This window comes from Meleagris gallopavo, chromosome 6 (genome assembly GCF_905368555.1).
Source record: "Meleagris gallopavo chromosome 6, MGAL_WU_HG_1.1, whole genome shotgun sequence".
NCBI lineage: Eukaryota > Metazoa > Chordata > Aves > Galliformes > Phasianidae > Meleagris > Meleagris gallopavo.
The window spans coordinates 4,697,172-4,819,899 of NC_139409.1; the positions used below are offsets into that span (position 1 = coordinate 4,697,172).

Sequence of the window (122,728 nt, forward strand, 5' to 3'; positions counted from 1 at the left end):
TGGCAAATTATTTTCGTGATGGCCCTTTCCTGGCAAAGGCCATCAGAGGGCAGTAGCACACCAGCACACTGCCTATCACACTTCCACCATTAGAACTCTGCAAATTCCCTTTGCAGGAATCAGAGTCCTAGAATCACTAAGGTTGAAAAAGAGAACTGAGACCACCAAGTCCAACTGTCAACCTACCCCCATCATGCCCACTGACCATGTCCCTCAGTGCCACATCTCTATGGTTCTTGAATACCTCTGGAAACGGTGACCACCACCTCCCTGAGCAGCTGTACCAATGCATTACGTCTTTCAGACAAGAAAATGTACCTAATATCCAACCTGAACCTCCCCTGGTGCATCTTCAGGCCATTACCTCTCGTCCTATCGCTGTTAGCTGAGAGCAGAGGCCGACCCCCACCTCAGCACAGTCTCCTCTCAGACAGTTGTAAACAGCACTGAGGTCTCCCTGAGCCTCTTCTCCACACCGAACAACTCCAGCTCCCTCAGCTGCTCCCATCACACTTGTGCTCCAGACCCCTCATAGCTCCTGCTGACACAACCAGGGTGCCGCTGGCTTTCTTGTCCACCTGGGCACACCGCTGGCTCAGCTAGCACCCCCAAGTCTTCCACTTCCATGCAGCTTTCTGCCTCTCTGCCCCAAACCTGCAGCGATGCATGGGGTTGTTATGACCAAAATGCAGGACCTGGCATTTGGCTGTGCTGAACCTCACAGAGCTGTCCCCAGCCCAGCAATCCAGCGCATCCAACTCCCAGCTGCTCTGACAGCGAGGAAGAAGCCCCACCACCATTGGCCTCTTTCACTCCCAGCACGACGCGGGGGAAGGAAAAACAACAACAAAGAGAGGAGGCAGGGCAAACACAAAGCGCCGCACAAGGCCGGTTTCTAAGGAAATATCACCCACTCAAGCGGCTGTTGTTAGCAACCAGCGTACACAGCCATGACGTTAGCGCAGGCTGAGGGGAAGAGTGATGATATTTCAGGTTGATAATGAAGGAGGCAGAAACAAGCCAAAGGGCAGAAATGCTGTATGAGCATCTCATGGAGGCTATGATGCTAGATCAACTGCTCTGCTTAAAGTGACAACTGATAACAATGGAGCTGCTGCAGTGGTGAGAAGGGCATTGGGTGAGCAGTGAGGAACAGCTGGGGGGGTTCACCCCTTGTATTTCATTTTGGCCAGGGTTCCTCACGCCGCCCCGGGGTGGGCCCAGCTCTCACTGCCTGTGCGGTCGCTCAGCAACGGACAGCAGTGTTCTCTGGGCAGCGGAGGCCTCCATGGCGCAGCGCAGCCCCTCCACCTGCTCACAGGTAACGTCTGGCGGGCACACGGAGCTCTTCTTCCATACACATATGGGCTTTAAACATTCATCTCCTCACATCCTCAGGACATCTCCCACTTGCTGAGCGGCACCTTTAAGGACCTGTACACTGGAGATGTTATAGGGGCGGACATAGAGGCGAACTGGCTCAAGTCCCGAGGAGGAGATGATGCTTACCACGAGGCCTTTACAGAGGAGCTGGAGAAGGTACAAGGCAACATCAAGGCAGAGTTTGGAGCTCTGTTCAGGTTACTTCTTGTTACTTTGTGCTGGCTTCAGCCTTGCCTATATTAAAATAGGGGCAATGCAGAGAAGGTTATTATGGCCCCTGTGCAACGATGACATGCAAATTCATGATGGATTGATGGGCTGAGGGCAGTTGCATGAGGTTCAGCAAGACCAAGTGCCAGGTCCTGCACTACAGAATAAGCCCATGCATGGCTACAGGCTTGCAGCAGAGTGGCTGGAAGGCTGCATGGAGGCAAAGGACCTGGGGGTGTTAGCTAACAGCCAGCTGGACATGAGCCAGCAGTGTGCTCAGGTGGCCAGGATACCCGTAAGTTGTTCAGGGAAGGCTCAGGTTGGATATTAGGAAGAATTTCTCAGAAGGAGTGTTAACACTTTGGCACAGGCTGCCCAGGGAGGTGGTGGGTCACCATCGCTGTAGGTGTCCAAGGAACACGGAGATGTGGCACTGAGGGATGTGGTCACTGGGCATGGTGGTGCTGGGTGATGGTTGGACTTGGTGATTGTAGATGCCTGTTCTTTAACCTTAATGATTCTGCGACTCCATTATTAATTTTGAGGTCTTCTAAAAAATAGGAGAGAGCAAATCTGAATACATCAATAAATGAATACGTGAGTGCTCACAGCATGTTTTCAGTAATAGATGTGAATACTGATTTCTGATGCTGTCTGCCTGACCAAGATTTATTTCAGCTGACAGTACATGTCTCTCACTTCTGTGTGAGAGCTGAACTTGTCACCCAAGGCTCTCTTATATTGTCAGAAAATAAAAAAATAGGGCCCTTACAGGGCACAGTCTGTCTGATCCATTGGATTCCATTGACAGTGGAGAGAACTCACAATAAGCAGGACAGGAAAAAGCATGCAATTTTAGCTGACTGGATCCTGCTCTTTCTATTAAAAATAAATAAATCAGTCAAATGGTTAAATCTTATGACATAAAAGCTCAATGGAAAACTCATAAATAGGCTACAAGTGCTCTGACACCAACTGAGGTAAATGACACATATTTCTCCTTATCTTTCACATATTCTTGTTGATACATGGGCAGTTGGATACTGCTTCTTAAACTAGCTCAAATTAAATGAAAGCAGTGAAGGTGTTTTAGCATGACAATTTGTTCTTGTGAATTAATGATGTTTTACCAACCTCTGTCTACCGCTCAGACAAATAGAAAACATTTCTCTGTAAGGAGATATTTAATATTTATTTGTGATGGGTTAAATTACAGTTATTTCTCTATGATCACCCTTGCCTATGACAGCTTGTAGCAGAGTATAACCGCCGACTGACAGAAGCTGATATAGTAGAAGAGAACATCATTCAGGCACAGGTTCGAGCAAAAGCTGAAGAAGAAAGGGCCCTAAATGTGCTTAAAGGAGATGCTGGGAAAGACTTCCACAAAATGGGATTACCATCAGGTGAGGATTCCGGAAATACTATTTCTCCCCATTATGTGCCTGTAGTACCAGGGGATTAACACAACATTGGTCTGCAATCAATGATGGGGCTGACATGAGGCTCATGAGCTTCTAGTTTAGTTTTACATCGACAGAACAACTTTGATTTTGTGCAGAGATTCGAGAAGGGTAACATCTGCTTAACACTGTTAGAAATTAAATGACCAGGTTGTTTTCAGGGTATTAAACTTGCTGTCAATGGCTTACCCACCTAACTTACAACAAACATGCACACCTTGCTATATATCAACAACTATCAAAGATCATGTTGGCTAAACAGCTGAGTTTGAACTGAATTTAAAATTGTGGAGATGCATGTCCACATCCTCGGATTAAAATACTGGATTGTTTATCTATCCAAAAATATTGCCTGGTACTGAGGTAAAAAGAGAGCAGAATTTTGGGCTGACTTTGAGGGGCTAAGCTTCAGTGCTTATCTTTGTTTTCATCTTTTGCTGTTGTAGTGGCATCTTCTTTTAGGTGGATTGTGGATAATGAACTTCTAAGAAAAAATCATTTAACCTGTCCTGATGATTACATCACTGATAAAGTACCTGTTACTAGAGCACCAAAAGGTAACTTTTACAGAAGAGAATAATTGGGACTTTTTAGTACAACCTACAAGAACTGAAGCATTGGAGGACACAGCAGATCTGAGTATATTTTTATAGATAAATATATTCTAATATAAAAATTCCTTCTGCTTTAAAAGAGTGTAAAACAGCCTAAAGGGTATTAGAGGGACAGTGTCAAAACAAAATTGGCAAATTAAAATTACTATCCTCTGGAATTAATGGATTAATGAGTTTAAATTTAATGGTGGTCACACATTTGTTTGCAGTTCGGTATTAATTGCAACTTCTCTGCCTTTATTCAATTTCATTTGCATATTGCTGTAACTACATGTTGTATACAAAGTAGAGAAGTGGTTATATCAAGGTAAAAAACATTTTCAATGAGATAAAACTGTATTCTATATAGTTCTATATAGGTTGAGATTGAAATTTTCTGATTAGTCAATATTTCAGTTTAATTTTCAAATTAAGACAATTGCGGAAATCTTTGGAACAATGTCAAGACTTCTTCATAGATCTTTCAGACTAAACTGTATAATCACAAATTCCAAGATTTGGGTTGTTTACCCACTGTAATTCAAAACAAAGTCAATAATCTAAATACTCCAAGTATCCTCAATTTCATTGTTGAAGAATAGGAGCATGGATTGAAATGATCCATCTTGTCTACGTCAATTTTCTGACTATCATTCGACCATCATATAGAACTTAGTGTAAGCCCAACAGGACACTCCTTTAAGTCCCACTTGTAAGACTAAAACATCTTTCTGACAGTAATATAGCTTTCTTTCTACATAGCTTGTTTATCTGATACTTATAAAAGTTTTGTTATTAAATTACTTTGTTTCATCTGTGCAAAATAAGCTATAAATACGAATGAAATTTGAGAGGATTCGCAGGGTATCATTTTACCATTGACAAGACCAAAATAAACTCATATGCCTGTGCATAGAATAAATGCTTATCATTCATGTTCTTCTCTTTCAAAATTACATTTTCCTTTGAATTACAGGAAAACCAGAACCTGGCTATGTCAAGGAGACATTCAGTTTTAAGCAGCGCATTTCCTCACACTCATGTGAACGGATGTCTGCACACCTCCAGAAAATATCTGGTCGTCTACCAAGTGTATCTTTATCCACATTAACTCTACCTTCAACTCCAGACTCTTACCACCAGACCACAAAGACCAGTAAGGTACATTTTATGGATTTATTGATTTTATTCTTTCAGAATTGTAGGGTCTATTGCTAATCCTGGAACAAAAAGTGAATGTCTGCGCATTACCGATTTGGCTCCAGAATTTTTTCTCTTTGGTCTGTTAAGAACTGGTTTGGAGTACCTCTCCTATGAGGAAAGGTTGAGGGAACTGGGCTTGTTTAGCTTGGAGAAGAGAAGGCTCCAGGAAGACCTCATTGTGGCCTTCCAGTACTTGAAGGGAGCGTATGAACAGGAGGGGGAACGGCTGTTTGTGAGGGTGGATGGTGATAGGACAAGGGGGAATGGTTTGAAACTAAGGCAGGGGAGGTTTAGGTTAGATATTAGAAGGAAGTTTTTCACCCAGAGGGTGGTGAGGCACTGGAACAGGTTGCCCAAGGAGGCTGTGGATGCCCCATCCCTGGAGGCATTCAAGGCCAGGCTGGATGTGGCTCTGGGCAGCCTGGTCTGCTGGTTGGTGACCCTGCATATAGCAGGGGGTTGGAACTGGATGATCATTGTCGTCCTTTTCAACCCAGGTCATTCTATGATTCTATGAAAAGAGAAGCATATTTTTCTTTCAAGTTTTGATGCTTTCATAAGTCATGTACAGTTATCTTTTCCATTGTCCTCAGAGTTTCGGTGTCTCTTTGTTTTTTGAAGAAATCTAGTGCCTCACGGAAGGCAGACTGGAAAGGCAGTAAGTGCAAAGCAGAGAAAGAAGAAGAGCGTGCTTACCTTGCCAAGCTTGAGAAAACACAGAATTTTCTGAAGAATCCCCGCTTTTTCCCACCGAATGCTCTTCATGGAGGCAAATCTCTTGTCATGTCTCAAGGACAGGTGGAACAGATCATAAGCAGCAGAGAAGCAGAATGTGACACAGGGTAAGCAGTGTTTACATTTTATGGCTTCTGAGCAGGAACTCACAGAGAGTTTCACTATAGAATTACTTTGGATTTACACGTATTTTTTAAGCTAAATATATGGCCTCTACACTACATTCTGATTTTTTTTCCTAAAGTATACACTTTGAAAATGTTCATTTTGTCAATATTCAAAGACCCAGCAGTAAAATAATGTCATTTTCTTTCTTTCTTTTTTCTTTTTTTCTTTTTTCAGTGATACCTCCTTTGTTCCTGTGTTTCTTGCCAATCCACCTACTGTTTTGTTCTCTGATTATGAAGTTGGCCGTGTTTATGAGGTGAGAACTTCTTTGTAGGGAATTTGTTTGGTCACTGAGAAGCATTTTGTCCTGCCACAATCTACCTATTTCACCCAATCTTTTGGCATCCCTCAGTTCAACAGAAATCTGTGCTTCTTCTTTGTACTGATTTAATGACCCTTTAGCTTTGTTCAAGATATCCTTTCACACATGCAACTAACATTAACTAAAGAGAACCTTTTCCAATCTCTACTTGGTTTTGGTAGTGTTTGACAGAGACTTCATTGAACAAATTGAGAAAAATGATCCGTTTCAGCTTGGGCAGTATTCCTGATTTTAAGGCCTGTCTTGATGATAAATGAGGTACTACTTGCAAAGCAGTAGGGAATTGCAACCATTATAATGAGTGACAATAAACACAATGTAGTATTGTATTTTCTTTTTAAATGAAGATAACTGTAGAGCTTCAGAACATCACTTCAACATGTCACCGTGTAAGAGTTATTCCTCCCTCTACTTCAGTGTTTGCCATTGGGCCAGGTGAGTGTTCTTTTTACTGCCTTTAAGATGATAAAACTTACTTAAAAGATCTAATGTATCTGCTTCAACAAAGGGTTTTCAGAGACTCTGTACTTTGTTCAGCTATGCATACTGCTCTGGATAGTACAATGATCTGCTCAGTTCTTTAGAAACTTAATGTTGTTTTGCATTTCAGGGACCATTCATATGCAATTCAAAAGCAGATCCAAAAGGCCTAATGAATTATTTGAGAAGATTAACATGAAAATCTTTGAAATCAGATGCACTTGTATCTGTGGAATATCTAGACTGAAGCTTAGCCAAAACTCATCTAGGAACAGATTTAGTGTCCGTTGAAATTAGTGTGAAGAAAGGTCAAGAAACAGCATACTTAAATTGCAGCAAGGAAGATTCGGTTGAGGAAGAGCAATTAAAATATGCTTCCTACAATAGTTTAGCCAGGCATGAGATTAGACTATCTAAAGAGATTGTGGTATCATGGTCAAAGCATTGTAGGAATGTTTGAAAGTTAAATGCACACCTGTAAATCTTGTTTTGTGGCAGAGGGAAACTGGGTAACATGCCCATGCTTCTTCTCATTTTACTTCTGTACTTATGAGAAGCATATTTCAGACAAAAAAAAATTCTTTTGACTTCAGTGAAAAATTGACATACGCACAGATTGCACTGGCAGGTCCTTTGTGGCTTTTATCAGTTTGACCTAGGCGATACATGGGGAGAGGTTATAGGCACCTTTCCAGAGAGACTTGTGATCATGAAAACCTACGCCAACTTTGGGAGGTTGTGATTTTTTACTTTGCATTTTTTTTTCCAAGGAAAATTTCCAGGAAAGGGAGGAATGATTGCTCCTGGGATGACATGCCAGTATACAGTCCAATTTGCTCCTGAAAGTCTAGCAGATTATGAAGATCATATATTAGTGGAGACTCAAGTATCAGAACCTCTTCTGATCCCAGTTCAAGCTAAAAGACCACCTCCAGTGCTAACACGTCAGTAATGTCCAATTCTTAAGTTTCTCTTATTTTAAATGGATTTTTTTTTTTTAATTTGACTGTTTCCATTTTATATTGCAAAACAAATGTGGATAAATGTGGCAATGCTTTTTCTACGTTTTGCCATCCATCTCATTTTTACTCCGAATAGATTTCTTAGCTGTTAAAATGCAATCCTGTCAATTTTTTCATCCATTATTTGTATGTGCCACATGGAGCTCATTTCTTTCACTGTACTAGAGAAAGGAACAACTCTTCTATAATCATATCTTGTCAATTCCTAAACTTCTAACTGTAAACATTAAGGAATTACTTTTTAGTTATAAATATTTACTGTTATTCATTAACGTTCATTCTGTGTTGCATTCACTATATATTGATATGGCAGACCTGCTGAATTCATCAATTCATCTCCCAAATATTTAACCTCAGCTGCAACAACCAAGACACAACACTGCTTTTGTTTAAATACAGCTGTCCTGTTACACTGATCTTTTTGAAAGATCACCTTACTGCCATCATGCAATGGAGTTTTTTAGTACAAAGCACCATTCAAATGTAAGATGAATGCAGAAATACACAACTCATACCATTTAACTTTCAAATGGAAAGAGTGTAAGACTTTTTAGGATGACATATTCCTATGTAGCAGCATTGTCTTTAAAAAGTTGTTTAAGAACTAACTGGCTTGGCCATCTGCTACCTTTCACTGTCCGTGTATAACTGATTTTCTGTGTTCCTCATTGCAGTGCCTCATATTATAGACTGTGGTTTCTGCCTTGTTGGAGGAAGAAAAGTAACAGAGTTTTTATGCAGAAATGAGGGATTTAGCACTGGGAAGTTCTGCATAATGCCACAGGAAGCCTGGCCACCTCCTAATTTCAGGGTGAGCGATGAGAAGGAAAATCACAGAATCATAGAATTGCTCAGGTTGGAAAAGACCTTAAAGATCATCAAGTCTTAACCACAACCTAACCATACTACTGTAACTCTTAACAACCCTCTGCTAAATCATGTCCCTGAGCACCATATCCAGTTTTTCAACACATCTAGGGATGGTGACTCAACTACCTCCCGGGGGAGCCGATTCCAGTGCTCAACAACCCTTTCTGTAAAGAAGTTTTTTCCTGATATCCAACCTAAACCTCTCGTGGTGCAACTTGAGGCCATTATCCCTGGACATGGTATGGTATTGGTGCCCTGCTGTGAAGGCTTTTGAGAAAATGATGGTATAGTAGCACCAAAGTCTTAAGGCCTTACTGGATACATCTGTACTATTGTATTCCTTCAGGGATTCACATTTATTCTCCAGCCCAGTCTCCCTGTCTGTCCTCCTGCTGGCGCTCTGACTCGCCTCTGGGAGGAGTGGTCAGTTTATTACTCATGAACGGAAATGCAGCCAGTTCTAGCATTGCTTGAGCTGTTTCCCTGCTCACCAAAAATATCACTTATTGACCTGGCTGCACCTGCAGGCCCTAGCAGTCCACTCCAGTACTGCTTTTTCTTTAGCTTGCCATCACAAAACAGTGTCTAAGTGGTGTGGACAAAGATAAAAATGTGTCTGGTGGATTGGCCTTTCATGTGTTGGAAGTAAATGCTATTGGAATACCTGATGTGCCAGGTTATCCCTCCTGAAATACTGCAGATCCAGCTCAGAGTCATAAGCACGTAGAAACAGATACAGCTCCTGTGCTCAGGCATAACTGCTCCATAGAATGGCTTAGGTTGGAAGGGATCTTATAGATCATCAAGCTCCACTCTCCAAAGCTATAGGTTTCTTTTGTGATGAAGTGTGTTAGAGCTCCTGAGGTGAACATTTGTCTCTGCAGACAGCACCTTTCTTCCTTTTGCTTTCATCAAGGTAATTAGAAAACATGGAGTATTTATTCTAGCTAAGTCCTGTACTTAAGCCACATACTTTAGAGATGTGTGAAATGGGAAGGGGTAGAACAGTGATGTATACCTCCTATTTTAGGTAACCCTTTATTGTGAAAACAACAAGCTGATTTAATTTTATCTTTTTTTCTTATTTATTTTTTTTCCCCCTGAAACTCTTAGGCTGTTGCCACTCTTGGTTCTGTGATACAGGATCCATTCGGGATCTATCCTGCTGGTTTTGAGCTAGCTCCAGGGCAGAGTACAACAGTGGAGGTTAGTATATACTGCTATAGAAAGTATTTGCACTTTATGTTAGGAAAACAGCATAATTTTATGAGGTCTGGATCCTGCAAATTTGAGTTTGTATGAACAAAAAATATTTAAGACCTTTTGTGGAATTATTCTGGAAGAATTGCAGCTGTGAGCCCTACAGAAGGGTCTTTCATTATAGCTTCTAAGTCTTACTTACCTACTCAGAGATCAGCCAGATTTTGCTCATCCAAAGAATCCCGTTAGAGAAAACAGGAATCAAAGAACACAGGAGTCTTTATTTTACTCCAGCTGGAACATTAAGTTCAAGAAACTTTTCCTTTGAGAGCTTTCTTGGAAAGATATTTTGGAAAACAAATCATTTCAGCATAGAGCAGCAGGTACAAATCTTTCATTTCTGCTCTGCTGTTTGCTGAAAAAGATCCTGCAGCAGTTTTGCAGCCTGGCACATCTGCTTTCACCAACAGCCATGTTTCATCATTGCATCACTATGGGGAGAGGATGAATGGTATAGGGAGCACACAGCCAGCCTCCAGCCCTGCCTTTCTCCAATCCCTCCTGGCTGCTGCTAAAAGCATCGTGTCATGCAGGTGTGGGTAAAGGAGATGAGTTATTTCTTCTTCTCACTTCCCAGCTAGCTGCATTGCTTCAGGAGGGCCACACATGTGGAAGAAGAGGTGGATTTAACACGTTAGACTTGTAGGCGGTAATGGATAACAGAAGAAAACATGGCACGCGGTACCAGAGCCAAAGGTTGTGCAGTTTGGGACCTGAATCTTCTTTTTTTCTTAAGTGAATCTCAGGAAGGGCACACAGCAGCTGGCCCTGCTCACACTGCTGGAGCTTTACAGGCAGCATTGGCTTTGCACAAGGAGGAAGAACTGATTGTGAGGGTGCAGTTTGTATGACTAATGTAATAAACTGCCTCCAATGACAGGGACTACAAAGACAGCCTGTGGTGACCGACCAGATATACATATGTAGGTGTAGTTGCCCCCAGAAGGCACCTGTTTCTTTTGGGTCTGTGTTAAGGAAACTTGGCTCTGTCTGCTTCTTGTAAATGTAGGATTATTTATTATTATTGTAAATGTAGGATTATGAAGTCATTAATCACAAGGACTGTCTGTTACTGAGCACTTATAAATTTAAGTTTATGACTTCCTGGAGAAAAGTCAGTTATGACATCACTATTGCCATTTTCTCTTTCAGGTAGTGTTTTTCCCTTCTTTGCCAGAAGTCTCACAACAAACATACACCATTGTTTGTGACAACTGCCAGGTCAATGATGTTACAGTCACAGGTTTGTTCCTAACGTCCTTCTAACATGCAGATCCTCATAATGTGAGCGGTGGTCAATGGACATATGGGTGTGAAGCAAATTTGGGACATATCTTGAGTTAAGGAGAGATGGGCAGTCTTTGATTGACAAGTGAAACCAGTTTAAATTATTGCAAATGTGAGTGCATGTCCACTGATGTAACTGTGAATACTGTGACATTAGGCTTAACTTCAGATCCATACAATCACCTTACTACAGGTATTTCATTCAGTAGATTTTAATAATGCTTTTGCTGCTTATTATACTGGGAGCTACATGATCAACCATTACAAATGCTCAGCTGTCTTCAATGAAACAATGCTGATGTAAATGAGCTGAGGCTGTGGCCATGAAATCCAAATCTATTAAGTTCGTAAAGTGAGGATCTCAACTGATAGATGGTGAAAATATAATAAAAATATGTAATTAATAATATATAATATAGGATATATAATAGGATATATAATAGGATATATAATATAGGATAATATATTTTCCTGATAACACCAGGAAAACACTGTACAGAGCTCTGAAAGTTGAGGAAACACCATACATAATCAAGATATAATCAGTAATGGCCACTGCTGACATTTGGTGTTAATGAGTAATATAGCAAAGTTAGTAGCCAGATGGTAAATAATAATACCTATTTATTTCTTCAAGGGGTTGGACAGCTGATAGCTCTGGAGCTTTTGCATGTTACAGGCGGAGAAAGCAGCCCTGAACCTGGTGAAGTCACTGATGTAACAGCTCAGCACCTCATACGATTTGACCCCCAGAACCCACACACCACCACACAGAAGAACCTGGTTATAAGAAACTCTACGTATGTAACCACTGCTAATAGCATAATGTTCTGCAGTTGGAATGTACTGGTAGGAATCTCATTTGTGATGCCATGCTCTCTCAGACTGCGGAAGTCTGAGAATTTGAAGTCATGTGCTTGTTGAACTTCGTGTGGAAGCTTTTTGCTTTGTTGTAGAGTAATTAAGGTTCAAGGACATGGTCCTAAGACAAGGATGATTGCAGAAGTATTTAAGAGGGTCGTCTTGGTTTTACCTCATCTAATTTTGCATGTCTACAATGTGTATTGTACAAAAAATGAAGCACCCTGTCCTTAGAGGTGTTCAAGGCCAGGTTGGATGGGGTCATGGGCAGCCTGGTCTGATATTAAATGGGGAGGTTGGTGGCCCTGCCTGTGGCAGGGGGGTTGGAGATTCATGATCCTTGAGGTCCCTTCCAACCTGGGCCATTCTGTGATACACACCTGTCTAGCTAAGCAGCTATACTTCTGTCCTTTCACAGAGCAGGAAAATAGGTGCATTTTAGGATGCAAGTCTGGACTGATTGTAGGCACCTTCCATAGAATGAGACAGCGCATCCTGGACTGCACCGGATCTCCTATTTAAAAAGGAAACCCAGCGTGATTAGCTCAGGTTAAAATTTTCATGATTCCAACTGTAGTCTCCTAATAGATTTAAATATAAGCTCTATTTGAAGTCAAAGAATACATCCCTCTGTAATTACATTGTACTGAGCATGGTAGAATACTGATCACTCTAACAATAATAATGCACTAATTTGCATGATTCTGATAACCAGAGGCTGCAAGCCATAAGGGCAGTGAGAAGTTCAGTGCTATTTCTAGATACACTCATGTAAATCACTACTTGCTACAGTACATTTCTGGGATTTTACCTAGCCTGGAAGCCAAACACGCATAATGCCAGAACAGAGTGTTGTTTGGGCATAAGTATGACTTGGTGAACTAGATGCTGTATCTAATGAAGGATGTGACTCTCTGTCAACTTCCATCTTCTAAAGAATTTTCTCTGCTTCAGGATCATGACAGCATGACAGCATTTGCCAGGGTGTTAGATTTGTGTTAAACAAAGCTGGACAGTCTTAGACTGAACTCAGTAAAGAGAAAACTTAATGATGCTATAGAAAGTGATACAAGGAGTTGTTCAGTTTTTTGTCGTTATTTTCATTTTGAAACTCCGCTGTCCTTTCTCCACTTTCTTAGGCTAAGTTCTTGAGGTCAAAATGAACAAGGTTTTAAAACTATGAACTCATCCCATGGGATATACTTCTGCTGAAACAACCCAGTTAAGCAACATTTTCTGGATTACTGCTGTAATCTTCACTGGAGCCCCAGTTTGTTGACATGTTAAAAACCAGACCTTGTGTTTGGATTAAATTCAGAATGTTATGTAGATCATTAGCAGTGATCCAACGCAAACATACTGATATCAGAAGGAATGGTCCTGTTGATTTCAAATTCTTGAAAAAAGAGTTTTAGTGTTCCTTAAAAGTTGTATTACATGATGAATTGCATAAATCATAGAATCATACAGAATGGCCAGGGTTGGAAGGGACCTCAGGGATCATGAATCTCCAACCCCCCTGCCACATGCAGGGCCACCAACCTCCCCATTTAATACCAGACCAAGCTGCCCAGGGCCCCATCCAACCTGGCCTTGAACACCTCCAGGGATGGGGCATCCACAGCCTCTCCAGGCACTCTCTCTGTAAAGAACTTCCCCCTGACATCTAATCTAAACCTTCCTTCCTTTTGAGCTTAAAATAAGAAAGCATAAAAATCTCTTTCATAAATATATGTGCATAAATTCCTTCAATATATTAGCACGTTCTCCTGTGGAATTTATGCACTCTTCCTGTGCTGTCTTGTCAGCTTGGTAGCTCACAAGGACTGGAAACTGTAATCCCCTGCAATTCTAAAGAGAGGAATTATCTACATGGGGAAAAAACAAAACAAACAAACAAAAAGTAACTAAAAGTTTTCTGCCAAAATTCTCTCAGCATTTAATTATTATTTTTTTTAATGATAGCTTTATTCTCTTATTTTTCGATCTCTTTGTAGCCACGTAGAACTTCCTTTTTACTGGCAGATAATAAAGCCCAATCTGCAACCAATATTGCCAGGAGAAACTGCACATTCCGTGACACTTGAATACAACCGAGAGACGGAGTTGGCTTTCTCCCTGAGTCCTGAACAGGGAGTTCTGCTTCCCCACGCTGATCATGACTTTACCCTCGCTTACACTCCGCAGGAGGTACGGTTTGTGATTCCTTCCTATCTACAAACTCCAGCTGTGTGTTTTTATGCAAGTCATAAAACCCTTGCTGTGCAACTTTGTGAATTAAATGCAATTAGCTGGTACTATGCTCTAATAAACGGTATTCAAAACTAAAAGAAAACATATTTTGACTGCAAAGTATGAGGCAGCTTCTGATTTCATGTGATTTTTGGTACTGACTGGACAGCATTAGTTTTAGACTGAGACTGTGGACACATCCTCTTAGCTGCAGCTGTGCTGGCTGGTAAAGCTGCCATTTGTACCACTACCAGCCCCTTCACGCTGACCTGATACTTTGGGTCTGCTTTGAGGATCTGCCCTATAGCTACCACAGCCCAAACTGACTTGGGTAGCAAACTGGTGATCTCAACTCTTTCCAGCCTTAGTTTATTTGGGCTGAGAAAGGTCCAGAGAACAGCTCTGTGGTGAAGTTCTAGCAGTAGCCTTTGTCAGAGGAGTGATGATATGCAGCTGTGGTAGAGGGTGCAGTGATGTTTGAGTGCAGCTGAACTGATGGATGTCTGTCTTCGTGTCTGTTCTCTCATCCTCGTAAATAAGGAGTATGAGCTCACTGCATTTAAAGAAACATGAGCCAAACTAAACCCATGAGTACAAATATCCCATGTTGTGATGATTGACAGACATAGGAATGCCTCAAGTAAGTGTGGAGGAGAAATTAGCTTATAAGAAAACACTTCGATGAGTCAATATGAAAATGTATTAATGATATTTTCAAGATTTTAATTTATTAACACGAATGTTTGAAGTTTACATCTACACTTAGATAAATATCGCTCGGTAAACAAACAAATCCTCTGCAAAACACTTCAGATTTAAGGCCTGCCTCTGTGGTTGTGTTTCTGTTTGAATACAGGAAGTATCTTCTTTATCCCATCATGGCAAAAACAGAGTTTTTTATTCAAAATTAAATTGATGGCCAAGTAAGTTAAATGTCCTAAAGTGGCTAAAGCAAATTCTGTTAGCACAGCAATACTAATCTTCATTTGCAGAGTATTTGCAGATGTTTGTGTGTAGTATGCAATCTACCAGGGAGATAATAACTAGCGTGTCAAAAATGAATGTTTTTCTTGGAACCATACTCCATGAGATCAGAATCTTGGCTTAATGTTTTGCAGTCAAACATGTTTTCTTTTAGTACCTCTAGATTTTGAATACAGTTTATCAGAGTTTAGGATCTCAGCGATGATTCTTCGTTATTTAAATGTAAACTCAGTTTTCATCTCAGTTTTTTGAATTCTCAACATAGCCAATTACTTGAGAATAAAATCCCCTCTTTATCTGTACAGCTGAAGATTTACCACAGTGTGATACAGCTGGTTCTGAGGGACATCCCAGAATCACCTAGGTAAGCTGAGAATCAGTACTTTCCAGCCACATTTTAGCTATGCTATTGCATTACATCACTGGGGTTCTCTATTTTCCTACTTACGGTGGACTGACAGTTATAAAGCATTTTTTATGCACAGCCAACAGTGGTACAAATAGCTTATCTCAATGTCTGAACACGTGCCTTAGCCCTAGCTGAGATTGCACCTCTCTTGGAAAGATATTGTCATTTGTTCGTTTCCTATGCTTTGTGCTGAGGTTTCCATCAGCTTTTGTTATTGCTGTTTGTCACAGCAGTCTATGACTTACATATTTAATCCATGAATGTTCTGGGACAGAGTATGTTAAAAGACTACTGGAAGTCTTCCTGTTGCTTATTGCTCCAACCTGGGTTTACTGCACTCCAGCAGTCTGGAGTGGAGAAGCTTTTGCTAATTTGCACTTCTGATCGGGCAATTAAAAGATGGCACCAAGTTGAACAGTTAATAATTCTACCACATTTCCTTCTGAAGTTTAGTAAGGGAGAGAATGCTCCAAAACATCTCAGAATACCCAGCAGAGGATGTAATAGCACTGGATATAGAAGTGAAAGGATCCACGGAGCCATTTCAGCTTCTTCTGGAACCGTACGCCGTTATCATCCCTGGAGAAAGCTTTCTTGGTGTAAATGTCAGAAGAACATTTAAGGTTTGTTTGCTCTTTACTTCATTTCTATCAGCTGCTTTGTGACTCTGGCTATGATAGGTGTTGTTAGAAGATATCAGATGATCCATATGGTTTTAATTTTTCTTAAATATTTTTAAAGGAGGCTATGAGTACCAAGCTGAAATGCCCTAGCAGGCCTCCTCAGCCCTGCGCTCAAGGCAGAAGGCTTTGCTCTGTTTTCATCTCTGAAGTTTGATATTGCAAAGTATTACACTTGTAAATGCTTTTCTGGGTCACAAACCAGTGCTCATCCATCTGCCAGCCCTGCAGTGCAAGATTTTTCCAGCTGGGAAGAATTAACCCATGGATGATTAAATTACTTTGTAACAGAGACACTGTTTGTTTAAAGGACTACAGCAGGAAAGCTACAGAAATCACTTCTGCTGAAGCTTCTTAGATCTATTTCTGTGGCTGCAGATTCTGTTAATTTCTGCTTGGATATTATGGGATGAGCTTCTGCTGCAATCCACTCACTCAGCATTCATTTCACTATAGGCCAGGATCATTTTGATTCTAGTTTCAACTGGGAAAAATAGGTCTATTAGCAATAGCCGGGCAAGAAGACACTTCCTAGTTAATGATCTTTACATTTTTTCTTAGAGAGGTTCAAATGCAATAACGTTCTGGGAGAATCAGTGAGTTCAGGTTTCAGAAAACACCAAATCCCAGTGCAAAGGTAGCCACTGAATTCATCTGGTTAAAGATGGTGCTTTGGGCATAGATCTCCTCCTCCGAGCTACCTGCTGTAACTTTCCTTATAGTGCTTGGACATCCAAGGGGTGACTCCTAACATCTCCCAGGCTAAAATAATTTGGAGATATTGCTGCTAGCAATGTCTAATTGGCATCAGTGACTGCAAAGAGCCCTAGAAGATGGGATCAGATAAGGAGCTCTCAGCCACTTTGAAGACATCTGAAATCCAGTCAGCCGAATCCTACTTCTTGTTTTTGTTTTACATTACAGAGGGAAGGTGACTGGATGTGGTGAAAAAAGAGCACAGCACTGGATTGGTAGTGTTCAAGTCAGATGTTAGATGTTCCATGCCTTTCCACTTTGTGTTAGTTCAGTTTGTATTAATATCAGGTGAAGATACAGTATGCTAGAGTACATGCTACAGTATGCATCAAAGTATTTTAGTAGGCACTAACATTTAGAGAAGAGCAGGCTGCAGGGAGACCTCATTGTGGCCTTCCAATACCTGAAGGGAGCGTATAAACAGGAGGGGGAACAGCTGTTTACGAGGGTGGATAGTGATAAGACAAGGGGCAATGGTTTTATACTGAGACAGGGGAGGTTTAGGTTAGATATTAGGAGGAAGTTTTTCACACAGAGGGTGGTGAGGCACTGGAACAGGTTGTCCAAGGAGGGCATTCAAGGCCAGGCTGGATGTGGCTCTGGGCAGCCTGGTCTGCTGGTTGGTGACCCTGCACATAGCAGGGGGTTGGACTGGATGATCACTGTGGTCCTTTTCAACCCAGGCCATTCTATGATCCTGCAATTCTATGATTTTATGATTTACTGAGGATCAGGATGTCATTAAAGTTTGCAATATAAGTATGTGATGTGAGACTTGCAGTACCTAGTTTGCAGTGCATCACTGCTCTCAGCATATGGACTTGTTGCTGTGCAAGCTTCTGGTATGTTAATTAACTTTAATTGTTACAGATGTGGAATAATAGCAAGTCACTGATCAAGTATACATGGGAGAATATCACAGACTGTGCCATTATGGAAGTTGAACCTCTTACTGGTGTCATAGGTAAAGTTTCTGTGATTTATGAGTATTAGTTAATGATAGAAATATTTAAATTGGTACAAGTGAATGAGAAAAGCTGTAGAACATTATATTGCAAGGTGTCAGACAGGGCTGATCCCCAGTCTGCTGGAGCCAGCAGGAGGCTTCATTTGGTTCCAAGATCTCCAATTCCAGCCTTACAGCAGCTTATTTCTGTTCAGGAAGGTGAGACTTTGATTCTATATTTTTTTCTTTTCTAGATAGGAATAAATACTGTGAATTTGAACTGATGATTGCTGGAATCAGACCTGGGTGTGTCAGCCATAACCTGCAATGCCAAATTGAACACTCTGCAGAGCCAGTTGTGCTGCACGTTGAGGCTGCTTTTAAGGTAAGAACCAGCCTGGTGTTGCAGGGCCAGGCTGTTGGCTCTGTAAAGCTTTTTGCTTCTTGAAGGCCTGACAGATCTAGGGCAGTTACAAATATGAAGCATTTTTGCTGTCTGGTATCAACTGTGTAAATGCTGATATTCCCACAATAGTAAGATTTTTCTCTATTACACAGAAGGCATTTGCTTTCTGCTTTTCTCTGTGAAGTAGAAGATTAATCTTAGCCTAGTGTACGCTTTTTAATTAAGGAGTTTTGGCAGAAAAGTCCATTTTGCCATCTGTTTTCTGGTGTTCTAGGGTCCTCTTCTTCATATTGGTGTTCCCTCACTCCGCTTAGGTTTGATTAAGCCAGGTGAGAGTGTGGTAGGAACCTTTGAGATTCAAAATCTGTGCCAGCTGCCAGCACGGTGGAGAATGCAAGAAAGCCAGGTTTGTCTAGCTGAAAGGAATGAAGAGGTAAGTAACTGCTACAGCTTGCCATGTTCCTTCTTCAGCTATTACTTCCTCAGGCTTAGCAGCTGTACTTTTCATTCCAGATACGCAAAGTTTTGATTTCTGCAGTTCATTATGCAGCTGGTTCTGCAGTTACTTAAGGCCAGTCTGGATGGGACTGTGAGCAACCTAGTCTAGAGGGAGATGGCCCTGTCTACAGCAGGGTGTTGGAACTGCATGATCTTAAAGGTCCCTTCCAACCCAAACCAATCTATGATTCTATGAAGTGCACAAGTTTTTTAGAAAATAAATGTATATGAAGTTTTGTTGTTTTTTTTTTAACTTTTGTTAATTTCAACATGATTGAAAGAGCCATGGAGTATTTCCTCTTTGTCAGAGATTTAGGCTACTACTAATGTATGAAAGGGAGTAAGACCTTCTCATTCTGATAAGGCTGCTCAGCACTCTTCCCACACCACTGACATTAAAGGGAAGTGAGGATACCTGGACTTTAGGATGAGTGCTTTCTCTAGTAATAAAACCCAAACTATGCTTGCTGGTCTCCTTGCATAACTGACCATACAGGGAATTGTTTGCTTTTATTGTGGCAAAAATGGTATAAACAGTGCTTGGATATTCTGTTTTCCTGGACAGCTTGTGTCAGTTCTGCACTGAAAGAGGAGTTTTCTGTTGGTTATCTCAGGAGATGAAAGGCTGTGTGAAGCTGCTCCTAATTTTATGACTTCTTCAGCTTTGGATTATTTTTTTTTTTCTTACATGTGATGCAGATGTGTCACCAACTCTGGTTGAAATTTGATGGAAAAAGAGAAGGATTTATGAGAGGTGGCTATGGCAGCTGTGTGTGTGCTTGTCTATCCCTTTCCCCCAAAATAACTATAATCAGAAATGCCTGAATCAAGATATGCTTCTCACAGTCCTCAAACCCTTCTTTCTCACTTTGTTATTCCTTTGTTCCCTGCATTCTCAACACTTCCTAGGACCTCAGAGATTGCAGAGACTTAATCTGTTGAATTTATCACCCCAGAGCCCATTCATATTGCAGTGGAGATGATAGGTCAATTTCTTGCTTCCTCCTACATAAAAGCTGCCTCTTTCCTTTACCTGAATCTCTCCAGCTCCTGTCCCACACTGGTGCTTTTTCAATTTATTTCTGGTCTTCCAACCTTCCTTTTTTGACTCTCTGTCCAAGAATCTCTCCTTGGCATCTTGCATAGCTGCTGTTCAACCTCTTTGGAAGTAGCCACTGCTACTAGTACTGACTGCTTTGCATTCCCCCTCGCCACACACACCTTTTTAAGCCCTTGGCTTTGACAGCCCTTCTCTTAACTCATGGCTGTTTTACTAGCTGTCCCCACAGATGCCAAGTCCTTTCTCCTTGTCTAGCCAGGTTTTCACAAAGCTATCATTGCATGTAGTAAAATCTAACCAGATGGGACTGCAGGGGCAGAGAAACATGACATGTCTGAGGAGAAACTGGTCGCACGTGAATCTCAATTGGAGCGTATAGGTACAGCATTTTACACTTCCTTTATGGGCATCAAAAGCGTTTCTATTCCTTCTCTTCTCTCACAGGTATCTCCCTTTACCATTCAGCCATCTGCTGAATTATTACCTCCTTTGGGTACATGCAGTGTGTCAGTTCAGTACACGTCGTCGCTGTGTCAGCGTCTCCATACAGTATTAGAACTAGAGGTAGAAAATGGAGAAAGGAGGTAAGGGGAAAAAGCCACATTCTGCTTTATTTTTTTCCTGACATTCACATGTGATTTTCAGCATGGGTAGGTTTGTCTCCTAAAACAAAAATACATAGCAAAAACTCAGAATGGGCTCGTGTAACCTATCAAAGAACTAGCTAATCACTAATATTGCTAAGTAAACATAATCAGCATTCTTTCCAGCATGCTGTTGTATGTCTAGCACATCTCGTTAACGATAACAATAGGCCATCTGTGTGTTTACTTCCAGTTACCTTCCTGTTTCTGTTGAAGTTCAGACCCCCCAGGCATGCCTGTTATCTAGTCATCTAGTGCTCACTGAAACGTATACTGGAATTCCTGTCAAAGCAACAAGCAAACTTTTCAACCAGACACGGCTGCCAGCAAAATACTCATGGGGAAAGGTAAGTGTGTTTCTAATAGATGAAGAATAAAGCAGGGCTGGAATTTCCATCAAAATACAAATGATAATTAAAAGCTTTTCTGATGTGTCCTTTGACTAGTGATTCCTGTCTTCTGGCTTATGGGCAGGACTTCAGCTTGAGACCAGACTTGATGAAGAGATTATCTACCCGTTGATGTTAATGTGTAGTTACTGACTATTGATCACTCCTTGGAGGGTGGTGTGAGCAAAGTGGCAGAGGAAAACAGGATGAAAGCTGCATTAAAGAAAGTATTGTAGCTATTCAGGTTTTTGTATTTAGTTCAGTAGAGCAAAGCAGCAGCATTGCTTTTGAATTGTGTCTAAACTTGAATTCTATATTCCAGGTGGGTTTGAGCTCACAGATTAAGACTCTTAAATTTAATGTCAGTAGGTGGGCTACTGTTTGAACTTTCTTTTCGGTGATGGAAAATCTGGGCAGGAGGTCAGTTACCAGAATATAGCTGTCTAGTGTCATATTGAGTGCTGTAGAATGTTCTTTGTGACCTCCATTTCACTTGTGGTCTTTTGTAAGTCCTGCCACGCCAGCCAACCACTACTCTATGGACCTGTGCTTAGGCAACTGAATCCTAATGTGTTCGTATTGTCAGTGGAATCCAGAGAACTATTCAGCTCACTCTGAAATTGACACCTGCTTAGGTAGCTTAACTTGTAAGTCGCACTATCAGTGCCTTAGTCATTCAGATCCACTCTGGCATTGGAGACTTAGCTCAGTTGCCTATGTAAAAGCATTCAGTGCCATCTGAGATGTCCTCACGTGCCTGAGGAACTCTACCAGTGCATGTAGATGATGCAGGACCCATGGGAAAACCGTTTGGAGTAGCTGGAGCCTGGAAGGATACCCAGGCACTGTGCATAGTACCCGATGTTTGTGTTTGAGCAACTGAGGTGAACCTCTGAGTTCGTGTCAGTCACACAGGCAAAACTGTCTCTATAGGCCTTCTGTGTAGTTAGCTGGAGAGACCTGAGGCACCTTGAGGAATTTGTTCCAATATCAGGTAAGCTGACCTAGCCCTGGGAAGGCTTCTGACTGGGAAAGGGCCTACAGTAACTCTGCTCCCAGTACAGGTTGCTCAGTTGAGCACCTGAAGTCACTTGAAATGATTCTAGGTAAGAGAATCTTAGCAGCCATAGGAGAATTGCAAAGCAAGCCTCATCTCAGCAAGCTCTACGTATTGCTAAGGAAAAGTATTCTGAACCTTAGAGTAACTGTTTTTATAGACCTGTAACATCAGAAGGGGAAAATGTGAAAGAATCAAGAGTTATTGAAATAACAGATTAACTGAGTGTTTGTCCTCTCTGCTCGGCAGCTCATTGGAAGTCAGGCAGCTTTCTGCTCTGCCATCATCACTCCAGCCAGTGGCATTTTAACCCCAAATGAAGAAAAAGAATTCTGCATAGAGCTGACAGCTAACATCACAGTAAGTTTAAAAACTGGTGCTTATCAACAGAGTAGTGCTATCATCCTCACCTCAATTCCACCTGACAAGGATTTCCATATACACGATATGATGTTCTTTTTTGCATACAATATATCTGAAATTGCTTTGCTTTAGAGGTAACTATGCTTAGAGCTTCAAAATTTCCAATACAGAAAGCATGTCAGAAATCACTAATGGAGCAATGTTAGGCTTACAGACTGATATGAATGTAAAGAGATGAAACAGCCACAAAACTGTACCTTGTTTCTTCCTTCTTAGCAAATCTGTTTGCAGGTGGTACGTTTAAAGCAATTCAGTAACACTTTGCAGTAGATCTGTTCCAGTGAGGTTTAAATGCATTCCCTAATTAGATTTCTTAATTTCTTAATGCCTGTCCTCTGTGATCTCTACTCCATTCACAAGCAAATTTGATTCTTCTCCTATCAGGGTGAGCTGAAAGGCCTTGCCCTTTCCTGTAGCATAGAAGACATGACTGAACCCCTCCTTCTGAGCATTTCTGGGGAAGTAAAAGGATTGCATGTCACCTACTCAGTGCCCTGTGAAGGTGAAGATGCCAGGTAAATCAAGGCATTATTAAAATCATGGAAGATGAACCATTCTATGATTCTGTTTCTTTTTGTGGAACGATTGTAATAGATACAAAGCTCTAGTCTATTGTAGAATACTCAATTATACCAAAGTGTGTGATGGTATTAAAAACATCTGAAGAATGTCACGAGAAGTGCAAAGCTTGATACGTTTACCTCTGCAGTTTTCTTGTAGCCAAATATAATGAAGATCAGCTTCATACCACCAAAAACAACAGTCTTTTAAGAGTAGATTGAAGATGTTAAACTCTATAATTTACATACCTCTTGGCAAGGTGCTGTCTTCTCAGAAACTGGATGACATCTCCATAGCACCAAGCCTTAAGGCGGGTCACAGTGACACAGCCAAACTCAATTCCCAAACGAAACGTTCTAGCTTGCATGTGCAGTACGTGGTTTTGCAGTCCCACTCTACAAGACTTAACATCTTTTTATATCTTGGGCTTCCAGATTAACTGGAAAAAAAATCAGATAGAATTGTAGAATGGCTCAGATTGGAAGGGACCTCAAGGATCATAAAGCTCCAATCCTCCCACTACAGGCAGGGCCACCAACTTCCACATTTAATACCAGACCAGGCTGCCCAGGACCCCATCCAAACTGGCCTTGAACAATGAGCTGAAACAAATTAAATAAACAACTTTGAATGAAGTTTTGGATGAATAATGAATTGGTGTGAAATTAACTGCATGCAAGTAAAACTCATGGTCATGTTTTGGCTGGTCTCACTTATGCTCCTGGATCTTGCAGTCTTCCTGTTGTCCTGATCCTTCTGGTGTGTAAAGAGCAGGAAAACTACCTTTGTCACTACTGACCAAAGCATACGGCCCCTGCAGTTCATAATATGTGAGGAACAGCTGTCTTCTGTGATACCAAAAATGTGCACATTCAGTTCCTACTGAATTACCAAGATCCATTGTGTTGGGCCATTCTGTTTTCTTACTGCACCATTAAACACAGTATCAAAGAAAGGACAGCAGACCTCTCTTTGACTTGGTATATCTGAGTGATTTATTTTTTATATGTGGCATGATTACTCTCTTTTGGAATATGCTCATTTTTATATGTTTTAATATAAGTAAAAATGGCTTTAATTTGGTAGATTTACACATCATACATGATCAACTTTGTACCTTGAATAAATCCTTACAAGGTTAGAAGTGAAAAAATGTAAAGCACTAAATGCTGATGACAAAAACTCAGCTGCTTAGTCTTTTTACACTGGTTTTCACAACCACATTGTATATTGTACATTTTAAATCTCTTGAAGTCATTTGTGACATAAGAAAACTGGACTGATACTGTAATACTTACTTTTTTTCTGACAGTGATGAAAGAAAAATGTTACAAAGCCCAAGTGACCTTATTTTGGACTTTGGATCTGAGGTTGCACTGAAAGACACAGTGAAACGTCAGCTGATTCTTACCAATCACACTGCAATCAGTGCACTGTTCAGACTAGAAGCTGTGTATTTTACTGGCTCTTCACCTACTCCAGAGCAATCTATCTTGCTGTAAGTCTTGCTTTTCTGCCCAATGCCTCAAATACTAATGGAGATCTGGGTTAAAATTGAAATCAGGACAGCGTGCTCTCTGCCACAAGATGCACCTTCTGCAGTGTTACAGCATTTGGGATTTTTGGTTCTTGTTTTTAAGCTCTTTGATTGTGGTGATGAAATTTGCTGAAAAGATTTCCTGCAGAAACTGATAGCTTGGAAAGCAAAGACAAAAGTTGGAGAAACGTTTAGATGTGGTACTGAGGGACGTGGTTTAGTGGGAACTGCTGGTGGTAGATGGACAGTTGGACTGGATCATCTTGGAGATCTTTTCCTACCTTGGCGATTCTCTCATGTAATCAGTACAAGTGGCAGAACTCCACTGTTGTCACCACTGTGTGGATATAGGCTGGTTTACACCTGCCAAGGCTCTGTTGTGTTGGACTGTACACAGAGCCTGCCAAGGCTCTGTTGTGTTGGACTGTACACAGAGCCTTGCAGCTCTTCAGTTAATTCATTCTTAAGGATGTTATTTTCCAAAAACACTGAGTAGTCAGTCCTTCTTTAAGCTATAATGGCCGCTAATGTAGGAGTCAGCTAGAGATGTTATGTTAGCAGAGACATGCTCATTTCACAGAAGTGTTACGATGTTTTGATGTTTTTCTTTTCAAGCTCATCGGGCTACCTGGTGAAAAGGAGAGGGCCCACCACGAAACATGCAGCCAAAAGAGCACAGTCAGGTACAAGGATAATCCCCCCCCGTGGAGAGAAGGCAAAAATCAACTGACTTCCACGTACAGCATTGAAAGTGCCAGTCAGGAACACAATTTTGTTGTTGGAGTACTTGGCTACATCGACACCATTAAATAATGTAGCTCCTCACTTCATTCTTGAGTGCAAAACTCCACATTGCATAAACATTAGGACACTGTTCTTTCTTTTTTTCACCCCAAAAGATGGGTGGTTCTGCTCATAGTTCATTCCCAGCACAGAGTATGGATGTGTAACATTTGGCTGTTTCATTCCTGGTCAGTCTTCTGATACCATTGTAGCAGACTTTCCTCCTTCAAACCCCTTAATATATTATTTCCCCAGCGTAGGAAAGCTAGCCCCAGCACATCCATCATTTTTGATGCTTTGTAGTGAAAACAATGATACTGAGAGCCACAAGGGACCCAGGGAAGGGGGGAAGTGAGAGCAAAATGCCATGAAATGTGGATGTGTCTTGTGTATCCAAAATAAAACTTGGATACATTGGTAGCTTGCCATAGTGTTTAGCATCTGTTAGAAAGACAAAGCTTTTCAGCTGTTGAATTAGTCCTTAAGATGGGGAAAATGCTGTTCTGACAGATTCTATGGAAGCCTATTGATTTGGAAGGCAGGGTAATTCAGAATGTGGAAAGCCTCTCTGCTCTTTATAATTCACATTCTTTGTCCTGAACAGCACACAGATGTAAACGGGCAGCTGCCAATAAAATGATAACCAGTTAGGACAAATTCCAGCTTATTTTTCTAAAGTTGAGGGTGTGTTTTCATTTAACCAATCACTGCCTTGCACATCCCAAAGTGTCCTGGAACAGGTTGTCTGAAGGCGGTCCATCTATGAAATAATCTCTGCAAGAATTGACTCATAAAAACAAAGGAAAAAAACCCAACAGATTAAAACCCACTGCAGAAGAGAACTCAAGTGTTATAAATATGGGCTGTGTAAATAATCCCAGTTTTTCTGAAGCCATTGAAGTTATCCTGATTGATACGAGCGAATAATCTGCTCCTGTGTTTTCTCTGAAAGACTAACGTTGTTCCATTTCCTCAGAACTTATCAAATGCTTCTTTGCTCTGCTCCTTTTAGAGTTTGCAGCAGCGATGCTGTCTCATGGGAAGGGAGTAGCTTTCCATATACAACCTTCCTCAGGAACTCTGCATGCCTTCCAGCGGCTAATCATAGAAATAACAGCCTACAACAACATGTGGGGAGAGTACAGTGATGATCTTGTCTGTAAGGTAGGTGGGGCTTGGTTTCAAGTGAAATACTGCTATGGCAGATTTGACACCAATTGCATTTCCCAGATTCCTTTCTGTTAAAAGCACATTTTCCATTTAGTAGGATTTCTGTAAGAATTCAGGGCAGATGCTGCTAGCTCCAACAGCATGCAAGGAGCTTGCTGTTGCAGTGTTTGGTTTGGTTTTGGGGTAACATGTCTATCCCTTGGGAGTTTTCCATAGAACCATAGAATGGCCTGGGTTGAAAAGATTGAAAACCACAATGCTCATCTAGTTTCAACACCTCTGCCATGGGCAGGGTCACCAACCACCAGACCAGGCTGCCTAGAGCCACATCCAGCTTGGCCTTGAATGCCTCCAGGGATGGGGCATCCACAACCTCCACGTGTCTTTGAAGTGACTGGAGCAGTCTGATTATAAAATCTGCTTGGTAACTGTCCAGTGTGCCATTCTGCTCTACCAATACAGTACATTATGTTGTATGGAAAGGCTGCAGGGAAGTTAACTAACATGTGAGCTACTGCACTCTCCTGCTGAGAAAAGCTGTTCTTTAGAATGTGCTTTCAAAAGATATCATTCAAAACATATGAAAATCAGAAACAGTTTTCAAAATGTAATTTTGAAACCCAGATACTAGTTCTATCTTGATTCTAAAACAATAATCACTTTAATAGGTGGGAGACCTACAGCCTACATTAATTCCTATGCAAATGACTGTGAAGGGCTGCCCGATCTTCCTGCAGATGGCAGGACCACAAACGCAGCAACCCATAATCAGGTACAGCCCAAACTACTGACAGAGAAGTCCGACAATTAAATACCACTGGACCATAGCCAACATTTACTCCTGTTCCCATCTTCTTGTGGTGTAATGAGGAAGTCAGCACAGTGACTGTCAGAGGACAGTATCTGCTTCTATAACACCAATGCATTTGTTTCTGCCAGAATAATTAGAAAAAGATCTGCATCCAGGTCTTCTCAGGCTTACCATCAATCATTGTTCTGGACTTCAGTCATGAAAGTTTATTCATGCCAGCATTATTGATTCAGTGGGGATGGAAATTGGTACACAGTGGCACGTTTCCTAATCGTCCACTGTACATTTCTCCCTGTCCATATGGATCATGGACAAATGCAGCCTCAGTTAAATGAGGGCAAAGTAGGGTTAAAGCCCTTGCTGCCGCTAGCAATGTTTTTCACAAAAGTTGACTTCACGTGTTCACCCTGAAATGTCTGAGACAACTAAGAACATCGGAAGAAAGAGACTGATTAAAGAACTGCATTTGGCAGTTTTTAGCCACACCTTACCCAATAGCCACTCTTAACAGGCTGCCACTACAGCCATATACTTCCTACTTATAAATGAATCTTTAATTAAAGTTTTTTCAGACATTCACTTGTTTTCTACATGTTCTAACAGTGGGTTTCCCCCTCAGGTTTGGCACTCATGTCTCTGGAGGGTGTCCTGTCTTTCGGAGTGTCCGACTCAACAATCCAACTCCCTTTGGTAATAATAATTTTGCACCAACACTTGCATTGCACTCCTTGTAGCAATAAAAATAGAACAACCAGTGTTCTGGTTGTTAAGTGTTACCTGGCCTTCTTATTTCCTCATTAAGCTCTTCAAAGCAATGGTCATTCATCTTAATTTTTTTCTATTTTTTCCTGAATGCCATCAAAGATATTTACTTAACAAAATGCCCATCATTAATTTTAATGTTAATGGAAGTATTGTTTGGGACCTAGAGAGTGGCCAAGTACTTTATTACCCATATGCATGGCATAGATGCATGCATGTTTTCAATTTAGTTGGTTTATAGCAAACATGACAAAGCTTAAGATGTGCTCTAATACAAATCCAGTTGCAAGACAACAAATTCTTTACTTGATGTGGTTCTCCAGGACCAATTAAGCCGAGTCTTCTGAATGACCAGCAGTAACTGCCCTTTCTGCTTTTCCATTCAGACATTCGCCTGGACTGGGAAACTTACAACCAAGAGGAAGATGATAAAAAGCTGGTGGACCTGCTGATGTTGTTTGGAGACCCTTTTCCTCCTAAGGACATGGCAAAAAATGAGACTACATCAACTGGTAGCAACTCAGAGATCGTGTTAGGATTGGATCAGCCCCCCATTCCCTGTGGAAGCATTCATCCAGCTTTGCAAACCACAGATGAGGTCAGCTATTAGTCTGTTTTTTATACTGCTGCTGAGATACATGATGGGTTTCTTGGCACGAAAGGTTGAAAACAGTAACAGACAACATTTAACTAAGAGCTGAATTATGGTATGTCAGCTTCTCTCACAGTCAAAAAGCAATACATCAGTAGGTGGCTGTAGGTATCGGCAATTGGTTTCCAGAATGAGCTATAAGCAAACAGGACTTCAGCTTCTCTTAAAGTTGTTAGAGAAGTTGGTCAGATACTTTTTAAAGACTGTCATTGATAAATAATGTTTTGTTTTGTTAACGTAGAATTGTTAGGATAGCCAGAACTCTTCAATTTGGTCTACTTTTCTCATGGGTGCTTTATATGATGTAGTCAGGGAACAGAATATAACCTGAGAAGTTCAAATGACAGCTATTGTTTTGGAGGTATTTGTCCTAGTGCCAAACTAGCTCTGGTACTGTCAGATGTCACCGTGTTATAACAGATTGTTACGTGTAAAATTTGATTATAATATGGAGACTTAATGCCTCAAGGGCTGGGAGTGATGGGGAAGGTGGTATGCAGGATCCAGCAAAAGCTTTACAGAAAAGATATGAAAAGCACCTTTTCTCTGTTTCAGCTTAGAAAGCATAGTTGTTTTGAATACACCTCCTACCTTCCACATGCAACAAGAGAGAGGAGTTGTCCTGATGTGCTGGTTTATGTAATGGACCCAAGATGTTGTGGTTGAATGTTTCTCTTTGCTGAACAGGACCCAAGCATGCATGTTTTCCCAGCAGTCTGGGGACAGATTTAGGAGAGCAAACCTATGCATGAAAAAATTTGTGTCCAGGACACATCCATGTGTTCAGTTTTCATGCCAGAAAGAATGAAACTGAAGCTGGCCATACTTATGGACAGTTAGTTCTCTGTACACATCACTTACATTCCTGTACACATCGCTGACATTCCTCCTTTGCAACGTAATGGTTTTAACTATTCCCCACCCTTTTGTCCCTGCAGTCTTCAAACACAGAGTGTGAAGAGGAAGGAATAATCACTCAAGAACCTACAATGCAGAAAATTGTCTCTGTGCTTCTACGGCCTCATGAAGGGGTTCTTGCTGACAACCCCTACTCCATCAGTCCAAGACAGATAGTAAGCCATACATTTTCTTTGTGCTTAGACTTAGTTTGTTTCTTGGCAGATAGGAGGGGCAAAGGAGAAGGAGGATGCTTTGCTCTTCTGGATAAACAGCTGCAACACACCATACATCAGAAGTAACTGCTGCAAATAGGGGCCACTCTTCCTTAGAAATAAGATAAAACTGTAGAGGAATACTCTCCTCCTTTCCACTATTGTTCCAGGAAGGTCTGTTAGCTCAGGTGCTGAGCAGTGCAGCTGCCCAGGCCTGGCTCAGGTCCACGTCAGACCATGTCTGACTACCATGCACAAACCTGCAGTGCTGCGGGATCTGGCAGAAATACCAGTTCCAGCTTTGCTCTGGAACTTTCTTCTGCTCCTCAGTGCTCTGAGCAGGCAAATGCAGTCAGCTCAGCAATCCTTGTGCTGTTTCTTTAGAATCCAGATCCAGCAGGGCCAAACATGAAATTGGGTCGGTTGTTTCTGCACAGCACTTAAAACAGGTTTTAGTCATTACCTGCCTAATGCACCTAAGGGAAGCAGAACCTCTGCAACCCATACATCACTAAAAATCTACTGTTGGTGGTTATTGCATTTGGTTACATTCTGTGCTGTCATGTAAAGGAAAAAATGGTCAGGAGGGAGCAAACAGAACTGTAGAATACTAAGCCCAGCTTGTAAACATTCAGAACAGGTGTGTGAATGCCTTCAGCTATGTGAGAATCAGCTCAGTTAGCCATGGGGTGAGAGTGGGAAGAACTGGGCAGAAGTGTTTCCAAAAACAGGTGTGTATCTACATCTGCGTGCTTAGGGGAGATGTTCTCTGGCTGTACTTTAACTCTGTTGATGTTAAAGAGTGCCTGCACTGATACTTGCAGCTGGTATTGTTTTGTTGCCACATGCTGACATCTCAGTGCGTGCCCTGAGCATCCCGAGGAGATTTCCAGCTGCTCGTACAACTCAGCCGGAGCAGAGGAGCACTGGGGATGCTTGTGCAATCCCAGGCAGTTGCCTGCACTGCAAAACAGGCAGCTCTCGTTGCAGGTGGTTCCGGGAGGTGGCAGCAGCTCCGTTTGCATCTCCTTCACCCCCCATGTCCTCCCGGAGCCCGTGGCTGAAGTGCGGTGTGAAGGGTTTGTGCTGGGATTCATGAGCCTGGATGACAAGGTAAGCCGAGTGCTGCAGCAAGGCTAAAGATGACTCCAAAGTAATAATTTCCCTTCCTGTAATTTTGGGTCCAGGCTGTGTATACCTGGCCACAGTGTAAAAACAGTCCTCCACCTGCAGCCCCCTGCATCCTTCCTTAATTAGGGTTTGTTTGCTGCATTTCCTTTTAGTTTGGAAGCATTCTGGGGTGGGAATGTCACTGTCTTTTTACACTGGCTGCTGCAGCAGCTCCCAGACCAGGATCTGAATTGCTATCACAGCATCAGGTTTTATTGATTACAAAAGTGAACAGTGGGACTGAGACTCAGGGCTGTGGAATTCCATTCCTGGCTCTGTGTCTTCATTCCTGTGTGAATCCAGACAGCATAGCTCTCCTCTGGGAAACTTCCTCTTTGCAAACTTGCAAGTGCAGCTTGCAGGCTGATGTGAGGCTTGAACAGTGCTTTATGAATTGCCCTCAGATTCTCTGACATGAATCACTGCAACAGTGCAAGGTATAATGAATGAATTGTAACTGAATATTTAATAAAAACATCCCTAGCATTCCTTTCTCCTGGAAAAAGTATTGCCTGTATGTGTATTAAGTGCAGTCATTGTGTCCCATTATTGCTGCATTTTTGCTATTCCTTGCACGTTGCTGGCATGTCTTACAAACAGACAATGCCTTACCAAGCAGAATCCCATTTTGAGTAACGACTCCTTAGGCTGAAGGTAGACTTTCATGTTTTAGTGCTGTCATTTATACATCATTTCTGTTTCCATTGTGTTGTCAGCTTGCAAAGACAGTTCCTGGCAAAGTCCATCGCAGACATGGTTACGATGCTGTACCATTACGGATTGACATGCGAGCTTCTGTAAGGCAAGCTCTGTAAGTGCCATCACACTGCAGCAGGGGCACTCACAGAATAAATCAGCCTGGAGGGAAGGGCTCTGACCAGCTCCCATTCCTTACCCTCAGGTTAAAAGTGGACATGGATCATGATGGAGGAATGGTGTTTTATTCTATGGCAAGCGACCTCATACCTGACCAGCCTCTGTTAGGAGTAAGTACCTCGTGCACAGATGTGTTCAGCTGCTTTATACTGCTGGGAATATGCACAGCTATACCCACATGCTTTTTAAAATGCATCTTTATCACCACTATTCGCATGCTGCAGTCTTCAGTGCTGCACATAACAAGATATGTAAACCAAAAGGAGTACGAGTACTTACCAGCCAGGAATAAGCAAAGCTGAGCTCAGATAATTCCTATTTCATATCCTTCTCTCTTTTTCCCTTTATTTTATTTTATTTTGTTTTATTTTATTTTTAAGACTTAAAGATCTGAGAGGAGAATGAAACTTAGAGCAGTGTGGTCAGTTCCTGCACCCTTTGTCATCTGTAGACTTTCACCTTCTGACATTATTTGTATTTGGGTTACTTACTCGAGAAATTTTGAAAGCATTGGGCTTCTCTGGGGCAGTGTCCTTCAGATTCCTGGTGCTGCTGAAAGCACAGAGCTCTCAAGGGAACTGAAACTAACCCATCTGAATCATGTCTCTACCAGGTTTTGACAGCTTCAGTACTGACTCAGAGTCTGAAGCTCACCAATTGCACTAAGGTTCCTCTGTACTTCAGGCTCCTTCTGTCTGCACCCTTCAGCCTGACCAGCACAGTTCTCAAAACATCCCACAGCAAGAAGGAAGAAACAGAACAGCAACCACAACTTGTGCTTTACCCACAGCAAAACATGCTGGTAGGCTCAAAAATAATAATCCCCTGCCAGAATAGATAGCTTAGTAATTGGTGTGTTAGCGTAGCCCAGATGAACCACAAGAAAAACAACCAGTCTAGAAATCTTTCAGTGTCAGGGGAAATAGTGGTGTTAGCAAATGCTAATTATGGCAATTTAGCCTGCTATATTGCAGGTATACAATATTTTTCCACCGTGGCCTTGCTGTGCTTTTCTCATCAATTCTGACCCTGTTGTGTTGCGGAAAACCCTGCGTGGTTTCTGAACCTCACCTAAATCAATAGCCAAATGCATGCTGAACTAATTAAAATACTTCCAAACCTACATTCTATCATTTCCTTAAATTAGATGCAGACAGTGTAAAGAGAGGAAAAAAAAAAAAGATTAGCTTGGGGTGTACATGGTGACATTAAAGGAATCGAAGTCCTGGATTCAAGAATTACCTACGGTGCAAGGAATGAATGACCCTCAGCTGCATTTTGAAGCATGGTTCTCATTTCCAGAGCTCACCCTGACTTAGAGGCACACCGGTCTTAATTCTGCATATGTCAGAAAAAAGAAGACGTAACATTTTTAAGACATCTTTGGGAATGTGGTATTTGTAAGTTCAGGAACTGAACACCTTTGTCTTGCTAGAGAATGTTTCTCCATCATGGTTCAACAATTAGCTGTTCAACTTCTAGCTTTACACTCTGTACTGTTTTCATAGGAAATAGCTGTGTTTCTTTTTTCTTTAATATCCATTAAATACTTTATTCCTGTGGGAGTTTGGTTGCTGGCACGACACCTTTGTGTTCCCATGGGAAAACGTGCATTCAGGCCTTTGGGCGCTGTTTACTTTGGATTTCCTGCATGTGGTGCTGTCTTATGTGACAGCCATCTGAATTCCTCTTCCCACAGGTGAAAGTGTCATTCCACACGACCCTGGAGTTGCTGACGTATCAGCATTTGCCAGATACCCAAATACTTCCTGGATTTCAAGTGCTCCAGTTTGAGAGTGGAGAGAGAAAGCTGAAGTTCAGTCAGAATCTGATCATTGAATATAGTAACCACAGCACCCAGGTAAGCACCCTGCAGCCAGGCCAGGGCCAGGCTGGATGTGGCTCTGGGCAGCCTGGTCTGGTGGTTGGCTACCCTGCACATAGCAGGGGAGTTGAAACTAGATGATCGTTGTGTCCTTTTCAACTCAGGCCATTCTGTGATTCTATGATGAGACTGACTGCTGTGCACCCTCAGAAGGGACCGTGTTTCATCAGCATCTTTGAGTCACCAAGAGCTGCCTCCTGCAGCACCCAAGTCCTTGAAAATCCCATCTGTCCAGCTTACGTGGTGTGGTCACAGCCCACCTGTGTTTAAAGACTGATCTCTTCTAGATGCAAAGCCATAAAGCCCCCCAAAACCATCAGCTGCAGGCGTTGTTTTTCACACCACTTACTTCTGAGGACTGAGCTGTAAGATCCAAGCACCGTATCTAAGATACAGTCAACTTAATATTCTTGGGCAGTGTGCACAAACTGAATGACTCACAGTGGGCTGTATACAGTCCTCAGGGATGACAAGATGTTGTCATGTCTGCATCCCCACAGCAAAACTGAAAAAACAAATCAGAATGTTCATTCTGTGTTACTTCGTTAAGACCACAGCATCTCATTTGAAAACCTGCCCTAAAATAATAAAACCAGCAACAATTTCATTCACTCAAAGCTGTAGAATGGGGAATAAACTCAATGGCAAAAGAGCACAGAATGTAAGTACTGCTGATGTAGTGCTTGAGGTAAAAACAACCCAGCTGTAGTAGATACAAAACGATCCTTAGGGATCCCTTCCAATTTGGGATATTCTATGATTCTGTGATCAAAAATAAGGTGTCCTGTTGTTTTCTTTCCCTTTTCTCTCTTTTGTAGCTGGTCCCAGTGACTGCATACCTCACTGTTCCAGTTCTGGAGCTGTCTTGCAACATGGTTGATTTCAAGACCTGCTTTGTTGCACAGACCAAGACTAAACATGTCTTCCTGTGTAACAGGAGTGGCTGTAGAATTTACTGGACTGCTTTGCTAGGTATTGCATATATTTGAGGGTTTTGCAATGGGATCTCCTTGCTATGCAGTTTCTTTGTTCTGTTTTTCTTTTTTTTTTTCTTTTTTTTTTAAAGACTGCATGTATTCAGTATGAATAGCTGATTCTGTTTCTGTTCTCACTTATGTGGGATTGTTGTTTTTACATGAGCATATCCCTGCTGATTTCAGCCTTTACTCCAGATTTAACCAATAGATCAAATCACAGCCCTCACTGTCAGTGAGACATATTCATTTATAATATAATCCCAGGAGGCAACAAGGAACAGCAGCTCCTCATGAGAGCTGTTTGAATTTGTGCCTAGTGGGATTAACAACAGATGGACTTCAAAGGAGAGAAGAGCAGAGCCTGATTATTCAGACACAGAGGACATTGATCACTGCCCTTGATTAAAGGATGAAAATTGAAACTGGCCACTTCCATAGAAAACCTGTGACAGTGCAAGAAGTGATGTATTGATTAGTTGGCAGCCAAGGAGGTGTATTGTTTTTAGTGCTATATGCTCTACAAACCTACATAAGAGCTTTTGTGTTGCACTGTTTGCTACTTGCCTTCTTCATTGCAGATCAACAAGAAAGACACAGTGACCTGGAAGTGTTTTCTGTCTCCCCTGCTAATGGCATCCTGAAGGCACGTGAAGGGGAGCAACCTACCAAAGACATGTTGCAGATCACCTTTACTGCAAGGTACAGTTAGCAAAACTGAAACCCTGCCCTTACTCCCTGAGAAGCCCAGACTTACACTGTGAGAAGTCACTGAGAGGGGACAGGAGTGCTGCTCTGTGCTTGTGTTATCAGCTTCTGATGCTAATCCTGTGCTTCCAGCTGGTGCTTTCTCCATATAACCTCATTCCCTGTGCTGCTTCCACATAAAGGATTTCTTTTAGACTTCTCACCCCAAATTTCAGACATGCTGTGACAACAGTTGGTATAACATACTGTACGACTGGATTAAATCCCTACCTGTAGGGTAATATCTTCAACGGAGAGCAAATCTCAGGCCTGTAGTTCAGTGCAGAGGCTGATATAACAGTTAACTCCTGTATGCATCGAGCCCCTTGCAAGGACAAAGGGAGAAATGCGTCCAGAATAGTTCAGAATTCCAGTAAGACACCTACTTGTTTTGCTTGAAGGAGCAAAGTCTTGCAGCCACTCTCAAGGATCCTTCATTTCAGTTTAGGCACTCTAAAAGTAAGTTTTTCAGTTCCTGCACTTCCAAACAGCTCCTAATGAGCAAACAGAGCAAAATGCAAATTCTCTTGGGAAGATACAGTTCATTTTACTCTTGTTTAGCCTGGCGCAATGTTTGGGCTGAATAGGCCAAATCATGTTGATGTTTGGTGGAAAAAAATGTATCAATGCAATCCAGTTGTCTGTAGTGCAAAGGTTTTCCTTACAACGAAGATAAGTGAGCTGCAGGCAGATAACAGCAAAGAGCAGAAGAGAGTAGATGTAAATAACTCTCCTGTAAACATCTGATATTGTTCTAATTACATTTATGGACATCTTATTGGAATGTTGTCAATGAACTCTGAATGCTGCTGACAGTGATGTTAGACAAAGCAAATTACAGGTGAGTTATTTTTGTAACCAGGTGCCCTGGGTTGTGCTCTGAGCCCTCCAGTGCTGGAGCTATTGGAATCTTTGGGATGAGGACTGGAGCAGCTGCTGTTAAGCTGTCCTTGCTCTGAGCACATCTTGGACCAGAGACCTCCTCAGATTCTCTACTGCTTAAATTGTTTGGCAGTTCCTTTTGTCTGCCTGAAGCACTTAATTTTGCCTGCCAACAGATTATTTCAGGCATTCTGCTGCACCTGCCAGAGAGCACAGACCTTACTGTATAGCAGCCAGCCCACCTGCTTGGCCCTGGACCGTAATAACCAGCACAGAAGAGCTCAGAACCAGCATGACATTAGTAAATAATTACATGTGAGGTGATTATAATGAGTGGTCTTCCTACAGGGGAATTTTGTACTGGCAGGACAGAGGCAGGCCTTTACTATAGCAATGTCTTAGAAGACAAGAACTACTTCAGATGGATTATCTCAATGTGGTTGGTTAACACTAGCCTTAAGCAGACTATGCTGTAAGACTTCTGCTTGGCACAAGTGCTAAAAGTACACTTGCTGGGAGCTTTTAGATGTTCAATTACAACCTGGACTTAGTTGATTGTCAACTGCAGTAAGACAAGGGATAAACTTATCAACTTATCAAACTTGTCTGCCACAGGAAGGCATCATCACATCAAAGCAGTGCATGCATTTGCTCCCCAACAATTTGCTCCCTCAGGAGAGCTTCAAGTTATTTCTTTAACTCAAATTGACTTCCACAGCTAGGAATGCAATCAAGTTCCTCTTTCAGTGATGAAAGCAATAACCCAATGTCTTTGAGAGGTAGAGAACAGCGTTGTTTAAAACACTCCCTATGTAGCCAGAGGACATGAACCTGAAGCCAGATCCCTATCCCACACTGCTGTTAGAGTGTTAGTGATGAGGAACAGTTCATTCCTTACAGTCTCTTCTTTTTCTTCTGTAAGGAAACTAATCTCATCCTGAAACACAGAGATGTCCAGCTAATGTCTTCCCCCTCTCCATTTTAGGAGTGACATTGAATATGAAACAATCCTGACAGTTACTGGGATCCTGGGAGAGAAACCTTGCAAGCTACAGATCAGGGGACAAGGAACATATGATGGGAAGTATGAAGACATGTATTGATTTCAGCAAGACAATGAGGGACAAATGTCAAGGTAAAAAATCAGCTGCAAAAACAGTGTAAGCTGAGCCTGTACTTTCATTCATTTCAGCTATAATACATGGACTGAAATTTTAGCAGAATAAAAAGTTATGAGCAGAAAAATACCCACTATGGTACTTTGAAAAGTCGTAATCCTATCCTGTGCTATGACTTGTATAGCTGTGATAACAGAGCCAGGCTCTGCAAAATGATGTTTTAAATTGCAAGCCAGCCATGGTAACTGTTAGGCCAAAGCAGTGTTGCACAGCAAAATATGCTGCAAATTACAGTTGAAACTACAGCTTTAAAAAGATTTTTGTTTTGCCCTTTTTTGGGGGGAGGGAACATTGTTTGACAAGAATTAGGGAACAGGACAGCATTCCTGGGCTGCACTTTTCTCAGCACTTTCCATGAATATGAGCAAAGCCACAGAGCCAATTTAACTTCCCACAGCCTCCTGTATGTTTCATCATAGAGCCCCTTCAGCTATTGGAAAGAGAAACCCTTCTGCCTTTTAATTCCTTCCTCCCCCATGGTTCCCATTTACTTAGACATCTCTTCAGATGTTTTTAATATTACTTTAGCTAAAGGTCACTGAAACTCCCACTTCTGAGGTTGTTAAGTTTTCTACTCCCATTGCCTGAGGGGAGGAAGAGGCTGCAATCCACACTGGAAGAGAACAGAAGATGGTATCTCCCTTCTGCCTGCTTTAAAGCTGAACTTACTTTGTACATAGGAAGTAACCTTAGTGTGCACAAAAGACTCCGAAGCTACTACTGCCTCTCTACCCCCCTAAATAATTCCACCTTTGAGCTCTAAATATATGTGAGGCTGTTGGGTGAGACTGGATGCAGGAACAGAATGCAAGAATATCAAACAGCTCTACTAGTCCTGACCTTCAAATAACAATCAAAATAAAAAGAACACAAACATACTGCAGGAGACCAATTGTATTATTAAGTGCGAAAACAAGATCCAGGACAAAGAACCTCAGTCTGTTACAAATTTAAACTTTCTAACATGTCAAAGATGATTACTGCATTTCTTTTTCTGTCCATTAGTTGAGAATTTCAGTGATCGTTTTGTTCCCAAGAAGGAGAACAGATAATTTAAGATTTTACAAGATGAAATCAGTATTAGCACTGACATGTTGCCGAAGTTCATGTACTGCTGAAATCTGCTTCATATGAAGAATAACTCATTAGGCTTAAACTTGTCTTCTAAGTTAGAGTCACAGAAGCTCACAGAAATATGTTGTAAAAGCTAGAATGGCCACTTTCAAACTGCTGGTTTCTATTCAATTCTTCAGCACCTTTGTATTCAGGTACCCCAACGGCTTGTTTGTACCTTGCTCCTGTGTAAATGACTTTCTGGCCCTTTCCACTGTGCCCCACTGGAAGTCTGAGAGCAGGGTGGCGTAAGAGAAGTAAAAATATACAAAGCTGAAGTACATCTTGCAGCATATGGAGGCAATAAGACATTAGCCAAGTTGTGATAGATTGGGCAGGTGTAGTTATCAAAGAAATGTGAAGTCTTTGCCCTGCTTTCAAAACAAGCCTTGCCAGACTTCCTGCAAGATGGTGAATTCTTCAAGAAAACCCTAGGAGAGCCATTTCCTCTGTAATGACATTTTCATTTTGGCAAGTGGTTTTAGATTTGTCATACAAGGAAAGGGTACAATGAACTACACTGATAATATTCACAGAATAAAGGGATGAATTAGATTAGAAGTATTCATTAGTAGTCATCACTGTAGGGCCTGTATTTGAACTTCAGCTGAACTCATTCCTTCTCCCACGTTAGGCTGCTTTTCAGCTCTGAAGCAGGTGCTGGTTTTCATTCTCCCACTTGCACATCAGACCCGTATGATTCATTCTACTTCACACTTCGTGCCTGAAATTTGTAGATCTAGTAACAAAAACCTGAATCCACCTGATTTCAGAATGCAAATCATTTGCTAGTACTGGAGAAGGCAGAGAATGAGCTGCTGTGTGGGGCTGTCAGTATGCAGGATTTCAGTTCCCTGGATACTCAAATACTGCTGCAGCTCCCATGCCAGTTCCAATGCACATTGATACAACACCATATGCTCTGAAATGAAAGAATACAGAGAATTAGGATAAACATCAGGCTTGTACCACCTGGCAGGAAAAGAAATCCAGTAACTTTCAGCTATCCACTGCTCTCCAGTGTCACCATAAAATTCTAAGTCCATGTTCAAAGCTATCAAAGGAATGGGAGAAGGGCAAACTCAAACCAATGCCATGCCTAAATTACTTTTAGATACACTGGAGGCCAATACTGTTGTTTGGTGCTCACCTTTTCCCTCTACGCTTCAATTCGTTGAGCAAAGTGACAACTTGACGAGCGCCAGTGCAGCCCAGCGGGTGCCCCAGTGCTATTGCTCCTCCCAGGGGGTTGACTTTCTCCATGGGAATGCCCAGCTTCTCAATGCAGTACACAGCCTGTAAAGACAGGGGATTGTTTCATAGAGATGCTCTCACCTGTTAGTTCTCAGCAGAGAGCTCAGAGGGCTGCAGAGCAGACTGGTGATCTCCTCCATACACAAAGAGCTGGGCTGACAGGCCCAGGCAGGTCTAGGTGCTTCCAAAGATCTGTGCTCAAAATGAACTTAGCTCGATTATGTTTTCTTTGACATAAAATCCACACTGTTGTGTCAGCTGCTTTGAAAGGATTTTAGTATTAAGCAGTTGGGTTTTAGTGGCCTGGCATCAGCTAGACTCTGGAAAGCAGGGAACTATGTTACAAAGCCAAAACACATGAAGCAAGCTAAACCTATCAACTTCATCTCAAATGAGCCCACGGCCTCAACAGGCACGGCACGTATTTGTGGAAGACACGAGTGAAGTTTCTTCAGTTCATTAAGGATGCTCAAATTGCAACACGCTGACATCACCCTGTTACAAATCACAGCCCTTGTGAAACAGCAACTTCCCAAGTTGGTGTAAGGATACAATCGTAAGGTTCACACTCTCCACACTTGGTGGAGAGTTTTCCGATTATTTTTTTTAATCAATCCTAAGCTATATAGACAATGCCCTGCTTATTTCTACTTAAAGAAAATGAAAGTAGCCTGTACGTGTTCTTAACATTTGGCCAGAGAAATGTAATACATGGAACAAGTTCAAATCTGAATTCTGAGACCAAAGTGGAAGATAACGTTTCAAAATAACAAAATGACTCAAAGTGATGATGATCACTCACCTGGCTTGCAAAGGCTTCATTAATTTCATATATATCAATGTCATTCAGAGTCAGACCTACAGTTCAGAAAAGTAAAGAGTTAGAAGATATTTTTGCCTTATCACTTGCATCAAAGGGAATAACTCAAAGTCTTCATTTATGAATTCTACTTCTACTCCACTAACAGCAAAAGGAGAGGACCCTGGCTCCCCGTGGGGTGTCTATGTTCACATGCATGTTTATGTATAACAGTATCTAAAGACTGCAAAACATCACAGTCCTTGGTATCCTATCACTGAGTTTGAAAAGATATCAATTGATTTCTTTGCACAGAGGTTAAAGATGGAAGGGTATTTTGAGACAGGAAGATGACAGTACAGCCAAGCCTATGACCACAGTGATGACAGCAAGATACAACAATAATCATGAGCTATTTAACCTTGGAAGTATGGTAAGAACCCCGAGGAAAGCCTGTTCCACGAGTCAGATGCCAAAACTATAAAGAAAACCTGAACACAAACAAGCAAACCACACACACACACTCTAGGTATGCTAAGTGAAAAAAGCACTAACTGAAAATAGCACTATGTGAACCACTAAATCACGTGCCACATGTTAACAGAACATTGTGAGTGTGCAGGGATTTAATCCTCAGCTTCCCAAAGGTGAGCAAATGACAATTAATAACTCAGAAGTTAATAGTATTATTATAATGATCCTAGGATCTACTTCAAGGTTGTGAATGTAAGCTGCTTCTCTGGCTGATAGCTGCTAGCAAAATCACCTCAGATTTCAGTCACAGTCTGGCTTAGCCCCGTGCTGAACACTGTGCGAGTGATGACCGGTTCCTTACCTGCCTTCTGCACAGCAACAGGGATGGCATAGGCTGGCCCTATGCCCATCACATCGGGGGGGACTCCAACCACAGCAAAGGACCTGAGCACTCCCAGGATGGGCAGCCCCAGCTGTGTGGCTTTGGAGCGCTTTGCCAGCAGGACGGCAGCTGCTCCATCGCTCACCTGGCTGGCGTTACCTGTTGGAAGAAATCTATCAGCACCTCCTCTGCCTGAGCACGCTGCCTGGGAAGGCAGGCAAGCCAGGGGAATGACAGCAATGTAACAACAGAGCTGACCTGCCGTAGTGCTGCCATTCTCCTTGAAGGCAGGCTTCAGCTTTGCTAAACCTTCCAGGGTTGTAGAGGGCCTGACCCCTTCATCTTGGTGCACAGTGATTGTCTTTTGGTTGCCCTCGTTATCTAGAACAGTGGTCTTCACTGGAACAATCTCAGCTTTGAACAGTCCCATCTGCTGAGCTTTTGCTGCTCTGTTAAAAGAAAAGCACAGAAGGTTAAAATAACTTATGAGTGAGATCCCCTTTCAATTTGAATTCATAAAATGTAAATACTTAATATTTCCAAATAAGAGGGAGTAAGAGCTGAAGGACAGCTCAGTAAGCTCACAGACATCCTGAGCCAAAGGCCAGAAAATTGCTCCTTCCTCAGGTGAGAGGTGAGGATCATGTTCACATACCCTTTTGTGCTATCAGTTCAACGTCAACGAGAACGCCTGGCATGCCAAGTTCCTTAGAAGCAGGGCCAGAATTTAAAGGTTAACTGGCCTGAGCAGTGGTTTCCTCTATTAGATAAATAATTGGACCGGGGCGATGCTTAAACAGGATTCTGAAAGTCAGATTAACTCTTTGATGCCACCAGCTTTAACATCTCACCCACCACCACAAGCCCCAGGGACTCCAGGATTCTGCTTACTTTGGCAATGGTTTAACCTAAGAGAAAGGTTACTGGAGGCAGAATTGGGCTCACTTGAAGCCAAACACCTGCAGCACAGTGAAGCCACTCATATTAGCTCAGCAGTTCTCTACAAACAGCTGCTTTCAAATATTTCCTCTTAGGAAAGATTCCTTCTGTTGCAGCACTCATGTTCAGTTTAAAATGACACTGAGCCAAAGACACTATGAAAATACCATGAAACCCCATGACAGCTGTATCCTTTAAATTCTAATAAATACAGGTGCACTCAGTGCTCAGACTTGTATGTCTAGTGATGTGTGTGCAAGAACACACAGCTCCCAGTGCAGCTTTGGCTTCCTTAGCACATCACCCTGGACACAAGATGGTTGGACTTGATGATCTCAGTGGTCTTTCCCAACCCTAATGATTCCATGGCATCAAGTTTTGAAAGCCAAGATGTAGTCTTTACTTAACTACTTATGGGAGGAGCAATGTTTTGTTGTTGGTGTTTTTTTTTTAATCTGTTTTTCTATCTCTGTTCCTTAACCAAAAGTTAAAAAAATTAAAATAGAAGGCACTTACTTTTGTTGGGAAGCCAAGGCAAAAGCATCCTGCTTCTTTCGGGAAATTCCAAACTTCTCTGCCACATTTTCTGAGGTTATTCTGGGGAATACAACATCAGCAAAAAGAATCCATGACACAATCAATGATGCTGCAGTTGGCTTCTGCCAGAATAACCCAAGCTACAGGCAGTGGCTTCAATCTCGAAGCTAGCTGCAGACTTCTCAAGATGGAACTGCTTGGCACCTACCCCATAGGAATAAGGCAATCACGAGCTTTGCTGTTTTCCATCATGCTGGAGCTGATATCACCAGGATTATTTCCACTTCTGAGGGACATTGTTTCCACACTAAACACAAGAAAGAGCAGAGGTTAGTACCGCTGCTTCCATTTCTAATGTTTGTCCTTTTGTGACCCATCAAAACTCAGTCACTCAACAGCATTCTTCCCTATCTCCCTACAGAAACACAACCAGTATGTAAAAACTGCCCAAGGCAGAAGCTGTTTAAGCAACAATATACAATTAGCACAAAACTAAAACAGACTAAATTGGTCTTTGTTTTGCTATATAATACAATATCAATGTCAACAGTTAATTTCTCATGTTCTACAGCAAGGAAGTAATTGCTGACCATCCTGGCACTTGTCTTCAGATGTGATGAGAAACCCAAGGTTCTATAACTGCCTGAAAGGAGACTGTGGTGAGGTGAGAGTTGGCCTCTTCTCCCACATAACAGCAACAGAATGAGAGGCCTTAAGATATGCCAGGTGAGGTTTAGGTTGGGTGTTAGGAAAATCTCACCCAAAAGAGTGGTCAGGCACTGGCACAAGCTGCCCAGGGAGGTGTGTGAGTCACCATCCCAGAGGTGTTCAAGAAACATGGAAATGTGGGACTTCAGACATGGTTTAGTGGGCAATACTGTGGTTGGTAGGTGGATGGTTGGTCTACATGACCATAAGGTCTTTTCCAATCTTAGTGATTCAGTGATTCTATGATAGCCAGGAAAAGGCCAGGTACAGCTTAAAAACCCACTGGCAGCATAACAATGTGAAGTATTAAGCAATCCATAACAAAGAGACTTGAACGAGTTGTGCCATTTGCATATTGCAACACAAAGAATTTCAGATATGGATCCCATGGTCTTTGACCTACAAGTGAGTGAACAGATTGAAAACACCCAATATTACCATCTAAATATAAAGCCACCGCTTAGACTAGCAGCTCTTGTACAGTCAACCCAGATCATGAAGCCTAAGATGGGAAGAGAGTTGGAATTCTACCCTGTGCCACATACATACATTAACAAAGAGCAAGCCATGAAGAAAATATCCCTGGAAAATGCAAGATATCTTTGAGCAGAGGTTGTACTAGGTGACTTTCAGAGATCCATTCTCTGAAGGATAGCATCTCTTTCCTGGGAGGAACATAGATCTGCTTGGAAGGGATCTCTAACTCCTCATACACGAGCAGAAGGACATAGCACTACTTTCAGGAAGCCTATGCAAGTGCCATAAAAAGATATTCTTACCCACAGGCCATGCCAATGTCATATGACCCATTTCGGATGCCACCTGTAACAGAAGTGCACAAACACTCTTATTATCATCAAGAGCAAAAGCACTTTGAGTCTGGCTGTGGATCTGGAAAAGCTGACATCCCCTACACCTGAATGGGGTATTCCCTCCATGTTCCTTGCTGCCATGTCAAGAGATGGTGTGGCTGAAGACCAACCACAGCCTGACCTGACTCTAGCTGTAGATGTCCCTGATGGAGCTGCAGAAGTCTTTGTTCATTGCAGGGAAGCTAGACTAGATGGTCTTTAAAGGTCCCTTCAGTGCTTCTATGATCAGGCCAGGACTGATCCTTCTAAATGTGGAATTATGGCAGATCTCATCTTCAGGAGACCAAGTCACATCTGGAAGGGTAAACTCAGCTTCGCAGGGATATAAAAATATTCCACCAACAATCCACTGATAACTCCTAACAGCAGAAGACATTATGGCTGTTTTTACTGCTTGGAGAGATTGGAGGACAAATCAATGGCATACATAAGCACTTGGGGTGGGACTCCAGCCTGAGGGCCCATAATACTCCATGCACTTACCAGCTATATTGATAATGGCCTGTAACCCAGAGGAGCACTGCCGGTTCACACTCGAGCAAGGCACTGTCTCTGGGATACCACTAAAACACAAGATAAAGACTCAGCACTGCGAAGCACACAACAAAGCAAACCCCTCAAGAGAACATTAAGCCACCTGATTAAACTTTAATCCTCACGCTCAAGACAGATCCCATTATGCATTTGCTGACCTATTTGGTCCTGCACCAAGAGAAAGCAAAGTTCATCGATGATTTCCAAACTTGATTTGCAAGCAGCTCTGTGCCAATTCCCCCAGATCTACCTTCAGAAAGCACTCTGTAAGCAGGTCAGCTCAGTCACTGCTGCTGCTGATAGGTTAGCAGTGTATGCATGCAAGAGAATGCCTCTTTGCACGGTGCTCAATAAAAGTCTGATTTGTGGGCAAAAGGTGATTTGCCTCATCGCAGCCTCTGACCCAGTGCTGCTCCGTAGCCAAGACCCAAGAGAAGGAACCTCGACGAGGTGAGAGTTTACCTTAGGAACTGTGCTACTCTTGCAATCAAGGCTCCAGCTCCCGGCTGCAGCACGTTTCCTGGGTGCAAAGACATGGGCCCGGTCAGTGGTTGCACTGCCCTGCTACACGGAGGGATGCTGAAGGGATGTTAACGTCACCACGTCGGTGGTTGGGGCCACGGGGCAGCAGGACGGAGCCCAACCTCTCGATGGGACAGACAGATGTCCTGATTTTGTAACGCTACACGTTCATCCCTTAGTGCCCCACGGAACCCAGCAGGCAGAGGCATCCCAAAAGCCATCCCCACACAGCACCCATCGCTCACCAACGCAGATATCACCCAGCGCCTCAGGCCGCAGGCGGACGTCCTGCAGGACAGCTGTCATGACGGCAGACAGCAGCTCGTCGGGCGTGGTGTCCTACAAGCACACGGGATTAACAGCACGCAGCGAGCGTTGATAACCGCCCCGCCATCGCCTCTCCTCCTCGACTCGCGGGGTCGGAGCGTGAGGTGATCCCGAACGCTGCCCATCGAGCTGGGAGATCCCCGCCGTACCTTGAAGCCTCCTCGCTTGGCCCGGCCGATGGCCGTCCTCCGTCCGTGCACCACCACCACATCTTCGGGGCTGGAGGCCGCGGCGCGGCTTCCGCACGGAACGGCCCTCACGGCGCCCGTGCCCGACAGGTGCCCCAGCACCGCCCGCACCCGCCTCGCCGCCCCGCCGCCCGGCTGCGCCGCCGCCATCTTGTCCGCCTGTGCTGCCCCGCGCTGCCGCGATCCCGCCCCGCGCTCCCGCCCTCGCTCTTCCCCAGTCACGGGCTGCGCTGAGCGGGGGCGTGCGCCGGCGCCGAGCTGACACCAAGCGGGTGGAAAGCCTCCCTTCGCCTGAGGGTGGGGAGGTCCTACAGAGGAGTCTGCGTTGGGCTGCGGGCTGTTGTATGTGATTCGGCACGGCTAAGTGCCGGGTCCTGCACGTCGGTCACCACGGCCCCATGCATCACTGTGGGCTTGGGGCGAAGTGAAGGACCTGGGGGTGGACGTGAGCCAGCGATGTGCCCAGGTGGCCAAGAAAAAACAGCAGCATCCTGGTTGTGTCAGCAGGAGCTGTGAGGGGTCTGGAGCACAAGTGTGATGGGAGCAGCTGAGGGAGCTGGAGTTGTTCGGTGTGGAGAAGAGGCTAAGGGAGACCTCAATATTGTTTACAACTGTCTGGGAGGAGGCTGTGCTGAGGTGGGGGCTGGCCACTGCTCCCAGGTAACAACGATAAAATCAGATGTGATGGCATTAAGTTGTGCCAGTGTAGGTTCAGGTTGGATGTTAGGCACAATTTCTTCTCAGAAATAGTGGTGATGCAGTGGCACAGGTTGCCTAGGGAGGTGGTGGAGTCACTGTCCTTGAAGGTGTTCCAGAGCCATGGAGATGTGGCACTGAGGGATGTGGGCATGGTGGGGTAGGCTGGGGTTGTACTTGGTGATCTCAGTGATCTTTTCCAACCTTAATGACTGCACAAATGTCTGCCCCCCACCCCCTAAGGTCCCCAGGCTCCCACAAGGCACAGCCCCAACACAAAGCCACACAGAGCCGAGGGATCTGAGCCGCACGGGTTCATTATTGGGGTACAGCCGCCAGCCCTGGATGCTCAGGGCGGTCACTCCGGGCTCTGCAGGCCCCGTCATGCCCTGGCACAGCTCTGCCTATGTACAGTGGTTGCCTACTGATAACTGGCCCAATAAGAAGGAATTATACAGATGTATAGGCTACACGGTAAAGATGATATACAATATCACACTGGAGCCTTTTCCCGACAAAAGGAAAACGTTTCTCTACGCTACATGGTGAGACCATGCGGAGAGCTCTCACACGCTACGGCCGAAATAAAATATATATATATATATAAAAGAAATTTACATGGCATAATATTACATTCTCTTTTCCTAGTTTGTACATCAGAACACTGCAAGGGTTTTAAAAAATTAAAAGGCAAAGGCACCTGAGGAGCGAGTCACACTCACGTGCATGTATACATGTACATGTGTACATACACAGACACACTCACACACACACACACATGAGCCAGGGGACCAGGCCTTCCAAAGGGGGCAGATTTCGTAGAGTCGTGGCATCATGCAATCATAGAAGGGTTGGAAGGGACATTAAAGCCCACCCAGTCCCCAGCCATGGGCCTCCCCAGCACATCAGGCGGCCCAGGGCCCCATCCAACCAGGCCTTGAGCATCATCAGGGATGGGGCACCCACAGCTCTCCAGGCAGCTGTGCCAGGGCCTCACCGCCCTCATCATGCAGAATTCCCCCATAATATCTAATCTAAATCTCCCCTCTTTAGTTTAAAACCATTCCCCCTTGTCCTATCAAGAACTTGAGACACTCATTGGTTTCCAGGGACCCTGTGTTTGCGCCCCAAAGGTTTTCCAGCAGACTAGCATTGGTCAAAGAGACCGGAACTTTCTCCTGCAGGGCTGATGCCACTCAGAGTGGTGGGCACCCAGCAGCTCCTCTCTGCCTAATTTTAGGGACCCCTCCTGCAGCTCCCACACACACACACACGCACGCACGCACATTGTCAACATGGCTGCTGCATAATTGTGCCCGACTCCATACTTTGTGCCGAGTCGAGCATCACTCCTTGATTGTAACCGCTTAAGGCACAGATCAGTATTGAACGCCGCACCGCTGGAGATGCTGCTGCCTCCAGACGGGTTCCCTCCCCCTTGTGACACCTGGGTCCCCCAACTCTGCAGTCTGAGGATCATCTCCTCTAGCCTGGCAGAAGCCTGGTGTGTTTCTCTGTGGGGAGCAGTGATGGTCACTGCACATCTGCTTTCTCCACTGGTCCCGGGGTTGCTGGTAGGGGGACAGATGCAATCCAATGCACTTTTCCCAAGAGATAAGTGACACGGTGAGTGGGGACGCCCCACAGCACTGCTGATGGCAGGAGGTTGCTCGCTCTGAGGCTGACACGGATGGGATATCCAGGAAGTCTCTTGTTCTGCACTCCTGGTGGTGGTCACCATCCCCAGCCTCTGACCGTCCCGTGTGTGGCTTCAAAATTCAACAAGGCAGCAGCCACCAAGGTGGTGACGAGTAAGAAGGGACCTGTGGGGCCACCATCAGGATGGCCCGGTGCTGAGGTCTGAATGCAGAGTGCAAAAGGGCTGCGGGTCTGGCAGCCAACCCCCCCCTCCCATCGGTACATTCCAGCCAGGGCTCAGAGCCCGCAGTTGACGAAGGGGTGCCTCAGCAGGTCCTCAGCCGTCGGCCTTCGCTTTTCCTCCACAAAGATCTGCTTGAGGAAGTTGCGGCAGGAGCTGGAGACGCCGTCGGGGAGCTGGGGGTTGGTGGGCTGGGTGGCGATCTTAAAAATAGCTGCCATGGCTTCGAACTCTGCCCACGGCGGCTTCTCCGTTAGCATCTCCACCACGGTGCAGGCCACGCTCCTGCAACAACAACAACAGGCAGGGGTGACACAGCAGACAGGGGCTTGAGGCAGCACTGTGCACAGGGCTTACTGCTCCTACAGTGAAAGAGGACTCACACGTCTCGTCCTACAGCTGGTAGCTGTCTTTGAGAGGCAGCACCAGATCCCACTGGGCCTCCAGGCTGCATCCAGCTAACTTAAAATCAGGGCAACCAAAACACAACAGCTCTTCTGACAAACTTTGTTATCAGCCTGTTTTTCAGACTGAAACAGCAGCTACAGGGTGGAGCCACATATGGCCCTAACGTATCAGGCCTTCCAAAAGCAAGCTGTGGTTTTGAGTGCTCTCCTTTGGAGACCTTCAGCTACGACTCACATCCCACAGTTGATCCTAACATTCAACTCCCATTTTTGCATTGCTCTGTCTTCCAAACACTTAGCTGTGCCTGTTCCTCCTGCAGCTTCCCAAAAGGATTGCTTAAATGGTAGTGGTGGGGTTTGTAGTGTACTCCTTACCACACATCAGCTTTCCTTCCATATCCTTCTCCACTGATAACCTCTGGGCTCATCCAGTATGGTGTTCCTGTGACAGATTTAATCCCAGTCCCAGACATGCAGATGGTCTGGATGCGTTTGCTGGCCCCGAAATCTCCAAGTTTCACATTTCCAGCAGAGTCTCTCAAAATATTGGCACCTAGGGATACAAAGCAACAACAAAAACACCAAGAGGTGAAGCAGCAAGCTAGCTGAGCAGCAACAGTGAGGACAGCAGGAAGGACACAGGCAAAAAACACAAGAGGGAGCCCAAAGGGCCATGCTGGGGCTGCATTCAGTGGTACACAAAATTCCACTCTGCTAAGGCAAATGTTGTCCAGCAGGGCTGATTCCGACTGGCCCTCAGTCAGCAGGTTCCCCAAAAATGAGCAGTGAGATGATGAATTATCCTCCCCATGTCATGACAACAGAACAGAGCCTCAGATCCCTCTGATTGCCAGGTCTCTCAATTCTTGGGTATGTTGCACCAGATTTTTAGAAGTGTAGAGATCTGATGGCTGCACGGACAGCTAACAGTAAGAGTATTTAATGTGAGATCCCAGACAGAAAAAGAATTTGGTTTCAGCTGCTTATGCAAGATTCTCATGGTTCAAACTGTTGAAGGCAAGAGGCAAAGCTAGGGCAAAAATACCAGATCCCAGCACTGTATTTTGCACAAGAATGTATTTGGGCTGGGGGGATGCTAGGGTGAAGTAAGCATCAAGAAGTCTCCTGGCATGATCTGCTCACCTTTAATGTCCCGGTGGACAATCATATTGCTGTGTAAGTAGAAGACTCCCTGCAGGATCTGCCTGGTGTACTTCCGAGTGACGTTCTCAGTCAGAGCACCGTATGCTTTTAGCTGGTCCTTTATGGAGCCCTGTACAAGGAAACAACACGCAGCAGCCATGAAGTCCAGCAGAGCCAGGTGCATCAAGTCACAGGGACTTTTTGAAATTGCCTCACCACTACATTTCTCAGCTTGAAAAAAACCACTCAACTATAGAAACAGTAAGATAAAAATTCACAGCGTGCTGAACACAGCTAAGATTTGTCCCCAGTGTCCTCCATTCCAATGGAAAAAGTGGTAGAGCCTCTGATGGCCAACAGCGCTACTCTCTGCCAACACAAAGCACAGATCTTTTTCTCCCTCTAGTGGCTAGACTCCACCAATAGCTCATGGAGAAGGACAACTCAGGTTCCTCAGGGCCAAGTCTTCTGTGAAGCGTTTCTCTGGCTCCTTACAGCAAAGATTACCCATTGCTTTAAGGAGGGCAGCCTCATGGGAAACATGATCAGACAGTGTGTAAGTACCCTGCCTCGAGTTTCTGATCTAGGCATGCAGGTTCCTACTGGTTTGATTTTATTGATGGAAAAGGGAAGGAAGTAGGGGTACAGACATCCATCCTCTCCAGAAGATTGTCCCCTTGGTTTTAGCTGTATTTTCGGTCGACTTAAAATGGATATTTCTCACTGTGTCACAATTGGGTTCTAGGACAGACAAATCAGGAACAAATTTGGGGTTCAGTACCAGAGGTTGCACCTAAATCCACCTCCAGCATTCAGGCTGAGCAGAAAGTGTAAAGGGAAACGCATCCTCACTTCTACCTGTCCTGCAGCACAGTTGATCCAAGGCTGCCAAAGTCTTCCTCTTGTGGGAACAGGAGGATGCTGTGCTCTAAGTCACTCAGACTGTCTTGACTCTTCAACATTCACCCATCTCTGCTGTTGCTCTGCCCAGCTACTATTCTGGCTTTCTGTGGAAGCTGCTGCGATCCTGTGAATGGGCCTCTAATTTCCCTTTCATTGCTGAAGTGATGCTCTGAAATTACCCCTTCCTGCACTCTGCAGAGCGTACTCCCTCACCACAACACCTTCGATTTTCTTATCCTAGTATCCCCCGCCCTGACTGGGGGCCATCAAACATGACAGTGAAGAATGGGAAACGGAGTCTTCAAGGCTCATGGTCAAATAGACCTTTCTGTTTTCCACACGTACATTTTAAAAACAGGTGCATGGAGCAGAGCACAACACAAAATACAGTCAGCTACCTAACAGTAGTGACTGTAAGAATGCCAGGTTAACAGTGCACTAAAGCTTCACCTCCTAAAGATTTTACCAAGGTAGCTGTGTATCATCAGAAACCCAGACAGAAACAGAGCTGCTGACCTGCAAGGTTTGGGAACTCGATCTATTTCCACTGCCATTGGAAAGCAAAGCCCTGAGCTGCTTTTGTGAAGTAAGTCGTCACTGTGGCACTAAAGTCAATCTGTATTTGGTCAGAGCTCTGGTTTATCACAAAAAAAACAAACATTCAACTTCCAGCCTTGCTGGACACTGCCCCAGCATCCAATGTTGGTTTCCTGGCTGCTAACAAACACCAGCATGTTGCAAAATAACCAGCAAGGGTACTGCTGAAGCTCTGGGGCTTTACTCTTCTGGGTCCAAGCCTCATTTTAAGGCCTGAAAGTGAGATGCCAGCCCCTAGAGAGAGACAGAGGACAGCTCTTGGAAGGTGCTCAAACACATGGAAGTCCACACGATCACTCACATTCAAGATGTGCTAGGAGGACTTCTAGCACATTTACAAACTACCAAAATCCTTTGTGACCAGATGACTTCATAGTTCCTTCTGACCTTACAAACAAGGCCTGTATAAACAAGGGTTTATTCTCCCACAGTCTGGGAGGCAGGACTTCGGAGAGCAGATCCTCCAGCAATGTAAACAGTAACACTGGTTTATACCAGCCAATGGCTTTGTCTGCATAGCTGATGCAACTTGCATGCTTGCAAACAGAGATATTCAACTAATCTGCATGCATTCTAGAGCCCATGCTCAGACTCCCTCAAAGATTCCTGATCTTCCATTTTCCTACGGCTGTTTAATCCAACGTCAGCAAAAACACAAATGTAACCCACTCCTGCTCAGCTGGATAATGCTACCAACACAAGGTTCTGTTCTGAACAGGAGGAGACTTACAAGCAAATAACACTGTTTATAACACACACGTGCTGAAAGCCATAAATAATTGGTGACAGCTGTGGGTGGACAGTGTACTAATAACTTGTCCTGCAGGGATCTGTAATAAATGCTTAAGGATGGGCTCAGGCCACAGTGTTTGGAACCAGATCTGGAGCACATCCCACATTCACCAAGTTCAGATTCCAGATTGTGAACACACCCAGCTCCAGGATTCAAACCTAAAACCTGCCTTCAGGGCTTTAGATTTGACCCATCACAAGTTGAGGGTCTTGACCACGCTGTCTGACTCGATTGACGCTTTGTCAAGTCCTAGGGATGCTGAGATGCACTGTTTTGGTTTGCTTTATCAGCTATAGTAGCGCATCTCAGCTGTCAAATTTAACTCCAGATCCAAATGTCACCCAACTCAAGGCAGTCCAGATCTGTTCTCTGTAGCTCAGGACAATCTTTAGCACTGCACTCACCCCTGGCATGTATTCAACAAAGATCGACAGCTTCCTTTCCTCTGGATCCCGCAGACACCCGTAGTACTGCACTATCCTGTCATGACGGAGCGTCTTCAGCAGCTGAATCTCACACTCTAAGGCATTCACCTCCTGTAACAAAACAGACAGACTCCATGGGAAAAGGGAACGGGTACATATACCTGTCTGCAACAGGAGCATTACCCAAACGTTGCTCAGAACTCAACACTTTTCATGGCACATATGAAGCTTCCTAATCAGGCAACAGCCATTTAAGGCTCAGAAATGAGTGTTGCCCTGAGGAACCGGCAGAGAGATGGATGGGAAACACAAGCACATGGCTCTGAGAGAGGTAGATTCATTTAACTGCTCTCAAGGAGTTTCTGTGGGAAGGTGAACGAAGCCAGCAACAAAGCTAACACAGCACCCCAAGTGGGAAGAAGGTGAGTGGAGCAAAAAGGCTGAAACAAAGTAGGCAGATCTCTGAGAGATGGTATCTGGGATAGCAAGCCAACGTGACCAAGAAATGAGGCAGAGAAAGTGGCTGGCACCACATGCTATCAGGGATCACTCCAAAGACAGCAAACCCAACACAGTGTGCACACATTGACTTCTGTCAGTGTCACGGATTCCTCTGTCACCTCTACCCCCATCCTCCAGCCACAATCCTGTAACGTGCTACAAAACACAGTGCTGCCCTCATACTCACCTTACTTGTCTCCTGACTGTCAGGATCAAATGGCACTTGCTTCACCGACAGCTCACGACCAGTGTCAGCATCATAGCAGAGATAAACTTCCCCAAAAGCTCCTCTTCCAAGCAGCTTCCCCAGCCTCCAGTTCACAGGTGCCTGCAGGGCTAGAGCAGAGAGGAGAGGACTGAGAAAAGAGCACAGCGGGGAGACTTCAGCATCAGGGTCCATTTATCAGGTCGGCAATGTTCTCAACAGGGCAGCTGTACCATCAACTTGTCTTGGAGGACAGCAAGCCATCCATTCCCAGGGGCACTGAGACCAATCAGTTTTAATCACATTGATCCTGCAACACCAGCAGTGCCTGCAACATCTTTGGGTGCTGCGAGCAAAGTAAGACAAGGAAGGGACGGCCTCCAGACCCATTTGTTCCCATATCCCAAATCTCCTCGAAGATTCTGCTGTATGAACACAGTAAGAGTAAAATGCACAAGCAGTTTTCTGCAACTTGGCCAGTTATGAAAACCAGCTGATCCTGTAAGCACTCTACTCAAGGCAAAGGTAAGGTACAGTGATAAAGACTTCATCTTCCCCACTGAAAAGCAAGGCAGTGCAACGTGCCTCTTGCTGAGGATGGCATAAGAGTGCATTCACAGAATCACAGAATCATAGAATGGCCTGGGTTGACAAGGACCACAGTGATCCAGTTTCAACCCCCTGCTATGTGCAGGGTCACCAACCAGCAGACCAGGCTGCCCAGAGCCACATCCAGCCTAGTTAACCTCACACGGGGTTAGCTCAGCTGATGCCCAATAACTTAGTAGGTCTCAATTTGTGTTGAGACTGAAATGTATTAAGACACTAGAAGCTTTGGTTCGCTTACAGTTCCGAGCTTTGGTAGGAGAGGTGCTGAAGACTTGCAGACCCTTTTCACAGTTATTCCACCATTTAGGCCTGTACTCATCGTACTGCAAGGTGCTGAGCTTGCTGTCCCCATTAAAGCTCTTGGTCCGGCTGGAAGGGACGAGCTGGAAAAGGTTTTCCTGTGGGAAGTAACTCCTGGGGAAAGTCCTCCGGCCTGCAGGAGAAAAGGGGGAGAGTTATGACAAAAAAATTCACACCAGCATGGATCTGCCTATTGCCATCTCCTCACACTGCTGCTCAGATGATGCACCTCTTCAAACTAAACAAGACCAGTTTAATGAAAATGAAGCGAAGCCCTGTGAACACTTCTAATTCAATTTAAGACCTGTTAGCAGCAGCCAGGATTGCATACAACACAGAATGTTTCCAGAGAGGTTTGCAACAGTTTAAATACGTAAGGTTTTGTTAGTTCTTACTCACAAACTCTGATTAGGCAGAGATTTACGCTTCAAATTATCCCAGGCATCCCCTAAGACCACAAGACAAATGGCCACACAGGTGGATCTTGTGATAACTGCTTGCACAAGGATAGCTTTAATGGTTTTTAATGGATTTTGGTGGGTTTTGGTGTTTTTTTTTTTTCCACGGGAATTTGATCTGTATTCAGTTTTGTTTCCCACCACTTGCAGTCTCACACAGTGAAAGGAGGGTCAGCAGTGAGGTGATGGAGTGATCCCAAAGCTCAGAGCTCATCAGCTTCAAACAGCCATGAGCAGACACTGCTACCCTGCATTTGCCAGGAGAAACCCTATCTAAAGTAACAAAGCAGCATCCTCAAAAGCAATCAATTTAGGAGAACAGAAAGGTTGGTATCACCAGCAACGAGAAAAGCTGTTCACCCATGTGGCTAAGTTAAAAACACCAGGCATAAGCACAAGAGATCTGAGCACTGACCAGTATATACTGTAGACACTCGGTGCTTCCTAAGAACGTACCACAAGCACTTCATCTTTTAGAATACACAAACAAATCCTAAATTACTCTGTTCTCCTTTTACTAGAAGCCTCTCCCTCCTAAATCTCTTCAGCCCCAGGCACTATTACAAGCATCCTGCACTTCCCATCCCTACTGAGATCCTGGACTGAGCACCTCCCTCTCCAGCTCTCCATCATTTTCTTACCATCGCTGTAGTCCTTGCGACTTTGGGAGAGGTGGTACTGCCTGGGGAAGGTCCCCCCCTTCCCAAACCTCTCACAGATTGGGACGTCAAAATCTGGCAGGAGGAAAGAACAGATGTTTCTTAGATCAGCTCACACCAAATGCCCGGAGTGTTTCTTAAAGGAAAGTGTTTGGATCTTCACGCTGAATTGTGGGGATACACAAGGTAACAAAACGTTCATTTGCAGAGCCAGGAGTTCCCCATGGCTCACTGAGATCTGACCACAGTCACAGTGGAAAATAAGGGCCAGACACCCCACTCCTGGTCCCCATAAAGGAACCGAGGTTAACCACTGACTTTATGGACTCTGGCCCACACTGTTCAAATACGAGGCAGGGGATTAACACAGAACATGTCTGGTTTCCAAGACAGAGTGTTAAACATCTTATTTGCACATCGAAAACATAAAAATGAGCATGGAAACAGAACTTCCAGACAGGGTCAGACCCAACAACAAAATCTCTGCTCTGTATCAGCTGCTTATAGAGAAATGCAGGTATCCAGCATTCGGGTAGGTATCCCTGCCTGGTATTTCTTCTCAGATGTGACTCAAAGATGGAGATCAATTTATACCCTCTAAGCTTTCATCCTTACTGGAGCTTTAGTACATATAGAAAGTAAAATAGCACTGCAGTATAGATTAGACACAAGACTATAAGAGATGGATGGACACACAAGATAAGAATGTATTTTTTCATTTAAATTAAATAAAAGCATCATGGGAAGCCACTGCTGGTAGCGTTGAACTTGAGATGAAAATATCTGTCATTTCCCCCCATCTTTCACCTCCTGTTTTTCCTCCATCCGACTGGAATGACACAGCCCGTGTTGATGGTTTGTTTGTCTTAGCCTGGGGCCAGCAGCCGCTCCTGGGAGAGCAGGCCTGGCCTCGGCCTCCTGCAGCATTATTTCCCCATGACAGCAGCACATAATGGCTGAAATATGGTCAGCAAGAAGAGCAGCAAGGACGGGTCAAGAGGTTCTCAGCGAGCCACGTGTGAGCAACAACGCCGAGTGACATCTCAAAGCACAGTGCCTCCCACACCACTGGGGTGTATTAAACCTTGGAGATGCAGACAGACTGCTTCATCTCTACAGCTCAGCCTCAAAATGCTGCCCCTGGTCAGCAGTGCGTTAACGTGCTGAGGCTGTCATGAAAGCCATGACAATGTTACAGTTTCCATGATTTAACCAGGTGGATGTTTGCTGGGGATTAAGCAGTAATCTATGATCCTTGCAAGTTACTCAATGCAGTGTTACAGATTCAGCCTCTTATGAATCCAAGTGGAAGAGGTATGACTCCCAAGAGGGTTTGGGGCTTGGTTTGCTGTGGATTAAGTAAGTATCCTGACTTCAGAAACAAAAGGTGATGCCACGTGGCTATTTCCAGCTTCTCAGCACCTCACAGCTGTCTCCAAAACCAAGAGCAAGACCCACTCAGCACCTTCCTCCAACACAGAGCTCATCTTTGGTCTTGCAATAGCTTTATTTCCTTACATCTACTGATTTTGGGGGCTTGACTACACAGTTTAAACAGCTGTTGTTGTAAATTGATTACTGAACGAGACCTGAAGGTCCTTCAGTGCTACCACTACTGCAGAGCCAACAAGAGTTAACGATGACAAGGAGACCCCTGTCTGTGTCTGATTTTCTGGGTATTTTGCTTTGACAAAATGTTCATGTTTAATCACTGCTGGGTCATTTCTGAAGTGTAACCTAAGTAGCAGAGATGATTTGCTTGATTGTTTTTAGTTACTTTTTGTGCAGTAGCATCTCTCTTTCTTAACTACCTGCTTCCAACAAACCCAAACTTCCAACCATACTTACCCATGCAATCAAGACCGTCTTTGGGATGATTCTTCCTTCCAGGAACAGGGGTTTGTGTAAAGGGAGGGCTGCATGGGGAAAAAAATATATATATTTTATCAGAAAGGCTGTGAAATTAGTTAAGAAGTGATTACATGCAGAAAGCCCAGACTACACAGTAAGGTGCACTGATGACTGGTCAGCCCTGCCCACCAAACTGAGTTCTCATCCTCAGTCTTCCCAAGACTGAAGACTTTTTCTAACACCTACACACCAGATGGCACAGAAGGAAAGCTGCACACTTCTCTTGCCTCGATGTGAAGCACTCATTTGTGTGAACATTGCTTATTTGCTGTGGATGAGCGGTTTTCCATAGTGTTTGATTCATGCATGTCTCCTCTTTTCTGTACCATCATCCCCCCAATTCCTCATGCAAACAAGTCTACACCATCACTGTGCACACATGTTCCCTGAGCACACGGGGAGGGAGGGAGCAGGCTCATCGATCCCAGGCAAGTTCTTCAAATGATGTTAAGCAAATGATATTGGGAAAACACTGCATGAGGATGGAATGGAGAAGGCGCTGGGCAACCTGACCTACTGCTTGACTTAGTGGTTGCCCGTGGTTGGAATGATTATTTTTGAGGTCCCTTCCAACCCAAGCCATTCTATGACTCTATGATATGATCTCAGTCATCTTGACTTCATTCCAGATTCTGTGAGGGCCAGGGAACTGACCCGGACAGGTTGCTTTTTCACTCTGCTTTCTTTCCTCTTAATAAATGGACATAGATGTAGAAACTTGCTTTGCAAAGCGCACTGAAATCTATCTGTGCCAAATCTGATCACAGCAGCTTTGCTTCATGGAGGAGGTATTAACTGTGTTCTCTCTTAGTGTCAGACTGGTCTCCGTGCCTGGTGACTAGCTCTGCCCTCTGGAGGCTAATGCCATCTCACACAATTAGCAGCAAGGACTCAGCTATGCTTTTTCCAGAATCATAGAATCACAGCACATCCTGAGCTGGAAGGAACCCAAAGGGATCATCAAGCCTATCTCCTGATTCCAAACAAGGCAAGTGTGCTAAATATTCACGCTTACTCCTTTTCCTACCTTTGAAGAATACAGCCCTCCTATGCCCTTTCCAGCTCTCTAGACCCAATGACTGAACACAGCTATGCACACATGACCCTCTTGCCAACATGCCTAATGCTCTTCTCAGTTCACAAAAAAAGCATTACAACCAAGCTGTGCTTTTGCTGTTCTGCAGCGAAGTCTATGCAAAAAGCAAAGCTGAGGCATAGAGGCTAAGAACACAAAGAAATCAGATTCGATGCATCTGTAACAATGAGCAAATGCATCAGAGGAAAATATTAAAAGCCACAAAACGGAAATGGACCTTAATGCTGAGACAGATCCAAAGTGCACAGAGTCACAAAGCATGCCACACAATCAAATCAACACAACGCAGACCTGATGGAACACAGCCTTGGTGCTGCATGGCAAAAGCAATGGAAAAAAAATATATAAAAAAAGAGGAAAATAAAATTAAAAAAAAAGAAAACCTTTGATGTGGATTAAAAAAAATACATGTATTGCTTCCCAAAAGGACACTGTGTCTTACATACAGCCTGCCATGCACAGCAGCAAATCTGCAGTCGCTGTGCACGTGTGAACTTGGACCAGCCACGCTAAGTATTGAACTGCTGCCTGCCTCAGTACAATGTGTCCCAGTTGCTTCCTGCAGAGAAGCTAAACTTAGCCATTGCTTGTCTGGTGTCCTCAGCGCCTTGACTGACACATCTGTGGCTGCTGGCAGCACCCAGGGGCTGCCAAACGTATGAACAGTCAATGGAAAGCAGACAGTATGCCCAGAGAGAGGATAACGCAGTATTGACCCAGTGACTGCAGAAAGACAGAGGGGTGAAAGAGGGATCTGGCTGAGGCACAAAGAGGCAGGCTGTCTGCAAATCCCCAGCTACTCTGTCCAGCTAAGATTACTGCAGTTTAAATCATAATGAAGCACCTGTGAGCATGATGGTATGCAACTCACCTGTCCACAGACCTGTCCAGCGACTGGCAGCTCCCAGACATCGACCCATCGGGGCTGATGAAAGCTTCAAGCATCTGATGAGGAAGGAAAGGGAAAACCAATAAAGTAACAGATGAGAATACAACTCTTCAAGTTCCACTACTAATGAACATCTGCAGGATACAGATCCAACTTTTCTCCACTGAAGCCAGCTGATTTTCACCATCGGATCCTGGCCCTGCAAGAACAGACATGCAGACTAACAAGCTTTCTTTGCATAAGAAGTTCATCTATGATGTTTCCCTTGGATTATTATTATCATCAATTGCATTTGATAGAATAATAGAATCGCTTGAGTTGGAAGGGACCCTGAAAGGCCATCTGGTCCAAGTCCCTGCAATGAACAGCGACGCCTGCAGTTCCATCAGGTGCTCAGAGCCTCATCCAGCCTGACCTTGAGTGTCTCCAGGGATGGGGCACCACCACCTCTCTGGGCAACCTGTGCCAGTGCCTCACCACCCTTATAATAAAAACCTTTTCCTTATGTCAGGCTAAATCTCCCCTCCTCTAGTTTGAAACCATTTCTCCTTGTTCTATTTGCTAGCAAGGAAGCTGAGGTAGAGCTAATAAGCACCCTGATGTTCTAAGCATGTTGAGAAATCAATGAGAGCCAAAGTGCTCAAAGTATTCATAAGGAAAAAAATGAAATCAGGACACAAACAGTGTGCCCAAGGCCAAGTGGATGTTGTGCACACAGCCAAGACTGTGGCCATGGACTCCTGCCTCCCCCTGGCACAAGACATCAGCCTCCCCCTCCAGTGATAAGCGAAGCATCATCAGGGCTGTTGGCTGGAGGAACGAGCTTGGCTCTCACTAGCTCAGTGAGTCAAAAGCTACATTTGTGTTGCTTCCTGGATGAGACATTGTACTGGACAGGGTTATTTATAGCTGGCTAATAACAATAGAGGTTTTGTGTTGAGTGGTAAACCTAGGGTCTATGAGCACTTCCACGCAGAGCCAGCCAGCCCAGGGTCCAGCTTGCTGCCGGGAAAGCAGAGCAGAGGATGGCTGAGCACCACGTGGAGTTGCCCCTTCCTGGCTCCTGAATCCAGCCACTCCTCCTTCCCCACGTACAGGGCAGCCTCTCCATTTCCATGTGCTGTTTCTGCGCTACACCTCCTTGAGTGGTTGTCATAACAGCTCTTATTGTTTTGGCAGTCCCAATTGGAAAGTCTGATTTTTCTCTGCTTCCCAAGATCTAACCCCAAAGCCTCATACTTCGAAGCGCAGCAGCCAAAGAGGAGCAAGGTCCCTGCTTAGCCCCCATCCCATCTCTGCCAACCACGCCAACTCTCTCCCAGCAGAGATGCTGAATGATGACACAGACTCAGCATTCTTTAAAAGCCTGGCAACAGAACTAGATATCTGAGCACAGGCTGCCCTTGGAGGTAGGAGAGTCACTGTCCCTGGAGGTGTTCCAGAACTGTGGAGATGTGGCACTGAGGGATGTGGTCAGTGGGCATGGTGTGGTGGGTCAGCGGTTGGATTAGATGCTCTTTGAGGTCTTTTCCAACCTTAATGACTCTATGATGCTATGAAGACCTCAGTTACATCTCCTGCAGAGAGGCACCCCCAAAAGGCACGAAGGATCTCCTTGCAAGTGGTTGTACAGCAGATATGTTTCAAAGCTGCACTCCGAGAACATTCTGAGGGCAATCCATGCGAAAAACTATGGCTGTTCAATGAGGAGAGAAATGAAGGAAAGAAACAAGTCCTTTTTCCTGCCTTTAATTTGTCAGTGCACACATCCATCCACCTCTAGGAAAAGACAGTGGGCCACCCATGGCGCAATGCTGGGGGAGCATCTGGGAACCTTCATCAGGAGCAGAGCTAATGGAGCACCATTAACAATCAACGCAACTGTGCTGACTTACACCCCAGGGGGTTTGAGCAGACCCTCCTCCTGCACATACACACTTTGTCTTAATCCTCCTAAACGTGTTTGGAAGTCATGTGGAAACAATAGAAAGGCAGCTTTTGGCTGCAAGCAGCACGAGATACATCTGCACTCCGACGCTGCCAAGACTCACCCGGAGTGACTTCTCATTTTATTAATGGCTGTAGAATAAGCCGTCGAAAACACAGCTTTGCCATGGAAACACTGGCACAGCCCATACTCAAGAACAGAGCCAATGAGTGCTCCTTGAGTGCAGGAGATGCGCATTCCCCCAGGGAAGACCTTGGGAGATGTCACAGCAGCCCGTTGAAGTGAACAACCCTGCTCAGTGCCTTCCTGAAGTCCCTCCAGATCCCTCCTGCGAGTTGGTGCTCTCTTTCCAACAGCTCTGCAAAACTCAACCTTGCAATCAGATAGCCCATAAAGTGCAGGGTGCCACTCATCCTAAGTTCTTTGGAGCTACAGCTTGAGCAGAGATGCAAATGGAGAGGGCGGTACATGCTCTTTCTGGTCAATGACCATCTAAGTTCACCCCTTTATGGAGGGAACTGATTTGAGACAGAAGTTCTGCTCATCACTCTGCATTAAATCTAGCAACTCTTTTATTACTGAGGGATTGAGACATACAAACATAATAAGGGAAAAAAAAAAAAAAGGGGGAAGGAGAGAGACAAAAAAAAATACACAGAGACTCTTCAGACAGAGCCAAGGACTGTAGCCAGAGCTCAGGCAGAAACAGCACATGGGAAGCAGCGAGAGTTGCTGACATCCCCAGTCTGTTGCAATCGCAGGCAATCATTTGCTTGGCACGTTCCCTTGTCATCCCAGGATCCGGGAAGGCCGTGGCCACAAGGGCCTGGCAGCTGGTGTGCATGTGTGCTACCTGGAGTGTCAGAGCGTGCTGCAGTCATTGCCACAGCCAGCTTGCAGGGTTCCTAGAAATAATGTTTCCGGAGCATGTGAAGCCCACAGGAAAAATCTGGCCTGAGGGCCAGAGGCAATGTAGAAGCAAGAACGATGCTCGCAGTGCAGAATGCAATGTGCCCACTTCAACCCACATGCATTTAACCCATGAGCCCCACTTACATTTTGATCCATGGTCTCGGGGATGAACTCGCCCTCGCTGTTGATGCTGGTGTAGGAGCCCTGGCGAGCGATCTGCTGCTGCTCCTCAGGAACGCTCCCTGGGGGTGGAGAGCTCCGGCCAGTGTGCAGAGAGCCTAGGAGATGGGGAAGTCATTGGTCAACAAGAGAAGGACTCACTGCACTGAAGTCCTGCCAGAGACCGTGGTCACAGACTGACTGAGCTGTAGATGTCCCCGTTCACAGCAGGGCAGCTGGAGGTCCCTTTGAACTCAAACAACTGTGATATTCTGTGATCTTCCAGAGATGCTGCTGAGTTTGAACATTTTGGAAGAGAATGGAAGAACTAGAGAGGCAATATTGTTCATGAGCACCTACAAAGCTTTTGTACCTGGGACAGTTTCTTTCTGCAAAGCCACACAACACTCAGCAGACTTTAGCTTTCAGCCTATCCTGGCACCTACGAGCTGTGTCCTGTGTCTGGGTACTTTGTAAATACCAGAGAGTAAAAAGGCTCCTAGAGCTTTGTTGTTATGCAGTCAAGCCAAACCCCAATCCCACCTCTCATCTTTGACCTCAGCACATTTCCTCCCTGGAAATGCTGTCTCGTTCAGCAATGTGGGAAACAAGCCTGGCTGCCCATCTTGAGTGAACTCTGTGTAACGTCACTCAAACGTTTCATATAGATGGAAAACAATTTGCACCCAAATATCCATCTTCTCTCCCTAAGAGTAAGGAAAAACAGCACTCAAAGAGCCAAAGGGAGAGGAAAGACTCATGGGGTTGACCCTTCTGCCACATGGGTTACCTCCCCTGCCTGTAGCCCTGGAGGCCCCAGATTCACCCAAACCAATTCCTTGAGCCTTTGCAGGACTTAGGAAATGCTGCCCTTGCTTGACCCAGATGCACAGGCTTGGCTTTGCTTGTCTTTCTGCAGTCCCCTCTCAATCTGTCATCACTTTAGTGCAAGGAATTGCTGATGGAGATGTGCACTGCTCCGTGCTGGAGCTTTAACTGGTCTGCACTGTGCAATGGGAGCTTTCACACAAAAACTAGTTTTTAAACAGGCTTCTAAAAAGCACGTGTCCTGCCTCACAGTTCTTACCCCCCTCTGCAGCACTCCTGCAAACTTTTTGGTTCATCACTACCATTTGGTAACGAGGTGTCCATGCTAAGCTCCATACTGCAAGGGAAAGGTATGGGAAAGGGGTCTATCCTGTAATGAAAAGTCGATGCAACACTTCCACCTCTGCTGCTGCTCTTCTGCAGCACAGTTACTGTGCCAGATTGATCTCTGGCATAAATCCATCACTGCGATCAACACCACAAACCTCTCACTTAAGCCAATGCGTATCAGGAGCTGCTAACATTAACAGCATCACTCCAATATGAAAGACCATTCTTCAATCAGGCTTGCTGGATTTACACCAAACACAGAGATATCTGTCCCATAGTACATCTCCCTCCAGGCTCCTCGCTCAAGTTTTAAAAATAAAAGCCTTTGAGATGCTTTTTTTTCCTTCCTATTTTCTCCTTTGCAGATTTCCTGCAGGATAAGAGCACAGCGAATCGAAGTCCAACTGAAGTAAGGCCAAGATCAAGGAGGGAGAATCTCCTGAGCGCTGCAGTGCACATAATGAGCTGGCTTTCCACCAGCCCAAAAAAACAAAACCAGTTGGGAAGTATGGCATCCTCCCCTTGAAGATAAATAAACAAATGCTTAACCATTAAGAGTTTAGGTACACTGGAGAAATCACTGTGTTATCATCTCATTTGTGCTGCATTAAGACATGGGGGGGCTCTTGCTCCAAAAAGCCCCTCACTGGTCTGATGTGCTGTTACTGCTGTGCCTTAACTCTGTTGAGCAACTCTACTCCTGCTGCTCCCAAGTTTGGGTCTGTTCATGCACTGATGTCATCCCTCACTGCCACAACCCACCCACGGCCCAGGTCTTCAAGTCAGGGTCAAGGAGCTGAACACACTCTGTTTGACTTTGGACCTGGAGAGCTGAGTGAGATTTATCACAAGTGTAAAGACTTGGCATGATCTCACATTAAGCTTTTGCCTGGAACAACTGCTCCCAGTCATCAGGTCAGTTATGTTTGACCTTCCAGTGTCACATTTCCTGCTAAAAACTGCAGAGGGGATAGGACAGTAACCACTTCTCAGCAGGCAAGGAAGTTAGGCAAAATGCTCAGACATTTGCATGCTTGAGAACTGCTGGATTGAAGCAGATCCCTTTCAGCCAAGCAGTTCAGGTGGAAAAGCTGCTCAAAGTATTTTCTGCAGTTTCATACCTCCAGGAGCACTGGTTGCTGAGCACTGGATGCTGCTGCTGCACATCTCTGTGTGCACTGTGCATGCCAACCTGCCCAAGAGGAATGGGAGCATAGCCTCAGAGCCAAGAGCTGATTTCCCCTTTCAAAGCACAAGGCAGCCCTGTCTGACCCCACTAATGACACCTCAGGCATTCTCAGCAGTGCCAGTGGGGTCAGAAACAGAAAGCAGTGGCTGGGGAGAGAAGTCAACTCTGATCTTTAATGAGCAGGCTTAATTCATAGTGAGGCAACACTAGGCATACTGGATGTATTAGGTACTGCTGCTTTATCCACCTCGGTCTCTAGAGAAAGGAATGGTCAGCCAAGCTCAGATGAGCCCGACACATCTCAAATGGTCTTTGCTTTGAACTAATGCTCACAAAACAGCAGCAGCATCAGGCAGAGAGAAAAGACCTCCTAGACTGTCCTCCTGGAGCCTACAGGATTACATGGCAGCACGAGAGCCAACAGGGAAGGGTAAGCTCCGAGGCATTACTTGTAAGCCAGATGCTGGCCAGATCTTAGCAGCTCTATTCAGAATTCCTGAACTCAGAGAAACTCTGCAGATTGGCAGCAGCTGAGCATCTGACCTCAGTTACCCTTTGCGGCAAGGTGCTTTGCAGTGGGATTCCTGCTCCATGTTTCACACACTAATGTAAAGCCCTATATTTGAGGTTAGAGCACAGCATGTCCCAGGCAGGGTGAACCAGGCCAGCATGGAGCCTTACAGTCACTGCTGGCATCTACTGTTTTTTTTTTCACGTTCCTTTCTGTTATTTTTATTTAAGAAGTGCCTTTCATGCTGTATGTGCAGAGCTCTTGGTGCTGCACGTACAAGCAGCTCCCCTGTGCCAGGCTTGGCTTCCTTCAGCCACCTTGTTCCCTGGCCTGACCCCTTCCCTACCCTGGCAGATCCTTCCCAAAACTTCATCCATCACTGACCAGCATCAAGCAGTAGTCCTGATGGAGAAGAGAAGCCCCATAAAAGCAAGGGCCGGGCAGGGTTTGTTGACAGCTGCCTGTGCTCACAGCTGCAGTCACAGAGAGCCCAGCCCTGAATGATGTTGCCACAGAGCCAAATGAAGGACGTGACACCAAGATGTGTTGTTCTTCCAAGCTGTGGTGGGAACATGGGGCTCAGGACACAGTGGCACAATAAGCAGATAGAAATCTGCAGGAAATTCCTCACCAACAAGCTGTGGCTGGCATGGGGAGATGTGAGCAGATCGATCAAATCTCCCTCCACTTCTTTTTAGTGGGATGCTTCCAAATCTTCCTCCTCTCCATGCTGACCCTTTGAGGATGAATTCCTACGTCTCAGCTTAAGGCAAACTTTGGGGTACATGTAATAAATTATAAGGGACAGAGTCCATTTTTCTAACTCATGTCAGGTAACTGACATGCTACCCACAGGCAAAGACTCCTCCTGTTTTGAGAGGTCAAAACAGGGGGGAGGTTCAAACACCGTGATTTCCCCCCACGCTACCCCAGCTGGTACCTGGGCACAGCTGGGAGGGCAGTCCAGGGCTGGTCAAGGACATCAGCTGCCAGCCAGTGCTCGTGGCTTGGCCCCATGAGTTTAATGGCACAGGTAGTGCCACCATGCTCATGTTTTTCAGAGTCACCCATCCAGCCCGTACACTACCAAAGCCTCCTTCCCCTACAATGCCCTTGTGCTGTTTTCTGCACTGCATTCCTTGCTGAGCATGACCCAAGCCATTCTATGATTCCATGTTCCCCGCCATCAAATGCCCCAAAACAAAGAGAAAAAGGATGCCTTGCTCTACATCATCTATTCCCAGAGGTCATGGTTTGCCAGCATGGGAATAGAGAATCAAGCCTTTGGCAAATGCTTCCAATCAAGTGTTGATTCCAGAATGGAGCTCATGAATAATTGGTGGGTAATGTTGTGAAAGCTGCCCTCAGATATCCAAAAATTCAGAACACCAGTAGATTTTAGACCACAGTTTTCTGGCACTCAGCTGAACATTTTCAGATGCTGGTCACCATGAGACTGGAACATTTTCCTCTTCCAATAAAAAAAAAAGTGTGTGTGTTGGGGGCGTTTCACTGAAAATGTTTATGAAAAAAATAATATTGACTTTGCATAAGGTTTTTTAGGGACAGGGAACGAAGATATTTTCTGTCCAGCTGAAGCAAAAATAGCCAAATATCTTCCACAGAACATCTACCCCCTTCTAATGTACTCGTGCCAATGACATGCAGTTTTATGAGTTTTCACTGCTGCTATCATGGCAGAGTCAGCAGAAAACCAAGAGCCATCTCAGAAACAGGAGAACATGACCCTGAACCACCTTTTTCTATAACATCACTTTAAATCTCTTTTTAAACGCCATCTTAAGAGAGAAGCTGAGATGAGTTAAGATCTTCTCTTGATAGCAGCTGCGCTGATGACAGCAGAGCAAACACAAGGACACAGCTTGCAACTGCAAAAGAAGTTAATCCTACAGGAGCCTCGGTCTTTTAGGATGCCTTTTCACTGCCTACAAAGCTCAGTGAAATCCCCTGTCCATGGACACAATGTAGGCTCATCTCTGCCTGTCTAAAGCCAGATCTTCAGCTTTATGCTCCACCCTCCCCACTTTCAGCTCACTGAAGTTTCTGCCCAACTACTGGATAACCCATCTCTGATTCAAGAGGTCAAAAATGGAATCTGCAGGACTGTAAATAGCTCCTACAATAGGCTGCAGTAGCTTCATAGAGCCTGCATAGCTCCAGAGAGGTCTGGTGTGCTCCTACCATGCAGAGGGCTTGGTGCAAACCCTGCTCAAACTGACAGCAAGACATACAGTAAGAAGTAAATAGTAAGAAAAGACCAAAGCCTGGTGTAGAAACCAGTGAGCCCAGGCCATAGATTGTATGATTCTATGATCCTAAGAATCAATCTTCTCACTAGCACAGCAATATGCAGGATCAATTCTGCCCATTATGCCTGGTTCACACATCAGTGACAGCTCACTGTGCTACAGCTCTTTGCTGCTTTACATTAACAGCCAAACAAGGGTCAAAAAAAAAAGAGCATCAGAGATGTTTTGCCCAAGCAGTTTCTGCAGAGTGTCTGTGCTTTGCTATATAATTGTGCCTGTATTTCATTCAAAAGATTCTGGGCAAACTCTCAAGAACCACGAAGGGTAGAAAACAGTACAACAGAAAGAGGCATCCTTGGCACATCCCAACAACAGGACCAAAGAGAACTCTGGGACAGGTAGCAGCCACATCTGGCTTCAGTAGGTTGTAATGTGGAGAACGATACCCCGAAAGGCTGCTTTACCAATGCTGCATGAAGCACTGTTCTCTATAAGGTCCTATATGGTTTTCCAAACAAGGGCCAACAGGTATCTGCTCCCAGTGCCTCAAATGGAAAGGGATGTTCCCCTTCATTTGAAATGCTGCCAGTGCAAAACACTGCACGTCCTCCTGAGAAACCACAAAAGCAGCTACCACAGACTTCACCACCCAGAACACACCACTGGCACTGAGATACACGTTTGGCCCTCAGAATGTAGGAAACCCAAGCCTTGTCTTTCTATAGATCCTCACTCTTCACTTTGATGAAGACCAATTCACTGTAGGTTTTTATCATTAAATGTGAGGTTTTCCCCTCACATTACACCTTAAATCCTCTCAGCTTTCATGCTTGACATGATTCTAATCACTACAACCTGCGCAGTTCATGGTTTCCTCCTCAAGCCAAGTAGTGACTGCACTAAGATACTGGTGGGTGACATCAGGGTGGACACCAGACCATAATACCTCCACGACTGTGACAGGAAAGGGGATGGTGGCCCTACCTGTAACAGCACATACACCCCACAGAGCACTACATTTCACTTACCTGTTGAATACTTTCGTGTCCTCTCAGAGTCCTTGTACAGGGATCCCATGATATCTCCCATGGATCTGGAGATCCTCATTTCATGCTGCTTGCTGTTGTTTGGCTGGAGGAGCTGTGAATCACACAAAAGGAACCATCAGGCCTTGCCAGAAGTCAGGCCCCTCGTGGACACACCGTGTGAAATCCTGCATTGGGATCCCCGTGACCATACTGTCCAAGAACCATTAAAAAGCAGACATGCATTTAACTTGGAATGATCCAAAAATCGTTCACAAACAAATTACATCTGTTCGCATAATACTCTAAAACAATAAAACTGAGTCCAAGTTAATAATGATACAGACATACAACATAAAAGACTGTTCTGGTACTGCATTATTTCAGGATCAATACAAAGGCTGATCCTTGTCCTCAAAGTTTGCAAGCCCAAATGAAAGCCTCTCCTCCATGCTCCCTATATTTCAGTGGCAGCCTAAGCACTGCAGAGGTGACTCTGTAACAGAGCAGAGTGGACAACGAGGCTTTGCTAGGGAGTACAGAAAAGAGGGAGAGCCAAGGTCCCTTATCCAGCTGGTAACTTCAATACAGCTTGAGTTACATTGGTAGGACTTGGTAGTGGCAGAGCCTTACTAACATAACGTGATAAAGTGCACTGTGATTTTGTGATTGTTTTATTTATGATCTCGAAACTGCATTTCTTTACATGCAGAAGAATATTTACATGCTTCAGGAGAAGCTGGACCAACCTCAAAGCTGTACACAAATCTGCCTGGACTGCCCTGCTCCTAATAGCTGTCTTGTAACGCTGCAATTTTCCTGCAGCCGATAGGAACAACAGGACATAGGAAACCTCAAGCAATGGCTCAGTTTTGCCCTGACACTCTGGTCCCTGCACCTTCTGAGAACCTCCCAAAAGGAGCAGAGAAGACCCAAGAGCTGCAAGTAGCAGCAGCAGCAGCATGAGGACAAGCACTATGAGTTTCAAGACACTCAGCCTCTCCGGTACTTCTAGGAAATATAAGGAAGAAAGAGAGTTGCAACATCTGCAAATCCCTTGTTTTACAGCCTGTGCTTGGGGCAGAACGACATGTGCTTTGGCAAGGAGCTCCGTGCAGGCGAGGTCAAACTAACAGGCTTAACTGCAAAACCACTGAGCTCAAGAGAAAAATAAATAAATAAAAATAAATAAAATGAGACAGTCCTGCACTGAAGGATTCTCTAGCTTGTCCTTTCTGGCCTTTAGTACTTCAGCATCACACAAAGGGAACGGCCCCCGTGCTGCCACCCAGCTTGGCAATGATCAGCGTATACAAAGAGGGGATGCAGTGGGATGGTGACAGCATCCTTACGTGGAAAGCACAGGGGGTGCCCCAGGGGTTAACCTTGTTTGAGGATGGTCAGGACAGTATTTAACCCATCACAGGTTGCAGGAGGAGCAGGAAGGGGCTGAGTGCTGCCTTCAGGCTGCTGCTGTGGGAGGATTTCAAAGCGGCTGAGCCAGAGCAGGGCAGACCCCCTCATCCTCCTGAACCATCAGGAGACTCATTTCCACTTTCCAGCTCAACAACAAGGCGGCTAAGACTGGACACAGAAGAGCAGAGAAGGTGAACAGCTCACATTCGCTTTCTTTGGAGCGCTCACAAGGATCCGCAGGCTCTTCAGGGAAGGGCTCAGCTCCAACTGTTCCATCGCTTTGTCCAAGTCTTCCTGGGATTTCAGTGGGATCAGGAGCTGGAAGGGATTGAACAAACACCGGAGCACGGCAGTGTCACACAATTGGCTAAACAAAGGAAGGCAGATCCTCACGGTGAGCAGCCTGGGAATCGGGGGGCGAGGGAGGAACCTGAGAAAGCGGATGGAAAACAAGAGCCCCCACACCCCCAGCTTGCTGAGCTCTGCTGTGTTCTTCCAAGTTCTCATCTATTATGGAACAGATGCAAAAAATCACAACAAAAACCATCTGCGAGGAGAGGGCTTAAAGGTCACATCACAAATTCAGCTAGTGGTCAGAGGAGTGGGCTGAGCTGAATTCTTAGGCTTCCTGCCTGCTATTCCGGGGCTGCTCTGACCTGGAATTTGAGGCAAGGCCTGCAGCTACTCCACGCCAGATCAGCCCCATGTGTTCCAAGCTTTGAAGAGCCTGGGTTTCCTCCCTGGAAGACAGCCATGCAATGGTGCTCCAGGAGAGCAGTGAGCTGCAGCCATGCATCTCTTGTGGGAGATCCCAGCAGCCTCCCTCCTGCTGCAGTCTGTGAAATCAGATCATTCCCAAATCAGAGCCTCAGCTCCTCCAGTACAAAAAGTGAGTGCAGCCTTCACTGCAAGAGCCACGTGGACACCCAGCAGGGCAATTTCTTGACAAAGTAAGCAGAGCAGAGAGCCAGACAGTGCCCTGTCTATGCGGCAGCCAAAAGTCCTGCTGTTTGCTTGGTATGGGGCAGACCACCACCCTCTCATCTCCAGAGGGACCATGGCCCCCTGACATTGCTGTGTGTACCATGTCCTGCAGATGGACTGCAAAGAATCCAGCATCCACCACAGCTGCACTTCAGAGGGATTCTGCAGCCTTCTGCTGCCCTGGGCTGAGGTGAAAAACACAACTATTTGCCCTCCTTTCTGAGGCACTCTGCCTAAGATCATAAAAACCAAGCCTCAGCCTCTGTAGGTTGCCTAGGGCACTGGCACCATAACCAGCCAGCAGAGCATGGGATACTCTTGCCTGTGCCAAAGTACACAGCAGTTCTGCCTACCAAAGGGACCGAGCGGCCACAGATCCCAGTAAAATCCCGCTGGCCTTACTGGGAGCTACAGCCCCACACTTCAAAAAGCTCTCCGGGTGATAAGAGTTCACACCACAAACACTCCTTGGATCAACTGCCCAAGAGAAAGGCACTCAAAAGCTGCCTGTGTCTCCCTTTTTGATTCCAGGGTGTCACCAAGGGTTTGGCTGTCAGCCTGTAGGTAAATACACCTCAGACTCTGTGCACTGGGGCTGTGGGGATGACCAGGTCAAGGGAAGGCCCTGGCCAAAGGAGACAAGGTTCATCTCAGGAAACTGCTACAGTCACCTTCTCCACCCAGGGACCACAAACCTGAGCCTGCCAAACTTCATTTTAGGTGCGTGTTGTGTGTGAACATCTCAAGATTTAGATCAGATTTCTCCTGTGTGAAATGAACATCCTCTTTCACCTCCACGTTACAGTTAAGGAACAGGGCCATATACAAGCTCCCTGTTTTTGATGCTGACCTCCCACCAACAGAGCCAAGCTCCAGCAGCTGTGGACTGGAGTGGTTCCTGAGCTTAGGCACTCACCCTCAAGATGGCAAAAACCAGATCTGGAAAGGGGCTGTGGCAATGCAATACCTTAGTTTTATGTAACCTGCCAGTGCAGTTTTCAGTCCCAAATCAAATATTCAGGAATCCTACAGCATGCACGAAAGAATCAGATATGCAGAAATTGGATTCAGAGTAGAAGAAGAAGCTGCCAGTTCCAATATAATGGCAGCAATGATCATTGGTGAGGAAAGACAAGACCAGTTTCCAAAAGATATTTAAGCAACAAACTTCAGGCTGAGCCAGGAGTGCTCTTCTGGTGTAACGTATGCGAACATGGTTGACACATTTCTACAAAAAGTCAAAGGAGACCCTAAGGCAAAGCTCTGAGAACATTCATCCAGGGAGATGGATGATCAGGCTATGCAGCTTTTGTCTATAAAAACTATTACATTATTTGTCAGGAAAGGACTCTAAGAGGAACTCTTGAAAATGCTTTGGATGTAGAATGAGACTTGAGGCCTCAATCAAACGAGATGGGGCAAAGTTCAGGAAGATGATCCTTTTTTGTTGAGCAAGCAACCTAGCCAATTGGGGACTAACAGAGAGCAACAGTCTTTGTCTGGGCTGGAATGAACAAACCAGCCTGGGATTGCCAGACTGGGATGTGAATGAAAGGAAAGTGCCCACCAGCACTGGCACCTGTTGTCCAGGGAGGCGGTGGATACCCCAACCTGGAGACACTCCAGGTCAGGCCAGACAGGGCTCTGAGCACCTGATGGAGCTGTGGGTGTCCCTGCACATTGCAGGGAGGTTGGACTAAATGGCCTTTAGGGGTCCCTTCCAACTCAAATGAATCTATGATAGATAGCAACCATTCAGTGCTTCCAGAAGGTCCACTGAATAAATGGTTAGACCACAGTAGAACTTCGAGATCCTTACGGATCACTTATGGTCACAGCAGACCATAGGCAGAAATGGTATTGAATATGCCTCCAAATTCCACACAGGTGTCCTGAGACAACCTGTTTCCTTATGCAGCAGAGCCTAAAGGATATTCTCTCAGTATTCTGCTTAACCCTCTTGAAGCTCACAAGGGTTCCAAAGATGTATCTAGCAAAACAGCTTCCCTACTTGCCCAAACAGAAATGAAAATGTTGGAGACCTGCTTCCCCTCATTTTATCCACAAGCAGAATTCAGCTCTGAGCTATAAGTATAGTCCCAATTCTCACCCATCCCTTTAATGAGCTGCTCACAAGAGTTCAGAACTGCAATCCCTCTGAACAAAATGTTCTGCAGGTCACTCCATCTCACTCCAGTATCACAACATTAACATATTTGCATGCCTGCTTGAGAGAAGCCAAAAGTATCAGGCAACAAGTGCCCTCCTGGAACAGGGACTGGGGCCAGTATTTAGCTTGGCTTTACCTATTGCCCGTATCTGGCAAGTAGATTTTGCTCCATTTGGCTTCCAGATTGTGGCACATATGGATAACAGGAACAGATACCTACTACCCATGAAACTAAATACAGATCCACACAGAACCATGGAGGCAAGAACCAGAGCAAACCTAACTGGGTTTATTCTGCCTATAGAATGAGCAGCTACAGACAGCAAAATTCACCTACACAAAATTCCTAATGCAGCTTTTAGAGTTTTTTCTTGCTTATAAACAGTCGGTTCCACTGGAACCTAATGTTGTACTACAGAGCTTGGTGGTCAATCCCCTGCAGATTAAGAAAATGAGATCAAAGGGTGAGTTTTCACCAACTGCAGCTGCATTGCGAGAACTCACTGCTAAGACACTGCAGAGAGCCAAAGAATAGTAGGAAATGGGGTTGGGGAAAAATCTGAGAGGTCAATTAGTTCATCTTCCTGCCCAGTGCCAGACCAACTGGCATCAACAATTCTCGACAAATGTTTGTTAAATACACTTTAAAACAATCCTCCTTCCCCATAGCAGAGCTTCTACCATTTCCCTAGGCTTTAACTCTCCTTAACCTCCTGAAATGATGATGTGAAATTGCCTCTGCCTCAGAAATGACACACAAAGGGAGGTCAGGGGGAAACTGGCGGCTCACCAAGGTTCAGTGCCCAAGGCCACTTCCCAAGCTGGTGATGGACGTGGGGCAGATGACTTAGTTACACTTGGAGCAGCTGGACAGCAGTGCATGCAGATGAAATTCAGACAGAATTTGCTGTAGAAGACGCTCCTTCAAGCTACAACACAGCTAGCTTTCTGTAAGTCACTGCACTATGCTGCCCATAGGCAAGACTTTGCTGTCCTGCCCATCAGAAAGACAAGCCCAGCCTAGCTCTAACACGCAGACATGCCCCATGCAGTACACCCACAGCTAAGCCTTGCTCTTATCGCTACCAGCCCAAACTCGTTGATTCCATGGTCCCACCAGGATGTGATTCATGTGTGCCCCTGCTCCACCCAGCTGGCATGCTCATCTCACCAATCTTGGCTTCACTTGGACAGTGACTGCCACTTACTGGGCTTCTGAAGGGGACTGTTGACTTCAGTGTAATTACATTCTACAAGGTTCTATGGCAGGAGAAACATTTAATGGCAATGAAGAGTTGCTGAAAAAAGAGTAAGATGTCATTGAAATATGTCTGTGATCGAGCTACCTCACAGACTTGCAGTCCTGCAATTAAAATCATGGCCCAGAGCATGCTGCAAGCCAGATCCTGGGGGGGCACCATGTGGACATACAGCTCATCTCCCCAAAGGTCATTTTTGTCTGTTGGTAGTCTGTATAACAACCCTAAATTGCTACTGCTCCCAAAGGTGTAGGTCCTCGAAAAGAGGAATTTTTATGTATATAAAACAACAACACTAAAGGTCTTCCTCATCCCTATGAAGGAGTAACCCAATCTTATGGTCCTGTTATGTGCTCTGCACAAAACCAAGAATAGTCTCTGACATAGAATAAAATGCATTATTTAAGCTTCTATTTGCTATTGTTGGAAAAAAATTCCTCTTCCAGTGGAAAGAAACCTGGAATGAAGTGAGTCATTCCTGAAGAATTCAATGGCAGGCTTTTCCCAGGAGGACTGGCAGAGAATGCCCAAGATTAGAAACCAGACTACATTCAAAGCTAAAGCCCAAAGGATGCTTTAGTATCATGAGGTATCTATTAATAAAGAATAGGGATTTTCACTGGGTCTAATCTCCCAGAAAAAAAAAAGAAAAAAAAAAGGAAAAAGAAAAGGAAAGAAAAAGCTCTCTTCACCGCCTCCCTTGTATTTCAATGAAAGGTTCTTATGCATTTGCAATCAATTCTTCAAGAAGTGAGCTGTCCAGACAGATCCAGAAGGAATGGTGCCTATCTGTGATGTGAATCACAGAATCACAGAATGGCCAGGGTTGGAAGGGACTCAAAGGATCATGAATCTCCAACCCCTTGCCACAGGCAGAGCCACCAACCTCCCCATTTAATACCAGACCAGGCTGCCCAGGGCCTCATCCAACCCAGCCTTGAACACCTCCAGGGATGGGGCATCCACAGCCTCTCTGGGCAGCTGTTCCAGCACCTCACCACTCTCTCTGTAAAGAGCTTCCCTCTGATATCCAACCTAAATCTTCCCTCCTTCAACTTAAAGCAGTTTTAAAGTTTTGAAACAGATTGCAGAGGGAAGGTTTCTTGGCTAGTAGTATGTAGTGACAGAACCTGCTAGAGAAACCAGCAGTGATGTATATTTCATCGCTGACCTAACCACAGAAACAAACTGCAGATAGTTCTGCCTTTTCTAGGTGAAATAAAATCAGTGCTGGATGAAAGTATGCTGGTTTAGTAGTGCTGTCACTACTCCACTCACACTCCAGACTTCAGCATGCTCCTTAAACTGCTCCCAGGATGAGGAGGCTTCACATCCAACCCAAACACACAGTCTACAATTGCTCTGTGTGGCTCTCACGAAAGTCATCTGGTCTCTTTTTTGCCCCATGTGTGCTCTCACCAGCCAGAAGTGCTCTGAAAGTTGGTCCCACTGCCCAAAGGGTGTTCATGGAGAAACATCTCCAGCTGTGCAGCTGAACTGACAATGTCTCCATCATCTCAGTTATTTCATTCCTCCCTGTTTTGAGGTTGGGTTTTTGTTTGTTTTTTTTTTTTTTCTGGAGGAAAGGACAATGTATGTAGGTCATCATTTAATAAGCCTTGACTGAAATCATTTTTAGAAAGGAAAAGCCTGTTTTGGAGTCAGAGAATACAACTGAGCTATGTCTGGGCAACAGCTCTTGTATGCCTAGTAGCTGGAAGCCACAGAGATTACTTTTCATCACATACTTGTGAAACACTAAATCATGGCCTTAAGAACAAACTACTGTTCAGCTCTGCCAGATACCCTAAAATGCTCCTGTAACCATAAAGGGAAGAGTACCTCATTGCTCATGCAGACTAAGTCCATCGTCTGTCCAAAAGCATCTGTGACTTTCTGCACCACTTCTTTGAATTTGACTGGTCTTGGAAACTGGATGATCCTGCATTTGCAAATAAACAGAACAGTAGTTTCAGTTTAGTAAAACCACAGTGGGATTCAGCACTGGACAGACAATTCAGAAATAAGGACTAGTACTCTTCTACCATGAAGCACAGAACTTGCTCCTTGCTTTTACATTCATACAAATGCTGTTCATCTGTTATGCCCAAGACCTCTATCAAAAATTCTAGTGCAACTCCTCTGTTTCTCCCCCTGTTGTGTTTGCATGTTGAAAAGAAGAAAGTCCAGCAGCTTTTCACTGAAGAATCCCCTGGGTCATGCACTAGTGGGTGATTTATCACCTCCACTTTCAGCAAGTGGTTCTGAAGAGGGAACGGGGATGGAAAAGACAGCGATGCAATTTGGCATCTTGTGAATCTGCCTCTCCTGTACCATCACAGATACATATCAGCAGGTATAGTCTAGCCCCACACTAACATTATTTATTTTACTTCAAATGCAACTTTGACCATCAGCCTATGAGTTCCCAGCTCTGTATCCCTGCCACGGTCACTAAGCATCAAGCAGAGGTGATTCCATGAAAATGTCAAGCAGGGAAGGGTGTGCAAGCTTTAACTCCCAGCTCTATTTTTATGGGAACCATGCCCAAAATCTGGTTATCGTAAGTAAGTGTCACCGGCTGCTAATAAAAGGACACAACTCTGTAGGTTTGCAGCTCAGCTCTCGTTCAGTAGGGCTCAAGAACTGAAAAGAGAAAAGGATCCAACCATGCACCCTATGTCCTTGGTAAGGGGCATTTAATGACTTCCAGCTTGGAACCACTTTCAGTCATGCAAACCCCAGAGGTCCTTATGGTGAGCAGGGTGACGAGGCAAGGCTCTTGCATATACACTTGTAATTGATTTCAGGACTTAATCCTGCTGTGAGCTCATCTGTAACTGGCAAAAGTCAGTAGGATGATGCTGGGTAAAAAGGGCAATTTGTCCCTGTACATAGACAGGGCTGGGTACGTACCTTTTCTCTCCTTCATATTCAAACTTGATCCTGACATTTCGCTGCTGAAAGAAAAAACAGAAAACAGTCAGGTCCCAGACACATCTAAATCTCACAGTAATCCTCAGGGAAGTTCCCCTAACTCTACTAGATATCTTATATATATAGGATCAAGGGAAAACTCTATTGCTTTGCCCAAAAACGTCTTCTAAAAAGAAAATGATACTTTCTCATCTGTGTAACTTTAATAAACTACATTAATACAACGGGGAAGTTTCAAATGCTGTGAGCTCATTTGAGAATGAGGCACTGTTATCAAAGGGGTAAACAAGATAAATGTCTGATGTGACAGTCTGTCCCTCACTGGTGCTCCCCCAAGGCTTTGTTTAGCCCAGTGCTTTCTGTTGAAAATCCAAAAGGCAAAGCTCAGATGATATCTTACAGAACACATCAACACTTGGGACAAAGAAGTGAGAACAAAGTAAAAGCAAGCATCTTTTGATGGCAGTAGAGAGACAGCTTTGGATTTTAAAACCCAGCAGCATCGGGGGTGATGGCTGCTATTCTTATTTTGTTAGGGCATACAAAATGCAAAGTGTATCAGGCTGCTTCCTACAAAGTAAGCATGCACCCTGAACTGACCTACTGCTCACCCCTAGAGAAACCATTAGATTCATCCAAAGAAATTCCAAAGATTTGTGGGCAGACTGGGAATGCAACCATGCAGTTACTAGCAGAAGCCACTTCTCCCATCTTCTCTGTGTATATTTAACAGCTATTCTAAGACCACAAGGAGCTTTTTCTTTCCTTCAGCTTCTCAGACTGAGCCTGAGCCAAGCATACCCTAGGATCCTTTGGCTTGTGCCGTGACTTTCCAATGGCATCCAAAGCAGATCAAAAACCCCTTCACATTCTAGACCACATTCAGTCACCTCAGTTAACCAGGTCTCTGCCCCACTAACCCACACGAGCCTCCTCAAACAGTGGCTTTCCTCCCATGGAGAAAAAAAGCACTCGCCACCTCCTTCAGAGGTGTGACCCCAAGGAGGACTGGGTCCTTTAGTGCCACGGATAATCCCTGTCTGGGTGGGTGAAGCCCTTCCTGAGCAAGGGCCTTATCTCTAGCCCTGGATTTCCAGTGCATGAAGGCACACTTTCCATCTTCTCAGAGGGAAAGCAGAGCTGCAGCGAAACAGCTTTGTCTCTTATGAGGAAAATGAGCTGGCTGGGTGTTCTTAAGTTTATTTTTAAACAGCCACTGAAGTTCAGGAAGTCGAGCCTAGAGGCAACTCAGTCAGTAAAGCTTAAAAACCCTGGCAGATGCAGGGTAGCCCATTGCATCACTTGAAACACATCCTTTTGAGCACTGCTTGTGGCCTTCACTGCGTTCCCTGGCAGAGCTGGAAGAACCCATGTCACGAAATGGGACATTTCAGCAGTGCTATAAGCACTTACAGCACTTTAGCATCTGCAGCCAGTTCCCCAGACCCACAATATTTGGACAAACTCCAGGTTTGCTTCTACAACCAGGCCCAAACCATAAAAAACACCAAAGCAGGTCTAAAAGAACCCAAAATTCAAAAGAAGAGAAAATCATAACAGACCATTGCTGAAGACCATTTGACTGTAGAGACAGCCAAACATGGGTGGGACTATCAATTTTGATCATCTCTTAGGAAGAAGGGGAAAAAAAAAAAAAAAAAAAGAGATAGGCTTTTCTATGCCATTTTTTATTTAATAATAAAATATTCATATATTTTATCTGAAGAACTTGGCTAATTCACCTCTCCTGCATGCTGGAAAGCAATCAGCCAGCACGGATTCACAGCATGCAATTCTGCACAGTCCTTCTCTAAACGAAGAGAGAAATCAGGGCGAGGAACTTTCGAGGTTTCTCCTTACAAAAGAGCAGGATGTGCAAGGGGAAAAGCTCACGCAGCTCCAGCCTCACTGCAGGAAACCCTTCCAAACACAGGTTTCACTTTCAGCACAGACCTGAAAGCTGCACAGAACATCGAGGTAGCGCACGCTGTGTGTTTATGCTGAGCAAAACAAATTTTGCAGACAAATAAGTTTTTTAAAAACAGCTTGCAGCTGGAAAATATCATAACACTTGTATAAAGCTCCAGAGAGAGAAGAAAAAGGGGGAAAATAAAGAGCCACGACCCTGCTGCATCCTATTCTTCTACATCAACAACAGGGCTGATGTGCTGTGGCTCAAAGCCAACAAAGTAAGCCAGCTGCCCCACGTTGCTCTCCTCTGGGTCTGAGCCCTGCAGCAAACACACAGGCTGCACCAAGGGAATGAAAACCACTGCATTTGTTGATGGGATTACAATTCTTTGGCCTAATGTAAAAACCATTAACCTCTCACCTCCCTCAAAGAAACCAAGATCTTAGACGTGTAAATGTGGATAGGGGAGAGACAAAGACATTACACAGAATATAAATTAATGTATATATATATATATATTTTCTGAGAAGTTGGTAACAGTTTTATTTTGCAGTCTTTCCCTTGCTTGCTCATGTTTCTGACTCATTGCTAAAGCTGAATTCATCACCACCACCACCACCAAATACTTTTTTCCTTTAAAAAATAATAATAAAAAAGGAGGGCAGTGCCCAAAGAGCTACAGAGTCCCAGGAGGATGCAAAGCACTTCCTAAATGCTGGAGCAGGCTGTGATTTTTCACACCCATGGAAATCTGGTTCGGAGCAACTCACTTTCAATCACGTAGGGAGCATGGAGCAATGCCAAGTGCTGGGGCAAAACTGCGTGCACATCAAATGGATGATGAAGAAGAAGGCAGAAGTAGCATCTTTCCATAAGGATCTCAACACAACGTGCAAATATTTTTGCAGTTTCGTAAGGAATTGGGACAACAGCAACTTGCACAACTAAAGCCACGTTGCTGGCCCAGCCTAGGCCTCTCTGCCACCCAGTGTCAAATGTGGTTAATGATGGCCTCCATCTACCTGAGATCAAGAGGCCATCAGTTGGAGCAGTGCAGGCAGAGATGTCTGAGAGGAGCGTGTATTATTGACAGTGATAAAGGGTAAGGCCCTCAATACCGAGCCATGACAGAAGGTGCCAGCTATGGCTTCAGGGAGAACTTGGAAAGCTCAGAGATAACGGAGCACCAGCGGACACCATGGTGAAGCAGAGCAGTGCCAGACCCAACATTTAAAGCTTTGGTCTCCTGAGCTGCCTTCAGTGGGCGCCATGTTTCTGTGTGACACGTGGCACAGGGAAGCACTCAAAAGGCGCCTCGAGGCCCTGCTGTGACAAACAACACCAGGGATGACCCTGAGAGGAAATACCACGGCCATTCCCTTCGTTTCTGGAATAATTTCTTCCCCGACATCCTTGTGCTGGCATTTCCTCCAGCCCAGCTAACAAATGGCTGCTGGTCTTTCACTCTTTCTTGTCATCTGCCTAGGAAAGGAAAAGCAAAGCCACTGCAGTGGCAACAAACACATCACCATATTTCCAGGCTTTCCAGAAAGTATTTTTAGCTCTTTCCTTAAAATTTTCAATTTCACAAAGAGAAAAAGCTCACAGCCCCTGAGAAGCACTGAGGGGGCTGCAGCTGCACGCTGGGCCCATGGCAATGGGGGGCATCATGGCAGCAGGGGAAGGCCTCCTGTGCACGGCCCTCATGAAGGGGTTCAGTGGGAGACATGAGATGAGAGCGGCCGCAGAACCCTCCGGAAAACCAGAGTGAGCTGGATGAGATGAAGTGAGATGTCGGAAAAATGGAAAAAGTGCTTCCAAACGAGGTGAATCATGATCCGCTGCAGAGATCCCCGAAGAGCTGACTGCTGTTTGTAATAAAAGCACACACAGCGCGGCAAAACATGCACTGAAGCCTAAAATGGAAATAGTTTTGGAGGAGCAGGCTGTGCTGAGCACCCTCAGCCCCTTCCCACCCAGACAGGAGACCACATAGGGAACATGAGTCCGAGCTGGGATGGCGTCCAATGCCATGCTGGTGGATGAGGGCATCCATCATGCAGGGCCATATGGCTGCCATTAGAAATGCTGTTCTGGTCTGACTCAACAATGAAACAAGAGGGTCATTCTAGTCCCATGACACCTTGGGGCACCTACTTTGCCTCAGGGTCCCTTCTGGGTAAAATAAGGACAATAAAAAAAGACCCATTTCCTGCATGCTGGAGGGTAAAAAGAGTTATTATTTTCCACCTATTTTATTTTCTACTTGTTGGCTTAGAAAACAATGAGAAAACCCCACAGAGCAGTGTGGCATTCAAGCATCAGAGCCCGTTACTCTTCAGTGAAGCCGCAAAGTGGTGGGTTTTCTCCTCAATTTCTGGCTTTGGTCAAGAGAAATCAGCACCACAAGGCCAGGCCAAAGGGCCTTCTCCACCTCCCTGACACACATGTTGTTTGGATTAGTCTTGTGCTTAACCTCGCTTTTAGCAATGGGACGTTCGTTACAAGCCAGACATCTGGACCGTGTCCCTAAACCACAATAGGAGATGACTAATTCACGTCATTAGGAATTATCCACACAGAACCCCCACGCGCTTTGGGTTATTCAGAATAATCCAACAGAAGGAGTTTTGTCTGGGATTGTCCTCCTGGTGGGTGGGAGTGACAAGATACCCCGGCCCCCCTGGATCCTTACAAGCTCCTTTCATCCGAAGAAGAAAGCGCAGTAAGTGAGCAGCTCAGTGGCCAGTGGAAAGATAAATGATGTCTAGAGGGCTCACATCTCTCAGTTACAGACATTTTTGCTTTACACAGCAGAAAAAAAAAAAAAAAAAAAAAAAAAAAAAATCACAGAATCGGTTGGAAAAGATCTCTAAGATCATCTAGTCCAACCATCAACCCATTACCACCATGCCCACCAACCATGTCCCTCAATGCCACAGATTATGGACTTCAGGATGTTCATCTCAAACCATCTACCTGGCACACATAGCTTTTCCCCAGTTGGATGGGTGTTACCTTGTGGCATGCAAGTCAGTGCCAAAACAGACAAGGTGAAACCTCCCCCCTCTCCCCGAGCCTTGGGACTCCGCAGCTGTTGCCAGACCCAGCCAAGCCTTTCTCTCAGATGCTGCTCCCCTCTTAGTCTCTTGCTTCTGCTCCCAAAGTCAGGAAAATCCTGCAGCTCTCCTCATAGCAACTCCCTTCTTCAAGGCAGTATTTACAGACCCTCACACTTCCCAGTTGTAAAACAGAGGTGTTAAAGCCAAATTACTTTTTTAGGCTGCATGAAGACCTATAGAGAGCCCAAGAACATGAGCTGTGTTTTATTCTCATAACGAACAAGCCGTGCCCCGCTCCCAGTTTGCCAAAGAAAAGAGAGTACCGAGTAATCTACTGAAAGAACAACTTTTAGGTCAGTCTGACATTTGCTGCACACAGGAAAACATTCTTCACAAATATTGGACTTTACTGCCATAAGAGAACTTGCAATCAAAATTAACATGGCAGAGGAATTGCTAGCTGTCATCAGCTGTGACAGAGGCCCATGCCAATACCTTGTCATTAGACTGAACACAGCACTGACAACCATCTTCATTCTGCTAGCAGCCAAGTGCTATTTATAGAGTTAAATGGATGCGCATATAAACAGACAGCTGCAAAGTAAGTTAATATAATTGCTTTTTTCTCCTCCATGCTTTTGTTTGGGATCTCTAATTCTTTGTGGTTTCCCTTCTTATCCCACTCATCTATTTCATTAGTGATCATAACTCGTATCTTTGTTTTGCCGTTTCCTCCTTCCCCTTTCCCTGGTGACTGGAAAACAGAGGAGCCTGCCTGGAAGAACTCTTTCCAGCCATACCAAAGGAAACAATGGGAATAAAGAAGTGACAAAAAGAATAATGGAGGAATAATAAAGCAGAGGATGAACTAATAATGTCAAGGTGTTCCGTGTTCCCAGAAAGCAACTCCCTTTTAAAGGCTGCGGCTCACATGCAGAAAGAAAAAGGCATCCATCTTTCACCCACAGGCCAAAAAGGCAGCGTAACATGGTGACCCACAGACCTGACCAGGTTTTGGGAGGCTCAAGCTCAGCCATCTCATCTGCTGCCAACTTCATGGGCAACCTATGCCACAAAACTCCTCCACATCATGTATCAGGTTCTACAGCTCTCATTTCTCCTGTTTTCTGCTACGTAGCATTAGACATTCAGAATCTCAGCCTTAGCCTGAAACTTGTTTGTAAGGAAAGCAAATTAAAAAAAAGAAAGATTTTCATGCAATTTGCCTGAGGAAAAGTTTGTTCTATAAAGAGTCTGAAGCAAAACCACTGATATCTTTGGAAAGTAATATTGCATAGCCCATAGCACCACAGACCAGGCTCTTGTGTGGCCCAGTCCTACCAGCAGCACTGTCCGGCAGGCTCCGGATTTCAGATTTCATCTTCTGTCAAGAGAGCACTTCAGAAGCCCTCCAGGAGCCAGGGATGAGGCAGCGTTTTGGTTGCGTTTCTGTGTGGACCAAAAGACTGCAGCAAGTCACAAAGGGACAGGATAGTTAGGCAACACATTCCTGTCTAAAATGTTTTTCAGCAGAAATTTGGAATGCTGACTGAAGGATTCCCATGCTTCAGTTAACCTTTTTTTCCATAGCAAAATATTGGTTTTTTTGTTTGTTTGTTTTTTGTTTTTTAAGTCTAAGAACTGAACATTCAAACCCAAGTATTACAAAGTGAGCATACTGTTCCAGGGCCTCATGGGAGGCACCTACACTTCCAAGCGAACTGAGCATCCATGTGCCCCATGCCTCACACTCCCTCTCCAAGAAAGGACACAGCGCAACGCATCCTTCAGCCCAACCAGCCAACCTCATCACAGAAAAAATAACAGGAACACCGCATACCAAATGAACAACAAATTACAGGCATGACAACAGCACTTCTAAAGCAATTTTTCCCCTGCCCCCGCCACAATTTCTCTGCTTAGAAAGGAAAAAAGCATAAAAGAGACCCAAACAAGTTGATTAACGTTTCTGAGATTCAAACATGAACCAAGTCCCCACTAATTCCACCTACTATGGCCACCCCCCACCTCGCAGACTAGACTCCCATCGTCCCGCGAGCGAGAATTCTTCCAGCTAGTCAGATTAAATGAAGCAACAACTCAACATATTCCAACGCCCTTCATCCCATGGGGCCTGTTGGTCTGAGTCCTCAGCCCCGGATGCACAAGCGGAATGGGATGCTGACTACTTGTGCCTCCTCCATCACAGAGCTCTGAGTAACTCTGAGTGTGTAGGTAGAGCCGATCTGCTTATGGATAAAAAGAAAAACCAGAAAGGAGGGAAAGCTTCCCTAAGCACCAGTGTTGTAATGTGGAAGAACTGTTTGACTCCTAACATAGTAAAACAAAACGCAGGAGGCAGCTAACAATTCTAAAACTGATTGCAAAGCACAACATGACCCTACTAGCAATTTGTAAGTGAAGGTATGGAAAGGCTGGGCTGTGAATAAAAAGTTCAATTCTATAAAACTCCTGTGGTTAATGATTCAGCCAATGAAAACTATTCTTTTTCTTATTTTGACTCAATAGCTAGTTAGCTGCATCACTGCAGTGTCTAGAGCTAGTTTTCAAGAATGACAGCAGGAATTTTCTCCTGCTGTGAGGAAACAAAAATGTCATTTAAGACAAGTTTAAGAAGTTTTGCTGCCCCGAAAGCATCCTGAAATGGCTCGGGATGGTCCCCACCCACCAACTTGCAGAACATGCTACCCTTGGAGCCAGCCAGGGCTGTGCTGGATTGTGTCTGCTTCGCCTGCAGCTGCACAGAGCCAGCTCCGACTTTCTCCAGTCAGTTCTGCAAACATCTTGGATTTCTTTCAGCATGAGCTGAACATAACTCCAGTGATTCAACTTGGACAGCTGCTACCACCAGGGCACACTCTGAAACAGACATGCTACGTGCGCATGTGCTTTCGTCTGCACGTGTCTGGGAAGTCCAGAAGGATTCTGTGATTTGGGAAGAGGGCTTTTTGCCTCTACATCCCAAGCTTTGTTAGTAGCACAAATGCCATTAAAACACACATGACAACTTTAAATGACAATTTGGTTTCTTCCTTGCTAGGTAACCAGCAATTATGACATTGAGTGCAAGCTTACTCTGAATCACAGCACTAGAAGTAATATTCCAAGTAGATTTACTTGAATGCTTCTTCAGAAGCTTCCTGGTACTCCTAATTATCCTCCCCCCCTTATTTTTTGTTTTCTCCCCTTGGTATTTTGACAACTGAATCTTTTCTTCACACATTTAGTTTGGTAATGTATTCATTCCATACACAAATAGGCCATTAAATTCACTTTAGCTATTATATCAGTGTCAGCAAGTAACTCCTAATCCTGCTCAAGGGACAACTTTTTTGCTCACCAAATCAACTCTGAATGTTCGACACGGCCAAAACGTTTGGTTTTGGGAGCATAAAGATAAACAATAGTAATTAGTGTTTAAACACTTTATATAAGAATGACATTATTCCTCCCAAAAGAGCCTGGGTGTCTACGGCTCGAAGTTGGCAATCCATCTTTCAAATATTTGAAGTAGAATGTGCGCACGATAAATATTATATTTCATCAACACTGTCAGTAGAAAACACTTGACTAATCCAAGTCTTAAAGCTGTAGAGCTTGTAGCAAGTTCAACTAGATTCAGTGCTAAAAGAAAGAAGTACCTTATGGTGGGATTTTGAGCTATACAACAGTTTCAGGCTCTTTTATTACATTTAGGAATTATTTGGGGTATCATTTTTAACCCCTGCTCCTCCATTGCCCCTCTACGATACGGGGATCACTGCAGTTTCTTTGCAGCTCTTCAAAAAGAAGTTCCACAGCTTATATGTTGATAACATTTATTCCTATGTTATGAGCCCACACAACGCTTGCTGACATCATCTTTAACACTCAACTAACATCTACTCTAACATTTAACATCTAACAGAAGTTGGACTACATGATATTTGTATGCCCTTTCCAGCTTGGTGTACTTCATAATTCTATGATTTAAACTCTGCTTTCACAGCCTGGTAAGCACCATTCCTATCTGCCTCTTCAGCCTACTGGAGTTTGGGGCAGACTCAAGCAATACCTTACCTGTTTGCTGGAGTAGACACAGTTTTTATTCCTGTTGTTGTCCAGCAGTCCCCCACATTTGCCCAATGCTGCCAAATCCTTCATAATAGAGTTCAGAGCTTCTTCTTCATCTGCAAAAGAAGGACAGACAACTGAAGCACAGAAGGTAACCTCACCTCTAACAGTGTAAAGCAAAAAATACAGCATCACATATGTAATCATTCCATCCAAATGTGCTGAAAGTCATGATATCCAGCTTTGCCATTAAGAGAGGCCTAAGACTGCACACCACAGTCCCTCCCAGCCCACTGTGTGTATGAAAGTCTCTTCATCAGTAGAGACAAAGATCCTCTGAAGAGCCAAGTTTTCTGCCTATGCCCTTTAGAAGTCATTTAAGGTGGGGCCTGTAGGCTAGAGGTAGGGTTCAGGGGGCTGGATCCAGTTTGTTAGGTTGAAGATGGTGCTCTGTACAACAAACCTTTCCCAAAAAGCTCTTGCAGCAAGTGATGGAGCACAAGCCAGCTCTTCATGCCCTCCTTCCCTCCTCTTCATTAAAGATGCTCAAGAGACATAACTGACTTTCAAAACCAGAGCCAGTGAGAAACCACAGGACAAGACAAGAAACTCACCAGAAGAAGCAACAAATTCAACTATCCAGAACAGAAGAAAGACTGGCAGGACACGTGATATTTCAGATTTCTGCAGTAACCAGTGTTCCAGTGTTATGAACCAGAACAGGTTGCCCAAGGAGGTTGTGGATGCCCCATCCCTGCAGGCATTCAAGGCCAGGCTGGATGTGGCTCTGGGCAGCCTGGTCTACTGGTTGGTGACCCTGCACATAGCAGGGGTTTGGAACTAGATGAGCATTGTGGTCCTTTTCAACCCAGGCCATTCTATGTTTCTTTGATAACCAAAGAGATTTGACAGACCCGTTGGATATGAAATCAATCTCCTCCCTTTTCAACACTTCTCCTTTGATGCACATGGCTTCTGAAATCAGCTATCAACCACTGCATGCAGGGTACCCACCACGGGCACTGAAAGATGTACCAGGAGCTAGGGCAGGGCATGCCTGTAAGGAGGCAGTGAGAACTTGGTCAAAAGGGGCAGCTATTAAAGAGTGAAGCTGTGACAAAAAGAGTTGAAGACTTGTCATGTGTGCTGTGTACCCCGGAGCCATCTCTGGGTTAAGAAATAAAGGGAAAAAAAGAGGGGAAGGATGTCGAAAAGCCAGTGTTTCTTTTAAAGCACAGAAAAACTTTTTCTCTTGTCAACAATACAGAGTATATGATATACTTAATAATATTTATTGTTCTATTAATTATAGGTTTAATGCTTATATGTAAAATATAAGCTTCTCCCCCCTTCCATATTTCCCTGACCCCTGAAAATAACAGAGGTGGCAGGGAGCACAACCTGAAATGCTGCAATAAAACACCAAGAAGATAAAAAGGTTTATTTCCATTCAGCAGCAAAAAGAGGCAGAAAAACACTAAAGAATAAGAATTTTCCCATATTTACTTTTTTTTTTTTTTTTTTTTTTTTTGAATGGTTGTAAAAGGGACCTCTAGGGACAAGCCTGGTTTTCCACACGGATTTTGTAGTAGGAAAAAAACCAACCAAAAATAAATAAATAAATAAAGAAAAAGAAAAAAAAACCCTTTTTTTTTTTGTGGAAGGGGAAAGAGGGAGGGACAAGTTTAAAAAAAAAAAAAAAACACAAAAAGCACACAACCCCCCCACATACACCACCCTGTAGGAATTTTCCACCTAAACTATATCTCTGCAACAGTCCTCGCCTCTTTCTTTTTTCCAATCAGAATGACAACAAAAGTTTCCTGAACTTGCTGAAACAAAATGCAGTCTCCAATGCCACGGGGCAACAGGGCTAAAGCAGGCAGTGGCAGAGCCAGGCTTCTGCTGGCACAACCACACTGCTCACCTCTGCAAGAAGATGCACCTCTGGTTAATGCATCAGTGCCCTGCAGAGATGTTTTAGGACTTACTCAAATCAGCAGTGCCCGTCCTACAGAGGAACACAGCAGGATTTGCTGGAGATCACCATAATAGCTATAATGATATTGATGATAATAGTAGTACTCTAACACACAAGGACATAGGAACAACCAAGTGAGTGTCCCAGCTGCCCCCTCCACACCTCCCAAACACCCAGCAAAGGACCTGACAGCCCCCAAGAGCTGCCCCAAACCCTGCAGGCCACAGACCATGTCCTAAAGAGTTCCAACCACTGGGGATTAAGAGTGCAGAAGAGAGTGACAGCACGAATTACATTTTAGAGAAGATGTCCAGGATGAGCCTATGGCAACAATTAATCCATCACAACAATTGGATACTTATGCAGAGGGGAATCCCATCACTCTGCAAAATGCAAAGGGATTGAGCTTAAAAATGAAAAAAAAGATCTCTCTGGAGATGTACTGAGAATGTCCATGCTCTTACTGCTTATTCCATCACATGAGGCTGAAACAGGAAAGGTTGTTTTCCACCACCAAATCATGAAACATCTGCCTATCACAGCACACTACTTCAGCACAAGCAGAGGGATTACGGCTGAGGGCTCAAGTGCCCAAAACAAAGTGGAAAAAACCCCACAGCGTGCTCGGAGCAGGACACCATTTGCACAATCAGTTGCAAAACCAACTCTTCCCAGTCCTCTTGATGTCAGCTTTGCACAGGGACTGATGCTTTCCAGACGGAGCCTCTTGCCCATCCTTGTTACTGCTCTTGGGGTCTCCCAGCTGACTCCCTGGAAGGGTGGAGAACTCTATTCCGTGGAAACGAGCAGCCAGCTCAGCCAGTTCAGTCAAAATTCAAACCAGCACTGAAGCTCACTGGATAATTAAATCCAAATGCCACTCCCAAGCCGCTACAGCAAAAGGAGCGTCACAGGCTGCTTGCTGATGGCCTGGCTTGGTTCAAGCAAGCAGAGGGTGCGGGATGGATGGCTTTCCCCAAGGAAAAATAGCAGGGAAACAAAGGGAATCCCACCCTGAGGGACACAAAAGATCAGGTTCTCCTGATCTAGCCTTATGAGAAGGCAGCTTGGAGGCTACACAGCAGGCACCCTCCCAGGCTTTGCCGCAGCTCCGGAGCAAAACAACTGCAAGTTGCACAACACCAGTGAAGCATTCTGCAGGGCTCAGATGGACTTGGGGACTCAAGCCACCTTCTGAACTTGCACAGCACAAGCCTTCATCCTGAACAACCTCCCAGCCCAGCTGGCATCATTCTGTATAAACTCACTGTGCAGTGCTGTAGGTTGATGAGATGAAACCCTTGTAAAACAAATCCTTCACTCTACCCAGCACCACGTGTAAACAGGAATATTTCTACCAAGGAAGACCAGGACAAAGAAAAGCTGATTACACAGACAGCAAAAATGAAACGTGAAAATCAACTGTGCTTGACGCTGGACCTTTGACCTCAGCGTCTCTTCTTCCGCCCCTCAGTTCCTCACTGACTTTCAGCCATCTCCCTTAGAGTGAATTCATTTTGTTCTCTGCTTCCCCATTTACACCCCAATTTTGTGCCTTTTAATCAGCCTCCTGTGATGAAACTCAATCAATCACGCCCACCTGATCAAGGACCACAGCCAAAAGGTCTCAATGATTTCCCAAAGGTTTGGCCTGCAGGGAAGTACCGAGAGCTTAGGAGAGGTAAGAAGGGGTCAAACAGGAGCACACTCAGGAAGCAGTGACTACAGAGCTATGATGGACATGGGAAGGTTGACTTTAGACTTTAATAAAAGCCATAGGGTCACAGTGCTGATCCATTTTGGCAGGTTCTTATATTAAACTGGAGTACCTCTTTCTCTAACCAGCTCTGTAAGATGCTAAGACTCACAGGTCCCAGGCACTACCTATGCGAATTTAGAGGACTCAGCACTTGCAAAATCTGCTACGAAGTAAAATCAGAAAGCCACAACATGACACATCTCCTGCAGAGACAAGTTCCTGGTGCTGCTACAGCGCCTCAGTTCTGCTATGCGTGCAGCAGAGAGGAACCTGGAGTTTCGGTCTTAGTACTGCAGCTTTACTGGTGAATAACAACAAAAATAAGCAAAGGAGAAAGAGTGAGCCTGAAGGTCAATAGTGACCACCCAAAACAATTCAGCTGTCAGGAGAGAAAGCAAATGAAGAAGGGACAAAGGAATAATTTAGCTGCGTTCAGATGGTCTAGACAGTGCTGTTATTGTTGGCTTTGCTAATAGGTCATTACTAAGAGGCAGCTTACGGTAGTTCCATGAAGCTTCTTCCATCAACACTGCAAAATAAAAATAAAGCACCAGCTGTACGAAGCACAGAGAACAGCCTGCAGAAGGAAGGCAGAGCCTTGTAAAACAACACAAGTTCTGATTTCGGCCTCTCACTCACCAGGCTCGAGCCTGGGAAAAGTTGGGGAAAAATCCTGGGTGTTGCAGAAGGGGAATGTATTGTTTTGAGTCACCCCTGAGCAAGGCTGGAGCTGTGGCTCTGGGGCTGCACGCTGCCATGCACACTTCTGCATGGATCCAGTGTAAAACCACAGCCGTGACCACTTGTGGTCACTAAAGATCCCACTGTGCTTTACACAGCTGTGGTGTTGATGGCCCAGCCCAGCTCAGCCATCGTGCCCGTGTAAATTCCAGCCATTGCTCGAAGCCATCTCTCAGTAAGGTGATGCAACCACAGGGGATATCCCCAGGCAGAGGGAAGAGTGCTGTGAAGGGTTATAGGGGTCGAACAGAGAATGGGAAGCCTCACAGAAGCACTGTCACACCTTCAGTGGCAGCCCTGTCAAAACACAGGCTTTGAACACATTGTGGAAAAATACTGAAGTGCCACAGAATATAGTGAAAAGAAATACCAAACTGCACGACTATATCATGAGTAGTCTTCACTTTGGTCTGCAAAGGACATCAGCCTTCCATTTTCTCATGTTTTTGGAAAACATTTTTTTTGGAGGGGGGAATAATGACATTTACCAATTACCAAAGAGAACCTTCACCTGAAAGCCAAAACTCAGCACCTCAGCACACTCAGTGCTCTGCAAAGGGCAGCTCCTGCCTGAATGGATGTTCAGCTGAACTGTCAAGATGGGAAGAGATAGGAGCTGCTGTCTATGCCTCGTTTTATGGACAGGACTCTGTGAGAGACAAAAGCCTTTCCAAGACTGCACAAGTCTGCAGACAGAGCTAAATACATTAATAGAAGCTTAAATTTGGTTAGCACTTAACTTGATCCGGCCTTCCTTGATGTATGCAAAGATTCCAGAAATTCACTTAGCAGTCTGCACATGGGGTCCTGACCTGGAATTAAACAGAACGGTCTTTTCCAGGAAGCTCTCCAGAAAGTCTCAGTTTGAAGAGTATTTTGGTAATTCCAAAAACTTCCAAATTTCAAAAACATAACAAATCTCAGCAAACACAAGAGTAGGACACGGCATTCAGAGGTAAAACCACAGTTCCATGGCAGCCCACGCACTACAGCAGAAGTTCACACCTACTGGACCAACAGCAAGTGGGACTGCCCATTGCCTTTATCAGAAGGTCAGAGAACCATAGAATCACAGAAAAGACCTCTAGGATCATCGAGGGCAACTGTCAACACACGACCCACCATGCCATCTGAACACGTCCATCAGTGCCACATCTGCCCTTTTCTTGAAAAGGTGAAGGCTGCATCACTGCTATCTTAATAAGAAAACAGTACAAGCCTATATGAAGAAGGTATCAAAGAACCTTCTTGTGAAGACAAATGCTGCCCTTCCTCCAAAAGCCAGCAGGGAAATTGAGCTCGGATATGAAACTTGCTAAGCTTTCTAGCTTGCAAAGGACTCAGACCATCAGCTTTCTTCAGTGCCTACAAATACCATCAACAGATATGTTCTGCCACCAGGATTCAGGTCATGCAGAAAATACAAACTACTGAGGTATCAAGACAGCAAAGAGCAAGAGGGATCAATTAGTAAGAAAACATCATTACAGTGACTGCTCCAGTCAAAACTAGGAAGCATATCAGCGATCTGATCTGGAAGCACAAGCTCAATGCCATGACTTGGAGCACAACAAAAGCTCCTAAACAAAAGCCCCTAAGCAAGAAAATACAGGACCAGACACTCTCACAGGTAGCTACAAATACTATTTTGCAGCTCATTCTCCATGAATGGGATCTCTGTAAATGACCTGCAGCAAAACAGCCTGCTGCATGCATCCACCCAGTGACACAGATGCAGATTATCTTCTATTTAAACTTAACCCACATGCACAAACCATTTTGCTACTGTCTGGGGCAGCATTTGGTATCTGATGTAGAGAAAAACTATCCACTTACCCTCTCCCAGCCCAGATTGCTATGCACTGTAGCAGACACCATGGAGCATGTTCCTTTTGCAAGTCAGCAGACTCTGGCCGGCAGCTGGATCCTGCTGTCGTTCACTCTCTTGCAACCCCACCCAAGGGATGGCAAGGTCACCCCGTGTTCTCCTCCAGGGCAGGGCACAGCTCAGCAGGTCGAACAGAGCAATTATACAGGAGGAAATGAGGAAAGACCCTTCTGATATGCAGGATTTCTTGGCAGGAGTTTGCTTGCTGACGTCTTCAGCTCGGGAGACACTCACCCAGATTAACACTGTGAGGTGCTGGGTTTTCTTGAAACACTTTTAGCACCATCACTCCTCAATTACAATAAGTTACATAACCTGATCTGTATTGACTGTTATTAACATTCTATCTGACAAACACTTGTTCTTCACACGATGTAGTTGGCATAAAATGCACAATGAAACATCTGTAGGTTTACAGCACTGCCATACTATCTCACAGATGCTCTTCTCAGGGGTAAAATCCATTTTGAGAGTCCCTGCATCCTACTTCCTCTCATAAGCTATCCTTCAGGTGACCCATATTGCACAGGCAACAGGTCACAGAACTTATTTAGATCAAAACCTCTTCTTTTTACATTCCTTTGCAAGAGGGGACAGATGTTGTAGACACTCAAGCTCAGACTGGATGGGGCTTTGGGCACCTGATGGAGCTGTAGGTGCCTCAGTTCACTGCAGTGGAGTTGGACCAGATGGCTTTCATGGATCACTTCCAAGTCAATTCTATGATTCTGTTAACTTAGTCAGGAATGGGCTTAGAGGAAAGGCAGGAATCTGTTTTAAAAAGCTACATTAGTAATCATTTTAAGAGGTTATTAATACAACTGTCTTTCACGTGTATCACTGATTCCAATTACCACAAGGACAGAATCCAACCAGTCCCCAAAATACTCATAAGCCCAAATAAGCAAATCCCTCTAATGCAGCGTTTAGTGTTTGGACTCTCAGCACATTGACAAGAGCCATCAAAAAACAGCAAAAGGGAATGAATCAGCCAATAAACATGGACATCATAATGTATTTCAGGTACATTATGTGAGGTAATGAAGAACTCAACCGTCCTCTGAATTTCCTCAGGGGAAGCAAAGAACTGTAGTGATGCTACAGGGAATTCACTTCAGTCTAGGAGAGGTGAGAATGATGCTCTTAAACACCAAGCAGTTGGAGGCACAGCCACCATGGCTACCCTGGGCTGTAGGGGTCACTTAGGCCTGGACACATCTCCCAGCCATGGAGGACTGAAGGGGACCCCATGGTGCCATCACCACCCACTCTCTATCATCACCCAATCCCTCCCCCAACACCTTCCTCAGCTAATTGCCCCCTGCTACGTTTGCCTCTAAGTGCCTCCCAACTTCTCCGTGGAACAGGGCCGTAACACAAACCTTCCTTGTTAAGCAACTTGACACACACAGGTAGTGCAGCCAGAATGACGAAAGCCCTCACGTAGCACTCGACCAGTGAACAGCTTGTTATCAAAGCCCATAAAGCAATCTAAAGCACAGCAAAGATTAAATAAACCTATCTCTTTTAGCCAAAGAGCAAGCATTTATCCCATGGAGTACCAAAGTGAAACTTAACCCAACCTTGACCGCTCCAGCTGCCAAATGCTTCCTAGCCATGAACTGGCTCCTGCACTGGGCAGCTCCCAGTTGCAGCCCTCAGGAAGACTGGAGGAAGGGACAGGAATGCAGCAGCAAGATTTAGGGCTTTCCTGTAAAGGCACAGAGCTGCTTCAAGATAAACCATGCTAAATCTCTGCCTCTTGGACAAACCAGTTGACCCCCATTTATTATCGCAGATTACTCTCACGAGGCTTCTAGGAGACATGCAAGCAAGGACTCAACAGTTACAGAACCAAAATAACCACATTTTCAGAAATTCTTTTAAGCCCACAGTTCCACTGGGAGGAAAAAAGAAAATTCGGGAGCTGTCTGGTTTTATGGTATGATGCATTTTCTCCTTTAGCATCTGCCTGCAGAACTCCTCACCACTTCAAAGGTCCTGGTTTCTCTCCCTCCATCCACAACTGCCTTTCACAGCTTTTTTTGCTAACCCACTCCCTTGGCTCCAAAGACACCTACTTACCTTTTCCTGTAATGGATTAACATAATTAAACTGAACCTAGGGCAGTTTTTCCAGTCATTTTTCCAGCTTTGCTTAAATTCTGCCGCTTCTGAAGAAGAGCTTATGGACCTAAAAGCCAGCCTGTTTTTTTCCACCTCTATCAGTTTGGTCTAATAAAAGATATTACCTCTCCCCACAACCTGTACATCTCTTGAGCGCACTTGAAAGGAAGAAAATGTTTATCCAGTAAGAAACATGCTTGGCAAGTTATTTCCCCTGACTGCCTCTGATACTTGTGAAGGTTATTTGCAGGCTCATAAAGACCTCTTTCTCTGTCCCAGCTCAGCTACTTCCAGTGCTCAGAGTCACAGCCCTGAGCCTGTAAACTACTCATCTGTTGCTGCTGCAGCAATGGCTGCAGCATCTCAATTACAGCAATGTGGGGCTGAACCTCTACTCCCCAGGTTCCCAGGGACTGGCATGACCTGAAACGGGCTCCAGGGCACAACATCACTAGGAAAGGGAGAAGCATCTTAACTTGGACATCTCTAGAAAATAACAAAGCCTGAGCTGGAAAGCTTGATGTGCCCAAACTGCTGCAATTCAACCTGGTTTTCAAAAAGAAAAAAGTTGGGTAATGAGCAAAAGAAAGTTACAGAGCTCTTGCAACAGGTCCAGAAAAGGGCCACTAAGATGACCAGAGGTCTGGAGTGTGAGCTGGAGGAACTGCTCTGTGCCAGGAGTGAGAGGTGAGACACTGGGACATGTGTTCTCTACTCTGATTTTCTCCCATTAATGAGGTTGAGGAAATCAAAATAAGAGGCATGTGGCAACCCAACAATCACGTTAAAAACAACTTCATTATTCCTCCAACCAGCAGGAATTGCAGTATCCAAGTGCAGGATACTGCACAATTTTGGAAGATCAGCATCCAGCAAGGGGGTCATCTCCATGAAGATGTCTCTCTTGGATCTACGCTCAGTCTTTTCAAACTACTGCATCTCTAGATCTAAGATGTGATGCGCTTGGGAAGCACACATTCAGCTTCTCCACACCTATATTGTGACCATGTGCCTCCCCATACACATCACTTTCTCCTTCAAAAGCCATTTCCAGCTACAAACTACCCTGAAGTTCTCAACACCCTACTTTTTTGTAGAAAGAAAAAATTGAATGCTTCAATATAAATACAACAGTTACATATTTGCCCTGTGGCAATACTGAACAGGAGCCCAAGTGATTGTTCCAACACCAAAGCATGAAGAAAAATGAGAATAATTCTGCCCCAAGCTCTTAGGGTGCGTTCAGTTCCTCTTCCCTCAGAAAATGAGCCCTCTGTCCTATCCTACACAAAGGCCTCCAGGTCCTTCACAGACAGAAGGGAACAGGTATAGATGTTCAGAGATGTGGTTATGGCCATATCTACACAACAGAACCCACAGTTCCAAGGACCCCTAGGCTAGCCCTAAGCTGGCACATGCAGGCATGCTGTGTTGGTCCTGCAAGAGCAAAGCAGCTTGTGTGCAGCACTGAGCTCTGGTGCTGGCTGCTATGTCAGAGGTGCTGCCCACAGAGATGCCACAAGTCCCCACTTCCCATCTTGTGGTCTCTGTGCAAGATCACACAGCCTCCCTACAGTGCGTCCAGGAACAGTGCCACAGTGAACTCTGAGACACTGGGCACACTATAAATAGGATCCAGGGAAGAAAGGCAGACCTGGAAAGGACCTCTAGAGATCAGTTCATCCAACACACCCTCTCTGTGGTTCACCAGAAAGGAATCAATGAAATGATTGCAAGTTCTCTGCTTGTCCCTTGAAAACGTTTCCACATCTCAATACATGGGGGAAACAGCACGCAGACAAGGGGTGGGGTTAGTGGTGATGAGCCCCAATGCTCCAAGCAATGACATTTGGGACCTGGCCTTGAACACCTCCAGGGATGGGGCATCCACAACCTCTCTGGGCAGCTGTTCCAGTACCTCACCACTCTCTCTGTAAAGAACTTCCCTCTGACATCCAACCTAAATCTTCCCTCCCTCAACTTAAAACCATTTCCCCTTGTCCTGCTGTTATCTACTGCTGTTATCTGAAAAAGCAGAATTGCAAATCTACACAAGACTCAGACTGACCTCCGTAAAGCAACTCTGGCTGTCCTGGGAGCAAGGCTTAGCTTTCCTTCTCTTTGAAATAAAATTGCATTGAATAGAAGTGGCTTTCATCTTCAAAATGAAAAATTTCTCCTAGAAAGTTCTGGGGTTTTTCATCAGGGATTTTAAAGTGAAATTTGTCATTCTTTTATACCCAGAACCAGGTCTGGACTTTCTCTTTTTTTTTTTTTTTTTTTTTTTTTTTCCCCCTTCTTTACTTGAGTTTAGATGAGTTCTTTTACCCCCAAATCTCTCTTCTAGTTAATAGAGAGTTAAAACAAGAAAACAAACAACTGAACACAGGAAGGTAAGGGCAGGATGAGGGAAAACCTCCTGTTCTCCTTTCTCCATAGGGAGGACAAACAGCTTAGCTGTGGCTTCACATTTTCCAGTTTTTAAATTGAAATCACCACCAAACTCCGTATCATTCTCCCACCAGCTCTACAGAGTCAAGGGCTAAATTCACTGGGATTGTCCCCCTCCCTCTTTCTTTTCTCTTCCCCCCACCATTTCAATACGCCCTCAAACATTTTGGATGAATGTCTGTAAATTATGCAAATGTAAAAGTGAAGCACCAACCAACATAAAGATTCTTCTGAGGTCTTTGCTTTCTCCTTCCTTGAGGGCCAACAGGTCAGGAAGCCATCCAAGCTCCATGTTTTAATTACATTTTAACAGCTATGTGAGGTAGAAACTGCTGCTGTCCTTCAGCCACCATTCTCTTTTCAAAACTAAAGAAATTAAGCAGAAATCCCTACAATTGCTAGGACTACCACTTGCTGGCAAAATGGTGTACAGACCACTCGGAAGTAGTTTTGAGGACAATATTTACTCTGCAAAGAGCAATGTCATGCTCAAAAATGCATAAAATTCCAGCTGAATCCCAAAACTAGAAGCATACAGCTCTCAGTAAGGCATGTGCCACCAACAAAGCCATTTGAGCAGCAATTAACTCCTAGGATTGGGAAGAATAAGAGTAACATGATAAAGCTGGATGACCAACAGCATAAGAAGCTGAAAGAGCTGGGGGCTCTCGCACTTATCACCTGTTAGTATGGGTCAGTACCTCCAGTCTGATTACTCACAAGCTAAAACAGGAACAGTTTAGCACTTCCCTATGTCTGTTAAGGCAAATTTTCTTTGGCAACTCCAATAAGATTTGAATCACTGTGTTTCTCCAGAGCTACAAATACTCTTCATCTAAATGAAGAAATAACTCTCCCTCAGCACCATAGGAAGGTGCAAATATCACGAGGCTCCATTTGAAAGTGAATCTCAAAATTCCCAGGTTGGAAAAGACCTCCAAGATATCCATTCCAACCATCCACCTACCACCAATATTCGAATGAAGCTTCCTTGGGTGAAGAAATACAGAGTGAAGGTGCTCTGCCTAGAATACAAGGCAACTTGGCAAGAGGCTCCACCTAGAACACAACCCACTGACTACACTGGTGATAAGAGAATTTATCCCATTTCAGCACCACTGGAAAGCAGAAAAAAAAAGTTAAGAAAATATTCTGTGATATTTAACTAGGCCATCTTGGCAATGTCTCCCTCTCTACTGTTATGAGTAGTAAACCCAACCAAAATTAATAGGCTGCAGAGAATTAAGTGCTTCAGGGGAATCCAGTTCTTACCCATCTTTCCATCTACATCAGGCCTCCATTCCACCGGTCCCAGGCACTGGTACCTTATCCTCCACTTTCAAGCATCCACCCTGTAACAACAAACATACAGAGATTACAGATGGATTTTGGCATGGTAATTGGGACAGTGACTGAACACAACCACTCTTCACACAGTACTTCCCCACCATCCTTTGGGCTGGAGGAAGAAGGGGCAAGGAATTGAGACCTGGAATCCATCCTCCTCTGCACAGCCCAAAGGTTATGCACTGAGTACACTACAAACCTGCTACTCTTTCCAAAATATATACATATATATATATATATATATATATATATATATATATACACATAATTAATCTTGGAGTAACAAGCTTATACTTCTGCTACGAGTCTCTTTGTGTAAGAGGACACCAGCTCCTACTTACACCAGTGGAAAAACTCACTTCAGTCTGAACGAAGGCACAACATGCAGACAACAAATGTGAGACTTTGAAGGAATGGCTGCAAGCAGGGATTGAAAGGGTCTTCTGCAACCGCAGTGCCTCAGTGCTGGCAAGCAGGAGGATATTTATCCAACCTATTTTGAGAGAGACAAGCAGGAAGGGAAAACGATAAGACAGTGGTGAAGGCAGAGAAGTGAACGTCACAGAGAACATTGCTCCTTTTGCTGCTGCAGCTTCCTCCTGAGACAGCACCGCTCACACTGAGCTCTACTCTGCCTACTTCCAAGACAAGGATGAGGCAAGGAAGACAGTAACGGGCTCAGATGGTTTAAAGTCTTGAGGAGGTTGGTTCATGCTGAAGTGGACTGAGGGAACAGAAGTGCACCAAAAATCAATGTAAAAGCTCCGGCTGATTGTAACAAGAACAGGAAACAGCTCAAATCCTCACTGCTTTTGCTTCCAAAATTGATGCAACACTTCCAGCAATTGAGCTGCACTCAGGGTTTGCTCCAGGGCCACGTGCAGATAACCTGGATTTAACCCTACATTCCTGAGCCAGCCCAGCTTAACTCTGCCATCATTATCATGGTCAGATTTTTCTAATGGCTTTTTGGAGAACTTTCAGGCCTTTGCAATCTGATTCTATCACAAAAGCACGCGCCTACAGAAACCAAGCAAACAAACATTGGAAAGACAGGTAAATTTCCCATGGGCTGAGCCATGTGCTCTTCTTCATCGTCACTGCCCCAGCGAGCCCCAGAGACCCCACTGAGACACAGTCACACAGTGCAGGAAATCTCACAGATACATGAGATAAAAATGTTTTCTGTTGTCACAGATCTCCTAAATCCTGAGGACAGCCAGCCTTCACATCGGGCTGCAAACACTGTCGATTTCCGTGGCTTTGCAAAAATACATACCAGCAGCTTCCTGTTACAGAAGGACACATTCCTGTTTCTAGTATAAATTCTGCCTTTTTACGACCTCCTTTAGAAAACAGGGAAGCGGGGGGAAAGGAAAAAATCTTTTTCTGCTCCAAAGCACTTTGAAGCAGCGTCCCAATTCTCCTCCCACCAAGATCTCTGACCTCCAGGTGCTGAAGGCCAGGTCAGATGGGGCCCTGGGCAGCCTGATCTGCTATGGGGCAACCAGCTTACAGCAAGGGGTGAAACTAGACGGTCCCTTCCAACCCAACACTGTCAAGATCCCTTCATACCCAAGCCATTCTATGATTCTGTGCTTAGCAGTCAGCTCCCAGGGATGCTGGGGCAATGCAGTGCTTACATTTCAGGTATGACCTGTGCATGCAAGAGACTCGGGCTGCTCCAATCTGCTTGGGAAACTGCCAGAGGAAACCTCCAAATAGATGCTCTCACCTAGAGAGGCTGTGGAGTCTCTCTATAGAGATATTGAAGACCCATCTGGACGCCTACCTGTGCAACCTATTGTAGGGGACTTGCTTTGGTCGGGAAATGGACTCAATGGTCTCTTGAGATCCCTTCCAACCCCTGCAATTCTGTGACCTGGAATAAAAGCAGCTTTGATTTGATTGAGCCAAATTCTTTTCTACTGCTTAAGTGGCTCAACATCACTGCAGCTACATGGGCACAGAGTATGAGTACCCAAATGAGACCTATATTTAAGGCTCCCAGGGAAAGCAGTACCTACTCCCAGCCTGAGCACCACTATGATGTGTTGGTTTGAAGGTGTATGGACACATCACTGTAAAATAATAATAACAAGCCACAGTTGCCCCTGAAATGTGGCTCAGCTGGAAAGCTACTCAAACTAGCATTGCTAAAATTGGGACTTTCCTTGTTTTTTTCAAGCAGCAGGGAACAACATGTTGGGCTCACAGCGTTTAACAAGCAAGAGTCAAGCGGAAAAAATCTCTCCTTTTTAAGAGTTGACCACATTAACTTTCAGCAAGTTTCCGGGAGTCCTGCCAGGGCGCTGGAGTTTTGTATACTACGGAACTGTTAAAAATATTATTGTAAATGTTATTTTCAAAAAGCTTCAGAGGCCAAGGCTGGGGTAGCGTTAAAAACAACAGCAAAGCAAATGAGATTGTTTTAGCTGGGAGAATACAAGCGTAGGCACGCGGATAGCTTGGTCAAACAGCCTGCAGGCTTGGCCAAGAGGGATTCAAACTCAATGAGTGGTTGAAATATCAAAGATTTCCTTGGATTATCATAGTCATAGAACGGCTTGTGTTGGAAGGGATCCCAAAGATCATGTAGCTCCAATCCCTTGCTGCATACAGGACTGGCAACCACTAAATCAGGCACTAGATTAACAAGAATTGTTAGATTTTGGGGACACTTGAGACGTGCCCCATTCATATGGCATCTTCTGCTCATCCGAACCACGCAACACACAGGTGTGGTCAAAAAGACGCCATTCAAGCTTACAATCCTATATTTATTAGCATGCAACAGGGACAGACTTTCTGCAAATGTGTGTAACCAAGGCCCAGGTTTGCAGGTTTATCTTGCAAGTGTCCTTAATGGACAGACTGCATGAGCCAAGAAGAGGAAAAAAAGCCCTTCTAAGTATGCACTCATCAAGCTGCAAAGCAAGGAGTGACACGTGTGCATGCCCACAGCTCACATAAGGAGGAACCCGGTGCTCTGGAATACGCTGCACAAAAGCCAACAAGGAATTTGATACGAACACGTATCAACCAAGGATTTTTCTCCCCATTTTGGAACACAGCAACTTAAAACTGCTTAAGAATCTCTTGCACAACAGTACGTTGTTAGGAGAGGAGATACTCCGCACATTCCTAACAGCCATCATGCAAAATGGAGGATATCTTTCATCATAAGTGACCAAACCAGTGCAGTTGTGCTCAAGAAATCTCTCCTGAGCCATCCTGTTGATTCCAGCAGGTGTAGAACATGAGCTTTAAAACCTGTATGGCAGATAGCTGTTAACTTCCCTGACAGCCTTTTAAGAGTCACTAAGACTTTAAGATCTCTCCTCTATCAACTCCTTCTCGTCCTGCAAATGATTCTGTAAATGCAACAACCCATCCAACATGTTCCAGTAAGCTTTTCTGCTTTCATTTTTCTGCTTTCCAGTAATAATCCCTTTACCAAATTCAGTGGAATGATCAGTAATTTACACTGGTACATAAAAAAAAAAGTGTTGATTTTGCAGAGATCACCAGCTGCCAGAAAACCATAAAATAAGGAAGCAATCACAAGTATTCAGAAGGACTCCTCCATCAGCAAAAAAAAAAAAAAAAAGAAAAAAAAAAAAAAAAAAACATCAAAAAAAGCAGAGAACATCAAGTCAGGATGAATGTATCATCCTGACAGACAGCACTCTCTGTTAATGATCATGGTTTGTTTGCATTCAGAAGAACACCATCTTGTATCATTTCCCCTTATCCAGGGTAAAAATCACATCCTCAGACACATGAAACCTTGCTCCAAAGAGCTGCCAAGCCAGTGTCACATGATGGAGAACCTGACCTGAGAGACCACTGCCTGGGACACACAGTTCTCCCTGAGGATAACAGCAGCTCAGAGCCAACCCTATCACCACAACAAGCTGTGGAGCAAGTAAGAGGAGGCCCACCAATCCCCCAGGTTGGCTGCCAGACCTCATGGCCTATCCTGATTTAAGCATGGAAGCTGCTCTGCCATCCCCCAAGGCAGCCTACTTGCTAACAGACCCACTTTCTCTCATTCCCAGCTTCCCACTGACATCTCAGCTCTCCCACAGTTTGCCCTACCGGCCCTCATATGCCACCATTAGCCTCTACAGGCTGCGATCGATAGGCCTCTCAGCTGGCTGCCCTAACAAGCTGCAGCCTCACCCCTGCAGCCAATCTGCATTTGATTGATCGAAACACAACTTTCTGATCCACAGAGAAGCTGAGGGCTCAGAGTTACTCACTACTTTCTGCTCTCTCAGCAGCTACCTGGTCATTGTAGCCTTGTCTACACCTATGAGGGTGGATAGTGATAGGATAAGGGGGAATGTTTTTTAACTAACACAGGGGAGATTTAGGTTAGATATTAGAAGTTTTTCCACATAGAGGGTGGTGATGTACTGGAACAGGTTGCCCAAGAAGGTTGTGGATGCCCCATCCCTGCAGGCATTCAAGGCCAGGCTGGATGTGGCTCTGGGCAGCCTGGTCTGCTGGTTGGCGACCCTGCACATAGCAGGGGGTTGGAACTAGATGAGCATTGTGGTCCTTTTCAACCCAGGACATTCTATGATTCTATGATTCCTATCAGCAAGAAAACCCATGGCAACATGGCGAGACCAGGACCAGAGGATCAGCCCCATAGAGTCACCTCAAGATCCTTGTCACAGCCCCAGAAAGGTTTGGACGTATCTCTCAGATACACAGTCTGATTTTTGGGTGGTCCTGTGCAAAGCCAGGTGTTGGACTTGATGATTCTTGTGGGTTCCTTCCAACTCCCAATGTTTTATTATTCTCTGATTATTTTCTTGCTCGCGCCACTTCTGTTGCGTAATTCTGAATCTAGATGAGAGCAGGGAAAGCCAAGCTCAACAAGCACTTAGTGGCAAGGGAAGATTAAAATGCATGCTGCGTTTCTGGGTGAAAGGAATGCATTCCTGCATATGGACACTGCCATCTCCAGTTTGTGCACACATCGATGGGGTGGTGATGAGATTATGAAACAGGAACACGTGGGTCAGCTTTCACATAAGTTTTATTCTCCTTGTCCTCCTGACCTACAGTATCACATGAACTCAAGTGTGCTTGCGTTCCTGTGTGTGTGACTGTCCACACATGATACAACGTGAGCCATCAACAGTGCAGGAACCAGAGTAGGTAGTACGTGGCCTTATGTTTGAGCAGCATAATATTTTTATATACATATATATATATATATATATATACACACATATGATATGTATACACAGCATATACATTGGTCCCTTGTAACCCAAACTATTATGTGACTATGTGATTGTGGTTCCTGTGCTGGCTCCCCTTCATTCCCCAAACATAAGTAGGGGTAAAAAAGATAGGAAAACTGAGGAGAGGGCAGGTCATGCCTCTAAATTCAGTTTAGGGCATTGCGCTGCTTGAAGCTGGGCATAACAGCTCACTGACATCAAAAGAGACTTGGGTTGGAAGGGACCTTAAAAACATCTGCTTCCAACCCTGTACACAGGTAGAGACACCTCCCACCAGACCAGGCTGCCTAGGGCCCCATCCAACTTGGCCTTGAACGCTCGTTGGGATGGGGCACCTACAGCTTCTCCTGTGCCAGTGCCTCTCCTATGGCTTCCAGCCTGGTGTGGTGCAAAGGAAAGTCACAGGCAGCACAAGGCACCTTGGAGGAAATATGACCTGAAAACCTTCAGAAGAGAGGAGCCCATCAGCTGCAATAGACCACAGACCAATCCTGGACTGTTAGGGCAGTCACGCAACACCTTCAAATGCAAAGACTGTCAAAGCAGCAGTTGCTCAGCTGCTCCAAAACCAGGTCATTTATTGGACACAGCAGGGAAACAGTCAGCTCCTCTTCCAAGAGAGCCCTGAGAAACATTGAGCAACTCAATATTGATTCCCACGGCCCAGTTTCAGACAGATAGAATTAATTTCCAGGATGGAAAGGAACATATGCCTGCATATCAAAACAAAATACAGGAGCCTTTCCAGCTCTTCAGCTGCATTTCAATGGAAACCAGAAGGCTATCCTGATGGAAAGACTTCAGTTTTCTCATTAACTCTCTCTGCTGAGTATTTAATGCTGCTAATTGATGATGAGAGGTGGTGTCCAGGCATTATGTGCAGTTGCTTTTTAAATCTTTAGACCAAGATTTCTCCAAATCAAATAATAATAAGGCAGACTTTCTCTCTGCACGTGCTGTGCCCTGCTATAAGTCCCCCCTCCTCAGAAGACGTCTGCTGGAGGAAGGGAGGTGAAGCACATCTCAGGGCTCATTTACAAGTGTTGGAAACTTTCCTAGAAAACGTCATCTGCGATACTGTCACTTCCATGCAACATGCCAAGAAAAAGACCATCGGTGCCAGGGACATGGTGTGTGCCATGAAACACCCAGCCCCTACCCTCCTTGGATTTAGGGGAAAACTTCTCCTGATTCAGCATAGCGAGTGGTCCACCAAGGGATGTCCTTTAACACCTACAGAAAACTACACAAAATGCAGCATGGGGTTGGGATATTGACCATAAGGCCAACACGCAGCCCCAGGGGCCCAACATGGGGCCACCTCCAGCAAAAACTTCTCACCAGTGGTGAAGCAAGCTTGGCTGCTCACCTGTTTCACACAACACTCCTGGTTTCCAATCCCAAATGTTGATCTCACATCACTGTTGACCAGGAGACGCTCTTGAAAGCAGCAAAGTATCCTAGATGCAAAAGCCAACACAATCCCAACACAGCAAGGCAGCACATGCCTTGATAAGAAATTTCTGCTCCAAACCCCCACCTACATTCAGCATATGCTCCAAATCTTCCCTGAATTAGGTAAGGACAGAATCTGTCCCTTTCTACCTAACATTCAGTGACTGCAATCTGTGAGTTGCTAAGTGCTCTCAGCCACAAATGAAACTGGGGTGTGTGAAATAAAAAAAACAGAAGTACATATGCATGAGGCTGTGCTATGGTTACATGTTCTGAGGAGCAATAAACGAAGCAGTGCTGATGGTCCCAAAGCTCCGGTCTGAAACTCCAGCACAGATCTGTTTGTCATAGCAATAGCATTTCCACCTGCACCTTTCTGATGTCTCCTCCGGGAGCCTTCACTCAACGCCATCATAGACCACAGCAAGTAGAGCCTGGGCCAGCTGTGCAGATGTCTAGCTGGCTGACCTCTCCTTACCAAAAAGATTCTATTTTTTTTCCTATTATTATTAGTTTTCAAACCACCTACTCCATCATAAACATCAAGCAAAATTAGCTTAGCCCTAGAACATTCCAAAAAAGATGGGCTGACGCCTGCAGAAACCAAGCTGCAGCAAGTCAACGGAAGGCTCGATGGCATGCAAAGAATGCTGAGTCTCATTTACTATCAAATCCTCCTGCTGCAAGCAACTCGTGCACATGCAAGTGGAGTCACGTGTGCACGGAATCCCACACCTGCACGGGTTGCTCTATGGTACCTCCAGTAAATGAGTCCCATCTGCTTGACAGCCCATTCATAAATACACCCCAGGGAAAAAACCACGCGCCAGCAGGGAGGTGGACGGTATGATCTCATAGGACCTTTTCCATCTCTTAACTTTTATGCTTAGTCACAGAATAAATATCTCCCATGGTGTGAAGAAACGTGCTGTCTTTGCTCGCCTGCTCGCATTGGGAGAGCACTGCCCTTCGAAGACATCTCCCTTCTTGCTGTTATTTCCTTCATGCTCACAAGACTTGCCCAAGGAGAATTAAGCAAGGAGGACTCGCATGTGGTCTTTCAGCTTCAGTGAGCTCCAAGGCACCCAAGTCAGTCCATTAATCTCTCTCCCAGCCACAAGCAGTGCAAGAACCTCATTTCAGAACTACTGGAGAACCTGTGCGTCTCTGAGCACTCAAGCACAGAAAAGGGGACAATATAAGGAACCAAAGGGTTTGGGGAGCCACGCAACCTACATCTCCTCTTGCAACTGGATGGGCGTCAATGGACAACGAAGCAATGCTCGCCAGTCACAACACTGAAAAGAGGGCTGAAAATAGAAAGTTCTGCTTTGGTTTTTAGTTCAGATGGTGGGCCATGGGCTGACCCTGAGCATTGCAAATTCTCACACGATTTGGTGTTTTTCATTAGTAGCCAGTTTCCTGGAATCACATGATTACATCAGAATCCACACTTCCTTATTTTTGGCTAAAAAGAAGTACTTGCAGATCTCAAAGCTGAAGAAAGAAACGTAAGTCATGAAGTCTGGAATGTTTAAACTAAAAGGAAAAAAACTGTAAGTTCACTCTTTTAAACTTCATTATTTCTTTTTTGGAGGAAGGAATGGGATTTAGGACTCCTTCCCCTCTGTTATACCCTGGAAATCTTACACTGGGGGGAATGACTTAACCTGGGTGGGCTTCAACACCCACACCTGTAATTTACAGATGAGAAAGCACAGCTTTCAGAGCAACGCTTTCCCAGAAACCACAAAGCCCTCTGACGCACCTCTCCAGTCAAAAGAACCCTATGCACTGGCGGGCAATCTGAAGGCACAACTGTTCAAAAAACGCAGCAGAACAGCTTGCCAAATCTTGCTTCCACCTCTTTTCTCCAGCATCCAGCAGTGCAAAGCCCTGGAAGCCCAGCAGCACCAGCTCATTGCTGGAATCCTCTGCTCACCAGAACTGCCAGCTCCACAGCTGCTGCTGGGTCTTGCCCTGCATAGCAATAACGCACCTGGTAATCACAGAGTCATAGAATGGCCTGGGTTGAAAAGGACCACAATGCTCATCCAGTTCCAACCCCCTGCTATGTGCAGGGTCGCCAACCAGCAGACCAGGCTGCCCAGAGCCACATCCAGCCTGGCCTTGAATGCCTGCAGGGATGGGGCATCCACAACCTCCTTGGGCAACCTGTTCTGGTGCTTCACCACCCTTTGTATGAAAAACTTCCTCCTCATATCTAACCTAAACCTCCCATCTTGAAGACTAGTCCTGCTGGAAAAGCCTTCTTTAGATCTTACGGAGCCTGGTGCAGCCCTGCTGGGCTCAGTGCTGCCATGTTACAGGCATGTAGGCTACAGCTAATCATGGCATGAAGTCATGAACTTTGTCCCTACATCCACATATCCGCAAGCACTGAGAACAGAAGACTGCAGATCACAGTTATTTCCTTTCCTGCATAGAAATAAATCATTATGATCCAGAAGGCTTCCAGGTACGATGCGCTGCGAAAAGGGAGGTAAGGCGATGCTTCTGATAAAACCAGTGGTCTTTGCCCTTGGTGCCCAAAGCTAGCGAGCTAAACAAGATGCACAGCAGTGGGAAGCAGGGGGAGAGCAAACTCCTCTGAGTTTCTGCATTATCTCACCTTTGAGATTACGAGGAAGCGAGCACAAACCTGTTCAGTCACATTGTTCCCACTCAGCCTTGGCTTTCAGCCAGGCAGTTACTCTGCTGCAATTACACTGCTGCATTCCTGCTGTTCCCAGGACAGATGTGCTGCCCCTGTACAGCCCCAGGGGGGCATTCCCCTCTCTGCATGCTCCTAGGTGCTAAGGTACAACTGCTCCCCCTGACAGGTGTGCAGAGGATGCTGCAAGCTGGGTGCAGTGGTCACCAAGCACTTGGGGACCTCCCATTATCCCACAGCTCCCACTCCCCTCCACCTGATGCTCCCCTTGCACCACTTGGTTCTCAGGGATGCGAGTGTTGCTCCTTATAGAGCAAACAGCCCAAACCAGAAAGTGATTCAAATAATTATTTAATAAAAATAAAATAAAAAGACAGAAGGTTGACCGAACACTAAAACACAACTTGCTAACAGCCAAGGTCAGGCTGGATGGGACTCTGAGCACCTGATGGAGCTGTGCCTATCCCTGTTCACTGCAGGGCAGTTGGACTGGATGACCTTTCAGAGTCCCTTCCAATTCCAATGATTCTATGATTTACATTAGAAGGAAAATGCCACCCCTGATTCTATGTCTGTTTAAGCGGAAAAATACAGCATGCAACCCTGCAGTGTTATTGGTGCCTTTCCCCTTTGTAAGGCAAAACATAACAAAACAGGACATGCCACGAAAACCAAACAGATGTGGAAGTTACAGATCTTTTTCTTTTTCCCCTTCTTTTCAGATGAAATAAGTATCTCATTAAGCAAGCTCAAAAATCCAGCTCACCCATACAAAGAAATGAGTTTGGAAATCCCCAACCCTCCACCTCCACTGCTATTTGCTAAGGAAACCAGATCCTTGGCCCTGGCCAAAAAATGATCTCAGCCATTCTTAAGAGAACCTACAGTGCATTTTCATGAGTCATGGAAAGCAACAACTCGTTGCTTTGGTAATGCTAGGTAAGCAACTGCTCATCCATCCACATCCACACACTTCCAGCAGTAAGTCAGAGAGCAGACTGCTTCTTGATGGATTATGTCAGAAACGGCCCCAAACAGAGCCTTGCAGCACGGCTGTCTTGTTTTATAGGATGTGCCACACGTGCGATTTAGCAGACACGTTCTGTGGTCCTCATTGCAAACTACAAACGGAGGGGATAGTGCCATCTCACAAGCCAGAGCACACAGCCAACCTGCTGCCCAGCCCAAAAGCCGACACTGCAGGCTTGTAAGGAGCACAGGGTGCTTCATCCCCCCCAACAGACCCCTTCCAACAAGGGACTACACAGCACACATACATCTGTACAACTCAATGCACACAGATGCATGAAAGACATCCTTCAGCTTTCCTCGGTCTCTAACCAAATGGTTTCCTCTTGTCATTTCTCAAGAACTGCAAGAACAGCCAAAAGGATGCCAGCATGCAGTTAAGCAGAACACAGCTGCGTCTACTAACACCTCAAGACTCATGCAATAGATGTACAGGCAATTTTTTCCAAGCTCTGCAAAGGGAATAGCTGTCTTCTAACATTCTTATGTACATAATTTCCCCCATTGCACTCCCTGGTTAAGGCATGATGCTGTAAGGGCACCATTCAAAGCCCTCAGTGATGCTCCTGGACACAGACCAAGACTGCAATGAGCTGATCCCCAACTTTCCCCTCAGAGATGAAGACAGTTACAGCACATTCTACACCAGTACCAAAGCTAATTGTTTGAGCTTGTCTTCTGAAACACAACTCATGAGTGTAAAATAGCCTCTCCCCAGCCAGTCCCATCCAGAAGCCAAGCAGGCTTGCACCACGTGGTTAGTCATACTGGTAATGCTGTATGTGAACACGCTGATATATTGTGATGATTTAAGTATTTTCCCTTTTTCTTGAGTCATCAGCCAGGTAGCACAGTGAATGACACACATGTTGTTTTTATCTTCAACATCTCAGCGCTTTGGGGAGAGCCCCAGCAAGCAAAGCATTTCATTCCCATCCCCAACACAAGCAAACATAGGGAAGGGCAGGCACTATTCCTCAAACCCTTCATGCCTACGAGGTCATTTTAGCCAAGAGAGGTGAAGCCAAGCTGGTCTGAGACAGAGGCCATCCTTGGGTATGCAGAAAACAACACAGCTGCCCTTCCATCAGAGCCAGTCATAACTCAAGGCAGCATCCAGGAGCACATCCAGAAGTGCTGGTATCACACACAGGCATCTGCCTGTGGCTAGTGGGGAAGCTTCTGAGGCACTGCAAGAGTCAGCTCATGGGGCAGACACCAAAGCCAACCCATCTAACCACGGGCACTCAGGAGGTTGGGGAAGGCAGTGATGGAGAATAACAACCCAGCAGTTTAAAGAAGCACACACATGCAGCCCTTCCCCTCACTTCTCCATCTGCCCACCCCTTCATTAGGCACAACGCAGCCCCAATGCACCCTGAAGCTGGGCTGAACCCAGACTGCAGCAATTCAGAGCTGGACCTTGAACCTTCCAATAAAACCAATGATGCAACAAACTAAGCACAGCTCAATGCAGACTCTATATCTCTGATTTGCCACCAGCAACATCCAAATAGAAATAACTGAAATATTTTGCATGTTTCTCTAATGACTCTGGCTACTCTGTTACACCAGCAAGGAAGGATTATGACCAAGGAGCAGCAAAAGCATTCCATCAGTTTATTAACTGGGTGCTCAGGTTTCCCAAAAGCTGCTCGCCAAGCTGGGAGCCAGGAGGACTGCAATCAGGACTGGAATGTGTTTCTGTGCTGAAAGGCAAACAGAAGGCCTTGAGGCTGCAGTGAGAGCACCCTGTACCAGCAAGGAAAGCCTTCCAGGAGCTCAACCCAGCCTGGTGGCTGCATGGAGGGATGCAAATTAGGCAACCTGGTTGGTGGTTTCCTGCCCATGGATGGAACTGGATGGTCTTCGGGTCTCCAACCCAAAGCATTCTGTGATTGATCCACATCAGCAGAAGCAAACCCAAACCTCCCACCTCCAAGTATCACACAATCATCACTCGCAGAGCTGCCAGACCACTTTGCTGCACAGTCCCAGCCTACATCTCCTTCCAGCCACCCACTTCCACACTGACTGCATCATCTCTTCAAACATCAAGTTCAGCTGTCAACACACCAGCATCACCCACAGACAGATAACATTATCAGTTGGCCTTTGCAGTGACCCAGCATGCAGAAAAGGGACAGTCCCCCCGAGGGCACTCACAGGTTAGAGGCCAACAAGGAAAAAGCACTTAAAACAGAGTTCCTGTCCACACACGTATTCCAATCCATTCACCTCGACCACCAGCTACAAGACTTCACCCCGCATCTTGTCCCTAAGCTGTTTTCCCCAGCCAAGCCTTGTTATGTGCAAAGTCCGTTAGGGATCTTCAGGCCCTGGCAAGGCTTCAGAATCACAAAAAGCTTTGAAACAGACCGGATTAACACCAACGCTCCAGGACAGCCCTAGTAGTACAGGAGTGGTGTTTAATCACTACCTGAGCACTCAGGTCACCCAAGGGCCTGGCCAGCACACACTGTTTGCACAGCATCCCACGCAGCAAGCAGCTCCTTCCAGGATCTGGCCCATGCACGTCGCTGCCCGGACTTTGTCCTGTGCTGTTCCTCCGGCACCAGGCCAAGCTCCAGCTCAGCTCCTCCCTGGTTTCGGTACGGCGGTGGTTCATCTGCCCAGATCGTTTTGCAGAGAGGGGAGCATAAAACCAGGGCAGTTTTTTTGCCAAAAATGCTGATTAAATAGTAGCCAGAGTGAGTTTTAACTTGGGAGAGGACAGGTTCTATGAGAGACCCAGAGCCACTTGGTCTCCACTAATGTTGATATAAGGATCTTCCATGGAAAAAGTGTTTGGGGAATGCATTTTGGAGCTGAATCCTCTTTTGGTGGTACAGGCACCTGCCACCTCTGACTCCTACAAGATTCAGCAAGTCTAGATCCACCTCTCAGCCTTCCAGGGCACTCCTGGTGCTCTGGGAACACCCAGGGCCGACGCCACGATGACATCCAGCAGCACAGCCTGCCCCAACCACAAAGACACAAGACTCGACCCCGAGCCCTTGCAGCCCACCTGGCCAAATGCTTTCCCCCCAACTGCTGCAGCACTGAGGGACCAAATTCCTTCCTATGTCACCAGTATGGGACACCACAGCTCCTGGCATAGCAGCACAGGGAAGGCTCATCACTCTGGTTCTGCTTTCCTGAGCAATCTATCTTCTGCAGGGAATCATTCCCCAGTGGCTTTGGAGCAGAAGGCAGCAATTTCAGGCTGGATATAAGGAATAATTTCTTCTCAGAAACAGTGGTGATGCAGGGGCACAGCTGCCCAGAGAGGTGGTGGGGTCACTGCCCCCAGGGGTGCTTCAGAACCACGGAGATGTGGCACTGAGGGACGTGGTCAATGGGCATGGCAGGGGTTGGTTGATGGCTGGACTTGATGATCTTGATGATCTTAGATGATCTTTTCCAACCTTAATGATTTTATGATTCTGTTTTTTATTCTTTTGTTATTAAAGATGAGATGGGACAGTGATCGGGCTGGCCACCGGTTGGGTTGGACACCAGTTGCTATTTCAGTGACTAATAAGAAGACTACTTGGCCAGACTGGATCAAAAGTGTGAGGATAGACTGAAAACAAACCAAAATGCCAACACAACCACGTGCATATGCGCTCACACATCCCTTCACAGATGGAACTCATCTCTCCTGCAGAAAAGCAGCATGGCAGATGCCAACCCAGTGCCCACGCATCACACAAAGGCAGCACGGTCGGGCACGAGATGACACAGATCATCCCTGCATCCCACCTGATAAAGGCAGAAAAGGCACCTGGAAGGAATGTGCAGAGAGCCAAGGAGGCAGCAGAGGAGGGAGCCCGGCTGGAGCCACACCGCTGCACGGATGCTTTCCTGGAAGGGTTCCTGGAAAAACGCCCCATCGCCCACTTTGCCTCACAGAGCTTAAATGGGAAAATAAATACAGTCTGGGGATTCAGAGTATCTGCCAGCTTAGGGATCAGTGGGCCATTTAGAACTCTTCTGCAAAGACTGAGGAGCGCTGAGGGCTCCAAGGGGGAAAAAAGAATAAAATTCCATATTCCCCTTCTTATGGCTCTATAATGCATTTTCCATCTCCTCGGAGCACAGCTGACATTCTGCACATTGCTGTGCACGCTGCACTTGGCTGGGATATGTGCAGAGGGGAGTGGGAAGGACTGAGCCCAGAACACATTGCCTGCAGCTGGCAGACAGCAGCCCGCGGCCCATCGCACTGCAGGAGCTGAGGGCTCTGCTGCCTCCAGGGACACGCAGCCCTTTCTTGAGCTGGCCCTGGAGATACACAGAAACACAGAGATTTGTAGAGAGAAAAGCCGTATTTCCTCGGAGCAGATGAGCTGTCATTGAAAGTCTTTAATTCCTTTCCCACTGGAGCTAATGACCCTCTCACCTCCCTGACTCACGTCCCTCCAGCAGCAGCTCTACAACAGGAGGGACAGACGTGCAGCACCAAGCTCTGCCAGCACCACTGCAATCCTTGCCATCCCCACCGGGCCCTTCCCAACAGCAAAACTCAGAAAACAAAACAAGTCCAAGCTGCGTGCTCACACCAGGATGCATCGCCAGTCCACAGCAGCGTCTGGGAAGGGATGGAGGGAAGAAAAGAGCTTCCATGCTGCTCTGTCCATCAGCTTGCAGGTTCTGTTCTGTATGAAAAGCCAGACTGCATCTCTTTGCAATGAGACCGATGGAAAAAACTGCAGCACCAGAAACCACTTAGAGAAGGAAGATGCAAAAGAGCCCCTATGCCCACATCCCAGCAGGCTGGCAGCCCATCCAACCCGGCTTGCAACAGAGGAGCTCCTATGGACTGGGAAACCCTCCTGAGGCACAGAGCTGGGGAGGAAAGCACTAAAGAGCAGGAGAAACCTCAAAGCCCTTCCATTGTAAGGGGTGGGCAGCAGACCCTCAGCTAGCACAGAACTGCCGTTTGACTCCCGAAACCCCCAAACTCCACAAAAACCCCAACCTACAGAGAGTCATTGAATCACAGAACGGTTTGGGTGGGAAGGCACCTCAAAGACCCCGCAGCTCCGAGCCCCTGCTGTGGGCTGGTTGCCACCCACCAGATCGAGTTGCCCAGGGCCCCATCCGAGCCGGCTATCCTCAGCATCCCCTGCACGGCCACAAGGGATGGAGCTCGGGGTTTGGGCTCTCTGTGTGGTTTGGGTCGGTGTGCGAGAGGCTGAGAGAATCCAACGGGAATTGGGGAGGAGGTAAAAAGCAGCAGGAGACGGGGAATCCACTTCCCAAGCGGCATTCGGCCACGTCAGGCGAGAAAACGATCGTATGCACGGTTCTCCGGTACTGTGGCTTGCGGTGTTCGGCACCAACCCGACGGTAGAGACCCAGTGCTGGGTCTGGCACGAGCTGGGAGCATCCCGACGACACGAGCGCCCGTAAGGCGGCCGTCCCGCAGCGATCAGCCCCGCACGGAGCCCGAGCCGCGGAGCGGAACCCCGCAACCCGCCAGCGACCTTCAGAAGCGGGCTGACCTTCGGGGAAAGGGGATGGGGAAAGAACAACGAAGACAACCGAAACTCCAAATCGGCACCGAGGGGAAAAAATAATATAAAAATGAAAGAGCCAAAGAAAACCGAGCCCGCAGCCCGGCTGCACGCACCCACGGCCCGCGGAAGGAGCCCGGAGAGCCTTACCCGTCCGGAGAGCGGCTACCCGCGGGGGGCCATGCGCGGGGGCTCGGCTCGGCAAGGCTCCACTGGACGCGGCACGGCGGAATCCGGAGCGGCGGCGGCAGCGGGACGCGGGGCGGTGCACAAAAGCGGGAGGAAGCGATGACGCGCGGAGTCGCCGCCGCCAATGGGGAAGCGGTGAGGAGCGGCGCCGAGAGCAGCGCCAGCCCGCCGGGGTGCGCCGCACCACGCCGCCAGGGGGCGCCATAACGCCCGGCCGCGCTGAGGGCTTCTGTGGTGGTTGGGGACCGCATGAGGGGATGAGGAAGGGCCGGGCCCAATTGGGGCGTGGGGTTTTAGGGCGGCTCTCGGCTGTTTCTGGGATGTCACCTGTTGTCACAGAGCAGCTCAGAGCTTCCTTGGTAGCCCCTGTGGGAGGTGGAGCAGCTTCTGGGATGTGGCTCCACAAGTGCCTGCATTGAGCATCCTTGGTGCAGTACATCCTCTTGGATCCATCTGAGGGGAGGCCAAAGTGGCTTAAAAACAAAATTCACACCGTAAGGGCCAGCACACACCGTGGACTCCAAAGCCAGTGCTAGTGGGTCCTGAGGTCTGCCCTAGGAATCCCACTGGGTAGAAAGAAAGAGAATTTTGCAGACAGCGGAGAAAGGAAGCAGGAGCACTTCTCTGATTATTTCCCTATTTCCACATTGAGTAAATGTGTTGCAGAGAAGAACAGGAAGAAAGTCAGCTTGAAATTTTGGTGGTGAGAGAGAAATGCAAGCAGAAATGCAGGCAGAATCCTAACAGCAGAGCCATTCCCCTTGAGGTTTTGAGGGCTGCCAGAAAGCTGGAGCTGCTGCCTGTGAAGGCAATAGGAGCCCCAGGCAGGGACCCCTCTGGAGAGATTCACATCTCACATCCTCGTACACAATCGCGTGACCTATTAATAAAATCCATAGAAACCGATTCTGTGTACCAAATAACAGCAGATGGCTCCAGCCCAAAGCGCTCCGGGTTCCCTCACTCCATAAATGATTTTACTAGGCCAGTCGTGAGCTTGATGTAACTGAATAGGTTTCACTCTTTTCCCTCTCCCTCCGCAGAATATTTGTGCAGCTTACGGCGAAGCATCCAGGGGGACCGAGCTGTTGCTGGAAGGAACCTCTGACTCCCGCTTGCCTCATTACTTTGGGAAGCAGCCTAAGTCTATGCTAAGCCACCTGGCGTGGGGAAGGAGGTTGCCTTTCTCTGCACCTTCCCTCTAACTCTTACAGCTTAATAACAATCCGGTAACTTGGCACATTGGAAATGTTTTGGCTCCTGCCCATCGGGGATGTGTGCAATGAATTCTTGCGCTGCAGATGCGTTTCTGAAATAAATCACATGTGTTTACCTTGGGAACCAGGCACACGGCTCCAGGACCTGAGGTTGAAGTATATAAGGTACTCAGGGACAAGCAGCTCCTTTAATATCCCCTGGTTTTAATGGGAATCTGTTGGGTGAGCACGAATTACTTTTGAAAACTGCTTCCAAGTAGCTTCTCTCTTCTGAATTTGTTTGATGCTCCAGGAATCCGGCTACAGTGATTTCAGTTCTAGGGAGTTCCCAAACAATATAACAACCATCATGTGTGCAAAGGCTTTTTCCGTGGAAAAGATCTCTGCTGATGGGTGTGCTAAGGACCTGTTTTATATTCTGCCTCCTCCTGTTGCTCCTGCAAGCACTTACAAAGCCTGGCAGGAGAACCAATGGAGGTATGTGGCTCTGTATGCATTTTCATGTGTTCTGGTGCAAATGCAGTCTAGCAACCCTCAGCACGTTTGTGGAGAGGAGCAGAAACGTGGTAAAGAATGCACAATGGAGAGCACCAGGAAGATGAATGTTTTGCAGTTGTAGTGGCTCTGTATGCAGAGATAAAAAAGACATGAAGCTATGTTGTGTCCCTAAAGACAGCAGGCGTGGTGTTCCTTGTATCCATACAGCCAAATTCTCCCTTTACTTCCAGAACAGCCGTGTCCAGAATGCCATTAGAAAACAATTTTTGGTGCACACTATCCCAAGCCATGGCAGTTGGTGAGATAAAAGCCATGCAACACAGAAAATGTATGAATGTGTGCTCTGATTCTTCGTTGCTGGTAAAAAATAGTGTGGTGATGTGAAGGATATGAAGGATTATACTATCCCAAAAATACGTTCAGAGAAAAGCTCAATGCCACCAGTGGGTACTAATGAGATATCCAGAAAGTTCATCTGCGGAGCAACAAGTTTGCAAATCATAGCCCAGCGCTGTTCAATTTATGTTCCTTCTTTAATGACGTAAGCATTAGTGTTTGCAGTGGGGAGAAAAAAAGGGGAAGAGACTTGGCTTTTACCTAACTGCTGCTATTTTGGGCTGTGCTAAGGTTGCTGCAGGATGTGAACGCATATCCCCCAGTGCTGACCCAATTCTTGTGTGACTAAATAAGCTCTGTCTAACCTGAAGTTCTCCCATGCTTTCTGTTTGATATAATATCCTTTCTTGCTTCCTGCCCTAAACTGTAATATAGGGTTGTTGAGTGCTGTGAGACATCTGTCAAGCCTTCTCTCCCATAGTGATGGCTGTGTATTGAAGGTGGATGAAATCATTCCTATACTTAGTTTGCAAAATGTAAAGGAGTGATGCCATCTCAGTGTAAAGAAAGTAATTTGCTCAGAAAATGGGTGCTGCTTCACAGCAGGATGCTGGAGCCGCTCATGGACTTGCATGCAATTTCAGCACACAGATGCAAGCTGCAAGGCTGCAGCATCCCATAGTAGCTCCTCCTCATCCTCTTTTACCTCTCCTGTTATATGAAATCCCCCCCGACTGGTAGAACCATCCACTGCACGGCAGCTGCTGGGATCTGCAATAGGAAATTCCACCCAACAAGCGATCTCTGTCGCTCAGTGGGTTTTGTCATGTTCCTCTACCCTGGCTCAAGGGTGTTTCCAACGAAGAGCAGCTGACATCTCCCGCCCACACCATAAATTTCGCCCCCTGTCCAAGCACTCCCACAAGTTTGGGTTTACATCCCTTCAGGTTGAGCAAATCTTGGGCTCCTTTACAGCCTTGGTGCATGGATGTTCCCAGCTTCTTTTCCACTGTAGAAGGTAGGTGGTAGCAGCAGCAGCTGTACTTTAGGAGAAAAAGGAGAGTTTTGCACTTGAAGATAAAATCCATGGGCCTCATACTAGAGGAGAGGGCTGAGTGTTAAGACCCAAGAGCAGAGTTTTGGCACTCTTTGGCACACTTCATGTACCTGTTGACCATATGGGAATACTGCAACGTCACATCTTGGGGAGGAGAGAGAATTGCTCTCAGATGGGGTCAGATACAAGGTAAGCCCCCAGCCCTCACTGTGACTGTAAGCTTCAATGCTGCATTTGTCTATCTACCAAAAGAAGAGAGTTTGCAAATCATAGGAAGCCCATCCAGTTCCAACCCCTGCTGTGGGCAGGGTCTCCTTCCACTAGAACAAGTTGTCTGGGGCCCCAGCCAGCCTAGCCCTGAATTATGATAAGAAACACGATGTTAAGAAAACTAAACCCTGAAGGCTGAGTGTGACAGCAGCACGCAGCGGCCAGCAGCGACAATCAACCAGAAGGCACAGGTTTTAATGCTTCATTCATCCAATTGGGTGTGACTGCAGTGAGATTAAGTTGTATGGATGATTTTTTTTTTCCTAGTAGTTTTTGCATGTCCTTTCATGGCTGAGTGCAACATTCCACGCTGTCTTTGTTTCATGACTCACCTACCCTGCCCAAACAAAGGGATAAACATCTCCAAAAATTACAAAGTGAAAGTGAAGAGGATCTGCTTTCAGTTATTAGGCAAGCATTTATCAGTGATGCTTTTTAACGTACGTATGGACCTTGAAACTTGTGTCCTCCAACCTGTATTTGCAAGGTGATGCTGCTGAGAGATGTGGGGCTGAAAGCCTTGGTGAGTTATACTGCCTGTCTGCAGACAGACACAATTTAGACTTTCTCAGGTATGGTCAGAACTATCCCAGAATACATTATGGACTTGTCTGGTGCCTGAAGACTGTGGAAAGGAGCACAAGAAATATCATTCATGTGGCATTTATGGTTCAAACTGAAGGAAAGCCAAAAATCACTGGGGACATCCTGCATTTCTATCTCAACTTCCCAGAAAGTTTCTTATTTCTCCAGCCTCTCTCCTGATTTAAAAGATAACCAACCCATCTACAGGGGCGTAGTCAAAGCCACCTATTATAATCATGGGATTCTAGCTGCCAATTCAAACAGTATTTTGCATTTCTTACTGTATTCTTGACAAAAGAAGCTCCAGCAAGAACCCTTCAGGCGTATTGGGAACAAAGTGCGAGCAGCCAGCGAGCCCAAATTTCTTTGTATTTCTTCCCATCTACCCATACGGAGCTGGATTGTGGCTGACAGAGATCAGGGGAAGTGGAGACTGATTTACTGCAGTTGGGATCCATCCCATTAGCCATAAACTTATCTGCATGCATCAAGTGGAAACCTACAGTTTTTCCTTTACATCTGTCACGAGGGGGAAGAAATCACAGAAACAATCAAAACCCGACTGTTTACACATGTTTTGTTTTATAAATGGACTTGTATAGAAAGTTGCAGCACCGCTGTACAGACAGCTCTCATAAATCTCTTATCACACAAGCCATATGTCCTCATTTCCTCATCTGCAGTAAAATACCAGCAGCAGTACTTCGATAATTAGGAAGCTGGAGGTAAGCCACTCAGCATCCAGCACTAGGAAAGGGTATGTGGTGAAGGTTATAAAACACCAAACAGTTGGGTTACGAGTGGTCTGTGCAGCTTTCCATTGCGTGATTGTTGTCTGTGTGTTAACAGCCCAGTTCCTCCATGGATGGGGCTACTGGAGAAACTGGAAATAGCTGAGAGGTGCCTGATCCTTGCGTTGGGTTGGCTCTCAGCTGGCAGGCTGTCCGTGTTGCCTTGCTGGGCATCTATCCTTCCCTTGGAATAGCTCAAAAACAGGAGCCACAATGCAGTGAACTGGTTGCTGCCATCTAACTCCCTTTGGTGTGACCACCAGACTCATGAAGGGGGACAAGAGAGTCCCTGGATGATCCTGTGGAAAGCCTTCCTATCAGATGGATGCCACGGTGGGGGTCCTCAGTACCCTGCATGGAGATAAAAAGGTTTCACGAGGGAAGAAGGAGCAGAAGGGTCCCACAGGACTACTCAGACATTTTTTGGCTTTTCCCTTACCAAAATCTTGGGTAATTGTCATCTGTGGCCCTTGGTCAGCACTGGTGGGCAAAGTCAGTGTCACTTACTGACTTTTAAGCTGACCCACGTGTTTTCATAAAGGTTCTGAGATGGATGACAACTAACTGCGTGCATATTGCAAGCACACAAAAACAGCACAGCTGTCCTTACGCACGTCCACGTCCTTCCAATCTCTTACTTTGTCCAAAAAGGAGACATTTCCTAAATTTCACATCAACCAGTGATCATGAAATGCCCTTTCGCCCAACTCGGTGTGCTTTGTGTAAGGGGTATTTATTTAATCCATCTGAAACTACATGAGAAAAGAGAGAAATATCCCGGCAGCGAGATAAGATGATTATCTTCCTGGCAAACAATAGGACCACGGTCAAAATTAAAAATAATTTGATTGCAAATAGGAAGCCTAGTAAAGCAGCAGGAATAGAGGAAACATGACTAATTTTTTTTTTAGCTTGTCTGAACTCACACAGCAGAGTTTTGCAAGTGCCATAACTTTGAAATATAGATCTGTAGAAAACCCATGAGGGGAGTATGGCAACAGTCCAACTGCAATAGTACAATGGGAGCAAGTTAATGCTGCTTGTAGATCCAACCTTAGTAGCTAACTAGCAACAGGCACAAGCTATTTTAGGTATAATTTGGTGGGGGCCACACTAAATATTATTTGGGGAGGAGTGGAGAAAGCAAAGGCATTCTTCTTGACTCTTTTTTTGGATTCCATTCATTTACCATTCTCCTCAGCTGAACCACGATGCCAGCATCACCTGCAGGACCAGGACCACGCTCCCTGTACTAAGCCAGCAGGCAGATGCTTCAACATCTTGGCCAACATTGTTTTTTTCTCATCTCCAGCAAAGAATCTGTCTCTTTGCAGGGGAAGGAGGAAGTGACTGCAGGACTATGATGAGCATAGGTTTCATCTTCAAGAGAAAATTCCCATAGCTGTGAAGCTTAGACAAGAGGGCTAATGGAGACATTTCCTCCTAATGATGATTACCCAGCAGAAGTGTTTGCATGATTCCCAGAAATACTGAACTACCTCCTCCTTAAAACATAACACACAGCAATTTCTATCCAGTGATATGTGAAGAAGAAAATGCTGCATAGCACAGCTATTCCTCCATGGCAGAAGTGTAGCATCCTCCTCTGGCCCGGAAAGTGCTCAGATCTACTGCAGATGTGCTGGTGAGCTGGGTAAGCCTTGGGACCTACCTAGGCTACAGTTGTTCTTGTCCTTGCATCACAGCCTGCATGGCAGAAATGGCTTCATGTCTACTGATTTAATCCAACAGACAGTAACATTTGGATCTGTATTTTAAAGCGTCTGATTGTACCCTTCCTTAAATGTTATTGTCCAGAATATTACAGAATCACAGAATCACAGAATGGCCATGGTTGGAAGGGACCTCAAGGATCATGAATCTGCAACTCCCTGCCACATGCAGGGCCACCAACTTCCCCATTTAATACCAGACCAGGCTGCCCAGGGCCCCATCCAACCTGGCCTTGAACACCTCCAAGGATGGGGCATCCACAGCCTCTCTGGGCAGATGATCCAGCACCTCACCACTCTCTCTGTAAAGAACTTCCCCCTGACATCCAGCCTAAATCTTCCCTCCTTCAACTTAAAATCATTTCCCCTTGTCCTGCCCTTATCTGCCCTTTCAAAGAGTTGATTCCCCTCCTGTTTGTAGGCTCCCTTAGGTACTGAAAGGCTGCAATGAGGTCACCCCACAGCCTTCTTTTCTCCAGGCTGAACAAGCCCAGCTCCCTCAGCCTGTCTTCATAGGAGAGGTGCTCCAGTCCCTGTGCTTCTATTAGCATCATTAAAGATGGGTCTGTAATACAATGGTAGGCAACACTCAGAATGCACTGTGTGATGTAGAAGTGATCTTACATCCACTTTACAGCAGAAGGAATTGAAACATGGCATTGAAATGACCATTTTAATAATCCAGGAGGAAGTCTGAATCAAAACACAACAAGGATATGACGTTCCCTAAGCCTAGCTGTGACCACAAAACCACAAATTCTTTTTTGCTTTGAAAGCCTTTTGAACTGAGTTTTCTATCATTTGAGGGTTGGAACAAGATTTTGGTTAGCTCCAGTGGTGCCATGTTGGATTACATTAACCAAGGATTTGATTATACTTAAATTACATTAAGCTATTTAATTGCAAATTGCCTGTCTGGTCCTTTACCCAGGTAGATACCTCTTTTGTATTTTAGGGGTATTCCTCATAAGAGGGTGTGTTGCAAGCCCTTATGGCAGCCATAAGGAGTAGCTGACAGTAACTGGTATTTAAGCCACTTGGCAAACCTCAGGCAGGTCCAGTAATTGTAGGTGGAGCAGAACTCAAGGAGAGTCGTTAGATTCCTGATGGAGGAAATACTGCTGAAAGGCAGAAGTGGAAATGACAAATTTAATGAACGGTGATCACCAGCTGGCCTACAAAGAGCAACCAGTCTGTATGCTTTCCTAAAGAAATTATCATAGCAGCACCAAAGCCAGATTGTCCCCACACAGAGCCTGTTGGCAAAA

The 122,728-nt window shown here is 45.3% G+C and overlaps 3 protein-coding genes and 1 non-coding gene across 14 annotated transcripts; 2 read left to right on the forward strand and 2 right to left on the reverse strand.

Moving 5' to 3' along the window:
• The first annotated feature begins 895 nt into the window (after positions 1 to 895).
• Positions 896 to 47,388, forward strand: DLEC1 (DLEC1 cilia and flagella associated protein). Of its 5 annotated transcripts, XM_085226945.1 has the most exons (39): positions 898 to 1,321; positions 1,399 to 1,539; positions 2,843 to 2,999; positions 3,503 to 3,613; positions 4,626 to 4,810; positions 5,474 to 5,694; positions 5,930 to 6,011; positions 6,425 to 6,512; positions 7,328 to 7,501; positions 8,254 to 8,390; positions 9,563 to 9,655; positions 10,862 to 10,952; positions 11,634 to 11,796; positions 13,855 to 14,047; positions 15,379 to 15,437; positions 15,931 to 16,105; positions 17,789 to 17,882; positions 18,119 to 18,249; positions 18,545 to 18,703; positions 20,273 to 20,412; positions 20,666 to 20,819; positions 22,168 to 22,278; positions 22,726 to 22,856; positions 24,215 to 24,400; positions 25,055 to 25,122; positions 26,235 to 26,386; positions 27,061 to 27,164; positions 27,823 to 27,893; positions 28,352 to 28,563; positions 29,556 to 29,690; positions 30,720 to 30,842; positions 31,616 to 31,710; positions 31,801 to 31,885; positions 32,389 to 32,577; positions 33,475 to 33,636; positions 34,479 to 34,632; positions 35,216 to 35,336; positions 37,249 to 37,398; positions 40,923 to 47,388. In XM_085226945.1, exons 1-38 carry the CDS (start codon positions 1,289 to 1,291, stop codon positions 37,364 to 37,366), a joined length of 4,998 nt encoding a protein of 1,665 aa, XP_085083071.1. In that variant the 5' UTR covers positions 898 to 1,288; the 3' UTR covers positions 37,367 to 37,398; positions 40,923 to 47,388. The 5 variants fall into 5 exon arrangements, 4 of the variants coding, with proteins under 4 accessions (XP_085083073.1, XP_085083071.1, XP_010710628.1 ...); XM_010712326.4 differs by lacking the exon at positions 40,923 to 47,388 and having other exon boundaries at positions 37,249 to 38,647; XR_014884102.1 differs by lacking the exons at positions 35,216 to 35,336; positions 37,249 to 37,398; positions 40,923 to 47,388 and adding an exon at positions 33,765 to 34,321 and having other exon boundaries at positions 897 to 1,321; positions 34,479 to 34,619.
• On the forward strand, positions 1,601 to 1,705 carry LOC116216785 (U6 spliceosomal RNA). Its single transcript, XR_004160236.1, has one exon. It is a non-coding gene; the product is annotated as a U6 spliceosomal RNA (small nuclear RNA).
• Positions 38,318 to 46,240, reverse strand: ACAA1 (acetyl-CoA acyltransferase 1). The gene is made up of 12 exons (XM_031553838.2): positions 46,052 to 46,240; positions 45,821 to 45,914; positions 45,516 to 45,573; positions 45,003 to 45,082; positions 44,427 to 44,469; positions 43,148 to 43,246; positions 42,919 to 42,999; positions 41,722 to 41,912; positions 41,443 to 41,622; positions 40,611 to 40,666; positions 39,705 to 39,850; positions 38,318 to 39,476 (listed from the first exon to the last, which is right to left on the reverse strand). The coding sequence occupies exons 1-12, from the start codon at positions 46,238 to 46,240 to the stop codon at positions 39,401 to 39,403; spliced, it is 1,293 nt and encodes a 430-aa protein (XP_031409698.2). The 3' UTR covers positions 38,318 to 39,400.
• LOC100542691 (mitogen-activated protein kinase kinase kinase 3-like) lies at positions 47,086 to 115,088 on the reverse strand. Of its 7 annotated transcripts, none has more exons than XM_085226950.1 (18): positions 114,935 to 115,088; positions 98,766 to 98,845; positions 91,769 to 91,840; positions 86,554 to 86,663; positions 77,479 to 77,519; positions 76,405 to 76,504; positions 70,354 to 70,467; positions 68,737 to 68,848; positions 62,566 to 62,699; positions 59,544 to 59,617; positions 57,514 to 57,581; positions 55,648 to 55,740; positions 54,487 to 54,681; positions 53,622 to 53,770; positions 52,913 to 53,044; positions 50,216 to 50,345; positions 49,448 to 49,625; positions 47,086 to 48,950 (listed from the first exon to the last, which is right to left on the reverse strand). In XM_085226950.1, the coding sequence occupies exons 2-18, from the start codon at positions 98,767 to 98,769 to the stop codon at positions 48,722 to 48,724; spliced, it is 1,935 nt and encodes a 644-aa protein (XP_085083076.1). In that variant the 5' UTR covers positions 98,770 to 98,845; positions 114,935 to 115,088; the 3' UTR covers positions 47,086 to 48,721. The 7 variants fall into 7 exon arrangements, with proteins under 7 accessions (XP_085083076.1, XP_085083074.1, XP_085083075.1 ...); XM_085226948.1 differs by having other exon boundaries at positions 77,479 to 77,522; XM_085226949.1 differs by having other exon boundaries at positions 77,479 to 77,522; positions 114,901 to 115,057.
• Positions 115,089 to 122,728: the final 7,640 nt, after the last annotated feature.

Coding starts and splice junctions, on each gene's coding strand:
- DLEC1 (XM_085226945.1), top strand. CDS start 1,289: ATGGCGCAGCGCAGCCCCTCCACCTGCTCACAG. Junction 8,391..9,562: donor GGCCACCTCCTAATTTCAGG/GTGAGCGATGAG, acceptor TGAAACTCTTAG/GCTGTTGCCACTCTTGGTTC. Junction 35,337..37,248: donor CAGATCACCTTTACTGCAAG/GTACAGTTAGCA, acceptor TCTCCATTTTAG/GAGTGACATTGAATATGAAA.
- ACAA1 (XM_031553838.2), bottom strand. CDS start 46,240: ATGGCGGCGGCGCAGCCGGGCGGCGGGGCGGCGAGGCGGGTGCGGGCG. Junction 43,000..43,147: donor GATTGCCTTATTCCTATGGG/GTAGGTGCCAAG, acceptor TGTATTCCCCAG/AATAACCTCAGAAAATGTGG. Junction 39,851..40,610: donor ATGAAGCCTTTGCAAGCCAG/GTGAGTGATCAT, acceptor CTGTCTTTACAG/GCTGTGTACTGCATTGAGAA.
- LOC100542691 (XM_085226948.1), bottom strand. Junction 53,045..53,621: donor ACAGTCAGGAGACAAGTAAG/GTGAGTATGAGG, acceptor GTTTTGTTACAG/GAGGTGAATGCCTTAGAGTG. Junction 49,626..50,215: donor TGTCCACCGGGACATTAAAG/GTGAGCAGATCA, acceptor TTGTATCCCTAG/GTGCCAATATTTTGAGAGAC.